The 115127-nt window shown below is 42.4% G+C and overlaps 4 protein-coding genes across 9 annotated transcripts; 2 read left to right on the top strand and 2 right to left on the bottom strand.

Moving 5' to 3' along the window:
* Positions 1–673: 673 nt before the first annotated feature.
* NDUFB9 (NADH:ubiquinone oxidoreductase subunit B9) lies at positions 674–3545 on the bottom strand. The gene is made up of 4 exons (XM_010709307.4): positions 3388–3545; positions 2996–3188; positions 1859–1972; positions 674–912 (listed from the first exon to the last, which is right to left on the bottom strand). The coding sequence occupies exons 1-4, from the start codon at positions 3471–3473 to the stop codon at positions 781–783; spliced, it is 525 nt and encodes a 174-aa protein (XP_010707609.2). The 5' UTR covers positions 3474–3545; the 3' UTR covers positions 674–780.
* TATDN1 (TatD DNase domain containing 1) lies at positions 3504–16772 on the top strand. Of its 5 annotated transcripts, none has more exons than XR_014882689.1 (13): positions 3504–3567; positions 3758–3823; positions 4203–4252; positions 5378–5441; positions 6726–6869; positions 6967–7009; positions 9577–9662; positions 9918–9958; positions 11330–11406; positions 12051–12121; positions 13006–13132; positions 15892–15989; positions 16157–16772. XR_014882689.1 is itself a non-coding variant. In XM_003205278.5 (12 exons), exons 1-12 carry the CDS (start codon positions 3522–3524, stop codon positions 16257–16259), a joined length of 918 nt encoding a protein of 305 aa, XP_003205326.2. In that variant the 5' UTR covers positions 3504–3521; the 3' UTR covers positions 16260–16772. The 5 variants fall into 5 exon arrangements, 3 of the variants coding, with proteins under 3 accessions (XP_003205326.2, XP_085077795.1, XP_085077794.1); XR_014882688.1 differs by having other exon boundaries at positions 15815–15989; positions 16157–16317; XM_003205278.5 differs by lacking the exon at positions 15892–15989.
* A 144-nt stretch (positions 16773–16916) lies between these two features.
* RNF139 (ring finger protein 139) lies at positions 16917–23529 on the bottom strand. The gene is made up of 2 exons (XM_010709310.2): positions 23133–23529; positions 16917–18973 (listed from the first exon to the last, which is right to left on the bottom strand). The coding sequence occupies exons 1-2, from the start codon at positions 23311–23313 to the stop codon at positions 17166–17168; spliced, it is 1989 nt and encodes a 662-aa protein (XP_010707612.2). The 5' UTR covers positions 23314–23529; the 3' UTR covers positions 16917–17165.
* A 32575-nt stretch (positions 23530–56104) lies between these two features.
* TMEM65 (transmembrane protein 65) lies at positions 56105–87628 on the top strand. Of its 2 annotated transcripts, XM_085221652.1 has the most exons (8): positions 56105–56702; positions 59406–59645; positions 78335–78379; positions 80037–80104; positions 82300–82354; positions 83518–83560; positions 84502–84607; positions 86132–87628. In XM_085221652.1, exons 1-8 carry the CDS (start codon positions 56369–56371, stop codon positions 86225–86227), a joined length of 987 nt encoding a protein of 328 aa, XP_085077778.1. In that variant the 5' UTR covers positions 56105–56368; the 3' UTR covers positions 86228–87628. The 2 variants fall into 2 exon arrangements, with proteins under 2 accessions (XP_085077778.1, XP_085077779.1); XM_085221653.1 differs by lacking the exon at positions 59406–59645 and having other exon boundaries at positions 56111–56702.
* Positions 87629–115127: the final 27499 nt, after the last annotated feature.

Below are 115127 nucleotides of genomic sequence, written 5' to 3'. Positions count from 1 at the left end.
AAGTGAACAGGTGAGAGATGAGTGATACGCTGAACTGCAAAGCTGAAGATGCTTAGCCCATAATAACAGCTGGAAGCTTGTATAAGCACAGTGAGTTAGGGAGGGCAGGCAGTAAGTCTTTATTCTCCAGCAAGGTTAGAAAAACCCTCACTCCAAAAGCAGCCAAAAGCCATGTGTGTTGCTAGCGTTACATCAGAGCTCCAGCTGTAGCACAAATGCCTGTATTTAACAGCACAGTCCAAGGTATCAGTCTGGTACAGGTTGCTCATTCATTTTTCATCCAGGCCCACTTCCCTCCCACCTTCTCCACAGTAGGAAATGGGCTCCAGCCTCAGTTGCTGCGTGTTCAGTTGCTTATAGCTGGGTCCCATTCCCCAGTAAGTCTGCTTCTCCTGCCCTGTTAGGTTTATGTTCTTTCTCTGGGAACATGAATTTACACGACCACTCTTTCAGTCTCAGTTTTTCCAGCTTCCCATGAAAGCTGCAAAATAAATTCCAATAACCATTCAGCATTCTAAAAATCACTGGTGTCAGTATCCCATGAAGACTCCTTTGCTGGCCGGTCAGTGCTGACTCTAGCTATATGTTATCAGTGTTAACAGTCATCTATTCGACACTGCACAAACTGGAAGCACATCCATGGTGCAATAGAACAGCATATCACAGAAATGCCTTGTTTCACTTCAGCTGGCTTTATTATGCATTACAGTAATATGTTCACTGGCACACCTATTGCCCATTGGAGATCTATCACTTCAAGGGTTGCATGCAGTAATGCTTTCACATGGGAATTTCACGGGGTCTTGTCACATAATGCCACCACAGTGGTGGCAGATGCCCCTCCTTGCGAGCAGGAGGCAAAGCTTCAGTTTTCGGGCCATCAGGTGGAGTTTCTTCTTCTAACTGCTTGACCTAGAAGACAAAAAAAAAAAACCCAAGCACTTTAGTGCAGATAATCCCACTTCAATACCGCAGTTTTCAGCACCCCAGTAGCAGGTGGAACCAATCCCTGTTTTGGGAGGAAAGGACACCAGCAGGGCCTTGGGCTGACTGACAAGTTTAATGCTTCTCACTATTCACTTACAAACTCAGTAAGCATTGCAGGCTCCTATTACCTAACTAAGAAAAAATGTTCAAGAGTGAAGAGTGGTTTACAAGCGGATTTTTACTTAAAAGGTCATTATTTTCTTATAATTTATGTCTAGCATTACTAAATTAAATAGACTGCGTTCTCTCGCTGCTTTGAAAGCTACCATAAATTTCAAGTCCTAAAAATCTTCCATACAAGTCAGTAGGAAACCCATTTCTGCATGCCCCCAGCAGCCCTGCAGGTGTTATTAATGTAGGTGCCTATAAGCAGTGTTAAGTGCTGGCTGCCACTGCGTTAATTCTCATAAAAGCATCACATTACATACAATTCAATTATTTCTCTACATTTTAATTATTCTATCAACTTTGTCCAATAGAAGTTCAATTTAAGTTGACCAGAAATCAGCCTACATTCCAACATGACGCAAACTGGGGCAAGTCATCTGCAAAGCTGCAGCAGAAAGTGTCCAGAGCTTCACAACAGGTGAAGAGAAATTCTTTGGTCATCAATCCCTTACCTCATGGCTGCAGGTTCAGCTCTAACTCACTGTTCCCTCCTCAGCCTTGAAGAAGCCATAATGCTGAGATTTGCGTATGCATTTTAAGCCATGCCAGCATTTCACGCTGATAAGTGTTCTAACAAAGCACAGCTTAAGCAGACCACAGCAGGTGCTCAGCATTCTCACTTTAAATATTTTCCAAGAACAGAGCTACATGTCACTCAAATGTTTACTAAAGCAGCTTTATTTGGCACCAAGCAAAAACTGACCTCTTTCTCCCAGCTTTCCTGCTGCAGCTTCTTCCACTGCTCTCTCTTGGCAAAGTAATCAGGATACATCGCTTTCTCAGAAGGATGCCAGTAATCCAAGCACCATTCAGGAAGCTGTTAGAAAAAAACACAACCAAAACACAACAGTCTTATTATATACATACATACATACATACATATACACACACATATACATACACATAAAGATATATGAAATCTACAAATACTGTGTACTATATGAAGCTGTACTATATTAATCAATTATTGATCAACTGACTTATTTTTTCCTATCTGGATTCTTTCTCACCATTATCCCTACCAATGTTAATGCCCATAAAGCTTAAGTTCTCTTCTTCCATTTCCACTTATTCTTTTTTCTGCCTATCAAACTGCAGACCTAATGAAGCCTTACAGCACTGCTGAGGACTCAGGGGTCCTGGTAGATGAAAAGCTACAGAACGAGCAGTGTGTACTTGCAGCCCCAAAGGCCAACAGCATCCTGGACTGCACCAACAGAGGGATGGCAGCAGGGAGAGGGGCGATTCTCCCCCCCTACCCTGTCCTTGTGAGGCCCCACCTGCAGCACTACTCCAGGTCTGGGGCCCCCAGAAAAGAATGGTGTGGAGCTGTTACAGGGTCCAGAGCAAGGCCATGAAGACGATCAGAGGGCTGGAGCACCTCCCCTATGAAGACAGGTGGAGAGAACTGTACTTGTTCTGTCTGGAGAAGAAAAGGATCTGGGGAGACCTCTCTGGGACCTTCCAGTACTTGAAGGGAGCTTATAAACAGGAGGGAGAGCCACTTTTTATAGGGGCAGATAGCGACAGATCAAGGGGAAATGGTTTTAGCTAACAGAGGGAAGATTCAGGTTAGATGTGAGGCACAGATTCTTTACTCAGGGCACGGTGAGGCGCTGGCACAGCTGCCCAGAAAGCTGTGCGTCCCCCATTCCTGGAGGCACTCAGGACCAGGTCGGATGGGCAGCCCAAGCTGATGGGATGCAGCCAAGGGTTGGGGGGCTTTGAGGCCCGTTCCAACCCAAAGTCATTCTGAGACCCTGCGATCAACTCCCCTTTCCTCTCCCTAAAGGAGCACGGCTAGCACACTCACACTGCACCGCAGCAGCCCCTCACCTACCTTGTAGCACTCGTATCTCTCATAGGACGTGCCGCCGGGAGAGTCGGGGAAGACGTAGGGCTGGGGGTGCTGGTTGGCCCAGAACTCCTCCTCGCCCGCCCTCAGCAGCTCGGTTGCCTTCACCATGTCCTTCACATCCTTGTTCTTATCGAAGCGGTCCCTCAGCAGGACGGCGAAGTAGCGGTATTTGTCCCTACACGGGGGTTAAGCACACGGGAGACACAAACAAAACGTCACACACGCAGGCACTGCCGGGCCGCACACCCTGGGGCCGAAGCGGCCGCTCCCCGCCCCGCGCTGAGGGCGGAGGACAAAACGCAGCGGGGCCGCCGAGCGCACAGGGACCGGGCCCGGCACCGCTCCCAGCGCGACGTCAGCCCACCCCTCCTCACCGATGGATGCACCAGGACTCCAAGTGCCGCAGGGACTTCTTGTACAGCCGCAGCACCTTCTGCTGGTGCGTCAGGTAGGCCGCCATGTCTCGCCGACCCTCGGGGCTGATGGGAAGGACGGGAGGGGACTGCGCATGCGCCGCGCCGCCACCACCGCCATGAGCCGCACCAAGCTCGTGGGTGAGGGGGCGGCGGGACGGGGTGTGAGGCGGGGGGGAGGTGGGCTTCGTGTGGGGGTGGCCGTGCTGAGGGGCGGCTCGGGTCGCTTGGCGGGCGCTGTCAGTGCGGTGCCCTTGGGTCGCCGAGGTGCGCTTTGAGTTGCTGCTCCTCAGAATGAACCCACGTACATCTGCGGGGTTTTTGTTGGCAGATATCGGCGTTAACCTCACGGACCCCGTGTTCAGGGGGATCTACAGGGGAACGCGAAAACATCAAGGTACGCATTTCTTCATGTTCGAATTTCCTATTTATTTATTTTTCCTCCTAGCCTGGCTGACCGTTCCGTGTTAAGGCATGAAGTAGGAAGCTGTGTGGGCTGGCACGGCTGCGGTGCCCCATCCCTGCGGTGCTGCGGGGCAGCTCAGCTGGGCGGGAATCTTCCCGCAGCGGGGCGGGGCTGGGCGGGCTCTGAGGGCTCATCCAAGCACTGCCCTTCTGTGATGCTTACTATTGGTTCCAAATCTTTTTTTTTTTTTTTTTTTTTTTTTTTTTTTGTGATGGGCACTGCGTGAATGTAATTTTACATTCGAAAGGAGTTTACTTGGCTCCTGAAACGTATGAAGTTCAGTTTGTGATGTTTCTGTGTACTTTTGCAGATGACCTTTTGGATGTGGTAGAGAGAGCTGTCAAAGTTGGTGTTAAGAAGGTAATTCCTCACAGCTGGAATTTTTTACACGTTTTAACCTGCTTTCGATATTTTGTTTTTGGAGTGCTCCACTACTGAAACAAACAATTCTGCAAGTTGCAAAAGAAAACATGGCAACTTTCTTCACTACCGTAATGTGAAAGTCTTCCATGCCGAGAGCCTTGTCTTTAATTTGCACTGATCATTAGGCACTAATGATTTTAATCCAGTGCTGTTGTGTATGATCCGTGATTAATTATACATTTTCAATAGAAAGATGTTCTCCTCTGACATATTGTAGCAAATCATTACAGAAGTTTCCATGTTAGATACATTGTCCTGTTTTAGGTGACTCTCGCTTTGCAGTTACCAGTACAGGGGCAAATATTCAAAAAGAGTCTGATGGCTGTGAACATGCAGATATTTTGATACATAAAGGTAACTGGTGACTGCAGAAAAGATGGAAGTACCCGTAACCTTGTGTGGTTGAGACATCTGGATGACTGCTAGTAAATGGTAGCTTACACATATTGAAACTCCATGACAGTGAGCAGGTTTGTAACTCTTTAACTTGTCTGCACTGGACCACCTTATTTAGTTGTAATAGCCCAGCCTGCCTCTGTATGCATCTCTAAATTCAATAAAGTATCAAGGAAAAGATAAGAGTTAAAATAGAACGCATTGGACGCTGTTATGAACTATTCTGCTGGTGTATTAGAAATAAAGAAATAAATCCTCCTTGGCAGGAGGAATGGGTACTTGGCAGTTTGCTGAAAGCCTCTTATCTAAAGGACTGAGCCATGCAGTGCCAGAAGTCTGCCCCATCCCAAACTGTGTTTGCTTGCCTGAAAACTTAATCTCTTTATCTGAAAATATTTATATTTGTCCATGTATCTGCAGATTTATGGTGATATAAGGTGATTTGATTAAAAAAAAATAATAATTTTTGTTACCCAGTGTATTTCCTAGGTCCTGGGGATTTAGGAAATCTCTTTGTTACTGATGTATGAAGCTTTGTTATCTATACACATTAATAATTGTCTTGTCGTGTTCTCTGCCTAGACTCTTAGTTCTCTCTGAGTGTTTTCTTAAACATTCTGTTTGATATTCAAAGCAGAACATCCTGACAGTACTTCTTCTTTCCAGTTTTTGATTACAGGTGGGAGTCTCCAGGACAGTAAAGATGCATTGCAGCTGGCACAGACCAATGGTATTTTTGCTTCAGATTTTTATTGTTGGTCAAAAATTGAATCTGCCCACAATCTCTCAGAGTTAATCATAGAATCATAGAATCACAAGGTTGAAAAGGACCCACAAGATCATCTAGTCCAACTGTCCTCCCATTACCATTGCTACCACAAGCTACTAAACCATGTCTTGTAGCTCCTCATTCAGACGCCTCTTTGAATGATGGAATGGCGACTCCAGCACCTCCCTGGGCAGCCATTCCAGTGCCTGACCACTCTCTGAGAGAAAAAGTTCTTCCTTATGTCTAACTTAAACTTCCTCTAATACAACTTGTGGCCCTTTCTTTGGGTTCTGTTTGTTATTTGGGGGAAGAGGCCAAACCCCGCTTCATCACAGCCTCCCTTCAGGAAGTTGTAGAATACAACGAGGTCTCTCCTGAGCCTCCTAAATTAAGAGTGTATAAAGACATGCCCCTGGACTTGTTTACAGAATCTCAGATTAAAATTGAAAATGAGGATTCAGAGTGGGATGAGTGCATTGCGTATGGCTTTATATCGCTATTTAGATTTCTGGGTGTTGGAAGGGATTGATCATTGCTCTGATTTCTGTTTCTAGGCAGTTCAAATGTTTAGAAAAACCAAGTCATGTGTGCTGCTGGAAGCACAGTTTTTCACAAGGCCCTCTTCCAGCAGTAGGCTGAAATAAATATATTACATAGAATGTATCTCCCTCCCAGTTTTCTCTTCTATTAAAAGGAATGCAATCCCTCCCTTTTTTCTTCAGGTAGTTATCACTGCACTAATTACTTAAATACTTATTCTATTTAAGTAAGTAGTGTATTTATACACATTAAAGTACTGTTTACAGAAGAGAATCATAAAAGAATTCAGGTTGGAATGAAGCAGAGGAAGTAACCTGGTCCAATCTGTTGCTTAAGGCCTTTGTGTGTGTGTGTCTTATGTATGTGTGTGTACATATGTATTTATATAAATATTTTTATATGCATAAAGGCATATTTTATACGTATATATTTCCCTCCCATACTTTTACATTCTTCATAAAGGCACCGAATGTGTCTTTTTGTTGTGGTACTGAGGTCATCTAGATAGGATTTCTAGGTAAGTCAGACATTGCTTGCATAATCCTGTCCCAGCTAACGAATGTAGAGGCGCATGAGATAAAGGTGGTCAGAGGGAGTTTTCTTTTAAAATTACAAGTAATGAAAAATGTCCAGACACAGATAATAGCTTATATGAACTCATTATATTTTTTTTTCTTAAAACCATCTAATAACATGTTGCTTTAGATATGTTTTACAGCACAGCTGGCTGCCACCCTACACGCTGCGGGGAATTTGAGCAGAGTAACCCTGACCAGTATTTATCAGAATTAAAAAATCTGATTGAAAAGAATAAGACAAAGGTAATAGCAGTTGGAGAATGTGGCCTAGGTAAGTGTTACCTTAGTACTTCAGTACTGATACGTGTAAACATGTATACACATCCTTGAACCCTAACTAACTGGGGTTTTGTTCTTTCTAATTGTAGATTTTGATAGATTAGAATTTTGCCCAAAGGACATCCAACTCAAGTAAGAAACTTGTTGTCTAAAAGTTGATTTGTATCACTGTACATCAATATTTTCCTTCCTGTGTTCTACCAGATAGCGTTTAGTCAGGTAGACATTTGCAATTTGCAGATTTTTTTTGTGTCAGAAAACGTGACTTTAAAGGAAGCTTTTGAATTTTTGAATTTTGCTTCCTGCGTGGTGTGGGTTTAACATGTCCTTTCCTGTAAAATCCATCAGAATTGCTGGGTTTCCAAATGTGGCAGCTATTCATTCTTGCTCATACTCAGTCAGGCAGACTCTCGGGAAGAATTAATGTAACTGTAGTACGTGAAGGAAGAATTACTTTGTTGGAGTGGAAGACATAGAGGAGAGAATAGAACTGTCAAAAAGAGTAAGTCAGCAGTGGAGAGAAGGAAGCTTTTACTGAGGGCAGTGTTAGCTGAGATAATTGAGGGCTGATATGTTCATCTGAGGACCTGGAGAGATCGGTAGTTTGAAGTAATATACACAGCAATCATACTGAGTGAAAGGAGCTACCACAGCCCCTAACATCAGCCTGCATTCTTGTACTGACAGTCTTCATCTGCAGTTCTCTTTGTGAGAGAAGGTGGGTGGTGGAAGGGGCAAGGGAGAAATTCCTATGAAGGGAGACTGATGAATTGTAGCAGGTTGCTGTTATGGGTAGAATTAGTCACTGGGGGGCAGTGGTTAGTTGTATGTTTTCCTAATTACCACAAGTACTCAGTAGGGAGAGTTAATCATGTCTTTTACTGTGTGAACGTAGTACTGCAAATACTCCCCAAATTAGACAGAACAAAATACATAAGCCTAGTTTCTAAGAGCTCTTTGAAACAGACGAAAGAAATATACTATCACCCATATGTGAATCCCAAGTTGCTTTTCTGGAGATCTGCTTCTGCATGGCCAAATTTGCTTCATTTGTGTTAGTGCTGTGATCCCCAAACTGAAAATGCCAGAGCATTTGAACTTTGTGGTCAATACTAAATCTGCAAACAAACAAGCGAGAATGTTTTCAAAATTATTGAGGAGAAACAGACATAGCCAATGGCCTGGCTCTCACCTGACAGAAAAAGGCCATACCTTCAGTACTGTAACTAGTAAGGCTTGGCATCCTGATGATTTACACTGTTATGTTCTTATCACCGTATGTCACATTTCTTTCTGCTTTTCCAGAGTTTCTCTTTCCTGGTTTTTGAGTTTTGTTCTTTTTTATCTAGGAGCTTCCCTGTCGACTTCCTCATTCTCTTTCACAGGGCACATGGCAGCATGCGATGTGATGGGCTTCACCGTAGCTAGATAAGGAAGAAGCTTGCATTGCCTCCCTCTCAGCTTTGAAGAAGAGTAGTGGTTTTGTGGGTAAAAGGTTGCATCAGCCAGTAGTTACTTATGGGGATTATTTGCAGCTCAGTCTCTAAAACCTCATTTTCGTATGAAGCAAGTCTGAAGAATGAAAACAACTGTTTAAAAAAAAAAAAACAACAAAACACCAGTAATCAAGCAACTGTAGCTATTTAAACTGCAAGAGCAATTGTGAATTGCAATTAAATTTGGATTTTAGTCCATCTAGACTATGCACAGTGTCCAGCTACAAAGAAAATTGTGAGGAGCATGAGAGGAGCATTTCTAATTCTCGAGCCTGAGTGTAGCATGGCAGACAGAGAAATTGTAAGTAATAATATTGTGGGATCAGGACTAGCAGCAGGTTACTGGAGACAAGGTTAAATTGGTACTCACTGGTTCTAACTTTAGAAACTGCACTGGGGAACTGGCTACCTGGTTACCTGCCCTCTGCCCCACGTCTTTGTCTTCATAGACGGCTGCCTTGCTGTTACTGCTCCTTCAAGGGGAATACTGGAAGTAGGAGGTAGGAAAGGAATAAAAATGAGTGAAAAGGAGAGGATGCAGGCACACAGGCAAAAGAGGGAGAACCATTGAGAAATGGGAAAGAGTGAAGACAATGTGCAAAACAGGGCAGAAGATGCGTGGTATTGGTATCTTTTTCATCCCAAGGAAGACAAGGCTGACCTTTGTGGAAGAGCAAACAAAAACTCTGCATTGTTACTTTGCCAGCTCTAAGAACTAATTTGGGCCATTCGGGGTTATAAAATTCTGCACAGTGCTCCCTCACCCACCCCCACACCTTTTACAAATACTTCTTGAAATAGTGGTCTCTGTGTGATAGACACTCTCTTCTATCCCTGGCATTTCTTGTGGAGAGAACTGGCAGTTCCTCTGTCATTAAAAATAAAACAAACCCAACTCCACCAGCACCAACACTACTCAGGGGTGTGTGCTCAGCATATATGTGTACGTGTTTTTCCACTATTGACGCTCTTGGCCACTTCTTATCTGTGCCCATCACTGCTGCATGAATATTCCTCAGCAGAAAGTTTCTTTTGAATGTGAATGCTTAAATTGTTGAATGGATGATAGCTTCTGCATAGCAAATCCATTGATTAGTCCTTAGCTCTGCAGGACCGAAATGTACAAGCCCTGGAAAAACTGTTCTGCTGTCTTTCATTAGTCTTTGACTGAATTTCTGCTTAAAAGTGATTTTTATTTTATAGATACTTTGAAAAACAGTTTGACCTGGCAGAGCAAACAAGACTGCCCATGTTTCTTCACTGCAGAAACTCACATGCTGAATTTTTAGGTGGGTGTTGCATGAGGATTTCAAGCAGTAACAAATTCTGAATATGAAAAATCTAGAAACCTGAATCATAGAATGGCCTGGGTTAAAAAGGACCACAATGATCATCTAGTTTCAACCCCCCTGCTATGTGTGGGGTTGCCAACTACCCATCTTGGGCAGCCTGTTCCAATGCATCACCACCCTGTGTGAAAAACTGGGATCTTTCACCTTTGTCTGTTACAAAACCACCTTATGTTTTTACTTTTTATGTTGCAGACATAATGAGAAGAAACAGAGATAGATTTGTTGGAGGAGTAGTAAGTATGGGCTTTGATGTGGTGTTCATTTTTTTAAAACGTGCATCTGTGTGGGGCTGGAGGATGTATGTGAATGTCATTGTTAATGTGTGACTGATTGTTTGCCATGGAGTCTGTGTAGGCTTCCTGTTGGGTATTTTCAGCTATTATAAATTAATATTTGCAATCCAATCCATTTAAAAAAAAAAAAAAATCTATTATTTCAGTATTTTTATTTTTGTTGCTTATTCAACAGTTTTATGTTGCAAGGGAAGAGGATAGGCTGAGACATGGCTCTGAGCTGACATGACCAGTTTTTCTTGGCCTAGCAGAAGGACAGTTTAAGCACCTTATAATTGACATTGGCCTCTTCCCAATTCTACAGTGCCTGTAACTGCAGTGCCTCCAGACCACAGATAATTTGGATGCGTGTTCCCAGTGGGAGCTGTAACCTCAAACATTTGCTTCTGACATCAGACATGATTTTCAAATTACATCCAGATGTATCTTCTGATTGCTTTCTGTCTTTAGATATTCAGATAATGTATTTTAATTCAAACACATAGCAGGAAGAAACTTCAGATGAAATGATTAAGGAAGTCCAGCAGTTCTCTTTCAGTTTTCCATTATGCCAAGTTTTAAAGACTTGGATTGTTGTATCCTGCTCATGTCGGACCACAACTGGTCTGGTTATCTCTGTCCCCAAGTCTCCCCATTTGTACCACAAAACCTTTCCCCAAGCTCTTAAGTTATACTGAGTGGTCACTCCTTCCTTCAGTCCTGCACAGCTGGTAACAAGCAGAGACACAAAGAGCACTCTGCTGCTGGTTATTCCTCTGCCTGCGTGGGGAAGGGCGCTCTCTTTGCTCCCTTCAGGACCCACAGCTTCCACATGGGTTACACTTCACACCCTATGACCCGCCGTTTGCCTCTCGTCCTTAGGATGACCAGTAGGCTGTTGGGTTCCTTTGGGCTAAAATCTGTGCTAAAAGTAATTCCAGCTCTTACTCTGACAGTGTCCTCTAGGGAATACCAAGGCACGAATGTAAAAACTAAGCACATGCAGCATTGCTTACTGTATGTAACCTCCCAGATTTCAGGGCTACACAAAATTTGTGGGCCGTAAGCAGTATCACAGCATAGACCTTTCCTACATTAATCATAATGAAACGTGATAACTGGTTTTGTTGCAGCATTCCAGTGACCTCAGCCTGAGCTTTGCCCCAGTTCAGAATCAGATGAGCTATGTCCCATCTTTGTTTGAATACGTGTGTAATGAATTCTACTGAAAAGTATTTATGACACAAGTCAATACTACTGTATGATTTTAAATGATTGGAGTTTTAAATTAAGTGTATTACACATCTGCATATGCATTTATATTGATTGTAGGTTCATTCTTTTGATGGCACAAAGGAAGAAGCAGCAGCTATAGTAGATTTGGATCTTTACATTGGAATAAATGGCTGGTAAGTTCCTCACAGGAAATAAAGCTATTTTAAAGTGGCAGCTGCAATGAACTCATTGGTTTCTTTTAAACAACGAGGTCAAGTTTTCAAAGCTCAATAGACCCTTAATCATCTGACAGATTTAGAATTGCACTCATTAATCTTTTAGCTACAGAAAGTTCTTAACTCACCGCTCAGCAAGCTAATTTGGTCTGGGGTCCTTCCTACTACCCTCCAGTCCTCGTTTGGAAATGAATAACGTGATAGAGCGTGGAAGCAGTCTTGCTATAAGATCATGAAAAAAACAGCACAGTTTTCAGTTACCATGTCAAATATAGGAGTAGTGCAAAATGTCACCTGATCAGATTTATCTGCTGGTCACACAGCCAGCAGTCAGCAGTCAGCCGGCCGCCAGCCAGCTTTGGCTGTCTCAGTGGCACGGGTAGCTGAGGCTGGGCAGGTGGGTTCTGTGCGCTCCCCAGGGCAAGCCGGCTTCCCCAGTAACTCCATGTTTGCTGCTAAGTGCAAAGTTTGAATTCAGAGGCAGCATTTAAAAAAAAAAAAAAACAAAGCAGATTTTCTTTAAATTGATTAGGAGGCTACTTTTGCTATGAAACACTTCAACAGGCGAAGTAATGACTTGTACACGCTTTTTATTTTTCTAGTTCATTGAAAACAGAAGCCAACTTGGAAGCACTGAAATCAATTCCTAGTGAGCGATTAATGATAGAGACTGGTAAGATTTTGTATCTTGATCAGCAGTTCGCGACTTAAATGCTGTTGGGCAACATGATATGCTTACATAGCAGTGATAAGGCCGGCCTGAGAGGAAGGAGCAGAAAACGGACTGCCCACTACTCTGTTTTGGAGGGCAGTCTGTGGGCTTTCTGAGAACTCCTTTTCAGCTTTCTGCTGGAGGGAAGGAACTGCCTGTCAGTCCCCAGCGTAACAGAGAAAGGTGGAAAGGGTACACTGACGAGCCTGCATTTTCAGTTGTATTTAAATACTGAAGTCCTGCTCAACTATCTTTTAAAGTGCAGCTTGCTGGAGAAGTGCCAGACAGGGCAGTTGCTGAGGTCCTGCCAGTGGTAGCTGTAATGTCACCTGGAAACAACAGCTCTTTAAATGGAGTACTGTGGGAGAAGGCTCACATTCCCCTCTTGGGCTGATGAGCTGCAACTTCAGAGTGTGGGATTTCTTTGCGTGTGCACTTCACATGTGAGGAACTGACAGTTAAAAATGCTGCATTTGTTGGAATTTCTGAATCTGAAAAAAAAAAGCAAACTGACTGAATGCTTTTAACTAATTTGCTTACGAAGCACAAACGTTAAAAAATTCTGGAAATTTCTTTGGAACAGGTGCAGTGCATGCATTGTTATGCCAGAGATTAGTGGTCTGTATTATTGTACAATATTTTAAAAGGTGAACTCCTTAAGATAATGGTAAATGCAAAAAATAAAAATGCAAAGATTGTTCGGGTATTAAATTACCCCAATCTCTTCAAGTCATTCCTCAAAAGAGACAGCAAAACCTAATGTCTGTGGATGTAGTTGATTAAGCCATCTCACGGTATTCTCAAGTGATTGCATGCTCTTAATTCTGTTTTTCAAATGAAACTAGATGCACCCTGGTGTGGAGTGAAAAATACTCATGCTGGATCGAAATATGTGAAAACTACATTTCCTACCAAAAAGAAATGGGAAATGGGGCACTGCCTGAAGGACAGGAATGAGCCCTGCCATATAATGTAAGTGCACTCCTGTAGGATTACACGAAATGTTTCAGATTCACAGGGGGGAAAAAAAAAGCAACAGTTCATGGGGAAGATAGTAAATAGAAATGAATTTAAATGTATTTAAGTATGCAAGGTATTACTTAATTGGTTGCTAAAAAAAAAAAAAAAGAATTTATATATATATATATGTTAAGGACTTAATTTTTTCCATTTCAACAATTCTGAATGCAGAAAGCTCCCTGAAAACGAAACCAGTACTGACTCTTTCTTTTCACTCTGTATGCTGAAGAATGAGTTAAGCCCTGTAAAGTAAACTCACTTGAATAAACTTCAGTCAGTTGCAGTTATGTTTAAAACTGATACAGCGCTGGAGCTGTGCTGTCCTCTGAAGACAGACAGTGCAAAGACAGGGAGTAGACAGAAATGACATTGATAGGGCTTCTCCCAGTTCCCTTCAGGCCTCGCTGTGCCTGTGGTAAAGGATGCCATCATGTGAACTTGGTTAAGGGTCCTTCCTTCATTCTGCTGTGATGCTGGAACAAATGTTCCATAAAACATTGATCTTGTGAAGTTTAGGTATGAGTAACAATAGTCAGTGCAGAGAACGGTAAGAGAAAGCTGTAGGGGCTGCTGAGTCACAGCCTGAACGTACAGAAAGCCTGATTTCTGCTACATCCTCAGAATGCATCCTCCCAGAGGTGGGACATGTATTGTTTTAGTGAAAGTGTTATCTCCATTAAATAGCATCAGTATGTTATGAATTTTCACAACTGCTAGCAAAGTCTCATTTGTTGCTTAGAGCAGTTGGTGCTATTGTTCCTGTTATCAGCTCCTTGAAAAGAAGGAATGAGGAAAGTTTCTTGTGCTGTAGTACATGACTTTTCAGTGCAGCAGACAAAGTTCATAGCTGTACATAGCCAGATGCAAAGCCTATTTATTTGATCAGATCTTTATTTGCTGTGAAATCTGTATGTGTTTCTATGTGTAAAGTACCTGTTTGGAACTAATTTCTAAATACTTCTCAAAATGCTACTAAAGACTGTAGGAATTTGAAGTGTCTAAAGAAGAGAATATGTGAGAACTGAAGGGAATGCTGCTGTTGTAGGCTTGAAGAAACTTTGGAGACTGCTGATCATGCTAAAGCATGGTTTAAGTTACCATGGCTACTCCACCAGGGCTCAAAATACCTTTTAATGCAGTGATGTTGCCCTGTAACACTCCTCAAAATTCATTATTTTTGAACACAAACTGCACGCGTTGGGACAGAAGGGCTGCATCAGAATTTTAGACTTTCTGAGGTCAGTCCACAAATGCAGAAGAGATAAACTGAGAACATTTTTTTGCCTCACAAGAGTTAAGGATTTCTCCTGCTGCCTGAACAAGGCTGCTGTGGCAGGTGTGTCTGTTACACCATTCTGTGTTTGTCTGCTGCCCGACGTGCAGCTCATCACAGTGCTTCAGAAACCCCAGCACTGGCAGTACTGGGCGCCTGTCCTACAGCAGTACGTGGGTGCTGCTTTTTGTGGCTTTTTTGTTGTTGTTAATTAAGTAAGAGCCTTGTTTAACTCAACCTTATTTCAAAATTTCTGTTCTCTTAAAATTAATTATAACCATTACTAGTAGTAGATTAGTAACTTGAGAATGTCGTAAGCCTGAGGAAGTACAGTGAGAGTTGGCACTTTGTGACTTGTCAAGCAGCGTGATCTGTTGTGACAGGAAAGTCAGCATGAGGCCACAAACTATATTTAATATTTAGGGTACATATACTGTTTAATATAGCTCAGTTGGCAGAGGGTTTTTCCACTTTCTTTGGTGGTGGTGCAAGAGTGGGGAAGACAGCTTTTAATTTTGATGGTGATACCTATGTATTAAGAGCTGCTATAAGCACCTTGGAAGCTATTTTTGTGGAAACTTTATCCACAAGAGGCTTTTTTTTTTTTTTTTTTCCCCTCCTGCAGCTTTTATACAGTATTGCAGTAAAACATCACATTCCCACTGCAACTAAGTGGGGACAAGTACCTTAAGCCCTCCCAAAGCTCTTCAGGGCTGACACTCTTTGGTACTTGGAATTCTCATTTCTACGTAGGCCTGATTTTATCCCATCTTCTCTTGAAAATACTCTTAAATAAAGAAGTCTTCTGGCTGCAAAACACGAGCATGAAATGCTCTTAATTCTTCATCTAGGAGAATACTGGCATTCCAGGAATAGTTAGGAGCAACTTTTTCTACTGTTTTCCTTGATTAGAAGTTTAACTATTGCCTAAGTTGAGGCAAAACTCCAAAACCAAAACCACACTGCTAAAATTAAGGTCCTTCATCTTCACCACAAGGAAGTTTGTTTTTTTTCCTACTGCTAGAAAAGAATTATACAGAAGATACAGGGTTTTTCCTATACTTCAATGACAGAAAATGAAATTAGAAGGGGCTGTGGCCTGATTTGCTGTTACTGAGCGTTAATACTAGTCTTTACCTTCCTTTTGTCTCCTTTTCCTGGATTCTACCAAAGCTCCAGGCCTTCTAAAAGTGCTTATTTAGCATCTCCTACTAACATCTGAGTATATCCATCACAGTACATCTAGAGAAAGGGGAAGCAGAACTGAGCTGTCCTGGTAGTGGTAACCTGTTACGTTTACAGCTGGAATTTAAGCTTTGCCATAAACCAGTTTGTTTATAGTGCCGCTTTAACCTTGACAGGAGGTTAATGAATTTCAGTCTGAAAAGACAAGACCACTGATAAAGACATGCACAAAATGACACTTTCTTTGGAACAGAAAGCTGTTTAATTACCTCTGAACAAGAGTCAAAAGACCAAAGATGAATCTGTACCAGTGAGCAACCAGCGACCATGGAATAGAAGTTACTGACTTTAGTAAGTGAAGCTGTTTCCGTATCAGAGCATCTCACCCTGTTGCTCTCATAGTAGGTTTTTATTCCAGGTTAATCTTAGTTACTCATGTACATACAGATATGACACTCTGATGTATATTCAGTACTGATTTTCGGAGTCTAATATCAATTATCATTTTTTTTTTTTAGTCAAATACTGGAAATTATGGCAGCAGTAAGAGAAGATGACCCACTCGAGTTGGCCAATACTCTATATAACAACACTATTAAAGTCTTCTTTCCAAATATATAGTTTTCTTACATTTATTCAACATAACTTTAGTAAATAAATTGCAAAAATTTAAGACTGATCATATCTGCAAGTTCTTATCAACAGAAGCCAATATGTAGTGCTTTGTGTACAAGATTAAAGCTGATTTTGAAAAAGGTGGTCTGCATTGGTACAGTTTCCTAGCCCTATTTCCTTTTCATCAAGACTCGGGATCAATTTCTAAAATAGCCTAAGCTAGCAGCTCTTGTTAATACCTGCACACGTTGCAAAATGAATACCAGGCTGCTGAGTTCACGTGTAGAATGCTTCAAGTTACTACTGGTAATTCCGAAGTGCTTAACAATCAAGTGCATGCTTACTACTTTACCAGAAAGCTTAGCGGTTTCATCTTTTGTTCCACTTAGGCAAATGCTGTAGTGTTAAGTCTACCAACCTAAGCTTTTCATTGTTTTGTTTTTAAACACAACTCACTATTTTTTAAGTGATAAAGCTCTGCTAATACTGAATTTGTTAAGTAAAGCTGCTTTGGTTCAAGCTTTTCGTTTCTGATTTAACCCGCTGAACAGTCTGTTTTCACCAGTGTTTTACATCCAGAACTCACTGATCAGGGATTACTGGTAGGCAGTCTTTGGCACAGCATTATCACTACATCAATTAAAGAGTGTTTTTCCAACCATCTTAAAAATGTGAAAACATTTTATTCCATGTACAATAATGTACATAATTTAAGGTGGTCATGAAAGAGACCAGCAAAAATTAGAGGTATATTTACAGTAGCACACACCACAGTAAACAACCACCATTCACAGACTCAACACCGAGATACTGCTGTTGTGCTTAAAAGTACAATAACTACAAAGTGATGCTTTTATTCTGTTTGAGTCAATTTTAAACAAATACCTCACGGCTTAGGAAAGAACATCTTAATCACCCAAGAGAGTCAGAGTCAGCGTTAAGAGTCTCATTCAAGTGCTGTTCCACACTGTCATCATCTTCTTCGCCACTATCGGAACTGTCGTTATCTTCATTTAATTCATTTTCAGCATCAGCAGCTTCTTCTGCAACTAGTACAGGATCTTCATTTGGTGGCACAAACCCATTGTTGTTAGAGATGTTGGTGTTCTCCTTGTCCTCAATATACACTTTCTGATGGCACATGGGGCAAGTGTCCTGAATGTACAGCCATTTCCGAAGACAAAGTGCATGAAAGTAATGGTTGCATGGAGTAATGCGAGCAGACGTGGTGAACTCGTGGTAGCAGATTGCACATACGTCATCTATTTCACGGAGCCGGCTTCCTTTCACCTCTGGAAGGGAGTTTATTTTCTTAACAGCAGTCCTGCGATTTATAAAAGTCTTCCAGCCATTCTTTGCTTGCAAATAGATGTTGAAGTACGCGTGTAGACACATCATGCAAGCGCGGATCTTACTTCCCGATTCAAAAACCATTGTGTAAGCTCCATTTCCAAACATGATGACTCCAAATATAAACTCAATAATATTGCCAGTGGAGCGAACATAATAGACGTAATCGTCAAGCTTTTCCCACAGCACGTTGTAGTAGCCATCGATCATAAACAACACATAAACAGTGATAGAAACGATTACTTTCAGGCAGAGCTCTACACAGAACGCAGTAACTGCGAAAAGCCACGTGTTTAGTGCATAGTGGTGCCAGAGGATGTAACTGAGCAGAACGGGCAGGATGAAAAGGCAAGCTGAAACAAACAGCACGGGGAAGTGTCTGCGAAATGACGGCACATGGGAGGCACTGAGAGACATCAGCACGGGGTCTGTCATTCCATGGATAAAATGCAGGACTGCGGTTAGCAAAAGGCACATGTTTCGGCTCAGACGAACTAGTCTTTCTTCTGGTTTCAGTCCGCTTAAACCAGTCTGCAGAGCCAAAATGAAAAACAGAACAGGTGCTACAAAACCCAGCCTTTTGTCGTCCTCGTCGGTCGACCCAATGAAGGCCAAGATGCCAAGTCCCAAATAATGTGCTATGGAGGAAATGACAGCACTCATGCCTAAAACAGTTAAGGTAGAATCACACCCACTTATTATTAGGCTGCAGATCAGTTCCCAACAATTATCCCACGATATCAAGAAGAATTTGTCTTCCGTATTAGTTTCAGCCATCTTTACAACATATGTCAATACCACAGCTTGTGCTGTAAGTCTCGTCAGCCAGAAGACACGCAGTACAGCTGGAAATCGAATCCTTTTCCATGTATCTTCCACCAATAGCTGTAATCCATAAATGCGATACATGTGCCTTACCAGCAGATAAACATACCGCACCGAGTAATAGAACCACTTGATTTTCGTAACTAAAATGACTGTGGTATTCAGTGTCAGCACTAGGCCTGAAATAAAAACTAGCATCTGTCGGACATGTAAAGGTAGTTCAACAACCAAGCCAATTACAGGAATCAGTATATCCAGGATGATTAGCTGGGAATATACGGACTGCATGTTCAGCAACGTAACGTATCCGATTCCGAAGGTAAGCTGAAGGATGGAAAGCGCCATCCATAGCGAAGGTCCTTTATGAGGGAGGAACTGAATTCCAAAAGCTGCTGTGTAGTAGGCACTGTAGAAGTTTATGTGCAAAGAAGCATAGTAATTCACCAACACTGAAGTTGCAGCCAGCAGAAATGCCGAGGCGATCATATAAAACTTGAAAAGTGCTCGCTGTTGTAACACCAGAACAATGCTGGATAGAAAGACACCTGAAAACAGATGGGAACCATTTAGTTCTCAGCAGAAATTGAGTAACAGAATTTACCTATTAGCTTTGCAGCAACGTTTCTTTCATTTATTGCCTTCCCATTAGACGCTCATAACTTTGCATTAGCAATGACGCTATCTTCAGAGAACAGACTAAAGAACCACTTTATCTGGAGAAGGCAAGGTTGAGGATTAGAAAAAAGCAGTGGGCATGGAACACAATGCCCAGAGCAGCAGGCATGGCCCTGAGCTGCACGACTGCAAGGAGCGTTTGGACACCACTCTCAGACACAGGGTTTGGATTTGGGTGGTCCATGCGGAGCCAGGAGTTGGACTCCACGATCCTTGTGGGTCCCTTCCAACTCGGGATAATCTATGATTCTATTCTATGATCTATATTTAATACAGATACGCACTGCTGTGATGCAAAGCCAATTTAAGCATAAGTAGTGCTGTTATTAAGTCTATCTGCAGTTTCAGACCAGAGCAGCAACAGCGTCCAAGTCCTCAAAGATCCTTCCCCGACCAGCCCTGATATCTATGGATAGGTAAACTCTAAAAGCAGTTAAGAATTACCAGATATAGCACCAGTAAATTCCATGAATTTTACACATTTATACCATATTGAGCCCCCTCTTCACCTGAGCAAAGCGCCTAACTACAAACACCCACACTCGTCAAAGTGTCAGGACAGCCTGCAAAACAGTCGAGACAAATTTTCTCAGAGGACAGGCATGAAAGAGAGCTAGGGGATGAGGCAAGCAGGTCACGGAGAGGCTACCAGCTTTCCTAAATCACCCAATTACTCTGGCATAACCCCACCAGGTGAGGCACTCTGAAAAGCTTTGGCAAAGTTCCCCATTCTCCACCTCTAACTGAACTGAGCAACAGCATGTATATTTTTTTGGTACACAGATGCAGAATACAAGGAAGAAGTGGTAAAAGTAAGAAAGGGAAAAATGAACAAGAATTAATAGCAAAAGGCAGAGTACTCCTAAAAAAGTTATTGCATCTTAAAGGTACTCCTTGCAAGCAGCACTGGCTGATGTAAGAACGTTCTCCTTAACTAATCATTAACCTTGGGAAGTTGACTGAGGGAAGAACACAGTCATTCAGGAAGTGCCTTCTGCTCAGTCCTTCCATGAAAAGCTCAAACTCACAAGACACAACACTTTCTAAAATGAGCTTGACCATTTCATTGCCTTTTCATGCATACCATAATAAACAACCGTAGAAGAGTCGAACACGCCCATTAACAAATGCATTTCTCTTCCTTGCAGTAGCAAGTCTGTAGTTGGGTACTGCATGTCATCTTAAAATACTGACCTTTCACATGCAAGTCATCCCTGAAACAATATTGCAGTGAGCTGATAAGAGAGAAAAGCTACACCTACAAGCTCCCCCATTCAGGCAATAGCAAAACGTACAACATATATTGCCAATACACATGGAGGAGCTAAGGCCCACAGGGAGCCTGAAAAGACCCCAGAGGCTACTGGGATCTCTGGCAGGGGAGGGGAGCACCCCACTCCTCTCCTCTGGCCACGGCACACCATCCATCTTTTTGCCATGACCAAGTGGTTCTGCAAAGTGGAAATGCTTACAAAGCACACGCAAAGCACACACATCTGAAAGATGAACAGTGGAGACAAAGCAAGGTTACCCTGAAAGATTAAAGACAAACTTCACTGCAGTTTGCTTCTACAGTGTGTCCAACCCAATGCGCCTGCATAGAATGAAAGTGAAGGAAGAATCAAACTGAGCATTCCTACACTAAAGCTTTTTAAAAATCATATAAACTCCTGTTAGCATTCTTGAAGTAAAATGTAAAATGTACTCCCAGAGTAATTCAGAGCTGTTCGATACCATTTTTGAAAGCTATCAGGTCTCTCCAGTTAAGATTAGTTGTTCAAAGACAGCAAATGGTAACAAAAAAGGGCAACTTCACCTGTATTTAATTACAGCAAGATCCAACATAAATATCCCAGCATGCCCTAACAACAGCAAAGTCCCAACTCTGTGTCCTGGTTTCAGCTGGGATAGAGTTAACTTTCTCCCAGTAGCTGGTCTGGTGCTGTATTTTGGATTTCAGATTAGAATGTTGATACCACACCAATGTTTTGGTCTTGTTGAGCCATGCTGCACAGAGCAAAGGACGTTTCAGCTTCTTGTACTGTAAAACTGGGGCTGGCTGCGGGCTGCCACTGCTCAGGGACTGGCTTGGCATTGGTCAGAACAATGCGAGCAACCGTGTTATGCATTACTATTATTACTTTCCCCTTCACTTTTCTGTCCCATCTCAATCCATTTGTTTTATTCCGACCCCCTCCCTTCTCTTCCCCATCCAATTGAGGGAGGATGAGCAACAGAACAGCTGTGTGGTGCTGATCTGCCTGCTGGGTTAAACAACAGCATCCTGTAATCCTTAAATTCACAGGAAAAAAATAACTACTGACTGAACCACACAGAAGGTCTTTAGCATCATCCTGAAGCGGTTCAATTTTATTTAATTTTTGGAAAGCTTAGAACCACAGCCCACTTGTCTCGAATCACAGCCCCTCACAAACTGCTCCCAAAGCTCTCACTGGAGGCAGGGGAGGGATCACCCATTTCCCCACACCCTTCCAGCACAGTGATCACAAACACAATCCTGAAGAGGTTCTTCCTAACTTAATCTCATTATCACACGCTGCAGAGAGATCATCTGAAAATGTATCTCCCATTCCCATTCACGTTGGACTAAGTTCAAGGCACTTCCTACAGCATCTGGATCACACAATGAATGGCTCCCAAAAACTGCTTTAGTGATATGCTGCAACGTCATTGTTTTCTTAAAGGAACTGCTTACCACAGGCACAGAATCACAGAATACCCTGAAGGGTCCCACCGGGATTATGGAGTCCAACTCCTGGCTCCCCCACCCAAAATTCAAACCCGGTGAGAGCATTGCCCAAATGCTCCCTGAGCTCCGCGCTGTGACCACTGCCCCGTGGAGCTGCCCTGTGCCCCCCAGAGCAGCAGCCCAAACCAAACCCATGCTCCATGTTTCTCCTGGCTTTCCTCTTGCCTGCTGCCCTGCTTTACTTCACCCTTTTTCCCCTCTGCTATTGCAACATCGTCCCCACTATGCTTCTTGCTGTTTATATTCCCTTTTAACCTCTCTTCTGACTTTCCTCCCCTGACAGCTGTACCACCCATGTCCCTGCCATTTTTTTTTTTTCCCCTGACTCAAACACCAAAACCACACCAAGCCAGCATGCCACAGGCCTGCAAAGCTCCTGGCTGCGTTTCAGCGTCCCTGTTCCTTGCTGTCACGGGCTGCCATCGCCACTGCAGTTCAGTTTAGCTCTCACAGCAGCAGGCAGTTACTCGTGGTGCACAACCCCTCAGCACCGCACAGCGTACCAAACACAGCACCACACTGTTATACCAGTGACTTAACCTCCAGGAAAAAAAAAAAAAAAAAAAAAAAAAAAGCAGAAAAAGCTGCAAAACAACCAACTGGAAGAGCTCTCAAGTTTGTGAATTCAGTTTGGGGCACTTTCGGGCTGCCATTCCCGAGGTAAGGGACCCGGCAGCGTACCTCAGCCAGGCACGCTACCGACGCGCGCCTATGAAACGCACAGCCGCGGCGTCACATGGCTGCCACACGCTGTGGAAGCCTCCAGACACAGCGAGTGGCAGCCGGCAGCACCCAGCAGCAGCCGGCCCCGCGGCACACGGCACCCGGCAGCGCTCGCACCGAGCTCGGGTAGCTTCCGAGGCCCCATTCGCTGCGAGGGCAACAGAAAGCACCACACGAGCCCATTGCCGCCCTGTAGCCGGGGCCGCACACCGAGAGGCGGGGGACGGGAACGGGTGTGGGATACTGAGAGGGGCCACGGGGAGAGACGGCGCTCCGGCCGGCAGAAGAAGGGGGAAGACACGGCCAGAGCGGAACGAGCGCCGAGGGAAGAGCCCGGGGCTGCAGAAAGCAGGCAGTGGGAAGGGGTCGGAGCCGGGGGAAGGGGTCGAGGAGAGCCCGAGGCGGCACAGCAGCTGCGAACGAGGCCGGCAGTACGGGGGGGTGGGGGCCGAGGGAGCAGCGAGGTCGGGGCCCGGCCCAGACGAGGCCGCCCGGAGCCGCCCCCAGCGCCCCGCCGGGCCCGGACGGTGTCTCACCCAGCAGCCGCAGCAGCACGCCCAGCAACGCGGCGCACACGGAGCCGCCCGGCAGCGGAGCCGAGTTGAAGATGGCGTCGATGAGGAACAGGCTGGGCACCCGCAGCGCGACCTCCAGCCCGGACCGCAGCCGCGGGCCCGGCCGCGGCCACGGGAGCTGCGGAGGGCCCGGGGCCGCCATCCCCCGGCGAGGGGAAAGGCCGCCGGCGCCTCCCGCCCGCTCGAGAGCGGAGGGGCGGCCGCGGGGGGAGCGAGGGAGCCCGGCGAGCCGCTACCGCCCCGCTCTCGCCGCCGCCCGACCCGGCCGGGCCCCCCGGCGCGCCGCCGCCGCCTCCATGTTCCCTCTGCGCTCCCTCCGCGGGGCCGGGCCCGGCCGGGCAGCGAGGCGGGGCCGCGGGGCGTCACAGTGTGCGGCGCCGCCCCCGCTCCCCCCCGTCTCCCCCGGAGGGCCCCGGCCCTGGGGTGAGCGCGGGGCCGGGCTGCGGAGAGTTCGTCTCGGCTCTGGCGGAGCCGGGTGGCGGAGCGTGGGGGAAGCCCGCGTGCTGTGACATCGGCGATAAATAGGGGTGAACTCCTCTGGCGCCTACGAGCCTCTTGCGCGGGGAATCCTTCCCAAATGAAAGCGTTTGTTTGTTTGGATGCGCTGTCAGTGCGTACTGCTGCGCCAGCTGCGGGCCCACTTTGTGTCAGACCGCCCTCTGAAGGACGTGCGGTTCCAGCACGTCCCGCAACCCGGGCTGCTGCGTGCGCTTCTCTCGGGCAATTGCCACACATCTGCCCTCCCGCTCCGGGTGTGGGCAGAGCCACTTCTCGGCTTCCCCGAGTAATGCACCTGGGAGAAGGAATGGTCCATTAATTAGGGGTGCGTGATGCAAGACCTCTGTCATCCTCACTGCGTAACCGGAGAGCTGGAGCGTGTGGGGGGAAAAAAAAAACAAACAACACAACATTTTCCTCTGGAATTGTGTTTCCCTCCTTGTGCATCTTGACAGACAGCCCAAGTGCACGGACTGCCTAACTTTATGTCCAGTTAGCTTGATGTTAAGAAACGAAAAACAAAAGAATATAAATATTAAATGCAAATGTGTAATCATAGAATCATCAAAGCTGGAAAAGATCACTTAGATCACCCAGTCCAACCTTCAACCCATCCCCACCGTGCCTTCTGAACCATATTCCTCACTGCCAAATCTATGCGGTCCTTGAACACTTCCATGGATGGTGACTCCACCACCTCCCAGGGCAGCCTGTGCCAACGCCTCACCACTCTTTCCAAGAAGAATTTTTTCCTAATATCCATCCTGAACCTCCCCTGGCACAACTTGAGGCCATTACCTCTTATTCAGTCGCTGTTACCTGGAAGAAGAGGCCAACCCCCCACCTCACCACAGCCTCCTTTCAGGCAGTTGTAGAAAGCAATAAGGTCTCCCCTGAGCTTCCTCTTCCTCTTGATGGAACAATCCCAGTTCCCTCAGCCACTCCCCTAAGACTTGTGCTTCAGACCTTTCACAGCTTTGCTGCCCTTCTCTGGACACGCTCCAGGGCCTCACTGTCTGTCTTGTAGGGACAGGCCCAAAACTGAACATAGTGCTCAAGGTGCGGCCTCACCAGGGCTGAGTTCAAGGGGGGCAATCACTTCCCTGCTCCTGCTGGCTGCGCTACTGCTGATACAATTTGGGATGGGCTCAAGCTGTGCCAGGAGAGGTTCAAGTTGAGTATTTGGAAGAATTTCTTCTGAGAGTGGTGAGACATTGGAACAGGCTGCCCAGAGAGGTGGTGGAATCACTGTCCCTGAAGGTGTTTAAAGAAAGGGTAGATGTAGTATTTAAGGACATAGTTGACATCTAATTTAAATTTCCCCTCTGCCTTAAAGAAATTAGATACTGGGGAAGTTTTTTACTGAGGGAGTGGTGAGGTGCTGGAACAGGTTGCTCAGAGAGGTTGTGGATGCCCTGGAAGTGCTTAACGACAGGTTCGATGGGGCCCTTGGCAATATGATCTAGTACTTGATCTAGTGGCTGGCAACCCTGCATGTGGTAGAGGGGTTGGAACTTGATGATCCTCAAAGTCCCAAATTTTTCTGTGATTCTATGATTCTGTGATTCTATGATTCCATGGTTTAGCGGGCAGTATTGGTGGTGGGTGGGTAGTTGGACATTATGACCTTAAAGGTCTTTTCCAACCTCAATGATTCTATGGGGGTGAGGGTGGTAAAGCACTGGAACAGGTTTCCCAGAGATTTGGTGGATGCACCATCCCTCAAGACTTTGAAGGCCAGGCTGACCCAGGCTCTGAGCAATCCGCTCAAGCTGTGGATGTTCCCTTTCATTGCAGGGGAGTTGGACTAGATGACCTCTAAAGGTCTGTTCCAACTCTAAGGATTCTGTGGTACTATGCCACTGGCCTTTTTGGCCACCTGGGCACACTGCTGGCTCATGTTCAGCTGGCTGTCAGCTAACAACCCCAGATCCTTTCCCTTCACAAAGCTTTTACACCCCACTGCTTGTGTGAATGAAAAGCTGTTTTAAGGCCAGGCTGAGGTCAGCTTGCGTGCTTTTTGGCATCTGCCTTACTGCCGCTTTCTGCAAATGCCTGCCCCCAGCTTTACTTGCCACCACTCAGCCGTCCAAACATCCCACCAGCTCACAGCTTAAACCCTCTCTATTATTTTCAAGGGATTTTGGACCAGGCCCAAGAGAATTGCATAGGCACTTTCCTAAGCAATGCCCCATGCTAACAAAACCAGAAAAGTTGCCAGATTGCTAAAGGATTGCGTTACAAAATCCGTATGCATGGACAAAGTGCATTTTTTAATCGCATGCTGAAAGGCATAACTCTGACCCAGTGGCTCTCCCCGTGCCAAATAGCAGCTAGAAGTTAGGGTTTGAAATGTGAAAAGTGTTTGTTTCACATACATGGCTGACAATGGCCGAATCAAAGGGATTCAGACCTTCCTGAATGACTTTACTCCCCAGCTACTGAACTGACCGCTATGTTAGGCTGCTAAATAGAAATAAAAGGATTTGCTTTGCAATAAAAAGCAGTCTAAATCAGGCAATTGATATTGATGACTCTCAGTAATCCATACGAAAATATTTATTTCTATGAGGCATAATTTCAGGAAATCAGCAACCTGAAGCACCATTTATGGCAATGGGACTCACTGCTCCCTTGAGGCCATTCCAACTTCATTTAATATCCCATCAGTCAGGAGGATCAGAAATCTATTTTTGTGGTACAGGATCAGAGACAATGATATAATATATATTTATTTTGCTTTAAAGACATATGAATTAAAAGGAATCCATTAAATAGGACCTCGGGCTTCAAAATGTGCAGTATGGGCACATTTTACAGATGTTTTTTAGGCACAAAAGTACTGTCGTAGATTTGTGAAGTTATTTGTGCATGAGCAGTTCCAGGCTGCAGCTGTTCCAGCAATCCCCGTGTTTGTAAGGGAGAGCGAAGCAAATCCGTACATTTTCACACATGCTTTTCTGTAAACTCCTTCCAGTGTTTTAGACTCTCTCTGTCATCCAAGAAAACCTAACCTTATGTCTCGTATGAGCGGTGTGTGTGAAGGTGACGCCTACTGGATACTTGGAACTGTGCAGTTTGCACTCCTGGAACTTTTAAACAGGGAATAATAAATTGAATTCAGCATTGTTGCACAACCGTAACTACTGCATTCACTTCAGTTGCATTTACATGCTCAGGAAAAATGCTTATATTATTTCTGGGGTTAAATTCAGTCTTAGCCTCTTTATAAATGTATTTTCGGGGTTAAATCCTATTCTATGAAAATTTATACTCCTAGAAAACCTTTCTTGGAGGCTTCTGCAGTGTTTTGCTTGTAAACTAGCATAAACTGAGCATAAAGTTCCCTTATTTGCATGTATGGATTAATTGTCAAGGGCAAATAGTCCTGAATTCCAAGGAGAAGGCTCCAGGGAGACCTCATTGCAGCCTTCCAGTAATTGAAGGGAGAGTATAAACAGGAGGGGGAATGGCTGTTTACGAGGGTGGATAGTGATAGGACAAGAGGGAATGGTTTTAAAATGAGACAGAGGAGGTTTACATTAGATATTAGGAGGAAGTTTTTCACTCAGAGGGTGGTGACACACTGGACCAGGTTGCCCAAGGAGGCTGTGGATGCCCCATCCCTGGAGGCATTCAAGGCCAGGCTGGATGTGGCTCTGGGCAGCCTGGTCTGCTGGTTGGTGACCCTGCACATAGCAGGGGGCTTGAAACTAGATGATCATTGTGGTCCTTTTCAACCCAGCCATTCTATGATTCTATGATTATGATCATAACACAGTTCCACGAGTTGTTGTGGCTGTGTATACCCATGGCAGGGCCTGGGGGATGTGTGTAAATAAGAATGGAAGGATTTAATACACTTCCTATGTGAGGCAACAAGTCAGAATGCCTCCGATTCAGTTATTTCCACAACAGATGGAAGGCACTGGAATTCCTTAGTGTTTTAAACAGCATATGGTAGAAGGTTGGGACTTTATTCTCAGTCATTTAAACATGAATTCTGTTCTTTGAAGCAGCTCAGAGTGGTCAGATTTCATATAATTTTTTTCAAAAGCTATTAAAAGTGTTAATTATTTGAGATTTTTAGAACAAGAGGAACTGCACAGACACCAATTATCAATTGTAGCCTCCAAGTTTTCTTGAACTGCAGCTGTTGTTTTAGCAGTTTTGGTGGACAGAAACCACTCCTTATTGTCTTACAGAAAAGCAGAACAGTGTACTGCTTAGACTCTCTGCAGTCCCTTCCCTTCCCTTCCCTTCCCGTCCCTTCCCGTCCCTTCTCTCTCCTTTCTTCTCTTTTCCTTTCCTTTCTTTTTATGTAAAAAGAATAAAAATGCAGGGAAGGTTTCAGAGTACTGTTTATTTTTCTAACAACAATACCCCCAAAGCTCTAAATGCACACAGTAGCTAGGAATTATGCTCTTTGAGATAGCTCCTCCCTGAGCCTTCACATACATGGTTTCTGTTTAGGTTTGTTTTCTTTTCCCAAGCACTACACAGAAACAGTTTTTCTTTCGTAACTCCACACACAGAGACACTGTGGCTTCTGCTACTGAGTTTGCTTTCTTTTCCAGAACTGCATTGCAGACCTGGTTTACCAACTTAACAAAGTATGCAAAAAGAATCACACAATCATGGAATGGTTTGGGTTGGAAGGGACTTTTAAGATCATTTAGTTCCAACCCCCTGCTATAGGCAGGGACACCTCCCTCTAGACCAGGTTGCTCACAGCCCCATCCAGCCTGGCCTTGAATGCTTTTAGGGTGGGGGCATCCACAGCCTCACTGGGCAGCTTGTTCCAGTGTCTCACCACCCTCACAGAATAAATGAGTATAGTTTTTCTAGCACTACCAAGTATCCCTTTTTCTGCTGCCACAGTTGTTTTTCATAGAATCATAGAATCATAGAATGGCCTTGGTTGAAAAGGACCACAATCATCATCCAGTTTCAACCCTCCTGCTGTGTGCAGGGTCACCAACACACCAGACCAGGCTGCTCAGAGCCCCATCCAGTCTGGCCTTGAATGCCTCCAGGGATGGGGCATCCACAACCTCCTTGGGCAACCTGTTCCAGTGCATCACCACCCTCTGAGTGAAAAACTTCCTCCTAATATCTAACGTAAACCTCCTCTGTCTCATTTTAAAACCATTCCCCCTTGTCCTATCACTATCCACCCTCATAAACAGCCATTCCCCCTCCTGTTTATACGCTCCCTTCAAGTACTGGAAGGCCACAATGAGAACTCCCTGGAGCCTTCTCTTCTCCAAGCTAAACAAGCCCAGTTCCCTCAACCTTTCCTCATAGGAGAGGTGCTCCAGCCCTCTGATCATCTTAGTGGCCCTCCTCTGGACCCCTCCAAGAGCTCCATGTCCTTCCTGTACTGTGGGCCCTAGCCTGAATGCAGTACTCCAGATGGGGCCTCACAAGAGCCGAGTAGAGGGGGACAATCACCTCCCTCTCCCTGCTGGCCACCCCTTTTTTAATGCAGCCCAGAACACAGTTGGCCTTCTGGGCTGCATGTGCACTGCTGGCTCATGTCCAGCTTCTCATCTTCCAGGACCCCCAAGTTCTTCTCCACAGGGCTGCTCTCAAGGAGATCCTCTCCCAGTTTGTACAAATACCTGGAATTGCCCCAACCCAAGTGCAGCACCCTGCGCTTGGCCTTATTGAACCTCATTAGGTTCTCATGGGCCCACTTCTCCAGCCTGTCCAGGTCCCTCTGGATGGCTTTCCTTCCTTCCAGTGTATCGACAGCACCACTCAGCTTGGTGTCATCCGCCAACTTGCTGGGGGTGCACTCGATTCCACTGTCTGTCATTGATGAATATGTTGTAGAGCACCAGTCCCAAGACTGACCCCTGAGGGGCACCGCTTGTGACCAGCCTTCACCCTCAGAACCACTGATCACAACCCTTTGGCTGCGTCCAGCCAGTCAATTCCTAATCCGTAGAACAGTCCATCTTTCAATTCCACACCTCTCCAATTTAGAGAGAAGGATGTGGTGAGAGACTTTGTCACTCATGTTTTGAGTGCATCTTATTAGACAGATGATATTGTGTGCTTGTCAGCTGGGTCTCATACCCTTCCATTACACCTTCCCCTATCCCTGCCCTCCACCCCCCCAACCCAATCCTGTTATTAATCCATAGTAGAAAAGGCAATGTGCTCCACTACACATTACATATGAAATAAAAATAACTCGAAAATGTTAAAATTGTCGAATAAATTCAGAGTATTTCAGAGCAGATCCTGGAAATTCACCCTAAGAATTTATGCTCAATATTTTTACATTTTTTAACATTTATTTCTGTTCTGTCAGTGTTCTTGGCCATTAGTTCTTGATAGCTCGGTATCCATTTGTTCACAGAGAGGAGTGCCTTTCCTAAAACAGGACTCTGGAATAGCCTGACAGTCAGTACAGCTGCATTTTTTCAAATGCCAGACAAAAGTTCCAAAGGTGCCTCTGATTGAGAGAAGTAGAAATGGTTCTGATATACTGCATGAAGCACATGGGATAGCAAATGCTGCAATCATAGCAGTTTATCTGACCTCAGCCATGCTTTGTGCTGCACAGCTGCAAATGTAAAAACAAAATGCAGACAAAATGTCAATTTTTTACCTCATTAATGATTTTTTTTCCTTTTGAAGACACAATTAAGTAGCAGTTATACACATAGAACCTTGCTCTGTATGTTGTTTTTCATAGCTAACAGAAATAATTAGCCATTATACTCAAGCTGAAAGGCAAGATCTGGCTACTTTACTTAAATGCACATAAAACAAGGCCTTGTATAATCGTTTCTCTCAGATATTCAACAATATCTGGGAAATAGCTGTAGGATCCCTAAGCTGCAAAGTGAAATAGTAAGCAGCAAGGCAGGTTCCTTCAGCTCTAGGAACTGACATTCATTTTACTATTTGTACTGATTGTTTTGTGAAGGAGAAACGCAAAGAAAATCAGAATTATACTGAACATCTGCGTACCATGGCAGAAAATTTGTTCTTGAAAAATCCTCACTTGCATAGAGAATCCCAGCTATGGAGGCATTAATCTCCCTGTCCTTCTGCGCTGAGCCTCATCTGCCAGAGCCTTCCTCCACTTCTCAGTAGGGTTATATTCAATTTTACCAAACAGTCTCCAGCTTTGAGCTGTGATTGCCAGCCTCACCAAGCCACACAACCAGGACAGTTTTCTGAAGCTAGAACAACCCTGCCCACAGTTTCCTTGCCCTTTGCTTGCACACTGCCAAGCTGGAGCTATTTGCCAATCTGTGGTCTACCAAACTTAGCTAGTTCCTGACAACTGAACACAGCTGATGGAAGTGTAGGGCTGGTCACCACTTGGACTACTTCAAGCTCATTAACACCGGTTAGCTGGCATGAAAATAGTGATAAACAATTGAGCACTGCTCCATGTCATAACAGTTTTTTGATTAGTGAAGCATGCTGGAAAGAATGATTTCCTGTTTTCAGATAAAATGACACGTCTCTCAGGTTGATTTTGTCTTCGGAAGGGCTCATCTGTGAGGTATTTGTTCACAGGACATTTGTGAGAGACAAAAGTGGAGAGAATCGGAATGATGCTGGAACCTAGACCTGCCATGGCAGGAAAGGCAGTCATGGAATATCCTCCCTGGCAGAGAAAATCCTCATGTGATTCCTATGGGCCGTGGGTCTTCAGAAATTGAATGGCTGAACATTGAATCTGATCAGCAAAAAGAGAGCTCTGAGTGTTAGCTGTGCATGATGAGGTGGTAGGAAGGAGAGAGACATGATTTTGTCTTATATAAATAAAGTGTAAGGGACTTGTAGGACAGTGAAAAAGAAAGGCCAGAGCTATGACCTATCTAGCCTTTCTGTTTCCAGAGAAACCCAGGCTTGGTGGATCTGATGAAGAAATCTGGATGTTTTGCCTGACGTTCTGCAATGAGCTGCAGCATTGCAGCTGGAAGAGCAGCCAACCTCACTTACTCTACTGCTAACTGAGAGAAGCAAGATCATTCAAAGGCATTTCAGCTCTTTGGTTTAAAATAATCTAGAGATGCCTTGGGCAGGATTCCTCTCAGCTGACTGCTATCTAAAAGCCTAAGTTATGTAAACTACACAATTGTCTTTAGACAGGTAGAGTCCTTCTCCAGAGGTGCCAGAGAAGACAACCTCTCACTGCCTATCCAGGGAAGTTGGATGCTTCCCAGCCCTTCATTTGACTTAAGCTGGATGAGGGAAGTGTACCTGAGAGGGCTGAATGGCACAGTCTCCATCAGTGATGTAAGAAATGGCCCTGTAAAGTTTGTGAGGGTGCTGAAATTAAACTGAACAGATTATTTGCATGTTCATGGAGATGGTTCCAGTTCCCACGATATCCCTCTTCACTACAGGTGATATGGAGTACAGAAATTCTGTTTTATGCACCAGTTCTATAGATTAAAATGCAAGCACTGAAAATATAAAAATTCTGAGCAATACAAGAATTTAAGATTTAATATTGCTTGCATTGCAGTGTATAATATGTATAGTAGAACGTATATAACATGTATGTAAATTGTAGATTATATACATATATTACAAAGATCTACTGTGTACATTAGATATTGAAAAGAGCATCCAAATCAGTGTCATGTTTTGATAACATCGCAGCTTGTCCTCCTTTTCTCTCAGGTTTATTTATGTAGTGTTGCTATGTGAGGGGTTTTTATTTCAATATGATTTTTCCTACAGGATGGCCTTAATCTAAGAAAAAAATGTAATTAGCATTCCGCTCTTTTGAGTTAATCAAGACTTTAAAGGGAGTGATCATGAGTGTGCAATCCAGAGCCCTGTGTAACTGGCTGTGAAATTTCAGCCAGTAGTTCTTGTACCTAAAGTGACTCATTTTTCAGGAGATTCAACTTTTGAAGATCATTTTGAGAAGAAGTGTTTTCAGAATTTAATGCTCATCTTCTAAACAAGGTTTTCCTTCTAACTAGCACATTCCTTGGAGCTTCCCAAGGCTATATCCAAGTCTCACATTGGCTTTAATTAGAGCCACCTCAAATATTTGTGCTGGAATCTGACACCGCGTGAACCTTGCTTAGCTCCCGTTCTGCTGCAACATTCATGTTTAATAAACGTTCGTGAAAAACCATCATTCCAGTTTTAATCAATATTGGTTTCCTAAAAAGCCACCTTAACTTGTGATTTAAATGTAAAACCAGCTTAATAATGACAACTTCAGCTGAATATCTCCTTTAGACTTGAAATAAATGAAACCCTCAGGATACTTGCGGGTATGAAAATAAAAGGTCACACAAATCTCTTTGAGAAGAGAGAGTAATTTTGCACAGCCTGAAAGCTAAATTCTTCTATAATAGATAGACCTCACATCCCATGGCAAAATTAAGTTTCAGCCTGCTCACTCTATCGATTGCATTATAAGCCCACCCCGCACAGCCACTTCAAAGTGCATTTCCAGCCAGCCCCCGGATGCTTGGTGGCATGGCCAGAAGATGGCAGACGTGTTTTGTGGTAGGAAGGAAAGTGTGCCAAGCAGACAGGTGTTCTGGACAATGAAATAATTCATGGTCAAGACTCTAAGTGTTAATGTTGTTTTAATTAGCCATGTAATGGTTAAACGATAAGGTATGACAGGATTTAGACATCTGCATGTGTACAAAGGCCCCACTGGCATTGCTGAACGCTTCTGAACAATGCAACACAGCGCTGGGCTTGCCTGTGCTGCCCTGCATTTATTGTCAGCCTCTGTAACAAATTCTAAGAAAGCCATGGCAGAATCACAGCATTAGACTGCAACTACTACCAAATGCCTCCTCTGATCCAGCACGCACATGTCTTCTCATGCCTTATGAAATTACAGTGAGTTGAATTTTAGTCTGCTGTTATTACTACTACTACTACTATTGTTTGGTCTGTCACTTCTTTCTTTCTTTCCATAACTTTGGCATGGGTAAGTTCAGGCATAAGCATGTAATGAGTTTAATCACTGCCTTTCAGGCTGACACTTTCCACTCTCAGCTATCAAAAACCAGCAATTTCTGAATTCTTTTCAGAACTGCAAACAGTTCCTTCTTAGTCTACTTCTAATTGATGGGTTTGGATCAAGACTATAAGAAGAGTAACTTTCTAGACAAAGGAACTTCCCTGTCATTTTAAGATATTCCACTTTATTAGAGAATTGAATTGTTGGCAGTGAGTTTCATTTGTAGGCTTTAGCTAATCTTTCAGATAACCAAGGCACAGCTTTCAGGTTCCCCTTAAGGTAAGGACAGAGATCTTGAATGTAATTAAATTTTATAATGGAGGCTAGCATAGGGAGCAAAGGATGGGATCTGAAGACATGTGGTAATATTACATAGACATTTGTCAAAGGTTTGAGGGCTAGACAGGTTAATCACAGAATCACAGAATGCCCAGGGTTGGAAGGGACCTCAAGGATCATGAATCTCCAACCCCCCTGCCACATGCAGGGCCACCAACCTCCACATTTAATATTAGACCAGGCTGCCCAGGGTCCCATCCAGTCTGGCCTTGAACACCTCTAGGGACGGAGCATCCACAACCTCTCTGGGCAATTGCTGTAGTCGAGCTGAGATGTCATAGAACTGTGCTTAATTCCATCCAAGCCATTGTTTACCAGGGTAGAATAAGCCTTGTGTGGAACTGGAGCTGTAGCCATGAGAGAAGTTGCTACTAGTGAGGAATCCAAGAGTCCAAAAAGAAGAATTTGGTCAACTTGGATGTGTATTTTCAACAGGAGATTAAAAGGCTCAAAAAGTTTCCCATTGCCATTGACAATTTTTTTTTTTTTTTTTTTTTTTTTTTTTGAGAAGGTTATTGTAGGCTTAAATCTTCATACATTTTAATTATGGCTTTCAAACACTAAGCCACAGCAGTGGCTGTACGCTCTGGTCCAATGGTGATTGCCTTTTCTGCATCACCTTTGATGGCAGGACAGAGAGAAGATGGCATAAAATGCAATGAAGGATCGTTCAGTTGGTATCACAGAATGTTTTCAGACTAGAAAGACAGCTGAACACTGAGGTGGGCTTCCATGTGAGTTGTGGAAATTCTGCCATTTATGTTTTTTTTTAACAGCAGGGTATAGAAATACCTAAAAGGAACACTCTTGATAATTTTTACCCCGGAATGGCAAGAATATGGATAGTTGGTATTGACTTCGGTTAACTTAGCATGTTGGTATTACAAATAGTAGCATATGGTGATGAACTCAATCAAAATTACTATGCACATTTATTTTAATAATTTGTTTCAGTGGATTAACTGAACATTCATAATATTCACACAGAAATTGATGGAGTCTTTCTAACATTTGTGTTGTGCCACTATAATGTATTATACTGTATTAAACTGCACAGCATCATTTCATGGTGAATTGAAATGGCAAAGGGAACCTGCTGGAAAAAAAAATCTGGAAGAATCAAAGTTTCCCTTTTACAGGCTGGACAGTTCCTTGGTCCAGCTCAACATTTCCACACAAACCACCAGTTCTGCTTTTGAAGAAGCATTCCTGGAATTGCAGCCTCAGATTATTCATCAGTTTTGCATCAGTTTTCCCCAGTTGCAAAAAGTCTGCAGATAGCAGCTACTACAGAAAACATATTTGTCTGGCATGATGGTTCTTATAAAAGGATCTTTGTTGGCACTGTTCTCCTTTTTAAGCCAAATCCTCGGTCCCTATCCAGAGGCTGATTAAACAGGACTTGATCCTCCTGATGAGCACTATGGGAAACTTTTTCAAAGCTGCAGTGGATGATCCCAGGACCTCTGACTCCTGAATGCCCCCTCCTGCTGCCCCTGGTGCCTTGGCACTGTGTCTGTAATGATGCTGTGTGAGTCACAGTCTCTCCTGTCAACCATCCCCGAAATCCTTCCAAACGGGATGACGCAGAGTATTTGCACTGGCTTTTGCAGGGTTTTGATCAGGTCATCTGGATGTGCTTTCTCACTCATTTGACCTAACTGACATCTGCGCTGCTGGGGAAACTGCTGAGGAAGAGGATGGGATCATGCACAGAACCTCATGGAGTCATGGTTCACATCCCCTGAAAACACAGTTACAGTGTTTCTCATCATCTTTGTCTCAAAAGCTTGTGATTCACATATGGTGATGATTGTTACTATAGATGCAAACAGCCTCAGTAAATTTTCCATTCTCTTTACTTGTTCCTGGCAACATGTATGAAAAGTTAGTTGAAAACATGAAGTAGTTATAAAGAGAAGAAGAATATACAGATTTTATGTAGATGGATTATTTATATAAACCAAAATAATCTCCATCACAGCTGAAACAGTAACAGTTACAGTGTTTCCACAAAGAAATGAACTGGAAGGAATAGTGATATCAGAATAGTATTGAAAACACCTGTAATCCCTTGCGGCTAAGCTCTTCATGGGAAAAAAAGTGTTTTACGGTCTGACTGGCTTGTGCTCTTACACATGCATGCTGTTAGTGATCATGGGAGAAGGGGAAAGGAGCCATGGAAAGAGCCTGGGTACACCTGAGCCTATCTGCCTATGGGTCTGCATACTGCAGAGCCAAATGAATCTCTAGGAAGTACAAAACAATTGTAGTTATTGCCCAGAGTCTGTTATGCCGAGCCCACCTACCTGTTGGTAGATTATCTCATGCTTGTTCTGTGTTCTCAGAGCCATTTAAAAGCACCCCTTCTTGCTCCTGCCAAGTTACACTACCAAATTTAATCAGTATTCCCTTTCTGTTAAGCCATCAACTGGCATAATATACTCCGTTTTTACCTTCTCCTCTTTCAGATATTCTGCATTAGAATAACATCTATTTATCTATTTACTTTTAAATGGAACTTCTTTGGGCCATGTGGCCAAATTATCAGCTCTCGTTGTGTTGTTGAGTTCAGTGGAATTAAAGAAACTGATTTAAACCAGTTGAGTCCATGGCAAAAGAAGAAAGTTTTTAAAGGTTTGGAATCACTTCTGTTTAATGTCATAAAGCCAAATATAACTGTCTGAATCATTTCTAAGTGTTTTTCTTCAACTCTCGAGAGAGAATGTAAAGCACAACATCATTTAACTCACTTTTTCTGACTGCAGCAGCAAGCATTTCATTAATAACAGTAATTTGGGTCCCATTCTGTTTCAGCAATGTTGTGGATGTGCTACAAGGTCTGTAACAATGCACGTTCAGCTCATTTCAGATGGAAGTTACCTGTGGGTGATTCACCTCAGTCAGTGGAAGTTCAGCCAAGACTGAACGGATGGATAGGGTTTGTAGCTCTTGTGTTTGAAACAACACCCAAGAGGAGTTTATGAACTGATTACATGGACTACACATCACAGTGACAGGTACCAAGCATTACTTAAACATAAATGTTTGTGTAAGAGAAGCTGGTTTTCTTACCTGCAGTGCTAGTTCTGAGCCTTCAGTTCTTGTGCTGATGGAAACATTTTATCTTTCAGGAGATTCCCTAGTTTTCAGATTAATCACTGCTCCAAGCTGTTCTGCTGTGCTCTTCGGTTCTGCCATCCCCCAGTGGCCTCCGTCCTGGTTGTCACTCCAGTCACTACCAGATCTGAGCAGCTTTTTTAAAGGAAGGAATCAAAGACATGTATTTAATGTCTGTATAAAATAAAAGCTTTGAAAGCATTTTCTTTTGTAGCTCCCATACTGCGCTCTGCTCTTCTTTCTCCATTATACTCAAAATATTTTTAAAGTATGTATTGTGTATAGTGCATCTTTCTTTAAAATCCAAGATGCAAATCGTGAGCTGACAACAAAGACAGTCAGTGGAACAGGGAAATTACAGGTCATAAAAATCTGGCCTAGACAAAAGTGTTAACCAATAACATACAGAGAATACTCCTGGGTTGGACTAGGGGGATTAAGAAGCATGAGCTGATTATGCTAATTTTCTTCATCTCTTAATATCTTTAGATTGCTTCATTGAAGTTGAAAGAAAATCTCCCAGTAATTTATGTGAAGAGATGTTTCATCCTTCATTTCCAAGGAAGACATCTGCTTTGTATGGTATTTATCTGCACATGGTAAACATGAATTTGTTCTCTTCTCAGCCAAACACTTCTGTCCACGTGCAAGAATTCAGAATACAGCAGGAAACGTATAACACAGAGTTTGTTTCACTTCTTATCAACCATTGCCACAAAGTTTAATATACTGGTACCTCCTATCACCAAATACTAGCAGCTTTTTGCTTATATGTTAGAGAATCAAAGTGTGTCATTTGCTCTCCCTGCTTCTGTACAGTTCCTCATTCAGGCTATTTTCAAACTCATCTAGTTTTCACATTATTTAAGCAATTAGCAGTATGAAACCTCTTATTCTCACTTCCATCTCCCTGAAAAGTAATATTCCAGCACATAAGTCCATTAAGCTCCTGTTCAGGGACACATTATCAACTCTGCTGCCATGGTCAAAGCAAGGAACAATTTTCTGTCTTCTAAATGTCCCCCGCTTCTATGTGTGCTTCGACATCATTAGAGATGATAAATAAGGTAATAAAACAAGCTGAACTGTAAGCAGGAAGAGAAGGAAAACTCCTTCCTTACCTATTAGCTGTCTTTAATCTTCCCTTAAGTGTATCAGGAAGATTAGCTTACGCAAACAGTTATAGAAAGAGATGGGAGCCAGCAGGTTTTAAGATTCATTTACTTCATTGTGGTCTATCAAAAGTGATTGCTCAGCCTCTCTTAATCACTTTAAGATGATAAATTCCCATGGCTGAGTACAAAGTAAAAAAAATGTAAAATCATGGCCTCTTGAAGGAATGAGAACTTTGCAACTCAATTCACTGGGGTAGTGTTTCTTGTTAGTGCCTCCTTCTATTCCTACTGCTCATTTTGCCCAATGGAGCCAGTTCCAACCTGGCACGTACTTCTTGGCAAGGTGATTTCCCTGGCAGAGGATGTGGGCTGCAACTGCAGCTCTGCTACCTCCTGGTGGGCATGTGTTCCATGTCACTGGATGGACTTCAGAATCCTCCTCTCCTCCAGGGCAGCACAATGGCTGCACACAGATCTGAGTAATTCCTCATCAGGTGTTGCAAGAACTGTTGATTGGCCTGGATTACTGACATAAGAGAATGCCAAACTCTCACTGAAGATTTACCGACAATTAAAATAAAACAAAGGCAGAGGAACATGCGTAGTGCTTCCCCAGGGACTGGGCTCTGGGGCTGCCAACCAGTGTCATCAGCTGCTTGTGGATGCATGGTGTGTGCATGGTGCTCTGCAGCTGTACTGCCTGCCTCGGCATTGCTGGCTAAGGATACAGAAGTACCTGACAGAAGTGTCATTAACTATATTTACAGTGGTCTGTCAGACTACTTCTGAAGAGTGGAATGAGCTGTCCTCGTTGCTCACCTCTACATATACCCACACCAGTTTCTGCATCTCTTCAGTCTTTCCCAGCCCCTTATTCCTCCCAGTCACTGGAGCCTCGGATCGAGATCTGAATGGTATCAGGCTATAATCCTGCCTGCTCTGATGTCTCTGCTGCCCACCCGGAATCAGACCAGAATCACAGAATCATAGAATCATAGAATGGCCTGGGTTGAAAGGGACCACAATGATCACCTAGTTTCAACCCCCCTGCTATGTGTAGCAGCAGCCTCAGCCTCCTGGGATGGCTGAATGGAGTGTGGTGGTCTTTCTCCATTATACCCTAACTAACCTCAGCTTAATGTGGATAACATCACTGCAGAGTATTGCATGGAAGCTTCACCCATACCATAGATATTATTCAGTGTAATGCAACATCTTTAAGTTCCAGTTTTTCTTTTGCAGAAATTAGCATAAAACCACTTTTAGTAGAAATAATGAATTAGTATTAAATGCCACTTTTTTATATTGCTTTTAAACCATTTGAGCTGCTAATACTATATCACTGACTTTGATGCTGGAAATTCATGACGGGTAATGGAAGAAGAGATTTGGAGTGAATTAATTCAGTAGGTGATATATCTGTCAGTAAACAGTCAGGAGCACATTCCACCAATTCAGAATTCTTATAGCTGAATATTCACAGCAAAGTTTGAGAAAACTGCTTTCTTTTCTTTCCCCACAAGGGTGTCCTAAAAACAGACTGGAACTGAGATAAAACTTAAAAGTCTCCATTCTAGATGTAATCAAAATTCCTCTTTTGGGTTTGAATTGTTTGAATTTAATTGAGGTACTAATGAATCCTTCTGTAACATCAAAAATGGGATCTCAACAATTGGATTTTAATGGTGTCTTTCTGATTCTGATAAGTCCAGAACAAATTTGGTGGTGATAGTCCAACATTAGAATAGGTCCCAAGACAAGGGAATTTAGAGACCAGCAAGTCTGAATCCATCACATGGTCCAACAATATGCTTCTGAGTTTCATAATAATGAATCAAATCTGTATGGAGACATACTGCTCCTTTCAGCATACAATGCACAGTAAAGCAATTATCTCAAAATTAAGGGTGTCTGAAGACAGTTAATGGTAAAGATGCCACAAGCCTTCACAGGAAAAATACTGACAGTAAGTTTCACTCCCCCTTACATCTTCCCTCCTCCAGAACTAGCAAAAATAACACAGAATGTCAAGTGCAACATCAAAATAATTCAGGGGTAGTTTGATGTTCTTAAAATATTTGAAGCCACAAAGAATTTCAATTTTGCATCTTATTTCCTGCGCATCTGTCTGGCTGAACATGCAACCAAACTGAACTGTATTTCTGAATCCAGCTGTTTCTCCTGATGCTGCAGGCCAGAACTCTGAGTGCAGTGGGTCACCACGCTTCGCTGGTTGAGCTTCTTCTCTAAGTTTCAATAATGAGACCTGGATTTTGAGAATGAAAAGGCACAAAGGAATTGGGATAGCTACTGGAGGTAGAAGGAAGGGGAAAAGAAACCAAATAGGGCTTCCTACACGGCTGTGATGTAAGAATGAGAACTTTGATTTTAATGAAGATGACAGTGAAAAGGAAGCATTCCAAAAAAAAAGAGTAAACAAATGTCACCCAGTTTATAAGGTGTGGGTGGTAGGAAGCACAGTGACACCATAGTCACAGTTGAAAGTAGTGAGGAGACAGGTATGCAGAGAAAGAAACCGAGTTCACTAACTCTTGTTCTGCACCTGCGGTGACGAGTGGTGTCCCTCAGGGCTCCATCGTGGGGTGGGACCAGTGCTCTTCAATATCTTTATCAGTGAGCTGGACAATGGGATCAAGTGCAGCCTCAGCAAGTTTGCAGAAGACACCAAGCTGAGTGGTGCAGTTGTACAACAGTAGGGATGCCATCCTCTCCAACCTGGACAGGCTTGAAAAGTGGGCCCACGTGAACCTAATGAGATTCAATAAGGCCAAGTGCAAGGCGTTGCACTCGGGTCACGGCAATCCCAGATATGTGTACAGACTGAGAGAACTCACTGAGAGCAGCCCTGCTGAGAAGCACTTGGGAGTTCTGGTGAATTAAAAACTTGATGTGAGCCAGCAGAATGAACTTGCAGCCCAGATGGGCTTTTAAATTCATGTAATTGATTTTTTTTATTTAAGTGACTTATTTTTGCAGGTTCATGAAGTGATGCAGACTTTTACGTATGCAATTTCAAATGACTGCATGAAGAGATAGAAGTTTTGGTAATCAAAGGTAATTTTCATTTGAAATTTAAGAAAAGCACTGAGACTAGTTGGTTTGGAAATGAAATTCCACAGACAGTTCATTGTATCTGAGCCTGTGATTCTCTTGGCTGCGGTGAAATGCCAACATTAGTATGCAGCAGCTGCTGCTCCCTGTAGAATAACGCAGACTTCTCCAACATCTGTGGAGGAAAAGGTCTTCAGAGCTTTGTGGTCTACAAATCACCATCACATGATTACACAAAAATAACCCAATGGAAAATCTCTACTAAGAATCAAGAACGTATGTTCTTTTTCTCCAGAATCTCCCTCATTTTTATTACAGGCATAACAAATGTCAGATAAAGAGGAAATTTTTAAACTGAATGGGGAAAAGAAGAAGAAGGGAATTTCCAAACTTTCTGCCAGCAAAAAGTCTGGCTGAGAGCATTACCATATGGCATGTGTTTGCATTTATTAGCATTGCCCATAGATAAGCATTTTCTTTGGAGATGGCTGACAACATTTAACACAGTGATTTTCCTGTATTCAAGAACACTTATGGAAGCTGCTCCTCCTCAGCCTGCATCTACCCCTTTCTCACACAGGATTCATTTTGTATATTCCACAATGCAAAACTCAACCTAACAATGCTGAAAATAAGCACAATGATTAAAACACATTCCTCCACATTAGCCTTTCCTCCAGAGCTTTCCTATTTTTTTTCTATCTGGGCTCTGCTTGTGGCAGCTCAGCAAGGAGCTGTGCTTTAGCTTTGCCACAGTTCCGAGGAAAGCCGTGCTGAGCATAGCTGGATGGCTGCCTGGAGATGGGCTTTAGATCTAAATTTGCTACAGGAGTCTGTGTAACCAACTGAGAGGGAATATTTAGGCAGAGGTAGATTTTGTATAGCTAACAAGACTGTATTTAGCCTGCACAGAGCTCTTCTGCATGGCTGGAATGAGTTTTGCCCTTTCTAAGGATGGCGGAGATTTTATGCTGATGGATCATTTTTTTAGGAAGTATTTTAACTGGTAGATATATAAATGGATAAAAGAAGATGAGCAGAGTTCATCAATATTCTGTATTAACATAAATATTTTATATCGATGCATAGTTTCAAGCACACTTTAATGAATGGAATACTTTAAAGACTGCCCAAATCATGGCACTGTATTTGTTCTTACATTTCCATTTGTTGCCACAGAGAGATGGTGGCCCCTAGCAGGCTCAGCAGAGGCTATGGCAAAGCTGTGGCGTCAGGGTGGATGCAACTGCTGCTAACAGCTTTTAAAAACACGCTTCACACCAGGGAGGTGCTTTCTCAATATTAAACTTGCTTGGAGCTACACAAAGCTTTAAGCAGCTTCGATTTTTAGATATTCATTTTTTTAAATCCATTTTTAGAAGGCTTTAAGGCCAATTCAGGCTGCTTGAAACCTGACCTACGGTGGGACTTCAATGCTTCTGAAAGCAGAACTAGCTGAAGTACTTCCAGATCTGGCTATTTGGGTAGATTTTCCATGTTAGGTATGACTTGATATGAGAGCCCCATCACGCTCAATCACATAACAGCTGACCTTGCTTGCAGCAGCAGGGCAGAATGGTTCACCTGTTGCTACTGAAGGTGCAGCTGATAGAGATGTAGGAAGTGGCTGGTGAGCAGCTCTCAGCAGCAGCCTGTAGGATCAGGAGGGTGATGCTGCAGCTGTGCAGCAGGCAGGTGACCCAGAAATGCTGCAGCACAGAACGATGAAAAGGAAACTAATGGAGTAGGTGTCAAATGCAGTGTATGGGCTTGGGCAGGTCTTATCTTGGTGATTTGCTATTGGTGCTTTCACTATTTAAAATAAAGTAGAAGTACCTCCTTATCTTAAGAATTAATTCACTGATGTTAATCTACCTCTTTAAAAGTATAAAGTGCTAAATAAATGCATTATCAGAAGGGCAAGAGGAAAATTCACCTGTAAATCCTTGGTTGCTGCATATTCTTATCACCAACTTTTCATAATGGTTTCCATCTTGGGCTGTTGATAGGACTGTCAATGCCAGACTTCTCTGGCACAAAGCTTTATATCAGAGCCTTATTCCCTCCCCACATTTGCAGCAGCTGCAGCAATCACACTTTTGCAGCTATTTTGAACCACTGAAGACAAATAAAACTTTAGTAATTTAATCCTTACAGATGCTTGTGTATTACTTCCTCATGAATATGTATATTCTCTGTAATTCTGGTATTAATTCTCTACTTTATGTGTAATTGTGTCCTCATAGAATGTCTTTCTATATATTGAGGTGAGTTTATTCAGTCACTTTTTGATTATGAAGGAATGCTACACAGGCAGTAATTCTTCAGCTGTTAGATCTGCTATGGAAAGATTCCCTTCCTGATGGTTTGCTGAGAGCAGCACAGAAAACCAAGAGGTTTCTGCCTGATTTTCCATAACAAGAGACAACATGCCCAGAGGTAGAGTGCATACATAAGCACATATCAGAACAAGTTTGGTAGCATATTTCATACATAATTTTGTGCTTTATAAGAATATGCAAATATCTAGATGAGCCTGTGTTCCACTTCCATGGAGTTCTCTTAAGAACACATGAATATTTGATTTTTTTTTCTCCATTACCTTCTTGGATCTTTAGTTTTCTTTTACAGGAAGATGCTTTTATTGCATAATAGCAGAGTAATAGAGCTTAAAAAGGGTATTGACTTCAATTTCATGAATTTTATATTTTCAGGGTGACTTGCAGGGCCTTATCGTAATGAAAATTAATCCTCTGATCTTGATTTTGTCAAACATTTTTTACAGTATATGTGGTAGTAAGTTCATCTTGGTCATTAAATCTTAGATCTGTATTTAAGATCAAAAGCTGACATCCCACTAAGATGAACATTTTGACTGTCTATCAAGATAGTTTGGAAATTTGGTAAAGTTTCTTCAAACCTCTTAGAGGAACCTTAACTTATGCTTTGATTGTACGCAATACTTACACGTACCGTTGTAAAGCCACAGCTGGCACATTTAATATCAGGTTATTCTGTAAGTAGCTCAGACCTCCAAATTAAAAGTGCACAAAGCCTTTCCTTCCTGGTGTTTCAGTTGCCATCTGATCTTCAGGTGTGCAGAGGATCACCCTAATATCATTTCTGGCTGATGAGGACTGCAGCACTAAGCACACGGGATGTTGTGTGCAAGCAGTTCAAAGGTCTTCCTATCATATAGTAATTACAGCTCCAGCCTGGGCCAACACTAGTTGTTTTAATTCAGTTCTCATGACACAGTCAAGTGGGGCTTATGAAATTTCAGTTTACAGGACAGTCTTCTTTGTCTTTTTTATTAAGTTTCTAGTTATCATGAATATGATAAAACCCTTGGAAATATTTCTGGAGTGTATGTTATGAGCCCCAGTGCTGATTCTCTGAAGCTATTTCCAGTCTGTAGATGTGTTATTTGAATTGCTCGTCTTGTATCCTGTCCCCCAAATCCTCTATCTGCGTCTATAGATCATTGGCCAGCCATACTTTTGCTAATAAAATCACCCAACCACAGAAGCAACAACTGCTACTTTCGTTATTGTGGAAAAACAAAGGCAGTTTCTATCACTGGGAGTCCAACATTCCCCTATTCTGAAGCTTCACAGACGTTTTGTGGGGTCTGATATAGACTACTTAATTACAAAAAAAAAAAAAAAAAAAAAAGACTTTGTAATTTACTACACTTTAGATTACTTATTCTGGAAAAATTTCATCTCATACCCTGGCTTTATGGCATACATGCCACATGTAAAACAAAAGTCTCAGATATTAAGTTCTATATAAATTAGAAATTGAAGAATGTAAAAAAAAAAAAAAAAAAAAACAGGATAAAATATGCTGAAATTAGTTTGAAGTGTGGGATTCATCTTCTGCTGTGTGCCCGGGACAAGACATAGGATCCCTTGTTCTGCACAAATCTTTAGGCCAGCTGAAATCCCTTGTACTGAGCCTGCATCCTGCTGTCCTGTGTGTTTATTTCCTGCTGGAGGGTAAGCATGCAGCCGACCAGGTTTAAAATCCTATCCAGAAACTGCAGCAGAAAGACTAAGTCCAAGTGAAGTATAATCTTAGGAAAAGCCACTGTAATGTTACTTTAAATGTAGTTTTGACTACGACTCATCTGCTAAAGCTTTCACATTTGGAAACTAAGCATCTAAATCAATCAATCACCTGCAGTTCCCTTTGCAGTCTATGCTGATGACCATGCATTGACAGAGGGTGGCTAAGTTCATGCATCTCTTTTCTGTATTAGGAGCTCAGACACCTACACTGTCAGTGCCATGAGAGATAACTAAAAAGTTAGATATTTAAATCTGAACTAATCTCTCTCTAGTCCACAAAAATCTGAAGTTCAGGCAAATCACAGAATCACCAAGATAGGAAAAGACCTCCAAGATCATCCAGTCCAGTCATCCATCTATCACCCATATTTCCCACTAAACCATGTTCCTCACTACAACATCCAAATGTTTATTTAACACCTCCAGGGACAATGACTCCCCCACCACCCTGGGCAGCCCGTGCCAATTCCTGGCCACTCTTTCTGAAAATAAATTTCTCCTAATTTTCAACCTGAATCTCCTCTGGCACAACCTAAGGTCATTACCTCTCATCTTATTACTGTTAACTGGGAGAAAAGGCTGACCCCCACCTCAGCACAGCCTCCTTTCACGCAATTGTAGAGAGTAATAAGGTCTCCCCTGAGCCTCCTCTTCTATGACTGAATCCCAGTTCCCTCAGCCACTCCCCATAAGATTTGTGCTCCAGACCCTTCACAGCTTTGCTGCCCTTCTCTGGACAAACTCCAGGGCTTCAGTGTCTTTCTTGCAGTGAGGGGCACAAAACTGAAAATAGCACATGAGCTGCAGCCTCACCAGGGCTGAGTACAGTGAGATGATCACTTCCTTGCTCCTGCTGGCTGTGCTATTGCTGAAGCAAGCCAGGATGCCATTGGCCTTCTTGGCCACCTGGGCAGTAAACTCTTTATAGACCATCAAGCACAGAAATGGAACTGCAGCCCAGCTGGCAGAAGATGACTGACAGAAAATCTGCAAGGACAGCATGGAGTCAGAACTGTAACAGTTGCTGCTGCTGCTGTAGTTAATGCGCACTTCAGGGACAAACACAGAGGCAGCACAAAACTGAAATGCAAGAAAGAGATGACTTAGCATGCTCGGCACTGAAAGAGATCATTGAAGTCTGGGCAGTGCTGAAACCCAGTAGTTAAACAAGATCGATTTCTTCTTGGAATGCACAGCTGTAAAGATATCAGGCAGGACAGATTCCATTTGCCCTGCCCATGGGCAAGCAAGTTTAAGTGCTGAGGACTCGGGGGCAAAGTTGTTTTTTTCAGACATAGTTATATCTTGACATTGTTCAAGCATAAAAAAAAAGAAAGTGGACTGAAAAAAATCACTACTCCCCCCAGAAAATGGAAAGCCGTAAATTAAAACTTGCAGTTTATTTTTCAGTTTAAGCAGCACCACAAAGAAGAAGGCGATGGAGACTATGTGCGATAAAAGCACCATAGCTCCACTGAGCCTGCTTACCTTCAGGCACCTGCATGTTTGGCTCAAACCCTCTGTTTGTTTACCACATGGAAACAACTGTGTAATGCATAAATCCTCATAAAGGCAATTTATTTTCCCCCTTCATTTGTTATTTCTTTCAACAGAAAAATCTACCTGAAAAGAATTGTAGCAGGTCAATAAATCAGCAAAAAACTTTTTCAGATGATGTAGCACCTTTTGAATAATGCATGCTTTGCCCCCATGCATATTCTGGAGACTTATTCAACCCATATTTGAAAACAAATGAATTCAAAGAGCCTTTGCTATAGACTGAGAGCAAAAAGAAAAAAAAGAGCATAATCATGGCCTACTGCATAATAAATAGAGTCAAGGCTGATCTGCCAATATTTTCTTTAAAATAAAGAAAAGTGAACAGGAATAAAAGCCACCCTGAAGAATGCTACATCCCTGGCTGAGAGAGGACATGGGACACTTTATTCAGCATAAATTCTTCCAGAAAATATCAAGGTCCTGAAAAATTCAAAACAAATACAGGCAGTTTAATAGCACATTGAAATCCTTCCATTTCTACACAGAGATATGTGTGAATGGCGAGAAGCATTCTCCTTATCACAGAAAGGCTATTTACTTGTGTATCCATGATAAATCCTTCCAAACAGGATGTCTTTTTCAGAGACACAAAGCATTGATTTTGAAGTTGTTCACGCAGCCTCTTGTCCCTCTAGCCCATAAGTCACATTTTCGACAGTGACCAATATTTAACCTCTGCATGTATTTAACAAACCCCACAGCAGGCAGGCAATGAACGAGTGGCTTATGACTAAACCTTGGCTTCAATCCTGACATGTGGTTTTCCTTTCCAATTTTTTCCCATTTAATGTTGATAACCATTTTGTTAAGTGTCTTACATTGTTCTGACTTTTCTTTAGCTCAGTGCATTTCTTGAAGAGCTTGCAGAGGACAGATTTTGCAACCCGTTGTTTTGTTGTATGTTGCATGTTGTTTTGTAGCAGCTCTCTCAATGACAGGGTAGAAGAAATATAAAGGGTGAGGATGGATGTGGACACAACAAATGGAACAGAGCCAAGATTTACTGCCCCAAACCTCATACTTCGCTACAAGGAATATTGCCATTTTTCTGCACCTGTCTGCAAACTGAGGAGAAGAAGGTCAGCCATGTTGTCATGTAGGCCTATTACTCAAGGCTGGCATATGCAAATTTGAGGAACGAAGCAAAATTCTTGTTTATTTAGAAAATATATTAATAACGATTCCAATTATCACACAAAATACTAAAAAAAAAGCAGATAGTAGCATTTGCAGAACACATGCCATTACTAAAATAAGGGAAATAGACCTGTTTCGTGTGAAAGCTGGATGTCAGCCTCTTTGGACTTTTCAGTAGTGCCAAAGGAAAACTTTGTATCTTGCTCTTGATTTACTTTTTCAACACGTACAGCATGAGTGCTCTCAGGGATAGTGAACAATGAGCCTTACATAACAGTGAAATGGAGCAGTAGCCTCTGCAATACATCCACACAACGAGTGCCATCAATAAAGGCTGTTTCTATTTAGATACAAAATTATTTTGACCAGGATTGAGCTCAAGTTGTGATACTGGTTCAGGTATTGCACGGCAGTGACTTTTGCTTACTGCTGATCCAGACTGAATTTGTTTTTTACTTTTTAAAGAGAAACTTCTTCACCTCAATCTCTAGATGCCCCCTCTCATAGTCCAATTTGATGGTAGGGTGAATACAGTATTAAAAACAGTCTGCCAAAGTTATTCACCGCTATTGTATCTGCACAAGAGAGAGACTCGCATGCACAACACGCAAATCCTTTTCTGTGAGTGGCTAGCTTGAAAATAAAAAGCTCTCTACCTTGTAACTCTTATTCTTAGGTAGTTAATTTGTGGGGTTTTTTTTCTTACTGCTAAGGGAGAGAGGTATTAAAACATTCAATTTTAACTTTAGTCACTTGTATGAAAATTCAGTAATTAATTAAAACGAAGTTCCACCACAACATAAAATCATGCTGAAAACACCATTTGGTGTGATGGTGGATTTAGCATTTGACAGCACTTGCATACTTGGGAGATGACTACATGGCCATATCTCTGTAGTCGTTACAAACTGTCTGTAGTCTTTTCCTTTCACTGATGAACGAAGTATTACTGTCAGTCATTACCAGGATCTTGCAAATCATCTGTTTCTGCTCTTCTTCCCTTTCCACCTGTTATCATATATCTCTTTATTTTAAATAGGTTTAAACAGCCTCTATAAAAATTTCATTGAAATAAATAGAGCATTTTGTATGTAATAGAACTTCTGAAGATCTCACTGGAACAGTCTAAGTATTCTGAATTTTAAATAGATAGTAATTAAAAATTCATTGCTACTCTTCTAATGAATTAATCCAGCATTTAAATCTGCCCAGCAGCTATTCATTGGGAAAGTTCTAAATGTGGATTCTGATCTTGTCTGATTATTTGATGGTTTTCCAGATCATTTGCTGGTTTCATTTGAAGGGATGGATGCATGTGACCCTTCTCAGCAGAGTTCGTATTTACTAATTCAGAAGACTCTAAAGCATCCAGTCAATGAGAATACAAATCATTTTGCAATAAAATTTTGAGGTTTTTTTTTCTTTCAGTTTGCACCTGCTTATTTCCTTTTAGAAAACCATGTATGTAAATAAATTAACTGGATGACTTTCCAAAGCATATTCACAGGACTTGATATATCATGTGACTTTTGAAAAGGAATTTTTACAATGAATTGAGGCTATGAAATTCTACAATCATACTTAAAAGGTTTTTCATACTATGGTGTATAAACATAATTGCTTTTGTAATTAGGCAGCTTCTAACTGCCAACGTGAGTAAATAGAGATTGAAAACCTTGTACAGAGAACTTCAATATATGGTATTCCACCTGCCCTGGTTACTGAGGGACACCATGTGATGATGAAGGCACAGGATGCTCTTCCAACAAACAACAGGAAATGGGGGAGAAGTTTCAATCATATACACTATGATTCCAATGATGAAAGGCAAAAAGGCAAAAAAAGGATTACAGGAAAGGAATTAGAAAAGTAGAAAAGAAAAAAGCTGCAGCATTTTTTTTTTTTTTCCTGAAGATTTACTGTTGAGGTTATTACACTGTTCTATTTCTTCAGGGAGCTACGGAGGAGTACCAGTTTCTACAGGAATCTAAATGTGCAAGGCTTTGGGTAGAAGAACTCACTTTTTTACTTTATATCTCAGCATTATTTAATTTTAGTCTTCCTTTTGGTCCACATTCTCTGCAGTTGCTGCCATGACACTCAAATAGCAATTTCATGTAGTGAAACAAGGAAAGCTCAGTTCCTCTAAGGCAAGCACACCATCACAGGGGAATAATTCGTGGACTGCATGGTTTAGAGAAACAAGGCTGTTTTCCCTCCTGTTGAGAAAGACTACTGTTACCTGAAATAGAGTGTTACCTGAAGAGAGACTCACCACTGCTGAAATCCTGGGGTAGGCATTTGGATGTGGACTTGTATATAAGGTATGATCTTCAGGACTAAGTGTTTTTCTTTCCAGAGGCCCAAACCTAAACACAACATATGTTGAAGAGAAAGAGTTGAGCACACTATTTGCATGTTAAGAGAGGAAAACAGGTTGCTTAGGAATAAACTTGAGTTCTTGGTGGAGAGGGAAGAAAGGGTCAAATTTAAGAGCTGGAGGAGCTCAGCAGGTTTGACAAGAATTACTTAAATTGGAAAAAAGAGGAGACCAGCAAGAAGCAACACTGTGCTGGTGAAAGCCTCCAAAAAGCCTGAAAAAAACGTCTGGTGAGAGGTAAAGAAGCTGCTGTTCATCCCCCCATTCACTGAGTGGGCTGAATGAAAGCTTGCACTGCCCTTTTATGTAGCATTTAACTTATCTTCTGTCATTAGCTAACCTGGTTCAATACAGGTAAACAGGATCAAGGGGCAAAATGGTTAATGCTGATGGAAATGCTTTATATAGCGTAAGAGTACATGATAGGGAGGTGACAGGTCACCTCGTCCATTTTCTCCTATTAAGTAGTGAATGCCTCCAACGCCCAGTCCAGTTGCTTAGCAGTGCTTTGAGGGCTTTATCTTTTCTCCAAGCTTCAGAAGAAAGATAATGGTATGATACCCCTTCAAAGCATGCTACCTCAGTGATTAAGGGTGAGGTGAAGGTGCTGGACAAAGGTGGTTTACAGTTCTGACTTAAGAGCTGTGCAGGAGCTGCTCAGCCCTGACAGCAAGTTACAAAAGCCTCAGAGTTTCTGTAGTTCATACTCAGCTTTTTTATATACCCTGCAATGAATGCCATAAACTGACCAGGTTGGATGGGGCCCTGCGCGGCCTGGTCTAGTACCTGATCTGGAGGCCCTGTCTGTGGCAGCAGGACCTTAGGGTCCCTTCCAACCCAAGCCATTCTGTGATTCCATGAAAGCATGTTCAAATGCCTACTGATGACAGTTGCCATCGTACACTGATGCAGGAGACCCCCTGTACAGTGGATATTCCCAAAGGTATTTCTAGACTATTTAGTCTTTTTTATGAGAAATACGTATTAGAAAATAGCTAAGTGGGCCTAAATGGGAGCTCTGTATATCACTTTTCTTTGATATTCCCTACTCTCATTTGGCATATTCTTCTTCTTTCGTAGTTCTCTCAATACAATTTAATAACTGAAACAACCATCACTTTATCCAGTTTATTAATAACATCCATGTTTTGAGCTCAAATGATGCACAGATCTCTTCTCACTTGCAAGTGGAACACAAATATTGGAGGAACAACAAAAAAAATCCGAAGTGTTTATTAATGTGGAAAATTCCAGAACTCATTTTAAGAAGTGCTGGGCATCCACATATTATAAATCTGTGAGGATTTACAGTAAAAACTTCTGTCAGCAATTCTAAGTTAAAAGCACAAAAAGCTCGTGTAAGCTTCAGCCAAGACTTCATTCAGTTATTACATAAAGCAGATCCCATCTTTTAGAAAAATAACCAATTTTACTTAGAAACTGCCTTCTACAACCTCTAGAAAGTTGTTTTGGCTTTTATTTTCACTGCCAATATTTTGCAAGCACTCTGGTTATGTGTAGTCTCATCTTCAAGATGTTGAAAGGTATGACTGTTATATATAGTTGTACTGCGTGCTGAAAACTCATACAGTAAGTCACTTACCAGCTATGTTTATATTACCTAAAAATTTCCAGTGGATAAACTGAATAAATCAACCTTTAGTACCTGTAAAAAGCATTTTTCCAAACCTTTAATGATTCTCCCACTATTTTTTGAGCAACGTTCAATTTATCTTGGTCTCAGGACACAGTAACTGAATACAGTGTTCTAAAAGCATTTACTCTGAAAGACAAAAAAAAAATGTAACGTTGCATCTTTCATTCTCATTTTATAAGCTCATGTCCAAAAAAACAGAATATCCCTTCCAGGTACAGTGTTCCATATGGAACTTACATTCAGTGCCTGTCTGCCATGATTCTCATTTCTGTTTAAATATGATAAGCACTTTCCTACTGACTTCTACGTATTCTTGGTTCTAACTTGTAGGATTTAACATTGTGTAAATTTCCATATAGTATTTTCAACAATTTCCACCATCCCCCCATTCTGTCACTTGGTGTGTAAACGAGCTTTATTAGTTTGGTCACTCATCCAGTAACTTGCGCCAGGAGAAAGTTAACCTACCAGCAAGAAAAGAAGAAAATAAAGAGAAACTTCTGCATTTTCAGATCATTGTCAAAAATAGGCGTTCCAGCAAGTTCAAAAGCTCTGCTGGAGAGTTAGGGACTAATGAAAGCTACTCTACACCACCTGCTGCATCAAATTAAATCTTCTATCTGATTAATTACATTGTCAGGCTAAACCAGTGGTTTCAATTCCACTTTTTCACAAAATATTAAGAAATATGGGGGAAAGAAAGCTATTGGATTATTTAGTCTATTCTCTGTCAATTCTCCTACTGTCATTTTCATTCATTTGTTCAAAGCAATTTTATAGGTTTAGAAAGACATGGCAGGGCTTCTGCCCAGCTAAGAATTTACAGCCTGCTAACCCCTGACTCCTATCTTCACATACAAACAATGAGCTTATTTTCCTAATAAAATAATATGTCCATTTCAACAATGTCCTTACACCTCTCTGTGTGTTTGGTATTCCTACACTTCACATTCCTAAAGGTCATGTTATAAAATCCCGATCTGTTGTCAGTGATTTCAGATCCATTTCATCGGAGCTCCACTCTGGCACAGTCACTTTGTGGAATTCTTTCAGAGGTTGGCACTACAGGCTGCGGCCCTTTGGGACAAAGAAACTCTCCTTCTAGTGCCTGAAAATACCTGCAATGCTTTAAGCACTGTCAAAATAACTATTACATAATAACAATTACTTTTTGCAATACAGGTTTAGCACTGTTGGCAAAGGCTATGTTGAAAGAAAAGATATGAAATCCTTTTCTACCAGTTACCGGTGTTCCTTCCTTGCTCTGCCTTTGTAGTCTGGTGCAATAGAGTTATGTGAATACAAAATCAGTTATAGAATGTATCATAAAAAGAAAGATGTCATTGAAATACGGAAGGTTTGACATCTGGAAAGTTTGTTTTCTTATTTTTTGGATGGCAATTTTTCATATTTTTGGCAATCCCATTGCGTGTTCTGCATTTTTATATAAAAGTGTCAATTTTAATGGAAAAAGCTGATTAAAAAACTTCTTAAGATCATCTTTGAACACTTACGAACTCTGTTGTTACAGTTCTCTGGAAGTAAAAAATATTCCCAGCTGCCATTTTGCCCCTGAAAAGTAGCAGAAAATATCCCTCTTCCAACAGAAAGCCCAGGAGCTAAGCATAGTATCACAGAACAGTCTGGGTTGGAAGGTTGGACCACAAAGATCATCCAGTTCCAAACACCAGTTCAGGCTGCCTAGGGGCCCCATCCAACCTGGCCTTGAGCACCTCCAGGGATGGGGCAGCTGTGCCAGTGCCTCACTGCTCTCTGAGTAAAGAATTTCTTCCTAAAATCTAAGCTAAATCTCCCTTCATTTAGTTTAAAGCCATTCCTCCTTGTCATGTCAGTGTCAGACTGCATAAAAGTCAGTCCTCTTAAAAAGCTCCCTTCAAATACAGGAAGGTTGCAATGAGATCTCCCTCGAGCTTTCTCCATTCTAACAAGCCCAGCTCTTCCAGTCTTTCTTCATAGTAGAGGTTCTTAAACCCTCTGACCATATCTGTGGCCCTCCTTGGGACCTGCTCCAGCTGCTCCTCGTGTTGGGGGCCCCAGGCCTGCATACAGTACTCCAGATGGGGCCTCGTGAGGGCAGAGCAGAGAGGCACCATCACCTCCCTGTCCCTGCTGGCCATTCCGCTTTTGATGCAGTCCAAGATACCGTTGGCCTTTTGGGCTGCAAGAGCACACTGTTGGCTCATTTCCAGCTTCTCGTTCACTAGAATTCCCAAGTCCTTCTTGGCAGGGATGAGAAGTAAGTATTGTTGTAAGTATTATCAAAGGCTCAGTGCCTCTATATCAGTAATATGTGATGAAAGAGTGATTTACTGAAATGGAAAAATTTTTGTCTTACAGAGACAGAATCAATTAGTTCCATGGCAAAAATGCATTCAACTGGAAGCAGTGGGCAACACCCTCCTATGTCCACTATTTTTTGAACAGGGTGAAAATTATAACACCGTATAACAGGCCTTTATAACCTGTCCTTCTACTATTACGTTATTCTCTTTCTCTATAGTTCAGACACTTTATGTGAACATCCATAATATTGAATGAATACAATATGTTGGCTGCCTGTTTATTGCAGGATCCCTGCCTTTGTACCACATATCATCTCTGCAGTGGTGGAATGGTAGAGAAAACTTTGCTTTTTCATTTAAAGTTTTAACTTATCCTGGAGAAGCTGGCAGCCGATGGCATTGGACAGGTATACCCTTCACTGGGTAAAAAACTGCCTGGACTGGCAGGCCCAGAGAGAGGTGGTGAATGGGGTTAAATCCAGTGACCAGTCACTAGTGGTGTTCCCCAGAGATTGTTACTGGGACCTGTCCTGTTTAATGCCTTTATTGATTATCTGGATGAGAGGATTCAGTGTACTCTTAGCAGGTTTGCAGATGACACCAAGTTGGGAGGTTGATCTGCATGAAGGTAGGAAGACCCTACAGGGGACCTGAATAGGCTGGACCAAGTGTATGAGTTTTAACAAGACCAAGTGTCAGGTCCTGTACTTTGGTCACAAAACCCCAGGCAGCACTACAGGCTTGGAACAGAGTGGCTGAAAAGCTGCGCAGAGGAAAAGTCTCCAGGGATGTTAGCTGAACATGAGCCAGCAGTGTGCTCAGGTGGCCAAGAAGACCAGTGGCATCCTGGCTTGTATCAAAAACAGTGCAGCTAGCAGGAGCAGGAAAGCGATTGTCCTCCTGTGCTTGGCAGTGAGCACCTCCAGATGTCCCTTACCTGGTTATCAAATCAGCTCTGCATGTAGTGAGCGATAGGTGAGTCCCAGGCTGCGGTTATTGATGCTCTTTGCAGTCTAATGACAAAAAATCTAATACTTTCTGAACAAAGCCTTTGGAATCCTACCTGGATTAACCCCAGGTAGGCACCATGGAATTGTGTAGGAAAGCTTTACAAATGTCTTAGTTCCTTCAGGTAAACTGTTTTTGTCCTAAGCGTGTATAAAAAAAAAGTACATAAATCTCACTGCCTGCTTCAAGCACGAAGGCCACACACAACTGCATCTGCGTGGTGCAGCAGAAACTGAGCTCTGCACACTGCAATACCGAAGGTAAGGGCCTGGAAAATGGGCAATAAAAGGAAAATCTCCCGTTATTCTCGCCAGCGTGTGCTGGCAACGCTTCTATTGCCACGAGTAAATCCGATGGATTAACTGCTACCTTAGCGACGTGCACAGTGGTAAGAATTGCGGGGGGTGAGGTGAGGGAGAGAAGTGTTTGATGTTACATTCGACTTTTTTCTCCTGCGCTGCGGACTCTCCTGAGACGGCTCCGCCCAGCACAGCGCCTGGGTTCAGAGAGCGCTCAGCACCGAGCGCGCTCCTATCTGCCCCTCACAGGGCTCCCCGCCCGCGGCAAGGCGGCTTCTCCTCAGAAACCAACGGCCACTCTCGGCGCACCCACCCCAGCCCGGAGGGGCAGCCGAGAGCCCGCCGGCCCTGAGAGGGCGACGGAAGCCGCGCCGCTGCCCGGAACTGCCCTGCGCGTGCGCGAGGCCGCCCCGCGGGCGCCCGCCCTCTGAGCCGCGCTCCGGCGGCCGCCGCGGGTTCACGGGCGGCCGAGGCGTCGCGGAGCGCTGGGCGGGGCGAGGCGGGGCTGGGAGCGGCACCGCCGCCGCCGCTGGCGGGAGCGGCCGCGGGGCGGTGACTGGGGCGCTTCCCCGGCCCCGAGCGGCGCGTCCGTCCCGCAGCCCCTGAGTCCGCGGCGGGCGTTTGCGGCGGCCCGAGCGCCGCGCCTTCCCCTGCCCCATGTCGGCGTGGCTCGGCCGGGCGGCGCTGCTGCTGGGGCGGCCGGGGGGCCCCGCCGCGCCCTCCTCCTGTTCCCGCTTGGGCTCGCTGCGGGGCCCGCCGCGCTGCTGCTGCCGCCGCCGCCTGGGCTCGCTGCGGGGCGGCTCCGACGGGCTGCTGCCGGCTCGGGGAGCGCCGCCCGGGCGGGCGCTGGGCACGCACCCCAAGAAGGAGCCGATGGAGGCGCTGAACACGGCGCAGGGGGCCCGCGACTTCATCTACAGCCTGCACTCCACCGAGCGGAGCTGCCTGCTGCGGGAGCTGCACCGCTTCGAGTCCATCGCCATCGCGCAAGGTGAGCGGAGCCCGTCTCGGAGCGGGGCCGGGCCCTGCGTGCCTGCCGCCTCCGGGGCCGCGCTGAGGGCGGGCGGGGAGCAGTCTCGCCCCGGCGGGTGGGAGAGCCGGGCCGAGCCGCGGGCACCGCTGCCTCCGCAACTTCTCCCCCGGCGGAGCGCTCCATGTGCTCGGCTGTTCACCGGGAGTTTCCAAAAGCTGTGGGTGGCCATTTTTCAGAACGGGAGAAGCGATGTGCGTCTGCTCTGAAATCCTCCCGCTGCTCGTGCGGCGCTCAGCTGGCTTCAGAGCGCTGAGGAGGATCTGTGCTGCTACTCCAGAAGCTCATTCATGAATAGCGCTGCTCTGCCTGGGAGCGGCTCCTTCTCGCGTAGCTGTGTGTGCCGAGGGAGGTCTTCGAGTGCAGTGCTATACAACGCTAATAATTCACGCTGATGTATTATTATTATGTATGTATTTTGATCCAACCCTTCTTTCCAACTTGACACTTTCCCTTTAACGAATCAAAAACTTGACCAAGCCAAATCACATTAATTACAGCCTCGGGATTTCTGGGTCGGATGCTCAGCTGTAATGTAGGGTGCCTTACAGCTGAGGTGACAGCAGACACTCTAGAGCCCTGTGCTCTGATCTAGGCCTCTTTGTGACTTTGGACATAGCGTGCCCTTGGAAAGGGCATTTCTGTGGCTCCTCACTACTCTGTGCCTTAAGGAAGCCTCACAGTGGGCAAAGAGGGGCTCAGGGGTCAGCTATAGAGTGCTGCCTTCATGAAGAAGCAGAACATTTGAGCTCTGTTTGCATTACACTTGCATGTAAACACAGGAGCAAGAGCAGGTCACCAAAGCAGTTCCTTTTAGGAGTTCTGTGGAGACAGACAGACATTGGCTGTTTGTTTTCCAGCCTAGTAGCAAGAGTGCTTTAAGCTTATGTTGTCCCTAACTTTTGAGTACTAACAACTAACACTCTAAAGGTCCTTTTCAATATTTATAAGGGTTCTTCCCAAAGGTTTTTGTGCTGGTTTCTCTCTTGGCACTTAGGGCTCAGGTGAAAGTGGGCTGCTTGCTGTGCTTCTGTATCACTGGAGGATCACACTGTGGATATTGCATATGTTTCAGTGTGGTGTCTCAAGGTCTATACAGAGATAATTCAGCACATGCCCCTTTTAAATACCTTGTTGCTTGATTGATGCTAGCTACAGTGTGAAAATCTGTTTCTGTACAATGTACTGTGGGGGTCTGATCGCTTAGGATTTGGAAAACTGTTAGAAAAGCATTAGTTTAAAGACATAACTAGGTACAACCTTATTAGTAAACTGCAGATTTATTTCGTAGTGAGAACTGCAGTTCATTTGTACCAGAAGTGGTGACATTTATCTCACCGGAGACAGTTATTTAACAAAAGCTCAGTTCTGTGCTTTGTGGTCCCACAGGTTGCTCCAGGTATAGTAATGCCATTGGACTGCAGTCCACAGAGTCAGGTTTTTTGATCTGCTCAGCTGGTAACTTGATTTGTTTGAAAATAGCTTTTTCCTTTATTCAGCTCTTTCATTATTTATTCATTTATTATTTCTTTAACCTGACTACATCATGATATAGCTGTCACCCTTTCTGTCTGGGAAGTGATTTTTTTCTAAATGTGGTCAACAACAACAACAAAATCATAAACAAGAGCTTCTAGAAAGTCTTTTGAATAAAAATTAAGGGAAGAAAAGTGTTAAAACTATAATGTGTATCTCCTGTATGTTCCCTGATATTCTAGAGAACTAAAATCACATTAAAGGGAGAGGAGAGGAAACAGCGCAGGAATCTTTCAGTGCAGATAAAACAGGGGCTCTGCATTCTTCAGAGGTACACACAGAGCATGGGCTTCCTTTTTGGGTGCATGTATTGAAGCTGTCCTCAGCTAAGGAGGGAAGGGAACTAATGTCAGACGGTTGGTATTGACAGAATTCAGATTTGATGTGAGGAAGGGCATCAGCTTGCCAATTATCAGATGTACATCAATGCTCAGTGCACCAGGCAGTGATAGAAGCAGACAAAATAGATTTTGGGCTGCACTAGGAAGAAAACAATACGATTCCTGGACTGGATGACGATGTTCTGTACTACATATGCTTAACTGTAATAACACTTTGAATGCTTGCTGTTGCCTGATGTTAGTATGACGACCACAGAAATGTTTTAACTGCGTATGCAGGTTGTGGTTGAGAGTAGCACATGGGGGAGGGGGATTGTGCCCCCACTTTCCAAATACTTTCTCCAGCTCCAATCAACTGTAATCACTTCTGATTTTTACAATGAGCTAGTTCAACATAGATAAGGTGATCTGGTTGATCTGTTTCTGCTCAGTCTTTTCATCCTGTGGCAGCATGCAGGAGACTCAAGTAGTGGTTGCTTTAGATCGGCTTGCTGGTTTTACTCTTGTGTTGATTTCCAATGAGGTGTGGTCCAAATGCAGCCTTCACATTTACATTCCTATCTAAGGAAGTTCCGCTGTCCTGTTTCAGTCTGGAAAATCTGTCTTTCCTCAATCATGAAATGCACATGCAGTTTTGTTGCTCTGTGCCCTTGAGCTTGTTACGTGCCTGTGATCTTTTCTACATCTATATGGAAAGTGAGGTCTTAGTCCATACCCTTCTTCATGTGGTCTTTATTGGGTTAAGTTTTGACCTTCTTCCTTCACTACCTCTTCTGTGCCCTAACAGACCCCATAGCAGCTCAGGCAAGTTGTCCGCAATATGGGGAGACCCGGGCAAATCAAGAACCCAGTGGGGCCTGTTCCTCAGCCCATTCGCAGGCCTACCACCAGAAGGAAGCAGTTCCACCATCTAATTGCCCTAGCATGAAATATGACAGGACACACTATCTGTGGCCTCCGCTAATGGCAGAGGCTGCGGGGAAACCTGGCTGCTGCCCTCACTGCTGCGCTGAAGGATGGTCCTCAGGTAGGTGAGCTGTAGCCTTTCAGTTAGCTGAGTCTCAAATGCTTTGATTCTTAATGCATCTGTTTGCCCTTTAGTCGCATAACTGTTGGTGGGGAGAGGTTTGTGGCAGCGTGGCTTAGAACTGTTCCTGCCACCACACTGTCACAGTCTTACATGGAAACTTCCATCTGGATGCTTATTGCTTCCAGGTGCTGAGCATGGGCAGTGAGTTTAAAGTGTAGCTGAGAGAGAGCAGCTGAAGCTTGTTGTTATTTACGAGTGCTGAAATGATTCTGTTTGTTGTAATGCTTTGGTCAGAGGACCGAATTGATCTGTGAGCTTGCAGTGAAGGATGGCTGCGAAGCTGTGCTCACTTGGAAGCCTGGTTAAAATAACAGGAGACTTTTGCATAGGGGTAGCTGGGGGAAGGATATGAAACTGAATCTAGATAGAATTGTTTTTAAAAGGGATTCTGAGAAGCGTTTTGATTGAGGCTATAATCTCTACCTTGCTAACTGCCTGAAAATGTAGTCAAAACATCACCACGTTGCTCTTTCTGCAGAAAAGCGCAAGACCTTTCTGCCCAGGTTTAGTTTTCCGTTATCTTTGAAGTCTTTTTTTTCTTTAATAGAAAGGTGAATAGGGTCTCGTATTTTCCCAGGAAGGGTTTTGAAGCATTTATTTTAAATTCCAACTTGTGCTTGCAAGCATGTCAGCTGCAGCAGATGGAGATGATGCACATGGATTTGAATCTAAATATTTTGTGTTTTTCATAGTTACAGAAACACTAAAGTAGCAAATTGCCCAATTTCTCCTAACTGTAATAGTGCTGCTTCCCTGTCTGTGGAGGTGGTGCTCCGTGGTTGAGGCTTTGTTTTGTTGGTGACACAGTGAAGTATTCCTTGTTCCTTTTTTTATATGGAGAAGGTGAAAATATAGAGATGGAATTGGCAATGTCAGGAGTGGTTTAATGGTTCTGACCTTCTGCATCAGTTTTCTGTTACAGATGAAGGGGGGGGTAGAAGGAAGGAATAGGGTTTATGCTCAGGTTTTCTGCCTTTAGTGTCAATCGTATATTAGAAAATGATTCATGAAAGTTCTTTAAAGCAGTGCAGCAAGCCTGGTAACCAGAAGGAAGGAGGTTTCTGTAGCTTAGGTAAGAAATAACCATACAGCAGACGTGCTGCGGGTGCTGTTCTCATCTGTGCTGGCTTAAAATGTTCTCAATCCAAAATGTAACACTTCTCCATTAATAATACTAACACAGTGGCTACATAGGGACTCTCAGAAATCTCACATTGTGATAAGTGAATGTGTTATTTCTTCATCCTTGCTGCAGAGATGGGAAAAATCCCGTAAGAACTATGTGCGTTTCCTTCAGAGCATCAAGCTACATTTCATTATGTGAAATGTTAACTTAGTAAAGAACCTTCTGAAATATAATAGCTTGGGTTTTTGTGCTTGCCGATGCTGCCTTAATTGGAAAACATGCAAAAACTTGGTAGTGGTGTATGTGTCCTTATTAGCTGGATTTTGCTGGCTTAATTGACGGGTTTGGAGAATCCAGTCTCTAGCTAGATTCTGTATGAAGGCACTGGCATGTCATGCCATACGTGGTCTAGCAAATAATCTGACCAAACTGGTACGTTCTGATTGAACATAATTCATAATTCCGAGTTAGTGTGTCATGGCTTTGTGAAAAACGTAGCACTGTGAGTGAAGGGCAGTGCTCTGCGTGTGCAGTTGGTCTGACAGCTGTGGCAAGATCTTTATGAGTGTACTGCAGACTTACAGTTAGTGTTGGGCAAAATCTCACTTTGATATCAGAAGAAGCATCTCTGCTTTATAATCTATTATTCGAGCCCAGGTGCCACTACTTCCACAACTCATGCAGGGAAGTGAATTTGGAAGGCTGCATATATCACCAAATATTTAACCAAAGTTCTTTAGATGCATCAAATTATTATTATGAAAATAATTCCTTTTTTTGTGTGAGTCAGACACACTGTGCTATTAAAAATAAACCAGTTATCTGCCTTTTGATTTCAGGAACCACCCAGATCTTAGTGGCTCATTTTGGTACAGCTTAACCTATTTTAATACTACAAAGCATGATTGGAGCTTTCTGGCTTTACTTCTCTTGTCTGAAGAGTGATTTCTTTTTTTGTTTTTTCCAATGGACAGTGAAGTTTCTTGGGAGAACTGACGGATGTTTGGAGGGGACCAGCCTTGCTAATGCACACTGACTGCAGGCACAGTGGCACCTGAGGGGGGCAGTTCTCTCCTCTACAGCCTCATGGATGTGGGTGAGCTGAGCTGCATGTGAAGATAGATATTTACCTGCAGTGACCTAGGTCGAGAAATGGGTGTTTAGTTTTGGCATTTGATTGCAATTCTAAGAGAAGGTCCTCTGGCAGTCCTGCTGGTAAGCGTGTAATTTGAAGTGCTCCAGCAAGCTGATAAAATGAGCAACTCTTACAGCTTGCCTGTGCACAGTGCCTTTATGCTCGTGGTCCATTGCAGCTACACCACGGCAATCACTGGTCTCACTGCTGAGTCTAAAATACTCCGTGATGAAGGAAATAATGTGCTTCAGTTGGAAACAGATATTACTTTTCATTTTTGCTTCTGAAATTCTTTTTTTTCTTTTCCCCCTCTCAAACCATTGAGCCTTTTGATGAAGGCAGAGTACAGGAGGAGGAGTGCTGAACCAACTGCTTATTGTTTTCTTTGATGTCTGCAGATGGAATTGTTCTGTTTTCATACGTTGGTCATCTGTGTAATGCTAAATATTTTGTTACCTGTCACAAACCATTATAAAAAACTCATCAACCCAGATGTCAATTACTGCTAGTATTAAATCTGTTTGCTTGAAACTGATGCTGTTTTTCTAGCAGAAAAGAGGGCAGTGAGGCAGTTCTGGGTTGGATTGTTTTTGTGGTTGCTCTGACACTATTTTTCTTGAGACTTGCTGAAGAGAAGGGAGAAGTAATAAGCTGCAGTCAGCCCCTTAGCTGTCATGTGCTGCTATATCTACAGTGTTCATTGTATAAATCCCTGGTGGCTTTCCCAGCCTGAGTGTGGAAGGGCAGAGCTCTGCCTGCTGCTCTGCCTGGGAGCTGGGATGGAGCTCAGCCCGGGGGGGGCTGTGCTGAGCCCTGTTGGGAGCTCACTGGGCACGTGCCTGACTGGGGGGGAGAGGCTGGTGTTTAGGAAATGACAGGAGTTCCAGTTCCTTTTATCCCCAGATTGGATTCTTACGAAATGTAGCTAAATTTTCTTCAGATTCTTTTTATGTCTTCTCTCAAGAATATGGTTGTCCAGTACCAGAAAAGGCAAAGTGCTTGGGAAGATTTGTGCTGTGTGGGTTACCTCAGCTGAGGGGTTTCATACAGCTGAAATCTAATCAGAAGGCGTGCTGCATTTCCCAAGAAACTTTTCAAGACTGAAATTGCAGTTATAAAAAAAACTCAACTCAAAACACACCCCAAAACTCCAAAGCAGCAAATGCATGAATGAAATCTCATCTCTAAGATGTACTCCAGAGCGAAGGAAAATTTCTTATTTCCATTCTTTATTTCAGCACTATTGTGTGGCATTTGTCAATCGGACATTTCCATAAGCTTTATTACATTTGAATGCTTATGATTTATTGGACTTTTTCTTTTTTTCTTTTTTTTTTTTTAGTGGCAGAAGAACTGTAAACTTAAGTAGCTTAGGAAAGTTTAAATTTTTTATTATGTTGTCATCTCAGTAACCACATAGTATCTTATGGAAGTTGTCAGCTGTGTAGTAAATGTTTCATGAAACTTTAACTTAGAATAAATTTAACAATTTTCTTCTCCTATATTAAAGCTCCGTGTTTGAGTGCAGAAACACAGCCACGTGTTTTTGCAGAGGAAAGCCAGCAAGTGCAATGTGTGTAAGATCTAGAGAAACTCGCTCTCCTTGTTTATGGAGGCTCCCTCCTGCTGGCAGACACACTGGGACTGATTGGAAGATTTTAAGTAGTGACTTACTGCCATCTTGCTTTTGAAAACTTTTAGCATCCAGATACCCTAAGCCACTGGTACCACTTGAGAAGCGAGCAAAGGAAGTAGTGTCACCAGAGATGAGCAGTACTTCTGGTACAGTAAAAAGCTAAAAACTACAAGTGTGTTGCTAAGACGTGGCATTGCATATGGCCAGCAAGCTGCTTGTTTGACAGGCTTTCTGCTTGCTTATTTTGATGCAGTTGGCATGTATTGCTACAAGAAATAAGTGGCTCGGTTTTTGCTTATTTATATTAATGTAAATTTGGGACTTCAGTGTTTATAATATGGTTATAATGACTTTGGTCTCAGAATTATGTGGTTCCCATAGTTCTTTTGGGAGTTACTCTTAATGGGACTGAAGAAATGTTTCGTGTCCTGGTCTTGTGGAAAATCTTGTGAGCTCAGTAATTCCTGGGTAATCTGGGCAGGTCTCCTTAATTTCTACATTGTAACAAACCGGAGATTTCAGATTTGAACAGCTCTATTCACTTGGAAAAGCTCAGTGTTACCAACCTTACACCTTTTGAAAGTGACATGCATTGGTTTGTGGTCCAAACATAATGTAGGAATAATGCCATTGCTAGAGAATATAATTATTTAATTAACCACCTTTTCCATTTGCTGTAATTAATGCTTTAGGAAGGTGAAATCTGAGAAGATTGCCCAAAGGAAAACTTTATTTTCCAGATCTTGCATGTGTTTAAGCATGTAATGTGTGCAAAACGATTTTAATGCACAAGTATTTATTTAGATGGTCAAAAAAAACCCACTCAAGCCTTGAGCCGTTGTTTTTTGACTGCATATGTCCTGTGTAAACCAGTACGTTTTGTGGCTATTGGGATACAGACTGTCCTAGCAGCTATCCTGCCTGGCGTGAGGGCTGTTTTTACTTAGCTCTCTTTTGGAAAGACCACTTAAAATGCACTTTTTACTTGCTAAGTAGCTTGAACCCTTCAGCGATGGGTTATCTTTCTGTGTATATCCTGTGAATGCAGGGATACTGATTTGGTGTATAGTCTGTATTAGAAGAACATGACCTCAATTTCTTAAAGGAATTGTTTAAAGCTTAGCCATGCAACTAAAAGCTCTTATTTTATAAAAAGATAAAGTAATGGAAAAACTGAGATAAGTGTATCGTGCAAATGGTAATTAAGGAAGCCGCTGTCGGTCTCCTTAATGCAGTTTATTTTTTGCTGCTAAAGAAACAGTTCTAACTGGGAGAAACTGAACGCGTGTGAATTGTCCTGTGTCACCCTTGTTCCTTTCCTTTCTTCCTCCTTAAATTGTCATGGCGCTGTTTCAGAAACTGGAAAGCTGGAATATTGTCATTTTCCTGCTGTGTAGGATAACCTCCTTTAATATTAGCTCGGCTTTTGGAATTCTGGGGATGTGACTAACCTGTGCCTCAAGCAGGCTATTGCTTCCTCAAACGCAGTGAGTTTTTTAAGGTGATGCTGACAACACGCATTCTTAATCCAGTAGAGTCCATATCTGATTCAAAACTGTGGGATATGAAATCACTGGCATATATTATTTTGGGGGGGAGGGCAGGGGAGGTTTATTTACTTTGCATTCTTAAATATTTGTATGTTAACTATTGATAATTCACCTCTGCAGCCATAATACGTCCTGACGCACAGTCTGTCTTATACATACTACACCTTGTTTGGTGGTTGGTTGTTTTTTCATTTGATCATTACAAATGATCTTGTAGCTCTTTTCCAACCTTGGTGTTTCTGTGATTCTGTGACTGTGCTTTAGCTTTTGGCAGATCCCAGCACACCACTTCTTCAACCTGCAGGTTATCTCTTAAAAAGGGCAAGTGGAAGCATTGGGACACCACAATGTTTCCTGTTTGTAGATGAGGCATAGTTGGTAGCAACTCACCTTCCACCTTAAAGCAGTCAATAGGAGCAGGTGGCTTCTTTTGTTTTCTCTCACTGCTTGTACCCAGGGACAAAAGCTTTGCTCAACCTACTTGCTAAATACTTGGTAGCTTTTAAGGGTGTTGGTGCCCATACTGTAATTTGCTGAGCAGTTATGCTTTGCTTTGGAAAAGACTTTTCTGTGTCTGTGCCAGGTATGAGGCATTTCCAGAGTTAAGTCCTGCCTCTCCATGTGGCTGCAGTCACATTTGAAGGCTCCTGCTTGACCTGGGGGAAGGACACAATCTTAGGAAATCTTTTTCATTTCTAAAACATAAAAAAAATTTGAGAGGCTTCAACAGGGAGACCAGTTGAGAGGAAGCAGCACCCTGGGTGTCAGCAGGGGCCCAGATATTGATCCCTGGAGCTCACTTCTCAGAGATAGTGTGGGACCGGGCAGCTGGACACCAGCGAGTCTTCCCGGACCTTCTGAGGGGCCTTGAAGCTTGGTTGGGAGGGGATGCAGGAAATGGTGGGTGATTCTTATCTGTGCCACAGTGATCTGTCTGCTTCTTGGTGTGTTGTGAATGCAAAGTTCTATTGCTGCACAGCTCTACGTTTTCTTCACGTCCAAATGCTTACTGGGAACCAACAGATAATGTTCCATTTCACCCTGCTGTGGTTTTACTTTGTAAATAGCATTGATTTCAAGTTACTTTTACTGTGAAAATAACTTTAAATCATTTGTTCTCTGTAGCTTTTGGCTGTAAGCAGTGATCCGTCCCTTCCTTAATGCTGGTCAGTATAACTTCGTGTTCAGAGTGCAAGTCATCAGTCTCCATTAGTGTATTATGCCATTTTTCATGGCAAACAGAGTAGGTAGAAATTGTTTTACTGCCTTAGTTGAGTTTCATGGAAGACTGGAGAGAAACGTGTGTGAAACTAACTGATGGCTTTACCAGCTGCTTCTTTACATACAATTAGCTTCAAGTTTCACATTGCAAATTATTACTTCATTAAGTCCTGACAATAGACTGATTTTTTTTTTTTTTTCTTTTTAAATAGAGCTTAAGTAGAGATATGGTGTCACAAGTGTGAAACAGACTTCTGTTCAAGAACAAAAGATTAAAGCCAATATCTTTTTTTTTTTTTTTTTTTTTTAACCTGTGGTTCCATTGTGGTGGAATTCCATGCTGGCAACAGTCATTTTCTCTAGGTCTGGCTGTGTTGGTGGCTGAGGACAAGTACTAGGTGAAGGGCAAGTCCTCTGATCAAGAAGAGATTTAGGAACATAAGGGAAAAAATAACCAAATCATCCCTCGCAGCAGCAATGTGAATGGACCTCAGCATCCATCTTACTTTCTCCTGGGGAGTGCTATGAGGACTTCTTGCCTCAGGATGGAGTTCCTCTTGTCCTTCCAGCAGCTCTGTGTCACTGACAGCACATTAAGGAGACTTGCACTGGTGAGAAAACAGTTGGTTTTTAGTCTTGTCAAGTACTTGTAATGATGTTGGAGAAGCACTGTTGACTTTATATTCCCCTGACCTCTTGTATGTAGGTAGGGAGCTGTGTCTCTTCCCCTTTCTCTGCTGTCTGTTCAGGGTTGCTCCTCCCAGGATCGCGGCTGCTGAAACCCTTCCCCTTCCTCCCTGCTGGAGGAGAGGCTGTGTAACACTGCTGAATTTGGAACAGCACATGAGAACAAGGAGAGGGAATGGTGCCAGAGGCATTCATGCCTCATCGTATGGCATGAAACAGATAGGCGGAGCACGAATGTGATCCAGCTCTCCAGCAAGCACAGGCATTACTGATATGTCAGTGATACAGGCAATTCACTATTGCCACAGTAGAGGCTCCTTTCCACTGCCAGGAGGAAAACTGTGAAATAGATTGCTTATTTTCTCACATGTGGAAAATAGGCTTGTTCTGCATGCAGAAATCCTTGAGGATTCAGCTATGGATTTATGTTCATAATTAATAATTATCAAGCACACTGGCAGGTGGAGGATGCAACTTCAGCTCTTACGGGCATTTACTGCTTTATCACAGTTGAAATTGTTACAAAGGAAAGGTTAAAAAAAAAGTGGACAAAGTTGAAATATATAGCAAAATCAAATTGTCATCAGCTGGTTTCAAGGAAAGGTGAAACACAGCATTGGGATTAGATAAATGGGTCGGATTGGTGGTACGTCGTGAAGCACAAGTCCCAGAGCAGCTGTAGAGGGGGAATGTGTGCACAGCTCTGCTCACAGTGGTGTGACTTGGGCTGAGTTAGCTCTGCTGCTGGGAGCTGCATAGGTGCACTTGGAATTGGGCTGCTTAATCCTTTGGGGCAAAGGCTGATGGTTATTGAAGTCTGCAGAAACACTGCCCAGGAGAAACATTTCCCTCTTATTTTTTTTCCTAAAGGCAATTGCTTGAAATAGTTAAGTTAGTGAGTGCTGTTCTTATAGACTACTTTACTCTTCCTTTGTTGTTCTGTTTCTTTATTTATGACTTTCTTTATATAACCAACAACCCTAGTAATGTCAGATCGCTCTCATGAATAGAGTAAAATTTTTTTGGTAAGACTTAAAAATCACATACAGAAAAAATTACAGAATCAGGGGGCTGCGTAACAACCCAGGAGATGCACTGTACCCTTATCCAGTAAAAGCCAAGAGAAAATGTTTTGGGATTCTGTGTAAACTGTATTTTATCTGTTTTCACATGGAACAACACTCAGTGCTGCAGCTGTTTGCCAAAGACAGCTGGTGCTACAGCTTGGTTTTGGACCACGCACAGTCAGGTACACAGGAAGGAGGCACCCATGTGCTGAACAGGGCTGCCTTTAGCAGTGGGCTAAGAATAGGTTAATTGCTACTGTGTTTTGTATGTATTGAACGCTTAATATAGAGAGGTAGCAGTTACCTGAGAGTAATTTGTGGCTGGAACTTACGTTGTCAGCAGTTTCTTTCAGTGCTTTTTCTGCTGATAGGTATCAAAGGTTTCTGATAGCTATTAAAGGTTTCTTAAGGACTTCTGGGGAGCTCATAATTCTGTTTCTACTGCCACAATGCAGTGAGAAATCAGCAGCAGTGTGTTTACTTGCTGTGAGTCTGTAACTGAATGAATGCTGTTCTGTTTTTATCTGCTCTCTCTCCTGTTCTGGATAGCTGCTTTAGTTCTGATACGGATGAAAAGCAAGAAACTCTGTATGCATTTAAAGTGATTTCAGAGAGAATCTTTCTTCTACAGTCTTCTGTACTGCCAAGGTTGTCCTCCGGCAGGGAATGAGGTTTACCAACAGTCTGATGCTTGGTGATATGTGATAATAGCAGTTTCTTCAATTTTCTGTAAATATAATGATAGCATTATCTTAAAAGAGGGAAAAGTCATCCCCCCAGATGACACATCAGGGCTCGTGTCCTGCCCTGCTGTAACTGCCTGCACGTGGTGAGGGCTGTTGGTTGGGTGTTGCTGTCTGCAGGAGTACAGGTGCTGATGCTGTGGGTACCAGGTAGTGTGGAAGCGCTGCTGTTGCCAGCCTTGAATTTGTTCCAACGGTGAGCTTTGCTCTGTGTCTCTCTGAATATCAACTAAGGAGCTTTTTCTGATTTCAATAGCCCTGTGTATTGCAGAAGGCAAAAGCCAACACTCTTTGCCTGAAAATAACAGTAACAACAGCAGATGCCTTGGAGAAAAAGTGAGTGGTAACATGGACCCGATCCGCTGCTGCTGGCATGGGGCACAAGCTCCCTGTCACTGGGATGCTGTGGTGGTGCTGGGACAGAGAAGAGCTGCCCTGGTCCCCTGGTACACTGCAGACTGCTGGCAATCACTTGCCTGCCTGGGAGGGGTAGGAAGGAGTGAGCTCATCTCTCAACTTCTCAGGTCTTGTTTTAAGACCAGAACTTGGGGAGCATCATTAAATAAAGGATCTCTCATAGTTGTGCCTATACTTCCATGGGTATTTCATGAGCACTCACTGCTCAGGAGTCACATCAGTGATGCCTCACGCTCCTCTATTACAAGGTGATGAAAGCCCTGCACTAGATTGAATCTTTTTGGCTGTGTGTAGGGCTGTGATAATTGCTGTTAACAGATCTTTTGTGGTGTCCCACAGAACAGTTTTGCTTATCTTCTTAAGTGAAACTGCTACGAAGAATATCTTAAAACAGAATCTGACACAGTGATAATGCATAGATGTTGTGATCTTTTTTCTGGTTCTGTGCTGTTAGTGAGCTGCTTCTTTGCTCAGCTGAGAGCTGTGAAGTAATGGATGGATGCTTAACCTGAAACCAGAGAGGCACAACAGAAAACCAAAGCTGGCAGAGAAGCCAAAACATCACCTCATGGTTAGGAGGGTAGATTTGGAGTAGTTTAATTCCACTCTAATGTTAAAGTATTTATCCAGTCTTTTTCCGCTGTTACTGGTGGAAGTGTTAATAATGCCAAGGGAAGAATTTGCTGTATCACTGAGAGATGTCACTCCATTAGCCCTAGGGAACTCATTGAAGTCCCTGAGCTTTGAGACAGGTTGAGGAGAGAAAAACCCAACATCCATTTGGGATGATGGGTATTATGTTTCTGCAAAAGAATTTGCCTTTTTGTGGCAGAGAACTGTGACTCTGTGGATGGCTCACTGCAGTTGAAATTTGCTACGAAAGCTTGTTTCTTGGCAGCATTATTGTACCTCCTTATGTTTTTACCATTCTTTGTTAAGTAATATGTAATGTAATTCTGTTGTGCACAAATCATCATACCATGTTATTGTTCATATTTACTCTCCAGCAGTGATAATTCCCACATTTCTGGCACTTCTATACAAACAGAATCACAGAATGGCCAGGGTTGGAAGGGACCTCAAGGATCACAAATCTCCAGCCCCCTGCCACACGCAGGGCCAACGACCTCCACATTTAATACTAGACCAGGCTGCCCAGGGCCCCATCCAGCCTGGCCTTGAACACCTCCAGGGACGGGGCATCCACAACCTCTCTGGGCAGCCTGTTCCAGCACCTCACCACTCTCTCTGTAAAGAACTTCCCCTTGACATCCAACCTAAATCCTCCCTCCCTCAACTTAAAACCATTTCCCCTTATCCTGCAGTTATCATCGACCCTTTCAAAGAGTTGATTCCCCTCCTGTCTGTAGGCTCCCTTTAGGTACTGAAAGGCTGCAATGAGGTCACCCCGCAGCCTTCTTTTCTCCAGGCTGAACAAGCCCAGCTCCCTCAGCCTATCTTCATAGGGGAGGTGCTCCAGTCCCCCTGATCATCTTTGTGGCTCTCCTCTGGACCCTCTCCAACAGCCCTCTGTCTTGTACTGCGGGCTCCAGACCTGGACACAGTACTCCAGATGGGGCCTCACAAGAGCAGAGTAGATGGGGACAATCACGTCCCTGTCCCTGCTGGCCACCCCTCTTCTGATGGAGCCTAGGATACCATTTGCTTTCCAAGCTGCAAGAGCACACTGCTGGCTCATGTTAAGCTTTTCATCCATCAGGACCCCCAGGTCCTTCTCTGCAGGGCTGCTCTCAAGGGACTGCACCTTCCAGTCTGTATGGATGCCTGGGATTCCTCTGGCCCAAGTGCAAGACTTTGCACTTTGCTGTGTTGAACCTCAATAGGTTCACCTTTCAAGCCTGCTGATGTCCTTCTGAATGGCATCCATTCCTTCTACTGTGTCAGCTGCACCACTCAGCTTGGTGTTGTCAGTGAACTTGCTGAGTGCACTTGATTCTGTCATTGATAAAGATGTTAAAGAGCACCAGTCCCAAGACAGACCCCTGGGGATGCTTTTCATTACCGGCCTCCACCTGGACATAGAGCCAGTGATGACCACCTCTGTCTGCAGCCTTTCAACCAGTTTCTTATCCATCAAGTGGTCCACCCATCAAATCCATATCCCTCTCAGTTGGAGATAAGGACGTGGTGGGGAACCATGTCACAGGCCTTGCTCAAGCCCACAAACACTTGAGCTGCTTTTCTTTTCCAGTACTCTCTGAAATGTTTATCCTCACCCTGCATCTCTATTACAAAATGCAAGCCCTTTTTACCTGGTCATTATTTTAGCTGGTTAACCTCCTTGAATCTTGAGGCAAGCATCTTATTTCACATGTTTTGCAACTGTGGTTTGAGACATCATGAAGTAAAACATATTTTGGTATGAACCTACTTGAGTGGAAATGAAAGACTGAACTCGAATTGATGAGATGCTGTTAAGGTCAACAATAAACATCTCAGTGATGAAGGTGGTGATTTGTGTTTCTGGGTACTTGTTACCATTTTATGCTCACTCTTAAATGCAGCAACAGGATTTCCACCTTAGATCTGTGTCTTGTTAAACATCTTTAGAACGGTACAGTGCATTTCATGCTTGAGAAGGCTAAAAGGATGAATGAATTCCATTCTCTCACTGTTTGGTGATGAACAGCTGGTAAGCACTGGCATTCAAGCTGAACTGAGGTTCTGTGGTATTTAAACCTGTACTGTCCTGTATCTGATGAGCAGTAATGTACGTTTCTGTTGCTAAATGTGTCAGTTCTACTGATTGCAGCACCCCGCAGGCTCTGTTCAGCACACCCTCTGATAGAGCAGTGGCTTCAAATAAATGCAATCATCTCTTCTTCTCCTTCCAGATTTTCAGAGAGGGTGATGAAACGTGATTCCTGTGTGATTTTCTGCAGTGTTAGGGAGAGCATAAATTAGTCTTTAATGCCCACAGTGCCATATGTCCAAACAAGCATACATATAGTTACCTTTTTGCAAGTAGAGGAAAAGAGTTCATGTCCTCTGTTCATCTCTTATTAGTGCTTTGCTAAACTTTCCGTAGAGTGCACGTGACTGAGCTGGCTAACAGCAGAGTGTATATTTAGCACTGCAGGAGTCAGCATCCTTTCATGCCTTAATTGCTGTAGTAACAGGAAACCATTTGTGAGTTACAACAAATGATGGAGATTTTTTTTTTCCTTTGCCGTCAACTTTTAGATTGTTGTTTCCCATTGGAATATTATAGGCATCCATCTGAAAATCAATGAAAATATTCTTTCAGCTTTGTTCTGCTGTATTTACTGAGGTTTTTGTTTTCCATTGCAGAATTAAAACTAAAAAGGAATAGAGGGGAAAGGATGTGCGACTCAGGAGTTCAGTCGTGGAGCTGTCTTGCAGTCCTCGAAAGTAAACACTGACTGATTCTGAACAAAGCGGTGCCTCACCTCTCATTTCCAAGCTCTTATCCAGAATTGTCTGCATTTTCTTACGAATGCCACCTGTAAAGGAGAGCCTCTCTTTAATAGGCACAAAAATTGTTTGATTTCTGGTTGTAAGCGAACTTTTGCTGTTCTCAGGCTGTGGGTGTGATTTCTGAGACAGCCCAGACAGTTTGGAGAGAACTGCTGCCTCAGTTCTTTGTCTGCAACAAAACCCACCCTAACTTTCTGATGAGAAATGCCTTGTAGTGAGACTGTTATAGCTCTCAATGATTAATATTTTTCATGTTCCTCCCTCATACCATCTTCATTCATCTTAAAAAGCGGGTCACTGTTTGAACTATAAAGCACTTCTTATATTTGTCTTAGATTTAACGATGCTCAGCTGTAGTACATTCCTTCATAGAGCAGCCCAAGCCACAGTGCCTGCTGTGCTGCTGCTTGTTTCCTGCCCTTGGGTGGCTAACAGATTTAGCTGTAAAACTTTATAGCAGTGCTATCTGCTATTTGAATGGAACGTAACAATACCAGCCTTTAGGCCTGCAGGTTTCCTTGTATTCAGATCTTAAAAAATTGATAATTCATAGAACTATGCTAACACTTTTAACAGACTGAAAAAATAATCCTCCCTGTAATGAATTGAGGCTTTTGTCAATGAAGAATAATAATCTTACAACTAAATTGCAGGTACTACCTTGGTTCAAATTGGCTACAATTGGCAGAGTTGATTTAAGCTGTTGGATATGGGCCATGTTGTGGATAAATTATATTATTTATGTCATCAGATTTATATTCCCCCTCTGGTTCTGGTTTAAAAATAAAGTATTTATTTAGCAAAAAGGTAATACTGTAGAATCAAAAAGTATTAAGAACAGATTTAAGGGAGTTTTAATTCCTTTTCTTGCTCAGCAGGCTTGCTAATTCAGGACTTGTGACCTGTATGGCACTTGAACCTTGGTTTATAACTTAATTTAAGGTAATGAATGTCAATTTGAAAAAGCAGTGTTACTTATTTAGCCATTTCATTTTATTTGTTCTGTGCTGACATGAATTCTGATGTCTGTTTTACTGAGCGATACAGAATGAGTTGCTGAATGGCTGTCCTGAAATTCCTTACTGGGTGCTTCTGTGCTTTTGGTTTTGGCTTTTCCCTTCTCCCCAGATGTGTACATTCTGCATTCTTAAATTCGGCCTCAATTCAGTTTTTGAACAGGAGCTTTGGGCTCAGTGTTTTTTCCCCTCATGTACAACAGCTGAAGGGCATATTTCCTCAGCTGAGCTCTCTGAAGACTTTTTTCCTCTTTCTGCCTAGCCTTGAAAGCATCTTGGAATAAATATGTTGTGAAATGCTTTCCAGAATAGGGTTGCTATAATTGTTTTTTCTTTTTTTTTATTGCTTAAAACATTTTATTAGTCCTTCACGAGACATGTTCACCTGGTGCCTTCATGTTCTGTAAAGTCTGTTATGTTTTAAAGAGGTGGTAATGGAAGTAATATTGGCTTTCATGCCAAAAAACGTTTGTTTTCATGTACTTTTTTTATCCAAGTAAAAGCAAGTTCTTAAGGTTGCAGCAGGAAGATGTTACCAACAGGATGAGTACACCTGGGTGCCTCCCTCCCTCAAATAATTATTTAGGGGGAATCCTACAGAAACAGATGAAGAGATTTTCACCTGTATTGAACCCCTCCCTGTTTCCCTTCAGCTTGTGCTGGCTCAGCTCTGCTCCTTCCCCAAAGTATTGTCACTCAGTTTCCCTCCTTCTCAGAGCATTCAAAGATATTCCCTATTTATGTTCTAAAGGAGACTTGTGTCATTTGTAGTTAATGTGAGCGTTAAAATTTCCATTGTTCATGGGTTTACAGATTGATTTTATTTTTTTTTCTTCCGCCAAACAATTGTCCTCAGCTCCTCCTTTTGGTAATAAGTTTCTGAAATAAATAATGCAGTGTTCTGGCTGCCTAATAGCTTTCTGACTACACCAAAGAGCATATAATTACGTAGAATGCCATGTGCTATCAAGCTCAGACAATATCAGTGGTAGTTAAGCCCACAAGACTAATGTTCAAGAACTCTGTTCTTCTTGATAACCAAGTAATTTTTAATCTACTGTATAATACCCCAAATTCATAGGGTAACTTATGACAACAAAGATGGTGAAGGATCTAGAGGGGTTGAGTGAGGGGACAGGAGAGGAGCAGCTGAGGACCATGGGTTACTCAGCCCAGAGGAGCTGACGGGAGGCCTGATGGCAGCTGCAGCTCCTCGCAGGGAGCAGAGTAGTGCTGTGTTCTGTTTGTGTGACAGCAACAGGGCCTGAGGGAGCAGCATGGAGCTGTGACAGGGGAGGGATGGGGGTCAGGGTCTGTACTAAAGGGTGGTGAGCATGGTCCTGAACTGCTGGAGCTCAAGAAGTATCTGGACAATTCTCTCAGACATACTGTGCAAGTTTTAGGTAGTCCTCTGTGGAGCCAGGAGTTGGACTTTACGATTGTTATAGGCTCATTCTCTGGGTATTCTATAAAATATTTTACTTGGTGCTTATCATAACCACACGTATAATCAATGAATATACCAATGTTATAATTATGAAATAAATAAGAGAGTTTGGCTAAGCAGATTATTATACCAAAAAGAGAATAGATAGAGTGCTTACCTTTGTCCTGCACTCACTGTAAAACTCCAAAGGAGAGATCTCCAGAAAAGATCCTTCCCTACTGGCAGTCAGCTCTTAAATGGGTCTAGGAGAGGTGCAGCCAGGCTCCACCCCTTCCTGCAGCACAGGTGAATTGCCTTCACCTGTGCTCCCGTGGCTGACTCAGTGCTCGCCTCAGATGATCAATCGGAGGTTCAGGTTGTGATTCAGCAGTTCCCAAACACCACATATTAAAATTAGGCAAGCTACAAAATAGGTCATGTCTTGAGAGCCTAAAGGAGTGTTTGCTAGGAGTCTGCGTGCTGTTACAGATTTTTATCACAAGATCTCTGTGTCTGGAGAGTGCGTCAGAACAGGCGGTACTTGGTGGGATGGATTCGGGGCCAGGAACCACACTGGTTGTTATAATGGCTTCCCATGGGAGCAGAAAGGGCAGCAGCCTATGACCTCCTGTGCTTGGATTCAGCACTTTGGGATTTTGTCCTTATCCAGAAGGATAAAAAGAGGGAAGCTTTAACAGAAATGTGATAACTGTGGCTCTTTCGTGGCCACGCTGAAGGTTCAGGAGCTCTGGAAATCAGTGACCTTCAGTAAATCTCCTGTGTTCACAGTGGCTCTGACTTTAGCAAATGCTGTGAGAATTGTTTTTCTATTTTCTGAGAAAAGCTTCTGAAATGACAGCAGCGATGTGTACAGAACGCTCATTCCATGCTCCTGTAAATGACTGTCTACCCTGCATAGATGGAGTAAGGCCAATTCTAGCCAGGTGCAGAAGTTTGTGTTGGAAAAACAGGTCCTATCCTTCCTAACAACAGCTAGATTTGTAGCATGACTTTTTCTGACTGTGGGGCACCAGTGCTGCATGCAGCATCAACATGTACTTTCAGGGTTCCCTGCTTGTACCCACAGGCTGCTCCTTGGGCCTGTCTCCACCCTGAGCTTCAGTGATACGAATTCCATGGTGTTTTCTAGGGGGAAGAAAACTTCTATGAGTTTCCTAGTATACAGGTTGTGCTTCTCTCACTTGTTTGCTAAGAGCAAGTGGTTGTGTCTGTGGGGCTTGGATATTTGCATCTTAGGCAGATGGAAGCAGCTCTTCAGCAGCTTGTTTGGAGTCCATGAAAGGCAGGTCCTGCTGGACCAGGCTAATCTCCTTCTACATTCAAGTGACTTGCTTGGTAGATGAGGGAAAGGCTGTTGATGTAGTCTGCTTAGACTTCAGCAGAGCCTTTGACACTATTTCCCATAGTATTCTCCTGGAGAAGCTTGCTGCCCATGTTTTGGACTGGTGCACTCTTTGCTGGGTAAAGAACTGGCTGGAGGACCTGGCCCAGGGAGTGGTGATGTTTGGAATTCAATCCAGCTGACGACTGGTCACAAGTGGTGTTCCACAGGGGTCAGTGCTGGGGCCTGTCCTGTTTAAAATCTTTATCAGTGATTTGGATGAGGGAATTGAGTGCACCCTCAGTAAGTTTGCAGATGATGCCAGCTTGGGAGGAAATGTTGAATTGCCTGACAGCCAGAAGGCCCTATGGAGAGATCTGAACAGGCTGGGTAGCTGGGCTGAGGCTAGTGAAATGAAGTTCAACAACCAAGTGCTGGGTCCTGCACTTCGGTCATAACAACCCCAAGCAGCACTACATGCTTGGGGCAGAGTGATTGGAAAGCTGCGCAGAGGAAAAGGATTTGGGGATGTTAGCTGAACATGAGCCAGCAGTGTGCCCAGGTGGCCAAGAAGACCAATGGGATCCTGGCTTGTATGAGAAATGGTGCAGCTAGGAAAGCTGAAGGGAAGCAGAAGCAGGGAGGTGATTGTCCCTCTGTATTTGGCTCTGGTGAGGCTGCACCTCAAGTGCTGTGTTCAGTTTTGGGCTTCTCACAACAGGAAAGACATTGAGACCCTCGAGTTTGTCCAGAGAAGGGCAGCAAAGCTGTGAAGGGTGTGGAGCACAAATTTTATGGGGAGCAGCTGAGAGAACTGGGATTGTTCAAGTCATAGACGAGGAGGCTTAGGGGAGACCTTGTTGCTCTCTACAATTGCCTGAAAAGAGGCTGTGATGAGGTGGAGGTCGTCCTCTTCTCCCAGGTAACAGTAATAAGATGAGAGGTAATGGCCTCAGGTTGTGCCAGGGGAGATTCAGATTGGACATTAGGAGAAATTTGTTTTCAGAAAGAGTGGCCAGAAATTGGCACGGGCTGCCCAGGGTGGTGGGTGAATCACCATCTCTGGAGCTGTTTAAGGGAAGTGTAAATGCAGTACTTGGTGTGCAATATTGGTGATAGGTGGGTGGTTGGATCAGATGACCTTAGTGGTCTTTTTTCTGTGAATCAGAGAGCTGTGGGTGCCACATTCTGTGCACCGCTTCAGCTGCACAGTGTTAGCTTCCTTCAGGCAGCTTCAGGAATGATGTTCTTCTAAGCTCTTTGTGGTTTAAGTCCATGGTACCTCAGATGTTCATAGCATGAGTGACCAAAGTGGATTTGTTATTACCAAAATCAGTGGTCTCAAATGTTGTAGTGTTTTTCTTTTGTTTTCTCATACTAGCTGTTAAATGATGCCTGCTCTCAGAACAGAAACGGTAACGTTTTCTTTTTGCAGACTGGAGGAAAGAAGCTTTTCTGCTGCATGCTTGGAGTACCCTTCAAAACAAATACTAAAATAGAGTTCTGTTTAGATATTTTTTTTTAACTAACTTTAGTGTTTTTTTCTAATTTTCTTGTTTAATTCTGCAATAAAGATGGCTTCTGGTAATGGGCTGTTCTGTAATGTATGCTGTTACTTGGCATAATCAGTTGAGTAGATTTTTGGCTTTTAATATCATAGTACTTATTATAAAAATAACAACAAAAAAATTGTAACAGAGCTACTTTCTGTCTGCTACCAAATTGGTAAATGCTTTATAATATATTAAACTGAATATGTGATGAACTAGCTAACTTTCTCATTTCATTTTGACTTCTCTAGAGAAGTTGGAGGTCGCACCACCGTCTCCAGGACAACTGAGACATGGTAAAATAAGAGTATTTGCTGAATGTGGTTCAGTACTGTGCAGTCTTTGTGGTCGGGTTGTTTTGTCTTTCTTTATGAGCCATCGGTCTGTCCTCATCCCCGTACTGCTGCAGAGTAGAAGAAAACCAAAGCAAGCACCTACAGTGCTTTATTTCATAGCACCTCATCTGGTGTGAGAATTCCATGTTATTTAACGAAAGTAGGACAGAAAGCCCAAACAAAAGAGCACTGTTCAAAGCCAGCAGCAAATGCTGTTGGTCTGAGCCAAGCTGCATTGGTGCTGTAGTACCCTGAAGATTTTTGTTTTCTTTTTAAGCTTAAAACTATTGACTTGCTGTGAGTTGCGTAGATGTTAAATACACTCAGATACTGCGGCAAAATTATACAGAAATTGGAAGTAGACTTGGTCTTCTTTATAAAATCATGTTTCTTCAAATTCTGATTTCTAAGTCATTTTATTTTTATGACTTAAACTCTGTCAGAGAGCAAATGCATCTAGTAAAATATTTTCCACTTTTAGGTATTTATGCTTATATATATATATTTTTTTTTCCCTTGATCAGTGGGGTTTTGTACACTCCATGGATTTAAAATTCTGTCAACTTCCCTGCAAATGTGATCCATGGTACAGCTAGGTACCCACATTTTGAAAGCCTTTGGCATTTATTTGTGTGCTTTTTTTGCAGTTAGCTTTTTGGTTTTTTTTGTCCTGCTATTTAAAAAGTTAATACATTCCATGCCTTAGTCTTTTATGTGTACATTCAAAAAGGTATATATGTTATTAAAAGGTTCTTAGAGCTAAGACCGTACGTGTTCAAATACCTGAGCATGAAATGTCTTGTGTGACATCAGTTTTTGTGGTAATGGATTCATAGTGATTTTTAGAAGTAAACCCAGAAGAGAGCCCTGCTGGTTTCTTCTCACCTGCTTGTGAAGTTCATACACTTTTCTTTCTTTCCACATATGTTTGCATCTCTGAAAGTTTATGAAGTGTGATTATTAATCCTATCTGAAATGGGGGAAAAACTAAATAGCTGCATTTTGAATTTAAAAAAAAAAAAAGAGTGAAAAGAACTGATTTTCTAAGCTGTGTTTCCAGTCAAGTAGTCTGTCCTCCGTGATGTATTTAGTATGCTAGCACCTGGAGGCAGTGCTCAGCAAATTCATACTGCTCTTTATAGAGGGCTTGTAAGTTAAAAGTTGAGAGGAAAAAATGGAGTAGAACAAAAAGGAGTAATACAGTAATACTGTACAAGTTAGAAATTATTCAGACTATGTAAGTAGTCTGGAGAGACTGCTTGGCAATCTTTATTGATACTGCAGAATCAATTGGAAGGATTGTAAGTAATATCAAAGCTTGTTCAGTATCAATTTTTTTTTTTACCTACTAACAGACATATGTGGCTTTCATCCAAAACTGTACAGGAATTTAGAAAGAATAAGTTAGTTCACATGGTTCTTCACAAGCCATTAACATGACTTGAGTAGCCAAGCTTGCCAGAAATAAAAATCAGACACTAACAGAGGTAGTAGGGAAAGGGATCTCCAATGTGTTGCCTTTGTTTCTCCTAACGGTGATATTAAACTCACATTTCAGTTGTTTGTGTGTACTGGTGAACCCTTTATAAATATGATCTCTTTGTTACTTATTTTTTAGTGTTCTTCCACAATGCATTACCTTTTGTAGGGTTTGGATTTTTGGATAACGCAATTATGATTGCTGCGGTAAGTTCATTATTTAATTCCCTAATCAAGCCAATAGTGTTTATATTGTACTAAATGAGAGCTTCAGGAAGACTTCTTTCCCTTTATATGAACTCAACTAGTTTCTGCTCTTAATTTTTCCACTAAAATTTGTGCTCTATTTTGACTTCGCAGAATGCAAAGTGTTGTTTTATCTTCTGAAGGCCAGTCTTGAAACAAATTTTATTGAATTAGGAAGCAACTTGTTTTTTTTCAAATCCATGCTTCAAGATACATTTATGATCATGTAGTTGATGCAGTTTTGTATCAACTAATTCTAATGTATTTATATCTAGGTCTTCAGTGTTTTTTTTATTCCCAGTGGTGCAAGCATTGTTGGTGTTGATGCTCATTTGTATTGATGTAGTATGGTGTTGCTGAGTAATGAATGCTCTTTAAACATTTTCAGTTTATTTGGAAAATGCAGTGGGCTGGTGAAACAGGAAGATGATTCAAGACCAAATATGCTGTTCCTTGGGTGGAATTATAATTGACAATGTAATGTTAATCATGGGATAACTCAAGCGGGAAAGGATTGCAGGAGCCCCTATGCCTCTAGTCTTGCTCTTGATTTGGACCTTTTTAGGGTCTTTAATCTAATGTCTTACTCAAAGCAGGATTGGCTGAAAGATCAGATCAAGTTGTTCGTGGTTTTATCAGGTGGAGTCTTGAAAAGCTCTAAGGGGAGAGATTGTGCAACCTGTCTGGGCTGCCTCTTCCAATGCCTGACTGTCCTCATTATGAAAAACACTTTCATATCCTGCACAACATCCTTGACTTTAAATTGGAGAGACATAAGTGTGACAGATGGACCACTTGGTGGGTAAGGAATTGATTGGATAATTGCACTCAGAGTTGTGGTCAGTGGCTTGATGTGCAGGTGGAGGCCAGTGACGAGTGGCATTCCTTAGGGATTGGTTTTGAGTTTGGTGCTATTTAACATCTTTGCCAGATGGCACAGACAGTGGGATTGAGTGCACCCTCAGAAAGTTTGCTGGCACCCTCAGAAAGTTTGCTGGCAACATCAAGCTGTGTGGTGCAGTTGACGTGCTGGAGTGAAGAGATGCCGTCCAAAGGGGATCCTGACAGGTTAGAGAGGTGGACCTTTGTGAGCATCATGAAGTTTAACAAGACCAAGTCCAAGGTCCTGCATCTGAACTAATACAGTCTCAAGCACAGAGAGCAGACCTGAGGAGAAGGATTCAGGGGGTGTCAGTGGATGAAAAACTGAATGTGAGCTGGCAGACCAGAAAGCCAGACGTCCCCTAGGCTGCATCAAAAAAAGTATGGCTAGCAGGGTTTGAGGGGTGGTCATTCTCTCCTACTCAGCTCTCTTGAGACCCCGGAGTATTGTATCCATGTCAGGTGGGCCCCTTCTGTAAGAAGGACATGGACTTATTGGAGTGGCTCCAGAGGAGGGCTGTGAAGGTGCTCAGCGGGCTGGAGTGCCTCTCCTATGAAAACAGGCTGAGGGAGCTGGGCTTGTTGAGTTTGGAGAACAGAAGGCTCTGGGTAGACCTTACAGTGTGCTTCTATGACATATAGGGGAGCCTACAGGAAGGATGGGGGGAAGACTATCAGGATTTGTGGTGATAGAACAAGAATTTTGAACTAAAAGAAGGTAGTTTTAGATTATATATAAGGAAGAAATTCTTTACTTAGAAGTGGTAAGGCACCAGAACAGATTGCCAAGGGAAACTGTGGGTGCCCCATCCCTGGATGTAAGTGTTCAAGACCAGGCTGTATAGGACTGTGAGCAGCCTGCCCTCGTGGAAGGAAACCCTATCTGTGGCAGGGGGACCAGATGGTGTTTAAAGTTTTCTTCATCTGAAAACATAAAGGAGATATGACACTACATTTTATCTGTTTGCTCAGTATTTCTGGAAGTTTGCTTTCAGAGCTGTTATGTTAAGAATTAGAGTGAAAAAAAATGGTATGCAGAAATGGAGATTGCTGTTTTAGGAGGTAATGTAAAATATTAAAAGCGTAACTGAAGTAGCTTCTTGTTGTAGGGGTGATGCATATGCTGGGAGTATAAGAGCTGTGCAGATCTAATAGAAGTAATGTCCATTTGTCCTTTCAATTTTGACATAAGCAGTAAGTGATGCTTTACCAATTGAATTGATACTCTATTTTAAATCCATCTCCATCAAATAATGAGAACTCTTATTTTTCAGGGAACCCAAATAGAATTGTCAATTGGAGTTGTCCTAGGAATCTCAACCATGGCAGGCAAGTAATAAAAATGGAGTATGCATAGTCTGATGTGACACATTCTTGTATTTTATACTGAAAGTAGGCCACAGGGCTTGAAATGGCTCTTCTTTAGTCTTGAAGCAGCAGTCTTTCATAATAAATAAGAATGTGTTCTATTTGCAGAAATAGGATTTCATTTCAAATACATTCTGAAATTCTTGGGATTTATTTGTTTGTTTTAATCTGAAAGTCCAAATCCTGGGTCACTTAGAAAAGTACGTTTGCATTTCTGTAATGGAACTGCTTTTAAATTCCCCAAGATCTAATATTAATGTACCTATTTGCGAGTGGCTGTTTGCTTGCAGTGCTAAGTGAAGATCAATGTTTGATGTCCCTCTGCTGTGTTGTCCAGGGTTCTCAGTGATTTTCCTGCCTCTATGCAAGGTGCAGAGGCAGCTCTGCTCTCCAGCGCTTTGCTAAAACTAATGAGCTCTGCTTCACTGCTTCTGTGCCTTGGCAGTGTGAGAGGAAAAAACTGCTTGTGAACACATTAACTGCATTAAGGTGTAGCATTGCTTGAAAGCACACAGATAGCTTGGATGGAAGTTTGTACAGCAGAACAAGTTAATCTTCTGGAAATTTGCAGCCCTCCATTGCAATGAAAAACAGGCACAAGCAAGAGTGTATCTTTAAGATCTCCTGTGAAATCATGTATTTTAAATGTGTAACTTTAAAGTGTTATGTATTCAATTGCATGTAATATTTATTCCTAAGCTGACACAGTGTATAGAAATGATACCTGCTTTTGAATTGCTGAACAAAGCTGTATTTGCTCTATTTCCAGTGCTTCTGTGCCTCTCGAGGCACTGCAGGGCTTTTTTGGTGTCCAGTGGGAGCTGGGTGAAGCTCAGCTGTGTGTGGCCTTAGTTGGCTCTGATCTGAAAAGTTTTTATGCCAATTTCCGAGTTGTCTTTTTGCATTTGTGAAGTCTTCAAGTAAGCTGAGGAAAAACGTCGCTATTCTGTGGCTGTTATTCCAAATTGTAATGAAGTCAGAAGATAAGCTCAAAAATAAAATTTCTTGTAGTTTTCTCTGCAGTGTGTACTGATAAGAGCCAGGGCCTGTAGCAGTGGGTGTAGAAGGATGTTGGTTGCTTTTATTCAGTATTAATATTTTGGCTTCCTTCCTCTCATCACCAGCTGCTGCTTTGGGAAACCTTGTTTCAGATTTAGCTGGACTGGGGTAGGTCTGAATTTAAGAGTATTTTTTACTCCTTTGTAACCAGTGCTGGTGCTGCTGAACTAAAACATACAAACTGTTGAAGTTGTGGGGTTTTTTTGTTTTTCTTTTTGTTGGTGTGCTGTTTTCTTTGTTTGTTTGTTTGTTTTCCTTCTCTAGCTCTAGAGTTGTGCTTCAGTAAACCACATGACATTTGATTATATTATTGAGGCCAAAACTGCAATGCTGTAGTTTTGAAACAGAGACTAACTCTTCCCATTACATATTGTATATTTAAGTGGTAACATTGGGATTTAAAATTGGTGTTTAACATGATTCGGTGCTGCCATGACAGAATGTTACCTCCTCAGGCTTTCAGATCTGAGCATGTAACAACACGTCCTTCTCCTGAGATACAGCAAGAATTGCAAATATAGTTGCTATATCTGAGAAGAAGGGAATAACTTCAGATCTAGATGTATCTATTTGCTGCCAGTAACTCAGTATTTTACTCTGTTGGATATAAGCAGATGCATTTTGCTTTTTAAAAGGAAATTTCTGAGTGGATCCTAAAATAAAATTGTTTCTTTCATTTTCCCTCTAGTTTTTTTTTCTTCTGCAAATAAAAACACTTATTACACAAAAGTGTGAATGATGTGCAACGTTTTTTTCTTGCAAAGGTTGCTTGCAAGCTGTTGTGTTGTACAGTAACATTAAAGCCGGTCTTGTCTCACTGTTTGAAGAACCTCTGGAAATATGGCATATTAAATCTGTAAGAAAATTAATAGATTTACACTGATTGCAAAAGTGTTAGAAATTTGAATACTTTCCTTTATTTACCTCTCCATTGCTTTATCAGTGTGCTGAAGGAAAGGCTATTTTCAGTGCTTTAAATAGTTCAAAATCCTTTCCTGAAGACACTCTCATGTCCCAAATAATTTGTTCTTGGTTTCTAATTCTTCCAGTCTTGCAGGTTATGTAGAAGCTTTGGCTTCACGGCTGGGTCTCTCAATCCCTGATCTGACACCCAAACAAGCTGACATGTGGCAAACACGTCTTAGTGCACACTTGGTAAGTAACCTGCAGGCACCCTTTGTGGGGATCCTTTTTCTTTAAACCAATACATGATAGCTCCTTTTGTCACCCTTGCCATTAAGTATTTAATAGCTGCCAACACCACGAAGATTTCCTGGAAGGTCTGATTGAGAGCCTGTATCAGCATCAGCAGTTGGGCTTAGGCACTTTTTGTACACAGCAAGCCACAGGTGGCTGGTAGTATGGATGATCTCTGCAGTGACTGCATGTGTGCTGTGCAGTTACCTTGGTTGAGCTCTGGCTGCTGTCTGCTAAAAAATGCCTCAGCATTACCTTTAGTAGTTTAACCCCTATGCGTTCTTTATCAAGTGCTTGTTAGTTGTGCATCTGTGCTATTATATATTAGTTTCTGTTGGTTTGTGATTAGTTTGTATACAAAATTAACTTTTATGTGAGTAAACCTTAGCATTTGAACAGTGTTCACTGCTTGGGCTTACCGTAACTTCTACAGTTTTGGGGCATTCACTTTTTCAGATCCTGGATTTTCAGGATGATTACTTTGTGAATGTCAGCTTCACCAGTAATAATGTTAGTTTATTTTGGTTAAAGAAATGGGTTATTAGAAACTGAGTCAGGAGACAGGTAATTCTTTCACTTTGCCAGAACAAAATTTCATGTGGGAAAATCACTTAGCAGATTTAAGGGAATAGAAATAATGCTTTCTCAATAAAAGTTAGGAAAAAGTCTACTTCTAGCAGCAATAAATGAAGGCATTGAGCAGGGAAGAAGTGGTTTATTGTCAGTAGGCTGCCCTCTAGTCTGTCCAACATACAAGCTTTCTTACTGAAAGCTGAGTCTGTGGCTGTTGTGAAAGATGAGTCTGTTATTCTATGACAGTTTGTTCACAGCACTTTTCTGTGTAAAGAGTTCTGAATGTCTTGGTCTCTATGCTAGCATTCTTTCCTGTCTTTTTATTATTTACTGCTGCATGAAGTTTCTCAGCACTATTCATTTGCTGCTGCTGACATGCCTTCAGATGTTGTGTCTTTAATTTCTTTCCTCTCCTGTTGACTTTTATATCTAGGTAGATTGTGAAATCTTTTCCAATTATTTATTTTTGTCTTCACCTCGTGCCTTTACAAACTGTCACGTTGCTCACTTCTGACCTTGATGATAATTTGCATTACCAGATTTAAGTGAATGCTTCTTGCAGTTGTGCCTTAATTTTGTTTATCCTTCCCCATCTTCCTGCTAACCCTTTGAATCTTGAGTTCCTTGCTTATTTATCACATGTGCATCTCCTGATGAGTCATTCCTCTCCTTTTTATTTAGAATTGTCTTTTATCACACAGGATTATCTTTTAGCACAGGATTTCTTAATTTGCTTGTTACACACACTTGTCTCTCTCTCACAGTCTGTTTTGAGTCTGCATGCTAGGAAAAATGTCACTCCCTACCAAAAGCTAGAACAGAGTGTCATTGTCTTGATTTTGGTGGTACTGCACACAAATAAGTAATAATTGATCCGTGAGAAACTTAATTTTTTCCCTCTTTCTCCAGGGTAAAGCTATTGGAGTGACCATTGGCTGCATTTTAGGAATGTTTCCTTTGTTGTTCTTCAGTGATGAGGAAGAAAAACTGGAAGAAAAAAATTAACATTTTTACAAGACGTATACAGATGTAAACTAACGTACCTCAATTACTCAATTATGCTGTCAATATTTAGGAATTAACAGACAGTAAAAATGTATAGACTTGGGAACAAAACCTTCAGCATGTCATTTTATGGAAACACTAATTTATTGTGGCTTTGTTGTGTTCAGTACTTCTTTTTATAAGATACCCATTTAGCTTTCTATTTAATGTACATTTTTGAAGTGTTTTCACTTATGGCAAATGATGTTTACCACTTCCCCTTTTGACATTATTCTTTAACAGATTATTACTTTAATAGTCCACCGTGGATGACAGTAACACTCTTGAGTTGCATATTGGTTGCTTAACAGATGTAATTGCATGACAAAAAATTTGCAGCTGTTCATCAGGTCCTTCAATACAGATTATTAAGGAGGTCAGTTACGAGTGATTTGAAGATCCCTCACTTGACAAGAAGGCTGAGTGCCCCCTCACCAACTCTTGTTCTGCACTGCTTTGACATCAGATATTTCAGTGATCAGCATCAGTCTAATTTGCATTCTTTATAATTCTGAATCTCTGAATTGTCATCTGAGGTGATCATTTTAATGCCCTGACCAAGGTAAGTGATTGCAGTATAGTATCCTTTCCAAGTTCATCTTTAGTGGTGTCTTAACACTGCCTTCTGTACTTCTGTATTAATGTCTCTTTTTTTCCCTTTTTTCTTCCTGGTAAACAATAACTTGAGAATTCAGTTGAGCTCTCCTTAAGCTTGTCTACCTGAGCTTCTCGTGTATTATCAAAGAGTTCAGATTTCCTAATTCAAAAACGCTTTTTTCTTTTTTTCTTTAAAAAAGTTCTGTTTAAAATGAAGCGTGAATGGCTGATGAGGGCTGACAAGGCTGGGGAGCCTTTCAAGATTGGATGAGTATTGGCATTGCAAGTTTGTGATGGGTGGCTTAAATGAAACAATAAAGTATTCATATGCTGTCAGTCTGGATCAGAGGACCTGGTTTGCAGATTATAACGTCGTATTTATGAGTAAACTTTTTTTTTTTTTTTTTTTTGCTGTGAGACTTCTGAAAAAAAACAAAAGAAAAAGTAAGACTTGAGGCCTTCTTCCTGTTCCTGCCTTTTGTTTTTGCAGTCTTATTGGATGTATAATAGATCTGACAGTGCAGTCACATGTAACTGTGCTTTTTTATATGTTCATAAAGTGTAATTACAATTATCAAGAGAATTTCAGGATCCACCTTGCCAAATAATGATGCGAAGCTGATAACTATTTGGAGGGCTTTCTTACCTCTTTCAATACCATTTGGAAACAAGATTAAAAAGAGGCACAGCCTAGGCACTTTGAAAGTTCTGTCACTGGAATTGTTAGCACTTCTGAAACCAACAAATAAATGGTTTAAAAGAAAATTCCATCCCATGATTTTTATTTGCTAAACAGTCTTATTGTAACATGTGTATGTTTACAGAGCTCACTGCTTATCTCTTGGCCATAAATCTGTCTTCTCTGTTCTAATTTCTAGAAGCCCTTAAACAGCAGTACTGAAACTTTGACACCAACCTTTAATGAAGGTCACCATGATACATCTCTTTGTGAAAAGCAGGCTCTGAAAACTTGGAGACAGTAGGCCAGGTAGCATATGCTGTCTTTTGTGTATTAATCTAATCCTGATCAAACTGTAAAACTGAAAGAAATCTCAGCTGAGCAAGAGTAACACTAAATACAGAAGTGTTCTGGCTTGCATTTTCAAAGTGGGAAGCTTTTCTTTAAAAACAACAACAACAAAGAGAGTCCTGTTAGAAAATTATGCACTTCACAGGAGTGGGTTTACAGTATGTGAGTAGTAAAGCTTTTTTGCTTGTGTTTTTGGTTGTTTTGTTTTGTTTTTTTTTTTCATTTAATTTTATTTTTTTAGCTTGCCTTAAGCTCTGACTTTTCTCCCTGTGTATTTCTGTTTCTGGTATGTTTCTAGAAAAACTGTATGTTTTTTTTTTTTTTTTAATGGAAATACACATTAAAACAATTTTGCATAACTTTTTTGTATTTTTTTTAAATGAGAATTCCAGTGGTGTTTCCCATTAAATACTGGCATCTTCATTGGAATCTTTCAGGAGCGGCCAAACCTCTTTCTTTGCTGTCATTCTAACTGGAACAGTCATTTCATCACTCTTTTTCAAAGGTCTTAAGAATAATCAGAAGGCTGTGTCAGCTCTTGTGGTAGCATTCTTTTTATAATGGCAATAGGAAAGCTCATGTACTATTGTTTAATAGTTTTGCATGTAAATTGATGACATTGTATCGCTGTATGTCAAACTACTGTATTTCAACCGACGCCTTTAAGGAGAATTAATGAATACCATCAAAGAAATCAGTTGTGTTTTGATATCTATTTGATATTTATAAATGTGGCGGGTGACATACGATAAGAAACCTTGAGTGCTTCAGGTGCTTGTATGATGTTACAATCAAGGTGACTTTTTGGGTTTCAGCATTTGACATAAATAAAAACTGATTTGAGAAACATAGTGGCTCAGAAGGTTGAGAGAAAGCGTTTGTTGGGGCCAAGGTGCAACCCTAAACACAGTAGGGGTGGTTTGCTTCGCCTGTGGGATCTGCTTTTTTGTGGATGTGCAATTGTTTCATGTGAAGTAGAAGATTTGTGCCTGATCCGAAGGTGTCTCCTGATAATGAAAGAATTGTTTTTCTGGTGTTTCTAGTTGAAAGTAATCCCCATTGCTCTGATCATTGTCTAAAAATATGTAACTGAAAAGACAGAGCAATAACAAAAGTCTCCTCTTTGTTTTCTGTTGTTTTCTCCTTCCTTAATAAAAGGAAATCACACTCTCAGAGTTACTGAGCAGCTTTAGTATTACTCTGTTTTTACTCTGTCAAGCTTGTCCTGACTTAACAGGAGTTTTTCTTGTTAAAGGGCTGGTAGACATGAAATTGTCTTTATTTTAAAATACTGTATTTTATTGTAACTTAAAATGTATTTTCATTTTTACTGTATGTTATCCCTAGGGAGAAAGAACACGCATCTGGTAATGTGGTTACCCAGTTCTGCTTGCTGATATTTTCTCATTCATGTACTTTTACATAAATTATTTGAATTCAAAAAATGTGTTTTGTATTGTCTTTAATTAAATTGCCAAACTTTCTGTAAACTTTTGAATTACAGCAGATCTGTTCTGTTTCTTTATTAGACCACGTGCTGGAGGGGTAATTTAATGGCTTGTGGACATTTGGTCTCAATTAAGAAAGTGAGTTTATTATGTAAATTTTAAATAAGAGTCCCATTGCTGCTGATGGAGGAGATTAGCACCAAGGAGTAGTTGACTTTTGTCTTGTCCTGTTTGGAGGAGAAAACTTCAGCAGTTAATATGTTCGTATGGTAAATTAGCAGCATTTCTGATTACTATTAGAAGTTCTGTAGTAACTGAAATTCGTATGCAAACTGAGGTTCTTCTGAACACTCCTGAACTTTGGAGCTCTACAGTGCTTACAGCTGTCACTAATCCAGCCAGCATACTCAGACATTTTATGTGGTGTAGTGATAAGCTGACAGAGTGGCTGTTCTTAAACCACAGGCCTTAATAAAGTTTTGAGGAGTTGTTATCCTGTGCTGTCTCTCTGATGGTTCTGGAATATTTTGACCTAAAACATTAAGGGAATAACCATGGATAATCTAGGTTGCAGTTAATGATCTTGTAATACAAATTCAAGTTCCTGTTTGAGAGTTTTTATTTAATGTTTCTCAAGGCTTTTAACCCTTATCTGAGTGTTCAAAAAGGACCCTTGTCATCTGGAGTGTCTTTCAAAACAGTATTGAGGGGAGTGGGAAGGGTTTGGGGTAAACTTGACTGCAGAATCCCAGTCAAAAGCAGAAAGTTGTTTTGTTTTACTTTGAAAGACAGCTTCCTCTCTTCACAACCAAACCCACCTTATAGGCAAATCTGTTCACGTCCTTCTCCAAGCCCCCTGAGTGAGTGTGGTCAGGAGCATAGCACATCCATGAGCAAGGCAGTCTGTGTGCCTTGCATGTGTTAATTCAGAACAATTACCTGGGGTAGCAATATGGAGTGCAGAGCATTATTGTAGGATAGTCTCCTGTAAATAGATGATGCCAAGATAGGCTGCTTGCAGCAGCATGAAGAGAACTGGCTGGGAGTATTTATGGTTTAACAGTCTTCACCTTAGTAGTCACCGAGCATCTAAGCAACTGGCTTAAATATAGATGCAGCTATGGATACTACTCCAGTCTCAAGAGTTGCTTCTTCTGTCTTCTGGATGCAGCTGTCAGAACAGTTATAGAATCATTAAGGTTGAAAAAGGCCACTGAGATCATCTAGGTCAACCGCTGACCCATCACCACCATGCCCACTAAATCATGTCCATGATCTGCTTCAGTGCTGTGATTTTCCTGTGTACGTGATTTGTACCAAATAGTGTGTGCATAGATAATGCCTATGGCACTGACAAGTGCAGCAGTGATAGCTGCTTCCCTGTCTGTGCTATCTTTTGTGCAGTAAATTGCATCACAGTACAGTAAAAGGAAATGGGAGGAGTGAACTGAAGATTTGAACCAGCTGTATGACCCAGTGCAGTTTGTACACCTTTGTTCGTGAGCTGTATAGGCAGCTCTGAAGATTGATCACAACAGCCTTCATGATAACGTTGCCGTCTATAGCATACTGATTTGTGTCACTGATCATGGTCCTTAGTAATGCTGTTTAATGACTACCATTGTAAAGGTTCTGGTTGTTTGGTAACAACTCCATCATAGGTAGACGGCCAGAACAGAGGCTTTTTGGCACATCTTGGTTTCCTGGAGCCTACCAATAGCAGATTTGGAGGTGAGATGAGTAAAAAATGCCATTGTATCTCTGTGTCATTGCAAGAGTCAAAAATCTGTACAGGAAAAGAGGCTGCTGTCTGTCCAAACTTTTTCCTGCATTAATAATAAAGAATTTGGAAGAGGAGTGCTTCAATGTGATAAATGTGTTTGTATTTTCATCTTTAAACTCTTGACCTATACTGTTGCAGAACAGCTTATGGTCTATCCCTTATCTTCGTAAGTTTTAAACCTACAAGCATTTGTAATGAGTTTGATTGTTCTGAGCAAGTCTTTCTGAAATACTACTTGCATCTAGGGGAAATGCAGTGTCCCCCTTTGCTACCCTCACGCTCTTTTTTCTCCTAAATACTGCATAGAACTTACGCAGTGTCCAGTGTATAACTTATCCAATGAATGTGAAGCCAACTCTTACTCGTGTTGGAGTCAATGTCACAGATAACTCCTGTTCACTGGTTTGTCTCAGTGATCTTTTCTGGATGAATCCGGCTGCAGTAGGAAGATGTTTTTGGATGGAATCTGGTACTGTTCACTGACTCGAGTATCAGAAAGATTAAAAATCATGCAAATTATCTTGTGTTGCCTTGGTCTAAATGGAGTTGTTAGTATTTGTATTTGAACTACTTTACAGAAATTGCTGAGTCTCTTCTTGCTGTGCTGTAATAGCAATCTTCTCCATTTTTCCTTCCCCAAAATCCTGATTCTTTACATCTTAGAAGAAGCAATGGCAGCTGAAAGTAATGAGGTTTCTCTGAACGTGAAGGCCATTCATCTGGAAACTTAGATTTTTCTTCTGTGAATGGCACTGCTTATTGAATCCTCTCAGGATCTTGTGTTCCAGGCTTGATGTGGCTCCACTTGCAGAGGCTCAACACTTAAATTTAAAGGTAGGTTGAATTAGGCGAATGTTTGTCCTTAAAAAGTGAAAATGATGTTCAGAGTGAGGTTTTAGAAGGTTTAGTGACATCTGTCTTCATCTCTTATACTGGAAGTGGAGGAACAACACTTTACATGGTGTCATGTTTAAGAGGAAAGGCACTAGACACTGACCATTTCCTATAACTATCAGTTAGGTCCAAGGCATTTCATAGCTCTCTGTTGCAGGGCTCCTTCACCTGAGATTTCATGACTGTTAATTACTACTGCAAGAGGGTTGGGAGCACTTCTGTATGTGTGTGCAAAGCCAAGCTGCTGTGAAGTATCATACCTCTTTGAAGTTATTTACAGTTTTAAACCTGATGTATTTTCTTGAGTTTTGTTTTCTTGATACTGTATCAGTGATTTGTCTTCCCTTATGAAAAGTGCCCTATGTTTTTGCCTGTAGGCTGTAAGTCATTCCAAACCTAATTATTATTAATGGCTGATAATAGATTCTTTTCAAGTGGATTATGAAGTATCCTGACTGGGACCATTAACTTGTTAGAAAACATGTATCCGAAGAGTTAGACTTGCTGCATTAGACCTACTGCTGCTGCTCCTGTTGGGAAGAGGCCATAGCTGAGCAGAGTGGCAGTGTGGTAACAAGAACGTGTTCTTGTCTGCGCAGCACTGCGGCTTGGGTTTGGCAGGGTGATCCCTTTGCACACCGGTGATACTTCTCTTTTGAGAAGATGGCTCGTGTGTTTGTTCCACATGGGAACGAGGAGGAAGTGGAGGAGAGTGGGATTCTGTCAGGTCTTTTTCCCTACACAGGAGTGCATAGAGCTTCTGCTAAAAGGTGAAAATATAATAATTTGAATTCGTGCTACTTCTCTGCTTTACACTGTGCCTCAGAGTGCTTTCAGCCTGCTGAGAAACTGGAAAAAAGATCTCATGAGGCTTCTCTCCCTGTGGGGCTTTTCTGTATGTCTCAGCTGTTTAGCTGCCAATATTCTATATGTGGAGGTAACACTAAAAGGAGAAATGATAGTAACATGTGCCCCTTTTGAGCACAGGAGCTCTTGCATGAGATAAGTCCATGCATAAGGAAAGTGATTACAGGTGATTTATCTTTTCACTACACATAAAAACTTGTTAGATATTAAGGGAAAAGAGCCCGTTTTTGTGAAGTTTCAGGATGGATGCAGCTCTGCAGGTGATTTGTTCTGTTTCTCTTATTCCTGGTTCATCCCCCAGCAATTGCTTGTACCTCTTCATGCAGGAGCACTACAGGGTGCAGATTTTCTTCCACCTGTTTTCACCTTTGAGAGTGCTAAAACCTGTGAGTGGCCACAGGACTGGGAGAAGCTGATTCCAGAGCCATTGCTTGTCGGTTAATGTAGTAAATGGTAATGCTGTTGATGAGACACAATTAAATCTTGATTGTCTTTCATAGTCTTTTCCAGTTGATGTGTAAATGCAGTCATACAGTGGGGCATTGTTTCTGGGAAAGCAATTTATTTGGTGGGATCACATTAGATTTGAGAAGGTGGCAGGATGGGAAATAGGGCAGTTGTTTTTGTATGTAATAAAACGAGAGGAGGCTTCTCCCATTTGGCACCGGGAACCTGAATGTCATTTAGAATAACTGTTTCCTTATCTCTGCTACAGATGAATGGTTTGGCTCTGATTTAGAAAATTAAAATGTCCTGGGAAATCAAAAATGCAGGTCAGTCAGGTGGTATGTCGTTGCCTTGGGTGCTTACATGCTCAGGCACAAATATCCTACAGGCTCCAAGGATCGTGCATGTTTTGAGCATTCCTGAAATGGGATTTCTCTGATTTCCGTGTTGCTGCTGTACTTCATCTGGGTTACAAATCCCACTGCCCCTTTACTATAGAATATACATAGGATGTCACCAGCATGCAATATCTTGACCAAAAAATACGATGTTTATCCTTACTGTATTCTGATGCTCTGTAAGCCACGGTGGCTCTTTGGAGTGTGTTGTAGTTTCAGGCCTACCTTTTGCTCAGTTTGCAAAAGTTTAGATCTTCCTCGCCTGTGCCCATTGCTTTTGATCAGTTAAATTATGAATTGTGTGAATCACATGGCATGTGAAGTTGACTTTATTTCAAAATGAAATCATCAACTCCCTTCCTGAAAACTAGTTTTTATTGTAGAGAAGCTTAGAACTTTAATTGCAATTGGAGTGGCTTGATGGCAAGGGCAGTGACAGGGAAACAAATGACCTAAGAATTTACAGCAGGGAAGATCTCTTCTGTCTGATTGTTCTCCGTGACATTTTGTGTGGGTAGCAAATTACAACTTTTGGTTTTCATTTCGGCTTCTGTGACAGAAAATGCAAATGCCACGTGTGGCACAACAGCGGGGCTCTCTGTTGTAAATGACTATGCCTGAAAAGTGCAATCTGTTTTAAATAATGTATTTTATTGATGTCTGTGGGTTGTGGCTGACAAACAAGGATCTTAAGAGCATATTTGTAACTCGAATGTTGTTAAATGCTGTCAGTTGCCAAAAAAGACTTAGGGATCCTGGTGAATTAAAAACTTCATGAGCCAGCAGTGTGTACTTACAGGCTGGATGGACGGTGGTGTCCTGGGCTGCATCAGAAGAGTGATGGGCAGCAGGGAGAGAGGAGATTGTACCACCTCTACTCTGTCCTTGTGAGACCCATCTGGAGCTCTGTATCCCTTAATATCTGCACTTGGGGCCCTCAGCAGAGGAAGGATGTGGAGCTGTTGGAGCGGGTCCGAAGGAAGGCCACTGAGATGGTCCAAAGGTTGGAGCACCTCTACTGTGAAGACAGACTGAGGGAGCTGGGCCTGTTTAGTCTGGAGAAGAGCAGGCTGCAGGAAAACCTCATTATGACCTTCCAGTATTTAAAGGGAATTTATTAAAAGGAGGGAAATCAACTTTTTACAAGGGTAGATGGTGTTAGAACAAGGGTGAAAGGTTTTAAACTAAGGGAAGGAAGATTGAGATTAGATGTCAGGGGAAATTTTTTCACCGTGAGGATGATGAGATACTGGAACAGGTTGCCCGAAGACGCTGTGGATGCCCCATTCTTGGTGTTCAGTGGTGAATGGGGCCCTGGGCAGCCTGATTTGGTACTAGATCTAGCTGTTGGCAAACCTGCCTGCAGACAGGGAGGTTGGAACTTGATAATCCCTTCAAACCCCAGGCATTCTATGTTTCATCTGAAAGTTGACATCATGTAAGGCAGACCAGCTAAAAGCCAGCAGTGTGAGCTTGCAAGTAACAGGCTATGTTAGAGGTGAAATTAAAATGTCAATTTGTGGGAATATTCTGCAATTGCATGTTCAGTGTGGGGTACCTCATTTAATGAAATCCTGAAGAATGAAATTAGGAAGAAAATTCAGAAAGGAAATGAACTCTTCCTTCAAGAGCTCAGAGAAATACAAACAAGTTATTAATTTTATTAAAATAACTGAGAAAATGAAAGCAGTAATATTTGATTGTGGCAATCCCACTGATTATTAGAAGCTGAAAGGTTTCAGAGTTGCATCTGATGAAAACCACTTCAGTATGGGTCGTGTATTGGCTCAACTCTAATTTAAACTGAGTCATAGTAAGGAGAAATAATTGATTTTGCATGTGTTTTTTCTTAATCCTTCTATTTCCCAGTGCAGTAAAGTAGGATATTTCCTGTACGTGAAGTCTGAGCAAAAGTTGCTGTTTGTTCTGTTCTTGTCATTGAAAGTGGTTATTGAAAATAACATAGTGTATTTTTTGTTCCTAGGTGATAATGAATCTAACAAGCAGTGTGTTTTGAAACAGTCTTAATGGTTTTAGCTGGATGAATGCTATTAAGATACTGTCACATGTAAACAGAAAGCTTTTATTTTTCTCATTCTGAATCTGAAATGGGAGTTGTTGTTAAAAAGCACATTGTTTTCCTCCTTAATGGCAGTCTGTGTTTCACTTGGTCTGGGTGATAATTACTACTATACTTCTGTTTACAATTTAGCTCTCGTCATAAGAGACCTTACCAGACACAGTGGAAGGTGCAATGGTAACTACTTGTCCACGCTGCAGGTACCATACTGGCAGTTTCATTTTGTTCCCTGCTTCCTCTATGGAATCAGCACGCAGTCTCCTGTAGCTGTCTCTTATGGCTCTGATTTTATATGCGTCTTGGTGATTTGCCCTCAAATGTTGTGGAAGAAACTTTGAAAACTAATCTATTACCAAAATAATCTGCACAGTCACCAATTCTTGTATATCAGATTTAAAATGCTCTGATGAAAGTCCTTGAAATAGAAGTCTCCAACATGTGCTGTGACTCACACATGCTTATGATCTGGTCTAGCTGAGTAATTAATCTTTGTTTCAATTCCTGCAATTTTTTTTTTTTTTTTTTTTTCCCTCTAAGAAGGATTTAGGAGATTCTCTGGTGCAGATCTGTTAGGTGGTTGGGTGCTGATGCCCATATGCAATCTAGGCCCAGATTGTGCCTGCAGAGGGAATGCCATCTCTGCATTGCACCTGCCCCAAGCTGCTGCCCTGACAGCTGTGATGTGCTCATGTGAAGTCAGCAGCAACGTCCTGTGCTGGCATAATCCCTGATGGTGCAGCTCCTGTATTTTGTGCCTGTGAAAGTGTAGGCCACGTAGGAAAGGCTGGAAGTATAAGAGTCACTCATTGCATCCTCCTGAGGTCAGGCAGATGTTGCTGGAGAGTGCAGTATTTCTAGACCACTTTTTAGCTGTTGGTGAAATCTCCCAATGAATATCTTCTTCTGTGGCAATATGTCTAGATGTAAATGCTGTTGCAAATGCCTTAGATTGAATTGTTTGACTTTACCTTGAAGTCAGCTAGTGGCACTCTGAGTGAAAGCTCTGTTTGCAGGCTCAGAGCTTGCAGAACAGCTAAACCAACTTTCAGCTGTGACTCAGGAAGCAGTTAACTAAGTGTGGTGCTTGCTAGAAAATGGGAATGACTTGTAAGAAATCATGCATGTACTGCAGGACAAGAAACAGCCCTTTGTGTCACAGTTTGTACATCTGGAACCACCTCTGATTCAGTACTTATTGTGGTTTCTGTGTACTTTATCTTGCATCCTCATCTAATCTTATTCTGGGTACATTTTGCTGGTATCTTCCATTTGGTAATGGTGGTAATGAGATGATTGTTTGTATTTCCTCCAGAGTGAACAGTGGTGGCACAGAGGACACGGTCTGCACTTTCTCAATGTTTTCTGTTTTCATGGAGGTTGTAGGGATCCATAAGTGTTAGGAAAAAAAGGAAGAAAAAGAAAACCACCAAACCAAAATCCTACCAACCCAGCCCATATCTGTTGATGCTACTGTCTGTGCCTGTCTGCTCTGGCTCCATCTGACAGTTGTGTCCAGCATGTTGTGGCTGTATTGATTCCATAGTTCTTTTGCAAACTTTAATCTACGGCTTTGATACATTTTGCTTTCATGAGATTCTTTTTTTTCTCCTCATCTCCATTTTTAACCGTTCTTCAGTTCACTGCTATGGGTTAGTGCTCCACAGTGCCATGTTCAGTAATTCTTCCCTGTGTTTGGTGTATACACACTGGAAAATACATAAATATTGCAAAGAAATCCCTTCTTTTAACCACTCTTAGTCACTGCTGAAACACACTGCTCTCTTCTGTCACTTCTACCAGTGCCTTCATCCCACATAGTGCTGTCCTCTCTGCAAGTAAAAAAGCTCCATCTACCTGTGCTTATAGTCACAGAATAGAATATTTCAAGGAATGCCACAAGATAGCTGTAAAGAGTAGGAAAATTTTACTGCCTTTACCTCTCCTTCCTCCTGACATTTCTGTGCAGTCAACTTTTATCTCGACCTTCCTTACTGCACAGAGCCAATGTTCTTCATTTCCTATCACCTCTGAGCTTCCAGCCTTGTGGGCTTCCAGCACTAAACAGTTGTTTCCAATTTTGGCTGCATATGCAATTAGATTTTTACTCGTATTAAAAATGGCTGCATTTCCTCCTAATCTCTTTGAGTTGTTACAGCTCCCTGTTACTAGCAGAATGCTAGCAGTAGTTGAGGGTGAAAGTGCATTTGTTTCTTTATATTTTACTTTGTCTTTTAAATACCAGCTATGTCAAGATAATTATTCTTGGCACAGAAGAGATTACTGACCACCCATGTAAAGAACATAAGTATTGTTGCTGTTTCCTCCACAGTCTTTGTCTATCTCCTTTAGCATTATTTTAATCATTTTCAAAAACTGTTGCATATTCAAAGCATGATGCCACACTGAATTTTCTAATCTTAGGAACAGTGAATCAATTCATAGAAGCTGGCAGTTTTGCTGGAGGAACCTACAGCACATCAGCTTGTTGTCCTGTTTGGAGGGTAGACTGTCTCACTGAGCTGTGGCTGTCAGAAGTTGTATCTCTGAGCCACGTGGAGAGGGAGACATCTTCAGAAGATGACTGCGTCTCTGCTTCCAAAGAGGAAGGTTAGCTGGCTAAAAAAAAAAATTCATGCACCAACCTGTAGGCTTCTAGTAGAAGGTGAAGAAAATGGAAAGTTGCTGGCTTATGGCTTTTGAGCTGAAAGCTGCTTTCTGTCTCCTGTGCTCAGGGTATACATCTCATTGTGGGCTCTAGGGCTGTGTTTGAAGGATTGCTGCCGAGTAACTGATGAGAGCTAGCAAAGACCGTCATACATCTAAGGCAGCTGTGACCCAGCCTAGTGAAATGAGCACTTGCAGATCTGCTGAGTAGGGCTGTCCTGCTTTCGTTCCCCTGACTCCTGTGATTTGGCTGCAAGGTGATTTTGATGCATGGCTTGCAGGTTCTGGAAGATTACTGTCTCTGCAATTGGTATAGATGAAGAGAAGAATGATAGGGATGGATGGGGCAATTTCTTTTAACTGACTGCGCTTCAAACTTGGAGAAAGCACAAAGCTATAATAAAGTCTTTCACCTTCAGCATGCTATTAAATTGAAAACAAAGACATTATTTCTGATTGTGTGGGATTGGCAAGCTCACACGTTTGTTGGCAGGTAGCAAAAAAAGCTGCTGTCCTTCACTGGAAAAAGAGGGAGTTTGCTGCGTTCTCTGCCTGAAAGAAATGCAGTGTGTCATCTGTACGGGAGGTTTGCCTTAATATTGTAAATCAAGCGACTTCTGGAACATCAGCTCAGTTTCTTTGCAAAGCTGCTTTTACAGTCTCTGGTTCTCTGTAGGGCTTGGGAATCTGGGCCAGAACCAATATTGGTAATGGTGCGTTAGGTTGTCTAGGTGATTTAGGCAGATTTGGCAGGATTGTATCCAGAACACATTAGTAAATGGAAAATGTGCTAGCACTTCTGCTAAGTAAGTTGAACAGATGATAAGACCTCAGTCCAGTTTCTCCTAGCCTGTTGCTCCACATTATGAAATGCATAGTTTTCATTAGTACGTGGCTGTCTTGTGTAAGGATGTGTGATGAGTGTCTGGGGAAGTAGGGAGAACACATTTCCTTGAGCAAAAGCCCCCAGTTACGTTTGAGACTAAGACACAACTGCCATAGAGGCCTGCTGAGGGCAGAATCACTGAGGTATGTGAAGATGCTGTTCAGTGTCTCTTTGCAGCGGTGTTCTGGATGGAGGGCTCATGTTAAATGAGAGGCAGCACCAACATAGAGTCAGGTACAAGTCAGGTACATTAACCTAAAAGTTGAGGACTTCTTGTGGGCATGTGATCATTTTGGGTAATTGATAATAAAAGCTGATTTCTCTGCCAGAACTATGACAAATTACAGCATGATACTGAAACTGGGGAAGCTTCCACCTCTACTGTTTTCGTGTGCCCTCTGCCCACCTAATAACACTCACTCATCCTCTTATCTCATGATTACAGACCCTCTTGCTGACCAGTGGTTCACCCTTGATGTGGGTGAAGAAACCTTTTTGAGAACCTTTGTTCTGAGAGCTGATGGCAGGCAATACTACTGAAGGCAAAGGATCGGTACAAGCTGTGTGTGGCACCACAAGAGATTGGGGTTCATACCATCAACAGAGAGCTGTGAAGCTTTTAAAAATCCATTTGGCACTGGAAATAATTACTGTCACAGCAGTGTGCTAAACCCAACTGCTCATACTGAACACTCGGTGCTATAAAAGGGAGGATTAAATATTTTCAGCATCTTGCATTTGGTGATAACAAGAAGGGTAACAGAGCCAATGGGGAAGGGAAGTAGGATGAGAAGAAGGCACTGAAAGGTGTGGTGGCTGAAATGGGATGTAAGTTTTTGTGAGCAGAAGTATATCGTGTATATGAGGGATGCCTGTGGTGGAGCTTTACTTAGAGTGGTGGGTCAAACAGGGAAGTGTGGAGAAAACAGTTTTAGGGAGTCAAACATGGGCTGATGGTGGGGGGGGGAGCGGGGGGGAATAATAAATCAGCAGGACAGAAGACAGGGAAATGAAGAAGGACTAAGAACTAACTTCAAGAAATTGGGAGAAAGAATAAAATATTCTTCAAAAATCTCATCAAGTGAACCAGGTTTATTAAAACATCTGGGGATGTCTGGTCATTTATGGATGCTAAGGTAAGCAGCAGGAGTGGTGAGTGTACCTTGCTAGTGCTCTGAGTTCTGAGGATGGGTGAGTGTTGTGAAAATCAGAGAGACTTTGGTTGAGGAGTTTGAGGGGAGTGTATTTCATTGCTTTGACTGACATGATTAAAAGGTTGGGATCTGCATGGTTTTCCTTATAATCCCCAGGGTTTGGGTTGTTGTTGTTTTTTTTTGTAAATACTTAATCTGGCAGACCAGCACACGTGTTTGCATTTCAAAATGGAAAATGAATAAACTAGAAAAAATCTTTTTATGATTTAATAGCAGAGAGAAGTCAACAAGTTTCTCTTTCAACTGGCTTCAAACAGAGCCGTTTTCATTAAGATGCATATTTCAGAGCACTTTGATCTTCATTATTAATCTTTATATAGATTATGAATTCAAGTCAAGAGACAACAAGGTTAAGTCAGTGTATGAATATCTGTGGTATATTCCTTTCACAGAATAGCACATTTATCTTCATAATATCTGTGTTGAAATGTCAGCTAATATATTTTTCTCCAGGAGGTAAGGGGAAGAGTAGTTATCTCTTCATAATACCAACCTCATGTTTATGTTTTGTTATAAAGGCTGCTCTGACAGTAGTGCCTCCTATTTTATAACGTTGGCCCACAGGATCAGAGCGGGTGTTGGTGATACAGCAGTAGAGGTTGAGCCTTCCCACCTCTGTCCTGTAACAGGTTGTTGCCGTGTGACAGATGGCAGCAGAGCGGAGGTGTGACACAATGGTGTCTGACATAGAAGTGTGTATGGAGTAAAGGTATGGAATTGAATTCCTCTGTGCAGAAAAGAATTGCATCCATTGACGTTCATCAGTGCTTGCTGAACATCTGTGGAGACCAAACAGTGGATGTGAGCACTGTGAAGCGGTGGGTGGTACATTTCAGCACTGGCAAAAGTGAGGTGAAAGACAAGTTATATTCTTGGATGTCCACATACAGCTCTCATTCCACAAAATGAAATGTCTCGATCAGCTCATCCACACAAGTTGGCTAACGGTGGTGACTGTGTTGAAAAATAGTGTTTTGTAGCTGAGAATTTGCTCTATCACATAGCGGTTTTGTGCCCTCTAGTAGCTGTTGCAGTTTCTATGGAAATAAACAGGAGACATTACTTTCACAATGACCTATGTCGTTCTTATCAAGCATGATTTGAATATATATTGCTTTAGATGAGCATCTAAACTGAGTCGCAATTCAAGGATCATTTTTCCTTGTACAGGAGATGCACCAGGCACTTGGACATCTGTGGCCCTGTGCTGCACTCTGTCCAATGACGGTGCTTCATCGCCATAAAAATAAGTGTTTTTCAACCTTTCGTGGTATTTGTTGGAAAAGTAAGAGAAAATGAGCTTTACGTAACTAAAAGTTCATTGGCAGATAGTTTCGAAGTAGGATCCAATGTTTTGCCTTATAGAATTCTCATTTTTTCCTGCCAGAGAAAGAAGGGTATACTTTTTTGTGAACTCTCTGTAAGAATTACAGTAGGAGAGTTTTAGTGGTTGAAGCCTGGTTTGGAAAAAGGGACTTTTAATTTTCTACTGGGAATGAGCTCCTGAAATAGCATACCATGTGCACTGTAATTATCTGTATGACAAACCACAACTGGGGGTGTTTCCTAGAAAAGCTGCTGTGCCTTAGCAGTAAACAGGACCAGGATCTTTGTTACTTTTAAATGACACTCTGATTTTCTGCTTATTTCTGTTTCTCTTCTCTTCTCGCGTGAGTTCTCAAAGGCATTATAACTTCCCAGGTCAGCAGCCTGGGGGTACAACAGCTGCAGGGCCCACCTGCCAGAGAGCTGATCCCCATGGAATGGGGCAGCGCACAAGAGAAATGTGGTCCCATCCTTCTGCAGCTTGCAGGGCTTGGCATGAAATAGCTTTTCTCCTCCTGGTCAGGTCTGTCTCATTGGAACCACTTAGCTTTTAGCCTTTTTTTAGCCTTATCTTTTAGCGGTTATTTTCCAATAAGACAATGGAAATGTTTTTAAACTAAAAGAGGGAAGATTTAGACTGGATATAAAGAAAAAGTTTTTTGTAAGAGTAGTGAAGCACTGGTAGAGGTTGCCCAGAGAGGTGGTGAATGTCCTGTCCCTGGAGATATTCAAGGTCAGGCGGGACGGGGCTCTAATCAACCAAATTTAGCTGTAGGTGTTCCTCTTCATTGCAGGGGATTTGGGCTAGATGGCCTTTAAGAGTCTCTTCCAATTCAAACAACATTTTTCCTACCAACACGGGAAACACTGTTCACTTTCAGACAATAATGTGGTGGAACTTCAGTGTTCTGTCTGATTTAGAGGTAACAGCAGCAGGAATGGATACTTCTTGTTGTCTGAGAGAAGAAAAAGGAGGAATTTTATTCTAAACTGTCTTCAGTATTAATTTCGAGGTGTAAGAATGGTTGGGAAGGAGATCTAACCTGCAGTTGCCTAGTAGTGGGTGTAAGGAAAAGACTGGCTGTAATGTAGGTCAGAAGAATGTTAGCAACAGGAGCTTATGAAATACCATCTGCTAAACAGCAATATTGAGTTCCAAGCATTCCACCAATGCAATCAATGTGTGAGTGGGCTGTGGGATTCCAGTGGGAGAAGAGAATGGATTTATTGCTGTAAATAAAAAAAGAAAGGAAATTTTAAAATAAAAACTTCTGCTCATCTTCAGCGTTATGCAAATAGTAGATAGGAAACATGGTTTATCTGCAGTGAGACTTTAAAGTTGCTGGAGTAAAACTCTGGAAAGCAGAAGAGCTGTTATTTAATTGCAAATCAAGCCTGATCTTCCTGAATATTTCTGCTTTTCATTCTTTTGCTGCTTCACAGTGTCTGTGTAACATGGGGGAGGCTGTCAGATAAACAGTGGTACCCAAAGTAGCAGTGACCTTGGGTGATACATGAGTATGACACAATGCAAACACTATTTCACAGAATCATAGAACAGTTTACAAAGGAAAATAGCCATTAAATAGTTACTAACAAGTGTTTGTGGTAATTTGTAAACAAGCAAGACATATTATGGAGTAAGGGTCACGTTTGAATTCTTAAAAGGCTTAAAGAGAATCAAAATGGTATTGCAATCTGTGCTTCAGATGGCAGTTAATGAAGGGTTTTTCATCTGGGGTAACTGTCTGCTGTGCCTTTGTGCAGAAGTGTTTCAGATTGTCAATGAACTTGTCTCCAGCACTGGATGGAGTGATAAAGCAGCGAGACCAGAGATAAGCAGATGTCAGTGTGCAATGGAGAAGGGGCAGCCTGATGGAGCATCATGGAGGTGCTTGAACCCATCACTAGAGATTAGAGATCATAAGAGCAGCAGCATTCAGCGCAGTGAAAGTAGGAGTCATCCGTTCAGACCCTCCATCTGCAGGAAGGATGCTGATAGAAAGAGAAGAGATTTAGATGCCTGAGAAAAGTGAGAATGGATGTACTCAGTCCTGTTTGAGCGATAACAGGCATCCAGTGACCCCGCAACCATGGCAGGTATGTCTGCTGTCACCTGTCTTCTGGTAGCTTGGTTACAGCCTGGCCTTGTATGCTGGATGGAGAAAGCCAGGTGAAGAGAGGCTTTAGAGATGGCTGTAGAGGTATTTGGCAGAGAGAATGTCTTTAGTGCGATGTAGTAACAAACACAGATATGCTGTTCAGTTTAACCTGATGGAGATGCCCTTGTTGTTTGTTGCCTTGTATTCAAGGTGGGTTTGAGAAGAAATTTGATTTGAAGCTGAGTGAGGAATTTGAGGTTTGGAGAGCAGTTCAATTTTCATCATTTTTGTAACATCTGGAACACCTGCTATAAAATTCTTGTTACCAAAACAGTAACACAAAACAAAAGTATACAATCTGTTACTTCTGTCTTTGTGTAGGAAGAGAGGAGAGCTGTTTCCTGTGTCCCACTTGCAGGCTCTGGAATACAACACTGTCTGCAGTATGACTGCTTTGCAGCCAGGCCTTGGAGACAGACACAACAGCCACACTGCTCCTGAAAATGCACTATGAGTCTCTTCTACATCTTTGAGAATGATGAGCTGGTTTCATTGGAGTGATTCAGGTGCTCCCTACTTCTGTGCTGCAAGCCAGCCATCCCACGCAGGTGAACAACTGAAGCAAAACGGTAGTCATCACTTACATGTGAGCATTTTTAATGGCTCTGTGTTCTGCAGCAATTCAGAATTACCCAGAATTAATCCAGTCTGCAGGTGAAATATTTTCATGAAGAGCATAGCTTCATCAAAATGGAGATGTTTACCTGATTCCTGCTGATTTTTATGCTTGTCTAACTGCAAGGCCTCTTTTCTTCCATCCAAGTGTCAATTATTTCATGTAAACTCACCTCAACAAAGAGATCATTGTAATCCCTTCGGGGTGATACAGTATTCTATCCTGACCGAATGGAAAAGATGCAAATAAAAAGTGCCTGTGTGAGCAGAGGGAAAGTGGTAGGAGTGTTTGTTCTGTAAGAGATGCACGTTTAAAAGAAAAGTTAAAATGCAGAAGTTTCTTGTCAGATAAACTACTTGCAATGATTGTGCTGTTTAATAATACATTTTTAGGATAATTTATTGTAAATACAATGCCCCCTGGCTGTGATGATGTTTGAACTTAAGATGTGTCATATTTAGTGACCTTTTCGGGTTATAGAGAAGCTGTGAGATAATAGTCTGATCTCTCAAACTCCTGGAATTTCATTTTATTATTCACCAAATCTGACACTTCAGCTGACAGTTGAGGCATTGTTTGAGTGCTGGAGCTTGAACAGGTTGAGGTGGGCAGTAATGGCAGATGGGCCCTGGGTGCAAAGAGGAAATGTTTCAGTGACTGCATGATGGGGTCCAAGTTGTGGACAGTGACACATTCAAAGGCTGTTGCATTTCCAAGGCACCCAGGAGGAATGTGGCAGTCACCAGGGACCTGCACCTCCCTCTACCTCCTTTTTCATAGTACAGAGGTGATGACTGAGAGGTTGGACTTGATGATGATGGAGGTCCCTTCCAACCCCTACGACTCTGTGACTGGAGAGCCCCAGGCCTTCTGCCAGGGAAACATGGTGCTGGTGAAAATCATTTCTGGTTGTTGCCCTCTGAACACAGCATTTCTGCAGTAAGACTGATGTGCCAAAGGAGTGGCACTCAGCAACCAACTTCCAACAGCTGGCTTTGAAGTCATTTTCCTGTTTTGTACAGATGCCAGGCTCAGGATGTGAATTTACTTATTACAAATAATTAACTTGCTGACAGGCAGAACAGTGCCCCATCTGGGCCCTGCTCGGCCTGGGCCCTGGTGCCACTGCTTGGCACAGAGCTCCAGGCCTCATCAGCACATGAGGCACTGAGTGCTGCCAGCCCCATCTCTGGCTGCAACTGAATGTCAGGTCAGAAAAACAAAAAATACAAAGTGGGATGTCCATGAATTATTAGGAAGGGGATGGAGCAGCAATTTTTTTTCCATTTTTCAGCTACAGGGATGGCAGTTGCCTGATGGATACCTGTGTGCTGTTAGCCACTAGATTGGTTGCGAGTAACCTACTGTAACGGAAGATGGCCCTGCCCATGACAGGAGGTTGGCCTAAGTGACCTGCAAGGTCCCTTCCAACCCAAGCCATCCTGTGATTCAATGATTCTGTGAGAACAGTAACTGGCTAAAGAGAGCAGGGACCTGCAGAGCTCCTGCTACTGGGTCAACTAATTTAGGAGTCTGTGCTGTACTCCATTCCTACAAAGCTTGCAGGTACTCAGATCATATACTCTTACTGCTATCCTCATTTCAAGTGTGCTTAAAAGGAGCTGATAGATTCAGAAGTCACTGGGGAGGTTGATGAAAAAAAGTGATTATTACGAGAATCTTGTGTTCTTTCTCTCTCAGGCAATCAAGCTGACAACTGGCTCTGTGTATGGAAAACTGCAGTCCAGTGAATCACATCTGAGAGCCTTTAAACAAAGATAGCAGGGTACATCAGAGCACGCAGAGGGCAATTTCATACCCAAAAACCATTAGATGTTTTTCTGTGGGCATCACTGAAAATTCACATTGACATGATGCAAGTTTTTGCTGGCACAAGTTTACAACTGAGTATAATATTGATGGGAAACAAAGCTACCCCTGAATTATTTAGGGCTTGCTGAACAAGTGTTGAAAACCCAATTCCACCAAGTCACTGCACTAACTGTATTTTTTTTTCATATACCACAGTCTGCAAAGCTAGGGCATTGTAGCTGTTGCAACTTTCTTTCCAGGCTTGATAGGGGGGAAAAAAGATTTGACTCATAAGTATGTATATACAAAGAAGCATCAGTGGCCTCTGTTGATAAATGACTGCACGATTCTGTATTGCAGCTTGTTTCCCAGCAGCTCAGGGGAGAGTATCTGGATATCATGGGGCAGGATTGGCTAGCAAAGCCATGCTGAGAGTTTTATTTATCTAGCAGCAAGAAGCTCTTATTTCTGGAAATTGTATTGTAAATCTGTTGTTTATTAAAATTTGAAAAGACTTGTCCTGCTACTGAGATTTATGGAATATTAAAGGGAAACTTGATGCCTTGAGGGAAAAGAGAGATTTTATGTGTTATTTTTGGGGTTAATGAATTTTTGAAGCTTGCCTGAAGGAGCGATCTTCATTTTGCATAAATATTGAGCATTTAACACAAGACATACCATGGCTTTTGCCAGGTGAACATCCAACCTCATGTGTAATTTTCTAAAGTGTGTTACAGAAGGTTTTCTGCCTTTCTCCCTGTGTAGTTGCAAGGATTGTCTTGTTGAGGGAGGAGATAATTGGCTGATTATGCACACAACACTGACTTAAAAGACAAATCATGAAAGCAAGTTAAAGTGTCTGTATGCTCTCTCAGAAATTTTGGCATGTTTTCTAACTATGTAAGTTCACAACTTCAGGCCAAGCTTAAGGCTGTTTGAAATGATGGGTGATGTAAAAAATGCCCCAGTCTTAGTGGTGTTAGGGCATCAGCTGTTGGTCTTAGAGGTGGAAGGGTGCAGAGATAAATGGTATCTTCAGGCAAGGCACTAGTGGGTGAGAAAATAGAATGTGCAGAACAAGATAAAACATTGCAGGTTAATAATTCATTTAAACAGGAAAGTGTCCTATTTTTTCCTAATTCTTTTCCCTCTTTCCTTGCAGTACAGTGGTATCCACTGCTGCCCTTTAGATGTACAGATTGTCTTTCTAGGGTGACACCCTGAAATTAATGGGTGCCATCCAGGACTCACCACAGCCAAGCACTGTTTAACTGCAGGTGATTTGGGGCATCATTCAAGACCTCTCTGGACATATGCTGTCAGGTGTCAGGTGGCTAATGGGCATTGCAAAGGAAAACTCCTGTGCTTGCAGAAGCCCTGAGGTTTCTATAGCACATACAGTGCAGCTGAGGCCAGCATGGTAATTGGCCTTTCTCACACTGACAAGGTGCTGCAGTTATCTCTGCATGGTCTAAATAAACAATACTAAATCTAGATTTTTTAAGTGAATTTCAAATGGCTCTGCCAACATCCATTGTTCCAGATCTGTCGGCACGTTGCTCTGGTCTGCCTGACAGCTTTTAGGCATCTGCTTAAAGTGGAAATCTCATTGCTCAGTTTTTCAGTAGCCTCTTGCCCTGCAGAACCTCAGACATTTTGGGAAGATCTTTTTTTTAAAAAAAAGTAGTTTTTATTTTCTGGCTAATGAAGGTGAGGCTTAATGCCATTTAATGCATCAATTCAAAACCTGTATTGCATCCTAAACCCATTCCACATAGCCTAAAACCATTCTAAACAACCAGAATCCATTTCTGTATTTCATTTTGAGTTTGACAGGTTAGCTTTGTCACATGGGCCTAAATTGGCTAGTAAATAGCAAAGCTTCAAAATGGCTTTACGCCTCTAGGTTAAACTCAGGAACATTCAGAAATGACATTTTCAAGTCAAACATGCACATAGCTAATCCATTCTGATCTAGCTTTCTTATACTTACCCATACAGATAAGAATTCTGATCAAATACTCTGATACATATCTTTCTAACCACTTCCAGCTAAATATTCATTATTTTTTGTCCATTACAGCTTATTATTATTATGGCTTAAAAGTAACACTCAAACATTAGATTTAATTGTTTCAGTGTTGGAAAGGCAAAGTTTTACCCCAGGAACTACTGGGGTCTCACCTCTGTGCCAGGAGATATCCTGGAGCATTTCCTCCCGGAAGCTATGCTAAGGCACGTGGAAGGCAGGGAGGTGATGCAGGAGAACCAGCATGGCGTCACCACGGGCAAATCCTGCTTGACCAACCTAGTGGCCTTTTATGATGGTGTCATTTCATCAATGGACAAGGGAAGAGTCACTGGTGTCATCTATCTGGACTTTAGTAAGGCATTTAATATGAAACCCCACAACATCCTTCTCTCCAAATTCAAAAGATATGGATTTGATGGGTGGAATGTTCAGTGGAGAAAGAACTGGCTGCAGGATCGATTCCAGAGTGTGGTGGTCAATGGCTCCAGGTCTGAATGGAGTCATGAGTGATGTCCCCCAGGGGTCAGTGCTTGGACTGATACTCTTTGATATCTTCATCAGTGTCACTGACAGTGGGGTCAAATGCACTTTAAGCAAATTTGCTGATGACACCAAGCTATGGGGTGTAGTCGATGGGATGCCATCCAGAGAGGCCTAGACGAGTTTGAGCAGTGGGCCCGGGTGAACCTTATGAGGTTCAACAAATCCAAATGCAAGATCTTGCAGCTGGGTCAAGGCAACATCCACTACCAATAAAACTGGGGGATTAAAGGATTGAGTGCAACCCTGCTGAAAAAGACCTGGGGTACTGGTGAATGGCAAGCTGGACATGAGCCAACAATGTGCCCTTGCAGCCCAGAAAGCCAACCATGTCCTGGACTGTATCAAAAGAAGTGCAGCCAGGAGGGCAAGGGAGGTGATCCTGCCCCTCTGCTTTGCACTGGTGAGGCCCCACCTGGAGTACTGTGTCCAGATGTGGAGTCCTCAGTACAGAGATGCTCAGAAGTAAAATCTTGGTGAGAGAGGTCCTTGTCATATAAAGGTAGTTGAGGGGTTAACAACCTTTGAGTACTTGGTTATTTTCCACTACTGTCCCGGCCTTTTGCACCTGGTTTTCAAGGAGATTTTGGTGTCATTTTATGGGAATGAAGCTATTGATATAATGCACATGAGAAACGGGAACATTGACTTTTACTGTCTGAAATATTTTCTTTTTTTGCTAACAGCTTCCCAGGAGTCTGCTTTGCCATTACCTCCACAAGAGTGGAGGTTTTTACAGGAATGGTCATCTGGGAAGGACAAATTTGGTTTGGTTTAGCCTTGTGCTTTTGATAGTTCAGTCTACGTAACTTCTATACTTAGAAATCATCCTTTTTGGGGATTATTTGATCAACTTTTTTGTGCTTGTTTTATATCTGTTGTAAATTATTTCCTTAAAAATTCTTTTTTCATTGTTCTTGTTTTTTTGTTGTTGGTGGTTTTTTTTTTGTTGTTTTGTTTTGTTTTGTTTTTTTTCCTGTAGGCTATTGAGCAAGTCTACAGTTGGAAACTTTCTGCAGGGAGTTGACCAGATGACCTTTAAAGGTCCCATGCAATTTTTGATTCTAAGTGAAGTCATTCGCTTGGCTGAGGCTAACTGTAGAGTGGCAGAATCTTGTTGAGGCATGGACCATCATTAAATCTGTAGTAATGACAGCAAAATAATACTCCCTGTAATTTAAAAATTGTTCTAATGAATCATGGACACCTTTCAATTACAGCTTTCGTTATTTTACCCTGGAAACCACACTGACTTCTTACAGTCATCAAACAGAAAGCTACAGGACAGACACAGGCAAACAAAGCCATAAATGCCTAAGCCAATCCAGCTTTCATCAGAGCTTTGTGCTTTCGCAGGGAAGATGCTCTGTTAAGCTTTACTAAGCTCATTTTCATGCTAGTAAAAAATGGCTGCTTATTGGTTTTTATTTTTTTTCTTATAGCTGACTCATATTACTCCTTTTTTTAAAATATTTTTTAATTAAGAATAGAATTAGACTTGCAATATGTAGCCACATCAGTCACTATCCATCTATGTGTAGTGACAGCAGCAGCTGTCATTCTCCAGATGTGAGTTGGAGCAGCATCTGCTTTTGGAAGAGCCTGTTTTCCTCTTCTGACGATGGAGCACAGACAATGCTGGGCTTTGACTTACTTTTTGGTGTAGCTAGAGTTCAGTCCATAGACAAATCTATACATTTAGAATCACCATATAAAAGGTGATTAGTGATACCTACTTCAACCAAATTCAGTTATTTAAATTCCATTAAATTTGCAGTAGTTTGGATTCTCTTTTAGATATGTAATTGGTATTAATATTTTATTGACTTATGTAGGTAACACTAAGGCAACATCTCCATTTTTAATCTATGTTCAGCTTTCATAGCAAAATTGATTTAATTTCAAACCCTTTGCCAGTACTTTCTCTTGTATCTTTTTGCTCTACTGTTAGTTTGCTTAGTAACAAGTCCAACTGCTGAGACTGAAAAATATGTAGAATTGAATTTTCTAGAGCCTCTAAAAATATTAGATTGAATATTTGACTTCCTAATGATCTGCTTTAGAATCTGGTATTTTGTGACTTACTAGGTTTGGATGTAAAAGCTCTACCCCTCTGCATAAATCGGAAATTCACCCTGGATGGAGGACACAGCCTTTGCTACTCAGTGATGATGGGCTATCAGAACTTGTGTCATTTGTGTCATTTCAGCCTCAGTAACCAACCTTGAGCACAGCTGGGATGGGTGGAAGAGACTTATTAATGTAATCTTTATAGCACACCTGATTGCTCACTTGATGGAAGATTGTCATTAAGCCCCATTAGCTACACTCCTGTAGCTAATCACACCTGTAACCTGAATCTTGTTTCTCATGCTTATTGGCTTCTGATTAGTCCTCGGGCAATGCAAGGAAGAGCCACAGTTGTTCTCTATGAAGAGGAAGCTGTAGAAAGCAAGAGACATAGAGAAGAGGGTAGCCCATTGCAGGAATATGCTCAACTCAGCTTCCCCATCCTAATTTGTCACAGCATGTCTTGCAGGAGACAGCAGTAGGAGTTGTTTACTGCAAGAGTAACAGGTATCAGCCTCTTTGAACAACCCAAATTCCCACAGAGTGTGCTGACACATTGGGATGAAACTCAGTAAAGAAGGAACATTCCCCTGAAAAATAAATGCAGTGATTGGTTTCTGATGGGATGAAGAACAAGTCATGGGGCAGTGCATTAGCTGATGTGGGCCTGGGTGTGTGTGTGTGCGGGAGCTCTGAATTTTTTCTTGGCTCAATCTAGATATTATGCAGAGTTGGCACTGGACAAGGAGTTCTACAACTGCCTTTGCTGGGATGTGCCAGAGCAACTCCACTGAGCAGTATGAGTGAACTGTGCAGGAGTAATTCCAGTGTTATTTAATAGAAGGCCAAACAGCATAAATCTTGTCTGCTTCCTTCATGTTGCATAGTATGGGCCACACAATTCAATTTTCCTTCAGTTGCTTTACAACACCAGATTAATCCCTAACTAATGAAATAGAAACTTTTTTCCCTCATGCATTCGTTAGTTGGGAGGTGGGAGAAGGAGGTGGGAATGTAACCTTGGCCTTTCTGGATGTGCAAACTACTAAAGGTCTATGTGGGTTGCTGATTCTCAATCCAAACATGTCCTAGTGATGCATCGCACAGAGAGAATAGCACAGCATGAAGGAGAGGTGTGCAGGACAGTGATCATCTTGGTGCTATTCAACAGTCTTATGTTTGTGAGCCAGTGAGATTACAGTCAATGTTACACAACTCCAATCCTACTTAGTGCACCAGCACCCTCAAACATGTTGCTTCCAGATAGGAAACTTGAAGATAACAGGATGGACTTTATCTTGTGAGAAGTCCTGGAGCTCTCTGGTAACATGAAGAATAGGGGAGCTTACTGAGGCCATCCAGACCAAAGGGTGTTTCTGAGCAAACCCAGGCTCAGGATTATCCTTCTTCTAATAAACCCTAATACACGAATAAACCAAAACTCCACATGATGTGAAATAGCACCTTACAAGTGCCTCATGTTTTCTTACCATTATAATTTTCTTATACCCTTGCTGCATATTTTTCATTCCTTGTAAAGTGTTCAGCTTTTCTTGGTAGCCCAGAATCTATCTTGTACGTTATTAATATTCCCAGTAAAGCATGTCATATAGACCTGGAACACAACCTAGGATGTAGGTATTTTTCCTGATAGTAATAAGGATCCAGATAATCCCAAACTGCTTTAAAGCTGACCCATGTGTTACTCTTACAGTGTTTGGCGGACTACCAGGTGTCCATAGCATCAAACTTGTAATTGATGAGTTTCTAAGTGTGAGTGTTTAACATGGACAGCCTGCCATCTCTGAGCTGCTAACCAGACCTCAAGGGTATGTGGGCCGTGGTTCAAAATTCTTTGCAACTCAAACATTTCTTGATCTGCTCCAGGTTTCTTGTGTGATCTTGACTAGGTTATTTTAGCTCTGTGCTTTGGGTGCCCATGCATAAAATGAGAGAAAGGCACCAGCTCATTTGTGCGATAGCCAGATTGACCTGGTGTGTACCAACAGTATCCATGGATGAGAAAGTTGCCAGTCACTGGTTTCTGTTGGCCTCCTTGCCAACTTCAGGAGCCAAGAGGCATGTGCCTTAATACTTAACATTACTTGTGTAATGGTTGAATAGCCACCAATTTAACAGCTAGCTTGTTCAGAGTCATGCTGGGAGCAGACAGCACGTTATTTGCCTTATGACTAATCTGCTGCCTGGTGAGGAGAAGAGCTAGGGCTTCCTTTCCTCCCATGCGGGGCAATGGCAAAGCTCTGAACCATGATGAGAAATTTCCATTCAGGCTGGAAGCAATGAGCCCCATCGGGGTGCAGTGGACATTGGGAAGGCTGGGGACTAAGAAACCTCCACAAGGTGAGCAGGTGATCAGCAGTTGTCTGCAAACAGATGCTGCTCTTTTCCTCACAAAATGCCTAAGATGCCTGAAAGGTTAATCAGAGATTTATGAAGCTAAGAGGGAAAGGTAAAGGGATGCATGGCAGCTGGCCAATGTTTTATGAATGACAGCAGCATCCTTAAAATAAATGAGGCTGTTAACAAATCATTGGGTTCTTGGCATATTGTTATCAACATGCATAGGCAAATGAATAAGTGAATCATTTCATTAGCTTATTCAGTGTTTTGTGCCCGATGAATACTAATGTAAGCAATGTCAGGCAAATGGTGAGGTTATTTCTGACTCATCTAATTATAACATAAGTGGATTTTTTTTCCTTCTCACTAGTATTTTGAGATGCTTAGTTAAAATCTGCAGTGAACTAAATGCCTGGGAAAACCTCCAATCTCTATGGAATCTTTGCAGGAAGTCAGTGGAGATTCAGACAAGAAGCCTTACAGAGAATCACAGAATTAAGTTTGAGTTGGAAGGGACCCTTAAAGGCAATCTGGTCCAACTTCCCTGCATGGGGACACCTGCAGCTAGGTCAGGTTGCTCAGAGCCCCATCCAGCCTGATCTTGAATGTCTCCAAGGGTGGGGCATCCACCACCTCTCTGGGCAACTTGTTCCAGTGCTTCACTACTCTTATAAAAAAACCTTTTCCTTATATCTAGTCTAAATCTCCTCTCTTTTAGTTTGAAACCATTTCCACTTGTCCTGTCGCAACAGACCTTGCTATAGTTTGCCTTTCTTATAGCCCCCATTTAAATACTTTTCTCTCACTGAGGGATGCATACTTCCCTTTATGTCTTTATCTTGCACTGCCTGCACTGCTCAGACAAGGAGATGCAGTGATGGGGTGGAAAGGTGAGTTGGCAGCTCTGAGGGATAACATTTCTTCCTTTGTTGTCACCAGGGATTTTGTCCTAATGCAGCTGTGTGCGTGTGCTGCTGGGAATACAACACTGAGCTGTAAGTGATCTAGGAGACTCCTGGAGTCCAACAATAATTTTCTGGTTCAGGCATTGGACAGACTGACCAGAGGTGAAGCACTACTGGAGCTGGTGCTCACAAGTGCAGAGGAGATCCTTAACAACATTAAGATCAGAGGCAGCCCGGGCTGCAGTGACCATGCACTAGCTGAATTTGTGATCTTGAGGAATGTGGGCCTGGCAAAATGTGGAGCCAGAACCCTGAACTTCAGGAGAGTGAACTTCAGGTTGTTCAAGAAACTGTTGGTTGCTATCTCCTGGGAAGCTGTCCTTAGAGATAAAGGAGTGGAGCAAAGCTGGCTACTCCATAAAGATGCCTTTCTGAGAGCACGAGAGCTCTCCATCACTCAGAATAAGAAGGGGCAGGGGAGGCAGGAAACCAGCATGGCTTGGCAAGGACCTGTTGGTCAGACTGAGGGAAAAGAAGGGCAAGTACTAACTCATGAGACAGAATGTGTACAATTCTATGGGGATGGATGACATGCATCCCAGGGTCCTATGGGAGCTAACTGATGTCATTGCCAAGCTGCAGTCCATCATTTGAAAAGTGGCTGTCAGGTGAAATCTCTGGTGACTGGAAAAAGGGAAACATCATTTCAATTTATAAGAAGGGGAGGAA

Source organism: Meleagris gallopavo, chromosome 3 (assembly GCF_905368555.1).
Source record: "Meleagris gallopavo chromosome 3, MGAL_WU_HG_1.1, whole genome shotgun sequence".
Classification (NCBI taxonomy): Eukaryota; Metazoa; Chordata; class Aves; order Galliformes; family Phasianidae; genus Meleagris; species Meleagris gallopavo.
Note: the sequence above shows the minus strand (reverse complement) of the source record. Positions and strands in the feature narration are given on the sequence as shown.

Excerpts from the sequence above, each read along its gene's own strand:
- NDUFB9 (XM_010709307.4), bottom strand. The coding sequence starts at position 3,473 with ATGGCGGCCTACCTGACGCACCAGCAGAAGGTGCTGCGGCTGTACAAG. Across the intron at positions 3,189-3,387 it reads GAGTCCTGGTGCATCCATCG|GGACAAATACCGCTACTTCG; the intron begins GTGAGGAGGGGT and ends ACCCCCGTGTAG. Across the intron at positions 1,973-2,995 it reads AGAGATACGAGTGCTACAAG|CTTCCTGAATGGTGCTTGGA; the intron begins GTAGGTGAGGGG and ends TTTTTCTAACAG.
- TATDN1 (XM_003205278.5), top strand. The coding sequence starts at position 3,522 with ATGCGCCGCGCCGCCACCACCGCCATGAGCCGCACCAAGCTCGTGG. Across the intron at positions 5,442-6,725 it reads GCAGCTGGCACAGACCAATG|ATATGTTTTACAGCACAGCT; the intron begins GTATTTTTGCTT and ends ATGTTGCTTTAG. Across the intron at positions 12,122-13,005 it reads GCGATTAATGATAGAGACTG|ATGCACCCTGGTGTGGAGTG; the intron begins GTAAGATTTTGT and ends AAATGAAACTAG.
- RNF139 (XM_010709310.2), bottom strand. The coding sequence starts at position 23,313 with ATGGCGGCCCCGGGCCCTCCGCAGCTCCCGTGGCCGCGGCCGGGCCCG. Across the intron at positions 18,974-23,132 it reads CGTGCTGCTGCGGCTGCTGG|GTGTCTTTCTATCCAGCATT; the intron begins GTGAGACACCGT and ends ATCTGTTTTCAG.
- TMEM65 (XM_085221652.1), top strand. The coding sequence starts at position 56,369 with ATGTCGGCGTGGCTCGGCCGGGCGGCGCTGCTGCTGGGGCGGCCGGGG. Across the intron at positions 56,703-59,405 it reads GTCCATCGCCATCGCGCAAG|ACCCCATAGCAGCTCAGGCA; the intron begins GTGAGCGGAGCC and ends GTGCCCTAACAG. Across the intron at positions 59,646-78,334 it reads CGCTGAAGGATGGTCCTCAG|AGAAGTTGGAGGTCGCACCA; the intron begins GTAGGTGAGCTG and ends TGACTTCTCTAG.